The following is a 132,169-nucleotide window of genomic DNA, read 5'->3' on the forward strand; positions in this document are numbered from 1 at the left end:
CCGTCTTTTCTGAGAAGAGATTCACTTGCAAAAATATCCCCATGCAGATCAACTTTCTCTGTAGTTAGCAGGGTGTCACCATTTTATTCTATACTTCGACTATCAGGACTCGCTTCTCCTTCGTCCAGTGATGGAACTGGATTTAATTCCCATACTACTGACAGTGGCGGACATTCATTTAGGCTAGTTATGTCTTGTTGATTGGCTAGTGCACGCAAAGAGCGCGTTGTCGTGCTAAGACGGTCTCACAGGGAACTGATTGGTTGTGGCAGTCAAAATTTCCCCGCCTTTCTTTCTCTAAGATTTTAAGGTCCTTCGCTTCGCCGAGCTGACCACCCCTCGTTTGTCCATAGCTGCTCCAGGTCGGTGGAGTGTTAATTATTCTGTTCTTGGGTTGCGCGAGCAAACGTAGAGTCTTGTTTTGCTAGGTTTGATGAACATTCAGCAGAAGAAGCATAGTGCTGTTTATCTACGTGTTTTTGTGCAGTAAAAATCCGCCAAAGTCGATTTTTACATAAAAAATGCCACCAGAAAACAAAATTGCAGATAGGTCAGGTTTGATATAAATATTGGCTGCCAACGTTGAATTTTATAGAAATCATGGTCGCCGGTGCAGTTCGAGGAACCGATTATTGTTTTTACCGAAATATTAACGGATGTTAACAGTTAGGATAGTCAATTTTTCAAACAGTAAAAGTACAAATTAAACCATAATAGTAATTTAAGAAACCCAAATCTATCATGTTTCATTAGATTTTGTTTTTTGTCTATATATTATATTTTATTCTTTTTTCATTATTTCTATTTCAAACAATGATTATTCGTTGTCACTTCAATTGAAGTTGTAGTCTTACAATTTTTTTCATTGTTCCCAGTTTATTCAAACCAATCTTTATATATTTTTTATTTGTTCTCATCTCAATTTGAACCAACCTGTTCATTGTTTTATCAAGTTTATCTATTTTCATGCACATCATCATCCATTTTATATTTCCATCCATCATTTTGTAAATTTTTGGAGCTTCATTTCAGCCTAAGGTGAGTTGGGTCTGTGTTGATTTGTATAAATATGTAATGCGCCATTATTTGTGAGTATATCAAACACATTTACAATTATTTAACAAGGAAAACATTAATTAATGAAGACAATTGACTTTAAAAGTTGAGAGGGTACCCTATGTTCAGCGCTAGGCTGAACTTGTGCTTGTATCGTATGTTTCAAACTTTTAGTGTGTAAGGGTTTCTGATTTTCAAAGTGTGCATGATTGATTTTTGCTCAACAGTCAAATCCAACATCCATAAAAATACAAAAATTGACTAGTGTTCTACTATGGTATTGATTTTTTTGTCACAAATTTAGCAGACCTGGTTTAGCACTAGGCCAGACTTAACCTCATTTGTATCATTTACAAAAGGGCTGAGATTGTATACTCCAAAAGAAGAATAGAGAGTAGCTTACTTGTGCAACTTTGAGCAATTCAATTTTAACTTTTCTAAGGTCTTTGGTGATCAGTAATGGTTGATGTTGTCTTGGTAACATCAACAATTGAAAATCATTCATTTTAGAAAAAAAAAAGGATTATTGGTGAGTTTACTTGGCAAAAAGACTATTTTTAGTGAAATTTTTAAGCTTACTTGACAAGCTAAACATGACTAACATCCATGCTTACCTTGAGAAAGGAGTGTTGGGTCGAGTGGTTAAGTGTTGGTGAGCTTATTTATCATTCTATGTCCTAGTTCTATGGTTTGTTATGGGCCTTTAGTTATTGGGCATAAGTTTGTTTTATTTTGTTCTATCTAGGTGTCCCATCACTAATTAGGGGCATTGTAGTTTTATTCTGTAATATCTTAATATTAATACAAATATTAGTTTCTAGGGCCGGTTGAGATGAGATTGCCGCCCATTCACTGATCTCTCTCTTCTCTTCTCTCCTTCTCTCCTTCTCCTCCTCCTCTTCTTCTACTTCTGCACTTCAGCAAACAATCATCATCATCCATTTACTATCCTAATTATATGGGATTGGCTACATGAATCATGTTTTGCCAATTCATTTTATTTAAAACCATATCTACTGTTAAACTATTAGTACTTAAATCATTTCTTACTACTTCTACCCATGTCTTTTTTAGTCTACCTCTACCTCTTTTAGCTCCTTCCAATTAACAAATTACTTGTAACGGGAGTTGGTGGTGGTCTTCTATTCATGTAACTAAAACAGCTTAGCCTATTCTCTTTCGTTTACTTATTGGAGCTATTCCTAGGTTTCTATGGATGGCTTCATCATCCTATCCTATTTAACTTTTCCACTCATCTATCTTAGCATTATCATTTCTGCCAAACTCATTTTCTAAGCATATTTCTTGACCACCCAACACTTTGCTCTATACAAACATAGCTAGCCTTATAATTGTTTTATAGGATTTTCCTTTTAATTTAAGTGGTATTCTCCTATCAAAAGTTCAAAAGCACCCCTCCACTTTTTACAACCTACTCTAATTCTCTAGATGACATCCTCCTCAGTCTCTCCCTTGTTATAAATTATTGAACCAAGGTCGCATTGAGTTATCTCTTGGTTTCCAATTGTATGTGTATCCTAATTTACACACATATTATTACTAAATTTACATGTCATTTACTGTGTTTTCATTCTACTTACTTTAAAACCTCTTGTTTCTAGGGCATTTGTCCATAAATTTAATTTTGCATTTAATTCTTCATTAATTTCATCTCATCTATAATTAGTGCACATAGAAAAGGGCTAAGTATTGAAACTTGCTAAAACCATAAAATCTAAAGTTTTTCCCACTAATATTCTAACGTTTCCCTTAACACTCCCTAGTTTAATTATATTTCTAATAGAAACATTTCATGACTATTTGCACTCAAAACAAATAATTAGATAATTGACATCTAAACTCAAAATGCCTTAAATGACAGCCATGTATTTAAAACCTCTTTCCATAAATGACAACATATATACCGGAGATATTCTTTGAAACCGCCGTGAGATTGGTGTGAACGCGTTCTTTGACGAGCAAATCCAGATTCTCAGTAACAATGGTTAGATCTTAGATGGACTGTTCTTTAAACAACCATGGATCATGGATTGATTCTCTGTATGTACTCTGAAATGGGTTTGATTCTCTTGTCTAGTTTGATTAAACAACGAAACAAGAAGGCAACCAAACACTTTAATTTGGATGAATCATCAAAGAGCCGATTGATCTGTAAATCTCAACTCAAACTGTGACTCTGTAAGGCAGAGAGAGAGAGAGACCGAGAAGATACTCGCACCTTCGCCCCAGTGCTGGCGGCGGCCGCAGAGGAGTCTCCGAAAGAAGGATCTACGTGGCGGATTGGTATTGAAGCAGGTTGCGGCCGAGACCGAGTGAACGACTTCTAGACGCAATTGCCAATCGACGACACCAAATTAAGAAAATTCTGATCTGCTATTCTAGCGCATGCCGCGTAGAGCTGTCCGTCACAATCATCAACAAACAAATTATATAATAAAAAAGTAAAAAGTAAAAAACTACTCCACCTTCGGACCTGTCATTCTCTCAACAAATTTCTTCACCAAACGACGCAACACGTATTAGTAAATTTATTAAAAGCTGAAACAATTTTGAGATTTGCTCATTTGGATCCTTCCTCGAAAAAGCGAAGATAAAACTCCATAAATACTACTAGCATGAATCCCTCCTCAAAATCAATATCTCATTCCCTTTTCCCTCTCCACAACCTGAAGTTCTGAAGCGCCACCCGCCTCACCGTCCATCTTACCTCATCTGATTCTGATCTTTTTTTTATTCTCTCTTTTTTGTTAAAAAATCTGATCTTGGTGTGCATCTCTTCAAGCTTCAAACCGGTGGTATTTTTGTCTCAGTTGCTTTGGTTTAAACATGAGTCATCAGTATGATCAAAACAGAACTCCAGGTAAATTTGGTTGCTGCTGGATCCATTTTCTTTCTTAATTTCTTTCTCGTTTTAAGTTTTTGCAGTCTTCTTGGAATTTGAGAAGTAATTAATGATTTGGGTCCTGTAGAGGCGTATCCACCTCCTCAGAGCTACCCACCACCGGCCGAGGGATACCCTTATCAGGGTCCTTATGTTGTTCCACCGCCGGCTGGTTACCCCATGAAGGATGGCCATGGCTACCCCCAATCAGCTTCCCAGGTTGAAACCAAGGACAGGGGTGATGGATTCTGGAAGGGATGGTGAGTCTCTCTCTCTCTCTCTCTCTCTTTCTCTCTCTCTCTCATATGATGCTTAATTATTTCCATGTTTTTTTCCTCCATTGCAGTTGCGCTGCCTTGTGTTGCTGCTGTGTCTTGGATATGTGCTTCTGAGAAGTTTTGGTCTGATTAATTAGTTGTTTACATTGATCGTTTATGTATTCATTTCATTCTGCTGTATTTATTGTTATTTTGAGGGACGATGCCATTAACTGGTGTGATTGTTTTTAGTCATCCTTTGTATTATTGTCTAAGCTTTTATGATGAGGTTATTATTTTTTGGATAGAGTTTATAGAGATTGGCTTTGGCATTGACCAGTACTACTGAACTGATTATTGGTGTCTTAAATCAAGCTCCCCGGGCTCTTTCATTTTATTCCCAGGGGCAGGGCAATAGAAGGCAAAAGCAATAGGTCTGGTGGACCAGAAAGAACCGAACCGACCGGTCCAATTATTAGGATATGGGTTGGAATTGTATTCCCATTATAATTAGAGGGCAATCTTGTATATAAGACTAATCAAACGGTCTGACTGTTGGATTGACTCGGTGGTGTCATATAAATGCACAGAGAAAGGGTTTTAATGGGTCAAACTCAAAGCATTGGTCAAAGCCCTTCCACTATCATACCGTTCTACATCATAATTTATCTCCTATCTATTAATTTATTTTAAGAAAAAAGAATAATTTAATAAAATGAAATGAAGAAGAAACCGGGCAAGACCAACATTCGGGTTGGATTGGGGTTGAGGGTTCAATAACTTGACACCACTTGCATTTGGATTGGTTCTTGGTTTTTTTATTTATTAATAATGCTATTAATATTTGTTTTCAATCTAAATTCGATTCGAATGTAGTAATGTCAATACTTCATTGTAGAAACTCTGTGTGCTCTAATTTCACCTACACTAACGGGTCAGTTAAAAAGAAGGATTTAAATTACCCTTAGGCTGTGTTTGGTTGCAATTCGAATAAATTTGCACTGATGACAGTGCAAAGTTAAGACATGAAGCGAAGTAAAATCTGAATTTGCATTTTTTATATTTGCACTTTTATGCCTGCAATCAAACACTGCCTTACACAAACACATCTTTACTTTTACTTTACAACCGTTAAGAATCCGTAAAAGAAGGATTTAAATTACCCTTCTTGTTTAGCAGATGGATACAAACATATTTTAATGTTTAAGAAATTACTTTACAACCGTTACATTTTCAAAATGTAACATTTCTTCTCTGCCTAAATTTGCTGGGCGCTCTCTCACCCAATTCAAAGTGAAACGACCTTCAAATTATTTGTTGCTCCAGCCTGCATAATCAACCGCCCAACTGTAAAACTAACCTTATCAATGTCCATGTGAGAACTTATGGCAACACCAACACCAATTATGTGCCCAAATCCCATTAAAAATTAAAATTAGGGTGCGTTTGATTGCGGTGCAAATACAATTTTGTGCGCTGTAAATGATGTCTTGTCTGAATATAAAATGGAATTGGATTTTTATTTTTGTTTGGCATTTAAATACAAAATAGAACCGGATTTCGATTTTGTGTTCCTTTTGTTTGTCATTTAATGATACAGAGTATGATGCAGTTTTGTGAGCGTTTGGTTTATAACATGAAAATAATTGAAAGAATGACTGCAATGTCGAAAATATACAGTTCAAATTTTAGTTTTGGTTAGTGTGTCTTGGCTTTGTTCTGATTTAGACAAATGGGTTTATCGGAAAAATCCAGAAAGAGAGTTTTGGGTCTCAAACTGGTTAGCATTTGATTTTTATTGAGAAACAGAGTTCATAAGTAAATAGCACCCATCAAATTTGGTGATTTCAATATTAACACCCAAACCAATCGTTATGATTGGTGTTGACTGTTGAATGAAATTCTCATAAACCCATTCAGTCCTGCCATGCCAGTTGCAGTCACCGGATTTCATTCTCCTTTCTCTTGCCTTTAGAGCTCAATCGTTCATTTATTGGAGCTTTTAATATTTATGATCTTAATTTTTTCTAAAAAAAAGTTAGAGGAATCGATTATGAAATATCCCTTACCTTCCAGGAAATGAGAGGAAATTGATGCAGAAGCCATCGATGTCTTAGATCATTGATAGGATTTGTGGGTTCAGAGGTCATCGATGAAAAATAATTGAGATCAGACCAATGGAGTTCTTCGAGGTGGTCTTCAAAGTGTGTGAACAACATGCCTTATTTACATCGATAAGGAAGACTGTAAAAGTTTACTTCTATAAAATCAAAATAAACTTTTTTAGGCTTATATCGATGGAAATTCTGACATCAACAAATTTACATTGATTTTGACACCATATACAAACAGCAGAAAAACTGGATCACGAACCGACAGTTGCATCATAAACAAACACAGCCTAAATAACTTTGTTCACATCTTAGGGGATGATTTTGGGATATTCGTTTTCTTTAAACATGGTAATTTCTCCCCTTCTTTTCTCTTTATTGATAAATCAAAGGTATGATGATAAATTTTCTCCGATGCTGATGATGCTGATGATAGATCGTGGAATTCCAAGTTTGGTTCCATTACCGGTGGGTTGTGGATGAAAATTCAGGGAGGAAGTCCAGTTAAGGTCGTTTCAGTTGAATTGGGTGGGAAATCTCCTCTCATAATCTTTGATGATGGGGTGCTTCTGCTAGATTTTCTGGTTCTAGCAATCTCTCTCTTTGTTGGGATTTTTCTTGAGGTGGTGGCCATTGATAGGATGTTTGAGCTCAGAGGATGAGGAAGCCTCCCAACCGCCCTTATACACGTTCAGTCGCTTTCATTGCTAGTCATCACTGTTATTTTGTTTGTTATGTTCTCTTTCCGCATTTAAAATATTTTATTTTTATTATAAGTTAAAATTATATTACTTAAAATTCATCATGACTTTTTCGTATTCTTTTTAAAGCTATCAGGACTTTTTCAAAACCTCTAAATAGCCTCCTATTAGTGAGAATATTGCCCAAAACTCACTTTCTACTTATCATCAGTGATTACTAATAGAAGTTGCCACATAAGCATTTAACTATTTTATATAACTAAACTATTCCTGAATAGTCAGCAACCTTATTACATACTTTTATGACAAAATTATCCCTAACTTTCCCATATATATCATTATATATATATATATATATAATCAGGATTAATTGGGTTAAATTTAGGAGTAATCATGGGTTAAGCCTTGGTTGGGCTTTGCACCTATGGTAATTGCTATATGCATATAAAATACATGCGGGTTGGGCTTGGTCCAGACCATACTTGAAGTTTAGGTGCAGGCCCAACACTAAAATTTGTAAGCCTAGTGTGGGACCGGGCTCAGGTCAAGGGTAGTTTTATTATATGGAACATATTACTAGATACTCTATTCCAAATCACGGAATAAGTCATTAGTCATTAATAAGAAACACTCCAGTATCTATATATATATAGATAGATAGTTTAATCAGTCGAAGGTCGTTATTGGTATTGTATTGTATTAGTTTGAATAACAGAAATAAATATATTCTGTACTGTATCTGCGTCTCGTTTATCCCTACGAGTTACCAGTCAAACTAAAATAGAACGATCTTAGAAGGGAAGGGATATGATGAAATTTCTTGATTGGCTCTTCCCAGAGGAACGATCTATTTTATTTGACTGATAGAGCCTAGAAATTACTGACAAAACTTTTTAGAGGTTTTGAAAATTTGATGATGAGTTTAAGAGAAATGCAAAAAAATCATGATGAATTTTAGATATTATCCCGATGTTAAAAAAAATTATATAAAAGTGATATTAGATTTAATATATTTAAACCGTGACCCTATGAACAGGTTGAACGGTTCAACCGCATGGTTAATCAACGACGAATCACAAACATTGGCATAACCCACCCCTAACCCCATAGTATCGTGTCAATGAGGATTTACCGGTAATCACCTAATCTGATTATTTTATTTTCCAATATTCATATACAATTCGAAAATAAAAAGCATCATTTTTACCATCGGCCAGCTTTGATGACGATGTATAAGACCAATCATTTCTTTCATGCATTTTAAATAAGTGTAAATTGATTGGATTAGGTTTGGATAAAGCAAACCCAATTGGTCAAATTTTAAAATTAATGTTTACTAAATTTTATTCTTTGTCAATTCGTGAAGCAGGTAGGCGTATCTCTCTAACCCACTTTTTAAAATTACTACTAATCGTACTCAGTTGCATTGGAGTTGAGGGAGAATGGATTCAGTGCTCACATGGCAGTGTTGACACTATTTTCATAGCGTTTAACAGCCATGCATAGGGAATATTTTTGTATTTATATGTTTTTTATGGATTATAACCTCATTGTTATAAGGCTGTAAGTGTAAGGTACTGTGCAAATGGTGTGAGCCCAGTCTTCTCCGAACCAAATCCATTTCTAGTTGAAGAACATCTTCGTTAAGGGCTTCAACCTGACTTTGTCTAAGGGCTTGTTCGTTTCTTCTTAACTCTTATCTCTTAATAGGAATCTATTAACTTTAAGATAAAATCGTTGTTCCTTTCCTCTTATGTCTTATCTCTTATTTTTTAATGTTCAATCATACAATTTTTTTTTTCAATGATACCCCCAAAAGACACAAAAACTCTCATATATATATGGGGTCAAAATAGATATTTAATAATTTTCAGAATTCAAAATTCATAACAACATTCTCTGCATTTAGATTTCAAAGAAAAGAAAACTTCACCAATACCAATAGGGGTGGCAATTTTTCACCCAACCCACCCATTTACTTGGTGGGTTGGAAATGGGTTGATCTTGGGTTGTGGATAACCCATTGGGTTAACCACTACAAATAAAAGTATTAATTCCTTAACTTTTTTTTTATTTTCTTTATATGAATGAAATAATTTATAATTAATGCATTAATTTTTTTATTAATTATTGATTAAATTTAATTTTATCTCGAATCAACACACTTCACTATCCAAATCAACTTGACCCAAGTCCAAACCAGCTCAACTTGGTCTAAATATGAACAGACCCAATCACCTCGGTCTAGTTCGTTTGGGTCGTCCAGTCCAGTTCAGGCTGATCCGGGTCCGATGTGATGGGCCAACAGGTGCTTGTTATGCACAGTTTGGATCATTGGGAACGACCAGCATTCGCACAACCCGACCCGAATCCAGGCCGGGTCCGATTCACATATATTGACCCATTCTAGGTCAATTGGTTTGGGCCCAAACCCGTGCACAAACCTAATATGGGCTGATCCAAGTCAATCCACCATTAACTGAATCGGTCTAGTCTGGTCCGACTAGATTGATCCAGATCTAAACGGTTCAACCACCCTTGATGTGATTAGCTCAAAGACAATCCATAATTCAAGTTGGTCTGACCAGTTTGAACCTAAGTGGTTCGATCAAACCTGAAATAGAACAAATTCAAATGGCTTCGCCGCTTGTGTAAAAATAACATGCATGTAATGTGATTTGAACCTTCACCATTTGCGTAAATAACAACTACTATTACCACCAAACTATGACCAACTTATTTGTCAAGAAAGAGTTAGTTTGTTTTTTAAGTACATAAATATAAGATTAATGGGTTTAGGCGGGTTGGATTAGGTTAAAGCGGGTTTGGGTTGAACCAAACCCATTTAATTTTATATAATTGGGTCATTAATGGGTTGGGTTGAAGCTCAACCCAAACCCAGCCCAACCCAACCCACCCAATTGCCACTACTAAATACCAAAATACCTCTTAATGTAATTGTTGCACTTTCAAATGTCAGACTTCAAAACAAACGAACAGGCCTTAAGAATATACACTTGTAGGGATGGCAATTTCTACCCTACCCAATGGGTACCCACCCTTACTCTCCTCGATGGGGCCTTTTTTTTGCTTGAAGGACGAGTTTTGGGGTTCTACAACCCATATGGGCGTGGGTAGGGTATGGTATTAGGTTAAACCCGACATTCCCCGACCAACATATTGTTGGGAAAAAGATAAACTTTATATATTAGGTGTCAAATTTAATAATATTTTGAATTTTATGTAATGGACAATTAATAGTTTATGTGTTTTTTAAATGTCTTAATCAAATAATTGGAATTTTATTATTTATCTATGTTATTTTACTTATTTATTGCTTATATATGACAAGAAATAATAGGAAATTAGATGTGGATTCTAGACCCAACCCGCCCCTACCTTGGAATGCATGGAAGGCAGTCGGGGAGGGTTTGAATTCTCAAAACCTAGCCCACTATGGGCTTTGGGGTGGGGAGGTTTAGGGAGACAGGTAGAGTCTAGAATTTATAAAACCCTCCCTAAACCCGCCCTATTGCCATCCCTACGGACCTGAAATCTACTGATTAAAAGTTTAGCATAAATTTTAGGGTAATTACATATTTCCACCTTCTACTTTGTGAGTAATGGCATTTCACCTTCCAAACCTCTATTTTTTTTTTTTTTTGTAACAAACTCTAAATTAAGGGTGAACAACAAATGGGTATGTTTTTTCTGAAACGAAATGGAACCTTAAATCAACCCTACATAATATGTTATTAGGTATGGTTTGGTTCCAAATTCTTGGAATTGATCCCTACCCAAGCTAGTTCTAGACTTTCATCAAGGTCTAGGGGTTTATCCATCCCAAGTGGACCTAGAGAACCAGCCTTGGTTGGCATGGAGCTGAATTTGCTTTAAAATAAACCCAAAGTACTTTGGGGATGTGAAGATTTGAACCCAAACACTCATGGTTATGAAGGCTATGATCTCACTTGACTATCGAGTCACTTAAGTAATTTTATTAATATTTTTTATTTTAATATTTGAATGTGTATAATAAATAATGTAAAAGGTAAAATTTTATGAAATTTAAATTATAATAATAAGTTTTGAAATACATATACACACATACACACACTACTTTAAAAATCATGAATAGCCTCAAGAATATTTCTATAATTTTCTATGGACAACACTTACTCCTCTATGTTTACATTTATTGATAAAAAATGAGGGCAAATAGGGTAATCGGTTATTAATATTAAATGAATTGAAAAGAGGTAATTATAAGATATTCAATGCATTCAATTATCTCTCATTAAATCTAACATTTAAGGTGTTAACTTGCATTCACCTTTATTAAATCATATATTTAAGGCATCTTTGTTTCTTCTCATTATTAAATTCTAATTACTTTAAAAAGCACGAATAGCCTCAAGAATATCTTTGGAATTTATTGAAGACAAAATTTACCCCTCCATATTTAAATTTATTGATAAAAAATGAAGACAAATAGGGTAATCAGTTATTGATATTAAATGAGTTGAAAAGAGGTAATCATAAGATATTCAATGAATTCAATCCCCTTTCATTAAATGCAACATTTAAGGTATTAACTTGCATTCACCATCGTTGCATCATATATTTAAGGCATTTTTGTTTCTTCTCATCATTAAATTTTATTAATTAAATCCATATATAATAAATTAATAATTCCAATGACATAAAAACCTATACTTTTAAAATCTGTACTTGGAAAAATAGTGTTTTCATCTAGGTGGTGGTAAGAAATTAAACCATTTTGGGTCAAATGGGCAAATCCATGTTTTCATATTTAAATAATAAAATTCAAAAATAGATAAAATACAAAAAATATAGAAATTAAACAATTGGGACATTTTTAACATCGTATATTCGACATATTGAACTAAGAGCTATTTTTATTAATGATGGAATTGGAATGTAAAATTTTAAACTAATTGGTAATAAAATTATTTTCATATTCTCATTCATTAAGGTGGTGTTCGGTGATGTGGATTGGCCACGATATGTTCAATTTCAATCCACGCCACCCCTATGCCATGCGTTCGATTGGTTGCAGTGTGGATTGATCCACACTATCTCGTGGATTGGTCCACACCACAGTCCATTTTCTCATCCACGGGTTTATCTCGTGGAAGCATCTACACCACACCATTTTGCATATAGAATAACAATCTCATACTTCACATGGATGTTTAACCCTAGTATAAGACATCTTTTTCTTTTTACCGTTGCAACACTTTTTTGTGAGCTCGCCATTGTTATTCTTCTCTATGGGTGAGAAAAAAAATCGAAAAACCGAACCGACCGAAACTGAATTGGCTGGTATACATATATTTCTATATATTATATATATTTTTTATATATTATAAATTAATAATTATGCATTATATAAATATATATATATATATATATATAAATATGATATATTATTTATTAATTAAAATATAAAAAACAAAAAACTGACAAACCAAACCGACCAAACTGGTTAACCGGTTAACCGACTGGTTTCAGTTCGGTTTCGGTTACTGGTTTTCCAAAAATCAGTAGTATCGGTTCAGTCCAAGAAAAAGCCCCGCGATTTGGTTAGCCGAACCGTGAGCATTCTTCTCTACTCGTCATTGCTATTCTTCTTTATTTGAACTATGGTTGTAATCAGATCGGACTCAGATTGGGTGCAAAAAAACCCACATTCAATCCAATTATTCATAACCTACATCTGAATCCAATTGGCTTGGATTCGAATTCAAATCCTAACGGACTCGGATCGAATCCGGATTTAATTCGACTCTGCTATAAATTTTCTAAAATACCAAAAAAATAAAATTTATTTATTTTTCAACTTTTATATATAATAAATTAATATAAATATAGCACACTAAATTATTATAAATAAATTCATATATAATATAATATATACAATATATTTGTATAATTTTAAATACAAACTATATAAAATTTATATATTAAAATTAATAAATATTATAATAATTGGTTTCATATTTTAATCAGATCGAATGGGGTCAAATTCGAATCTAATCCAATTATTTAATCGGATGTAGATTGTAACATCCGAATCTAATCCAATTACATAAATACATCATTTGAGTTTGAGATAATCAGATCGGATGTTAGATCAGGCCTTGGATTTTCAGGTATTACTGACAAACCTAGTTTGAACTACTCGCGACTCCTCCTCCGACCATTGCTCATCGGATCGTCGGTGGTAACTAGTAAGTATTAATCCTTTGTTTATTCTCATGCTATATTCTCTATTTGAACCACTAGCCATTGCTACTCATGTTTATTAATTAATGTTAATATTATTTTATTAATTATTAAGTTTCAAATATTACTTTTATTAATATTAATTGTTATTTATATTATTAATTATTATTAAATATTATTAAAATTCTTGTTAATATTATCAATTATCATTAATATTACTACTCGTTTTTAATTAATATTAATATCATTATTTGTTTTTTAAATATTATTACTTATTACTAATATTATTTTTATTAACTATTAAAATCCTTAGCAATTTACTAATATTTTTCTATTGTGTATATTACAAAAAATAATATATTGTTTTTTAATGATTAAGATTATCTCAAATGTTGTAGTTGAGATGCATGAAATCAAATGCAATGTGCAGACTGAAATATGCCACACCTTGCAGAATGCTCATGGAAGTGTGGTGTGGATTAGTCCACACATTTTTGTCCATGGTGTAAAACAACTACCTTGTTGGAGTGTGGTTTGTTTTCATCCACACTACACCCGTGGTGTGGATGAAAACACATTACCCAATTTCTCATCTACGCTATAGAACACCCCCTAAATCTCATATCTATGATATGTTCTCTCATTAAATCCTATATTTAAGATATATTTTTCTCATCATTAAACTCTACTAATTAAATCCATAACATTAATTTTAATAGTATAAAAATAAATATTTTGACAAGTAATTTGAAAACAAAATCATTTTCATCCCAACCGGTGGTGGGTAAGCAATTCAACCATTTGGGGTCAAATGGGTTAATAAATAATGTTATAATTACGCAATAAAAAATAAAAAAAAAGTAAAATATATAATACAAAAAAATTAGGCATATCTCTAATATTGTATATTCGTTATACTAAACAAAAATAAGTATGAAATGTGAGAAGTATTTTCATTAATGATGAACACGGACTGCCAAATTTAAATCAACTTAGAAATGGAATGATGTCATAGTCAAATAATAGAATTTTTAAAAATAAAAAATTGGACACATATCTAATGTTATATATTTATAAAAAATAAAATATTGGGTATATCTCTATTATTATACATTCACTATATTAAACAAAAGTAAGTATTATTAGAGGTGTAAATCGGGCCGGACCGCCCGTGGTCCGGTACGACTCGGCCTAACACGAAGGTCCATGGGCTCTGTCAGGTCTGGCAAGATCGTGCCAGCCGTGTTAGGCCTAGGGTTTTAGGCCCATGGGTGCCAGCACGGAACAACCCATATATATATATTATATTATATATATATTTATATATTATATAAATTATAATTATATAATAATATATAGTATATAATATATTAATAAAATAAATAATTTTTTTGATTTTATTATACTAATTTATTTAATTATTGTATATATAAGCAATTTTATACATCAAAATTCATATAAAATTAAAATTTTAAGCTTTTTGTCAATTTTTTTAAATAAATATCTTTGGCCCAATGGACGACCCGACCTAGCCCAAGACTCGGCCCACGGGCCAACCCAGCCCATGACAAAACACGGGCCTAGGCCGTGGGCCAATCCTCCAAGTTATCCCTAGGGGGGTGGCACTGCCCGAGACAACCCGCGAGCCGGCACGGCACGACACGCACTTTGCATGGGCCGCAGGCCATTTTACACCTCTAAGTATTATACATAAAAAAAATAATTTTATCGATGATAGAAATGTAATACAAAATTTAATCTCAACCTACAAATAAAACTATTTTTCTTTTTGGGTGGTTGGATAGTGGTTTGGGTCAAATGGATTAATCGATGATATGATAGTTAAATAATAAATCTTTAAAAAATAAAAAAAGTACAAGTAATTAATAGAATATATAAAAAATTATATTTTAATTATGTCAAACAAAAATTAAGTGTGATAAGTAAAAAATATTTATATAATGTAGATGAAATATATAATTTAAAACTGATACTAAAGCAAAACTATTTTCTTATTTAGATGATGGGTTAATGATCCAACTTTTTAAAGAAACTCATGTTGTCATAATTGAATAACAAATATTGAAAAAGTATAAAATTTTGTTGAAAACATTTGGGAACATTCCTAATGTTATATATTCATAATAATAATAATAATTTTATTTAGCTAAAAGAGAAATCTAAGGTTTTGTACATTAGGAAGATGAGTTGGCATTTTATCAAAATATATGGAAGATTGAAAACTAAGTTTTGCTTTTTGAGCCAACCAATGAGCTAAAACATTAAAAGACCTCGGAATATAAACAAATCAACTGCATGTGCTGCACTTCCAATAAGCTTCTTGGTGGAATTTTAAGCTTCCACATCCACTTCAAACACTAACATTTGAGGGAAGATGCATGAGAACCTAAGGTGTTTTGGAGATTCAAATAAGCTTGTTTGGAGAAAAATTCTCCAAATTTGTTAAGAGTCTAGATCCGACAAACTAATGATTCCTGAGATAAGATAGGAGCCTGAATAATTTGATGAGCTAAGTGTGTGTAAAAGATATGAGTCTGAATAATCCTTGGATCCTAATGGTAGTTAGTAGTAAATAAATGAGAAATAGACCAAGAGAGAATCTCTAAGAGTGGGAAGAATAGAATAAGAATTGCTTGATGAATCCAAGGAATATGAACAATGTTTTCTTGATAGTCAGGGATAACCAAGACACACCTACCTCTTTATGGAAATCCCTAAGGATGGGAGAAAAAGATTTTCAGAAAGGAGAAGATTGAGTCTTGATACAGAAGGGGAAATATTCTTTAAAGTATAAGTATTTGGATCTCCAAAGCTTTTACTAATGTTTATCTTGTTCATTCAGAAACTACCAAGCCAATTTTTTAATAAAAGCTTTATTTATAGATTTAGTGACCTAGAATCCCATACCTCCACTAGATTTGGGTTGATAGAGCTGATCCCAGGAACACCAATTTTAATATGTTTGATATATTTTAAGTTAAAATTATATGTTTTTATAAATTATTAATTGATATTTGAAAATAGAAAACAATTGATATAATAATTCAAATATAATAGTTGCACATGTTTTATGCATTGGACTTTAATAAAAGTAAAATAATAATCATTTTGTGCATGTATTAATTTGTAAAAATCTATCTAATATGTGTCTTGAACCCTTGATTGATGCATTATCAATAAAATTGTATGATATCTATCCATCTTATTATATTAATTATAATATATTTCATCATATATACCATTAAAATATATATTTTCTATGTATTTATACATTATTTATAGCTATTTTGACCTTAAACTTATTGTTACTAATATACTTATGAAACTTGTTACAATTTGAATTTGGGGAATAGATAAAGAGGAGAGGGTAAACTGAGGTGAGCGAACAAACTAAACTGTTATCAAAGTCCTACGAGAAAGCAGAGAGTCTCGATGTGTGCCCTAAGTGTGAGCTCTCCGATACTTAAGTTTGTAGGTAGGTGATGAGTCACCAGATCTAGTAGAGGAGGCTGACTGGTAAGGAAAGCAAGAAAGAAAAAAGGCAAGAGAGGGTTGTATTGTACGCATACCTTTTCCAGGGGTGTCTTACCTATTTATAGAGGAGGTTTCATGCTCACTTGAAGTAGGAGACAACTTTCCGAACCGACCCAAGGAACCCATGCTTGACGTGGAAGGCTCTGGTTGGTGGTCAAAATTTGCCTCATCACTCCCCCCCCCCCTCCAAGGATAATGTGATGACTATCCAACTTGTTTGAAGGAACTAGCTACTTCTTCGAACTATAAGGTCAACTTTTACCTTGTGTTTGGTGGAGTTGGTACCAAGTTTTCTACCAATCTAGGTTGATTTCACCATTCATAGTGATGTGGTTAGTTGTTTGTGGACCTCATTGTAAAGGTCAACAATTTGTTAGTTGTTTGTGGACATCGTTGCAAAGGTCAACCATTTGTGGACCTCATCAAAGAGGTTAACCATTTGCTAGTTCACCATTTGGAAATCTTGTCATAGAGGCTGACTGTTTGTTGACTCATCAAAGAGGTTGGCCATTTGTTGGCCATCCATTTGTTGACCGATGTTGGTCGTTTGTGGACATCATCATAGAGGTCGCCCATTTGTTGGTTATCCATTTATGGACCTTGTCATAGAGGTCGGTTGTTTGTAGACCTAGTTGTAAAGGTCAGCTTTTTGTGGACCTTGTCATAAAGATCAACTGTTTGTTAGTTGGCCCCTTGTGGACCACATCATAGTGGTTAGTCAGCTATAAACCTTGTCATAGAGGTCAATTGTTTGTTACTTGGCCATTTGTGGACCCCATCATAGAAGTCGAGCATTTATGAACTTCATCGTAGAGATCGGTTGTTCGCTTATTGGTCATTTTGTCAAAGAGGTCAGCCGCTTATGGACCTCGTCATAGAGGTTGGTCATTTGTTGGCTAGCTATTTGTAGACCTCTTCATTGAAGTTAGACGTTTGTGGACTCATCATAGTGGTTGGTTGTTTGTGGGCCTCACCACATAGGTTGGCCTTAAGAGTATTAAGTCTAACAGTTCTTCCAGGGTTTTTTTCTTGTCTGAAGAAATTCATGAATTTCTTTCTTCCCACAAAGACCAACATACAACTGCCCTAATACTCCTCCACATAATCTTGCCTCACTTCTTAGGCCATCTGAAAAATGAAGGAGAGAACAAACTTTGGATACTCTCGAGAGGATTCCAAGAACACCCAAAGAATGAAAAAACCCACTCTTATATACAAGAGACCATAAGGTGGTAACCGGATTCTCCATCAGCTTTACAAAGAGAACATCTATTAGGAAGTAGCCAATAACTGAGTCTCTTTCTCTGAAGTAAGTCAATTGTGTTTAATCTTTCTAGGAAAATTTTCCGACAAAACATACCAACCTAAGGAGGAATAGGCTTGCTCCAAATTTCCTTGGTCAGAAAGGACAACCCAAGAGGAATAGAAAGCTGAGTTAAGGTTTCAAAAATCGAAGCACAAGAGAAAGTACCTAAGGTGGAAGGAGTCCAAATTCTAGTGTATTCCTTATTAGGGTCTAGAAAAACATTCTCAATGATGGCTAGCAAAGGTAGAATGTTGTCCAAGTCTGTATCTCTAATTGCCCTTCACAAGCCTAGGTTCCACCCAAAACCAAAAGTGGAGTCTGAAGGACCCAAGAAAGAAGAGACAGGCTCATTTTTCAAGTCTGATAAAGCGTACATGGAGGGAAACTGGTCCTTTAGAGGTGAAACCCCAACCCAACATTGTTCCCAGAATTTTATTTGGTTACCAGAGTTTAGACCATACCTGGTTGAAGGGGAAAAAACTGGAAGCAGTTGTGAATGAATTTCCAAGGAGAAGCAGCTATAGCCCTTAACACAATTCCAGGATCCCAACTATTGTCGTCCAACCCATGTATACTAGCCACAATCTTAGTCCACAATTTATCCTTTTCAATTGTAAACCACCATAACCATTTTTCCCAGCAAGGCCACATTTCTTTTTTTGACGTTTTCAATCCCAAGACCTCCTAGCTTTTTTACACCTAGTTACCACCTCCCAACTCACCCTATGATCTCTCTTCTCCTCTCTATGCTTCCACAGAAAATTCCTTATTAATTTTTCCAAGAAATTGGAGAACTTAGAAGGGATCTTAAACACTAATAGATAGTAGACAGGTAGGTTAACTAGGGTAGACCTAATCAAACTGACTCTCTCTCCTAAGGAAAGATAATTTTTCTTCTAGGACGCAAGCCTCTTCTCAAACCTCTCCACTACCGGATTCCAGAAGCTTACATTTTTTGGATTATCTCCTAAAGGGAGGCCCAAATATGTGCAGGGCCAATCCGAGATTGCACAACCTAACTCACCTGCATATTCCCTTAACTCTCTCTCCTCCACATTTACTCCCACCACACAACTCTTATCAAAGTTCACCTTGAGGTTACATATCTGCTCAAAGAGTTGTATTGCCAATTTTAAATTTTAGATCCAATTTATGTCCCCTCCTTCACAAAACAAAATTGTGTCATCTACAAACTGTAGATGTGTCAGAGGTACCTCCTCCCTTCCTACTCTCCACCCTTTTATCAGATTCCTTGAGTTTGCTCTATGGATCAATCTCCCAAGTATATGGGCGATCAGGGTGAATAGAAAGGGGGAGAGTGGGTTCCCTTGTCTTATACCTCTCAAAACAGAAAAGAAATCAACCACAGTTCCATTAACCAAGATGGAATAGGGACAAGTCTTGATACAACCCTATGTTCATTTACACCACCTATTTCCAAACCCAAAACTTCTTAACACCTCCAAAAAGAAAGACCAATCAACTATGTCGTAAGCCTTCTCCAAATCCAGTTTGCATACCACTCTCTTCTTCGACTTTCTAAGGCTCTCTGAACTCTCATTTGCAATGAGGATTTGATCAGTGATATGTCTTCCCTCCACAAAAGCTCATTGGTTGGGTACAATATAATAGTGGGGAGGACATTCTTTATCTTGAGAGACAATACTTTTGCAATTATTTCATATAAGCTATTCACCAGACAGATAGGTCTAAAATCCTTTGGTTGTGATGCCTATTTCTTCTTTGGGACCAAAGCAATGAAAGTTGAGTTCAAGCCTGGATTAATTATTCCCCTTCTGTGAAACCCTTCGAAAATTGACCTAAGATCCTTCTCCATGATATCCCAACAATCCTGATAGAATGCCATTGTGAAGCCATCTGGACTTGGAGCTTTTGTCCTATCCATTAAGAATACTGCTTCTTTTATCTCCTCCAAATCAAAACTCTTTTCTAACCACTCTCTTTTCTCTGCACTTAAAGTCGGCTATTCCAATCCCTCCAACCACACCCTCTCATTCAGAGGCCTTCTAAATATAGATTTGAAATGGTTTACTAAAGCCTCTACTATTTCTACCGGGTAGGACAAAACTGCTCTTTCAACTTCTAATTTAGATATGAAATTCTTTTTTCTCCTCCCATTTGCCACTGAATGGAAAACTTTGGTGTTTCTATCTCCCTCCTTTAGCCACTTACACTTGGATTTTTGCCTCCAACTAATTTCGTCCTTAACTAAGATATCCTCCATCTGCCTCCTCAGATCCCATCTCATCTTCCTGTCTTCCTCTCCAAAGTACGGGTGTTCACGGGTCGAGTTGGGTCGGTTTCATGGGATTTTCCCAACCGACCCAACCTAGTCGGGTTACCAGAGGTGGGAACCGAAACCGACCCACTAATAGGCCAAACCGACCTAGTCGGTTTGAGTCGGGTTGAGTCGGTTTGGGTCGGTTTCGGTTTTGCTCCTGTACAAAGCTGAATAAACTCTGAATTAGTTGAGGACTTGAGTTGAGGGGGGCGGACCAACCAAGTTAAGTTAGAGAATAAAAGATTTTAAGAGAAAACAAAAGTGGAATTAGAAGACTAGTAGGAAACTAGGAATTCTAATTGTAATTGCCTAATGGGCCTTCTAGTTCTAGTAGGAATTCTAATTGTAATTGCCTAATCTAGGTAAAAACTAAAAAAGGACACCTAATTAATTGAATTCTAATTGTAATTGCCTAATCTAGGTAAAAAAATAAAAAAGGACACCTGATTAATTGAATTCTAATTGTAATTGCCTAATCTAGGTAAAAAACTAAAAAAGAACACCTAATTAATTGAATTCTAATTGTAATTGCCTAATGGGCCTTCTATTTCTAGTAGAAGTCTAGAAGACTAGTAGGAATTAAGAAACTACTCAAATTAGGAAATAGGAATTACCAAACTAGTAGAAGAAAGACTAGTTCGGTTCGGGTCAGGTCGGTTTTGGTTTTCTTATGTGAAAACCGAAACCGACCCGAGATATCGGTTTTTGTATGTGCCCAACCCGAAACCGACCAGTACGAATGAAAACCCGGCCGACTCGGGTTGGGTCGATCCGGGTTGGTCGGTTTGGTCGGGTTGGGCATTCTTATTAACAGCCCTACTCCAAAGGATCTCCTCCTCTTCCTTCATATCAAATTCCTCAATCTGCTCCAGCAATACTTGTTTTCTCTCCTCTATTCTTCCAAACTCCAGCCTATTCAACTCCTTTATTTGTGATTTTAGGAATTGGAGTTTCTTGTAGAACCTCATTCCCTCCCATTTTACTACCAGATTAGATTGCTCCCACCACTCTTTGATTTTCTCAATAAAACCCGGATGAGTCAACCACATATTTTCAAACCTGAATGGGGTAGGTCCATCACCTCTCAATTCCTCCTTACTCATCACTATAGGCCAATGGTCCAAAGTAAGTCTTGGAAGTGCCCTAGATGTTAGATTACCCCAATGTTTGTTTTGAATGTGTTTTTATGCTTTCATAAAAGTGTTTTTGTAAAAGTACTTTCATAAAGTGCTTTCGTATAAAAGTGCTTTTGAAAGTACTTTTATAAAAGCGTTTTTGTGTAAAAGTACTTTTATAAAAATGCTTTCATGTAAAAGTACTTTTACAAAAGTGCTTTTGTGTAAAAATGATTTCGTAAAAGTATTTTTCAAAAAATTACTGTATAAAATTGCTTTTGTAAAAGTGCTTTTGTATAAAATTGCATGTAAAAATGAAAGTTAATAAAATCTATTTTATTTCATCTTTAATCTCAAAATGAAATGTGGCATAGTGGTTTGGAAGTGTATTAAGACATAGGCACACTAGGAGGCTTGAGTTTGAATCATTGCAACTTCTTTTTTTTTTTGAGATTTGACGAATATAAATAGAATTGACTTTGACCCAACTTGTCTTGACCTACGCGAGCCAACCCATCCTGACCCTAATGGGTACCCTCAATCCAACCCACCTTGACCCTTTTCCACTGACCCTAATGGGTTACTTGACCCATTTTGACCCACAAATAGATTGAGTGGGTATGGGTGGATTCCAAGGTGGGTGGGTTGGGTGGGTCAAATGGGTTAGGGTCAAGATTGCTAGCCCTATTCAAATCAATGGTTGGGGATCATTGCCCCTCCCCTCTACAAGTGCAAATATACCACTCAACAACTTAGCAGGTGGCAATTGGGTTGGTTTACACTATGGGGTATGACCTTATATGATAAGACCCCGATTATAATTGATAGGTCTAATTTGACAACAAAACCTGCTCATTTGTCAAATTGACATATTTAGACATGATAATATGATAGTATTACAAATATACTGTCAGAAAGACAGGTATTAAATTAGGGTTGTCTCTGTGATAATGTAGTCGGTTGAGGACTCTAATTGGTTCCAAACAACCAAGTTAGTCCTGACCCAATTAAAATCAGAGCACCATATCAAAATCCAGGACAGACCCAATTACAATGGGGACACAATGCAGAACCAAACCCCTATAACAGGAAACAGTTCGGTTTGGTTCTATCAGACCCACTAATCCCAGCATTGAGTCTTTGATGACAATCCTAGAACCAAGGGCAACGTTGGCACCTCCATCTAAATCAGTGCTGGTTTGAGAGGACTTTCAAGACATAGCTTTTGGCACTCCGAGCTGGGCCTCACATGGAAACTTCTAAAGCTGTATTTGGTGAAAATCCAAAAAGTCAATATGAGCATTCTGAACAACTGTGACGTGAAGCTAATTTATATGAGACGGTGGTGTTCAACCAAAGCAGTTCAATTGATGCAACTTGCCCCAAACGCAGAAGCCATCTCAAGGTGGGCCTCAATTAAAGGAGCAATAAACCTTGACGAGAAGAGCTTGAGGATTCAGACAAATCTTGGTATGGATAAAGGGTTTCTCTAAGCGTCAGTTCTGACCTTGACGTCCCCGTCCATTCTCATGGTCCATATTCCACCGGCGGAAATCTTTAATGGGCTTAGCATCCCAGAATGACCGGAATAGCTTTTGACTTTAGCCATAAGAGAGCTGCGTTGTCTTAGTTATCAGCCTATCACCAGCCTGCATCGCAGCTGACCGGCACTTTACCACCAACAATCCTTTTCACTACCAGAAACGAAGCAATCTAGAACAAATCAACAAATATAGGAGCTGTACCCAACTCTACCACAGGAAAGGATGAAACAGCTTCATTACCCCGAGACACTGACCAGTAAGTTTCATAAGGCATCCTGTCACCTAATCGTGTAAAGTGGAGACGGCTTGGTTTGTCATTCAAACAAAGGTAACCTGTTATAGAATGAAGAACATGAAAGATGAGAAGATGAGGAAGTAGGCAGGAGATGCAGAAGAGATTAGGGGGCGTCTTTTTTGACTGTAGGGAGGAGCAATATGGAACAAAAGAGGCAAGAACCATTCATCATGGACTAGAACTACTACTGAATTCTTTGACTACTATTAGGCTACTAATTGAAGAATGTAATTCTTCAGTAATGCTTGTTGGGGCTTGCCTAATGCAGGTATCATCTGCAAATTATATGTTGGGCAATGAGAGCCGATATGACTTTAAGAGCAAAGGAGGCAATTGATTTTTTATGAACATGCAAGTAGCTGAATCCTGATAAAGATAATGCCAACAAGATCATTGCAATTAAAATTCAATTTACAAATTCACGGAGAGATTTCAAGCACTGATCAAAATTTATTTTATAATGCAACGGTTCAAAGGATCTGAATGTTCACGGAATTAGTAAATATTAAATATTTTAAGAACTGACACTCAGCAATGAAGTGCTCAACTCAGGCACCCACATTAGTTGCATAATATAAGCAACATGAATAAATTGGTCATGCCTCACCTTCGAGAACAAAAGTATAGCTTTCAACCAGTAACTTGATATCAAGAATTCTAGTTCCATGCTTCAAAAAAAGGTAAAAATTGAAGGGCCAGATGCCAACCAGAGTTAAACTTCATCAGGATGGAATCCATTTGCTGCAGGGAATGACTTCTGCTACTTGCCTAAATTATAACAAGTATGCCTTAATGCACAATAACAAACTGAATTAAAATTAAAAATTGTAGAAGAGATCTTTTTTTTTTTTGCAAGAATCCGTAGAAACCTGAACGATTCAAAAGTAGCACTTAAGAGTCATAAAACAACTCACCAAAAGAAAATCAAGTGATATAGTCTATCACACAATATCACTATTATAAGGGAAATTCACCTGCTTGACCTCTGTGCCAACAATACCATTAATTAAGGTTTCAATGTAACTGCCATTACCAGAGCAATTTACTTCCGGTACAGTCCAGATTGGACCATTAAAGGACACCATTGAAACCAACCTCGTTTCTACATGCCAAATTGTTTATTTTATGAATCACTTGCCATGACATTGCTGGATGCAAAATCAAGCAACTAGACCTATCACTCCATTTGCAATGATCCAGAAAACACATCCATCAAACAATTAGAAACATCTGATGCTTTGATGCTTAAGGAATTCATCAACAGATAGGCCCACCAATACAGGTTAGTATCAATCGAAAAATGTTCTATTTTATTGGTTAATAGCCAAAGAATATCATTTCACCGGAATGATATGGATCTCCCCAAAATCCAAGACAACGCTGAGCTTCACCTTAGACAAAACAGAATGGACTTCCAAGAAACCAAATTATCCAGTACAACAAAACCAAGCAACTCAAAATTTGATGCTGATACAAACATCTGAGAGATCACGCAGGACACCAAAATTGCTACAAAAGCAAGCAGACCTCCTAGTCTACAGCTACGAAGCCAAGGAAGAAACTCTAGCATTGTTCACCCTAATCCACAAAATCCACAAATCCACAAACACCAGCCGCTCCATCACTAATCCACAAAATTACCATACTGGGTACCTTCTATTCCATAAATCAGATAAGCTACTGCTGGTTCAGAGAGAGGGCAAAGAAAAGCAAAATGCACCAATCAGAAACTAAGTAATTCTCAAACATTATAATGCAGAGGGACCATAACAGCAATATGCAGAGGAAAAGCGTGAAGAAGCAACACCTTAGTTAATACTTCAAGAAACCTCAGGAGCAATAGAACAGCAGTGAGTGCAATGGTTTGGAAACATGGTGCAGACTCTTAGCTCATCCTTTTGCACCAGAATTGAGTAAATTGATTGCTAATCAGAATCATCATAAACTTCTCCATCATCAGATATTTCATCAAATGACCTTATATCAAGCTGGTAACGAAGAATGCCCCCAATACCTCCAAACCCTCTGCAGAACTGGGACCCTTCTTGCGACTTGTTAGTGACAAATTCAAGAGTGCAGCCAAACCGCTTGTACTCATTAGCAAACCACTCAAGCAGTGGCATCTTCTCCTGAACCTCCAGTTCAGCACCAGTGGCTGAATCACGGAAGTTATTCTGATCGGCCTCTTGTTCCTTGTTCAGGTGCTTTATGACAACCTCACCTGTAGAGCTGTTTTTCAGCACAAACCGACTAATGTCCAGATTTTCCCACACTATAAGAGTCTCAACAGCACCCATTTCCAGGGTCTTCAGTGTGTCCTCCACACCAAAAACGTATTTGCCAGTATCCTGGCTTATCTCCTCAAAGTACTTCCCAATCAAGCGCTTCTCCTGTATAAATTTGACATTGGATAGAATCTCTAAGGAAAGTTCAACGGCCTGATTGAAACCATTCTCACCTCCATATGACACATCAACCACATTCAATATCTTGGCCTGGAGACGGGGATCAAACATATCTGACTGGCTCAGCTCTGTCTTGAGGCTGGCTGGTGGCTGGATTGATGAAGAATTGTGTGGCAAGCTCAGCTGTCTTTCTCACATAATTGTGTCGTTTCTCCATGCGAAGACGAGCAAACCGCAGAGCAGACTGCCCTCCTCTTCCATGTTTTTTTGGGAGATCGACAGTGAATTTGTGAAGCACCTCACGTGTGTTTCCACTTAATGTCCCAAAGAGGGTCCCATTCCCATCCATGACTATAAAGCCAAACTTATCATCAGATTCCAGTAGTTCATTTAAAGCTTCAGTGTGAAACTTGTTGTCACAGAGGTACAGTGATGCATTTATGGGCTTGAAAGGCTCAAAATCAATTGTAACTTTCTTTTCTTTTCCATCTTCAGTAACAATTGTTCCAGTGTACAGCACCAATCCATTTGGAGGAACCTTATTGTAAAGCTTCAGCCTCTGCTGGGCAGAGGTGATGGCACCCAATACTGATTGACGATTGACCCTACTTTTGATGTTTGAAGCAGTTCCGAATTCGTCACCTAACATCTTAGTAACCCGAGATATTTGATCACGAGGTGGCATGATGAGAGAGATCATGCTTGTTCCATTGCCTCTTGCAGATTCAAGTGCCTTGATCAATTTCTTGATCTTCCATATCTCAATATTCTTGTCGGTTTCATGACCATCAGCCATTCTAACTGATATGAGAAAAAGAACAAGAAACCTACCTGCAACACAACAATCAGTTCATGTGCACGGCACAAGGTACATTTGGATGGATGAACATTAAGTACAGAAAAACTGTGACTAAGCAAAGTTTACATTAAAAGACAAGGAAAACATTCTAAAACCATTGTCAGGTACATTATTATACTATAAAATTTTGTAACAGTAGAACTCTGGTTTCTAGGAAACCAAAAAAAAAAAAAAAAACAGAAAAGTCATGATTATACCATAAAATATGTGATGTATGTGATGCCCTCATCCTCATGGCCTACATATGTGCTGCCCTTGGTGTCTAAGATTAGCTGTTGCAGTTAAATAAACATAAATTTTCCTAACTCAAATATGAGCTCTTCAACAAGAATAAAGAGGTAAAAATTCAAGTATGAAATCTATTAGCATATAACAAATAGTACATTAGAATCTTAAAAGAGATGTCTTTTTTCTTTTAGCTTTAAAAAAGCTTTGAGAGAAAGATATCTTTGGATCTTCAAAAATAAAAGAAAGTTACTAAGAACCTTGTAGAGCAAGTAAGAAAATTCAACTGATGAAATTGGAATGTATATAATGTATCTTTGTGTGTCCACACATGTGGATAGTTTCCTCTTTTTTATCAATATATATGGAGTAAGCTCTTTTCCATCAAAATTTGTGAACCTTCCCCTGGGAGCGCATTCTAGAGCAAAGGAAATCTGGGATCTGGTTATTCATAGAACCAAATTCAATCTGGCTGGATGGGAGAAAGGTTATTTATCTAAGGGGAAGGATCACTCTAGTCAAAAGTGTCCTTTTAAACCTGCCTACTTATTTCATGTCTTTGTTTAGGGCTCCAAGTTCAGTGATAAACTAAGGAGAGACTTTCTCTAGGATGGGAAAGAAGATCATAAGAAGTTCCATTTTGTGGCTTGGTCAGAGATTTGTAAACCCAAACAGCTAAAGGGTTTAGGCATAAAGCCTTTTAAACAGGTTAATAGTGCTTTACTTGCTAAGTGGCTATGGAGGTTTGCTACAGAGGGTGATGTGCATTGGTAAATTGTAATTGAGAACAAATATGGAGAATCTAGATATGGATGGGAATCTGGTCCAGCTTCAGAGCCTTGTGGAAGGGCATCTTGCACAACAGGGACTTGTTCTTTAGTTTCATTTCTTTCAAGCCTGGCAGGCAAAAGACTTCTGTTCTGGAAAGACAGGTGGTGTGGTACCAATCCCCTTTGTATTAAGTTTCTTTCAATTTTTGCCCTGGCTCAAGATAAGGAGGCTTGTGTCCGTGATTGTTTTGAGACCAATCAGGTAGTGTAGATCCCGAGACTAAGAAGAGAGGTAAATGACTGGGACCTGGATTCCATGGCTATTTTATTGCAAACCTTGGAACAAGTCCAGCTTCAGCCTTCAGGAACAGAGAATTTGGTGGAATGAAGAAATATCTGGCCTCTTCACAGTAAGTTCGATGTTGAATATCTTGCTAGACTGAAATGGGGATTCCACCATTGGGCTTGGCTGTGGAAGATTAGAATTCCTTCAAAGGTCCAGTTCTTTATATGGGCTCCTATTAAGGGGAAAATACCTACTATTGATGTATTGAGGAAAAAAGGAATGATCCTTGTCAACCGCTGCTGTTTGTGTGGTGGGGAGGATGAAAAATCTACCCAGCATCTCCTCCTTTGCAGATACTCTTACAAGGTGTGGCCCCATGTTTTAAGACTGTTTGGCATGAGCTGGGTGTCCCCTCCAGACCTTGTCTCTCTATTGTCTTCTTGGCATGGGCAGGTGTTCTCAAAGAGGGTTAAGGTCCTGTTGAAAGTTTTTTGTTTTGATAATTTAAGGAATTTTCATTAATCCAGAAAATAAACTTTTTCAACCATCCCTTGAAGAGGAATGGGGTGCAAGCTCTCCTATAACAGTGATTATTGGTTCTCAAAAACAAAATATTACAGTGCTGCCTAATATAAAAGTTTCCAAGAAGTCCCTTGTTTGGCAAGAAAAGCAGCCATTGCATTTGCCGACCTACTCACCCATTGGGTTCTAATTGTCATGTGACTTGTTAACCATTTACCTTTTTTTAAGATACCCCTATAACTCAAAATGACAGAATCTAGGTCCAACAGCCAACCCACAACCACCTTTGAGTCTCCTTCAATTAGTAGATTCTCCACCCCAAGTTGGTTAGCAATCTGGATCTCTTATACCCTAGATAATAACTCAGTCCTTGTAGAATCACCTATTCCCACTGTGCCTGAGAAAGAGGATATGATGTTGCTTTCCTCATTTCTCATAACCCCTCCTATACCCAACAGTCCTAGATTGCCTTGAGGCCCTTGACTACTACCATCAAAGTTCAGTTTAGTAAACCCTTCTGGAGGTGGTGTCTAGAATACTGAAGTACTACTTTTCTTACAGGAAATATTAACTACTATTGACCAACTCCTCCAAATGTCATCAAAGGAAAAGGAATTAAAAGAATCTAGGGTTTTCAACCAATGAATAGCCCTTGTTAAGATACCCTCCTTCACCTCTAAAAGATTTCTCTCCTTTCCTTGGAAGATTTTGGCATTTCTTTCTTCCTAGATGGCCCACAATGCGTTGCTCTGAAACATCTCCACATGATTCTCCCTCTTCTTGTGGGCCAAACAAAGGTAAGATCCACTTACAACAAAACAAAACAAACATCCAATTCCATATAGTTGCAACAAAGAGCAAGAAACCACAGTTATAAAAAAAAGAGCAAGAAACCATTAAGTGCTAGCAGTCCTCACTTTGGTCTTTGCATAGGAAAACTAATTAAGGGATAAACATAAAAACAGCCTTTTTCTTTTGCAGTTTGTCCAAAGTATTAACCTTACCATAGTAAACTTCTTAGCAAAAAACAGCAATCTTGGGGGAATAGGCTTAGTCCAAACTTCTTTCATAGGGAAAGTCCAAGGAACAAAGTTCAAATAGAGGGATCTGAAAAAGGAGGCACAAGTAAAGGACCCTTTGGAACAAGGGCTCAAATCCTTCTATCAGTCTTTGAAGGATCCAAACAAATGTTATTGGGGGAAAATAAAGGTTTAGAAACACAAGCAAACTCATCACTCCTCAAGGCTCTACGAAAGCCAAAGTCCCAATTCAAAGACAAGGGAAAAATTGGAGAGGAGAGAAATTTAGAGACATCTTGGTTTTTATTAAGGGATACAGAATAAAGAGAAGGAAAGAGGTCTTTTAGAGGTAAACTGCCCACCCAAGTATCTTCCTAGAAAAGAACTGAGTTTCTAGAACAAGCATCATACCTTACAAATTGGAGAAATATGGGGAGGATGCTATGTATTGCCTTCCAAGGTGTTGTTAAGGTGTTGAAAGTTTCTCCCATGGTGGTTTGTTGGTGCATTTGAAAGGAGTGGAAAAGTTGCATATTTAAAGACAAGATTCTCCTTCAAAGAATGCATGTATGATTGTTGAAAGAATTGTGTTCAAATGGGTCTCCATTAGTTATCTTTTCAAGGGTTTTCACTTTAAACACTTTGTGGATCATTTTTTATTTACAGAATAAAAAGAAAAAACTTATTAAAATAAAAGGAGGAATCATTAAAATAAACACTTAGTGTATTCATAGGGCTTTCCTAGTAAGAACAAGTCCATACACAAGAGAACGACCAACAACACATTACCATAAGGTCTAAACTTTCTCAGGGTGGTGCAATACTAAGGGATAGATTCATTTCACTTGACAGGTTTTGGTGGAAGGCAAGAAATAGGGATTATACATACTTAATTACAAAATAAATAAGACACACTAATACAGGGCCTGAGATCGAAGAAGTACAAATACATCAATGATCAAACCAGTGAAGGTGTCGGTGAAGAGTGATTTGCCAATTGTAAATGGGTGTTTCAGAGAGGTAAACAAAGGACCATGACATTTTCAACATCTAGTGGGATTAAGCATAAGCTCTACCATCTAGAATGAATACCTAGTTTAGTTGGGTCCAAATGTCCGAAAATTCCATGGCAGATATGCTATCTAAGGGGTTAGAGAGATGCATTGTATTGCAGTGCATACCTTCTTGTGCTTCCTATTGTTTATAACTTCACATAGCATTTTTTTGCTGTCTCCTAGTATAAGAGGCTATGCTTTGTCTTGCATTGTCTTCCTGGTGGGCTTGATTTTGTAATTTTCTACTTCCATTGGATTAAAAAAGTTTCTTTTATCAATAAAAAGAAATGCAGAGAACATCATAATTTGGACCCATAAAACTATCCACCAGCCCCAACTACCATACCAAGACATCACGCCCAGGACAGAAGTTGTTTAAGGATAATCTTTCAGCTGATTTTTCTGTTTGCCCAGCTTACTGGAGTCCATGTAAGTCTCGCCAAATCCCTCCATTAACTCAATCCAAGAACATGCAGAAAAATACAAGTTCAGAATTTCCTAATCTCGAGAAACTAAGAATACCCTCAAACCCCCATGGTTGTATCCCAGGTTGGAATCCTTACATCCATGGACTATCTATTAATTCCATAAAAAAAAAATTGAGCAACACGTAAATTTCATCAGCAACCCAGGCAAGTGGGTTGTTGCTGCCTTTGCTTCTGATATTGGGTTCTTAACAGTTTCTTGGCCAGGGGCAACGGCACTACCTTTTTCAAGCCAGTGAGCTTCATAGCACTTATAAATGCATTAGGAAAAAAAAAAGACAGAAAGAAGCCCGTGTTAAATTTTCTCCATTAAACAGCCTACAGGCACATAAATACACCATTAAAAGATGTCAAAACCAGAAAATCCTTCAATCCGATCAACATATCTGAACGAGGGAGAGAAGATAAAAACCAGAGAGACAAAAATGGGACACAGAAGTACATCAACTGTTCTCCATTAAACAGCCTACAGACACATAAACACTCCATTAAAAGATGTCAAAACCAGAACATCCTTCAATCCGATCAACATATCTGAACGAGGGAGAGAAGATAAAAACCAGAGAGACAAAAATGGGACACAGAAGTACCTCAACTGTTCTCCATTAAACAGCCTACAGACACATAAACACACCATTAAAAGATGTCAAAACCAGAACATCCTTCAATCCGATCAACATATCTGAACGAGGGAGAGAAGATAAAAACCAGAGAGACAAAAATGGGACACAGAAGTACCTCAACTGTTCTGCAGCTGCTGCGCTTTTTCTCCTGGGCTTCCTCTACTCCTCCGTGTCCGAGCACAGCAAGCCAGTCAGCAACCCTAACTCCCAACCTCTTTTGTTTGTAAGGCGTCCATTGAGAGTCCAGATCTGCTCCTTACTCCAACCTCACAACACCTCCAAGCCTCACATCGGGATCATCTTCTGTACTTTGAATTGTTATTCGTAGGGAGATGTTCCCGATAGGATAGGGCTGTGAGGTCAGTTTTAGGAGCGTTGGGTTAGGAGCATACCTGAACTCCCCAGTTTCGTGGTGAAATGTGCGAATAAGTACTTGCTCCTCACAATTGACACATCACACTGACCGCAAAGCCCATGTTACTCCATGAATAACAACACAAAGTATTGCGATATTTCCGATGTGCGGCCGCGACGCATTGTGAGGTTGATGTAAGGAGCGCTACGAGAGCAGATCCGGACTCAAAATGTGCGGTGTCAAATGTTGAAGGGAGTTGGAATGGTAGGAGATCTAAACTATAATTTATATTAATTAAAGAGCATTCGAACTCACAAAACTGAGAAGAGTAAAGCAGAGGAGCGTAGAGCAAAAAGAGAGTGGAGTAGAGTGGATCAACTGGGCCACAACTATAGCTTACAAGTGCGTTAATAATTTTTTTCTGTCTCTGTTAGAAGGCCTAATTCGACTGTTTAAATCATGAAATGCATATAAATAGGGTTTAACTATGTTATATATATATACCTAGTGTTGATGCTCGGATTTGCCGAGGACAACAAAATAATTTCACGCCTGGGCTCGGATTTGCCGAGGCAGATCGTGCATCGAGTATTATAGAAGCCAAGGCTGGTAGCTGAAGTGCTATAAGATAGAATATGTCAGAGGCCCCAGGTGAGAACCCGTGGCGGAGACTCCGACAGTTAAGTTAGTACGAGGGTACGAAGAGGGGAATTTGGTACAACAAGGGCTCTAAGGAGTCTGCTTGTAGACATTGAGTTCCCAAGATGAATGCACTTAAGTTCCGTAGTAGGATCAAACTCAGGATCGGGATCCCTCACCTGGAGGGGGGTACCCCCTATTTATACTTGAAGCACCTAGAGGTTGGTGGAGATGAACGCCTAAGATGGGAGCCGTACGAGGGCGGTCAGCGGGCTTTGCAGGGACGCATGGGCGCTCCACGATTGGCTTCGTATGAGGGGAGTAGGGTAGCCCCTACTGTGGCGAGTCACGTCCCTGGATCTGGTGTTCGTAGGTTGGACCTCCCAGCTCAGAATGGGCTGGGCTGGGCTGGGCCACCCTACATCACTTGCCCCCCACTCCTGAGGCCTAGGTGAAGGATTTGGCTTCGGCTGATGGAAGTAGTAATGGTGAGCGCCAGTGGGTCCAGCAGCCGAGGTGTACCCTGCAATGGTGTTCTCTTTCGCGTCTTTGCCTAGTTCGTCTTCATAAGTTGGGCCGAAGCTACAAGTGATCTGCAACACTACTGTTTTGGATAGGTGATTGGGGGGCCATACTCAGCACGAGTCTAGGCGTCGGGAGAACACTCCGTGCGTGGAACAACTTTCCGGTCGAACCGGTGTGCACGTTCACCGGATCGGGTCACTCAAACCAATAGGTCGTGGTGGGCGGACGCACTAGTTCGCCCTGAGCATCGTTTCCCCTTCCGAGGATGAGTGTTCAGGGGTGCGACGTGGATGGGTTACAGGTGCGGAGGTGCTTCGTATCCATTAGATCTGAGATGATCCGGGTTGTCGCCAATGCGTCATTTCGCCTTCCGACGCTGAGCATTACACGGTGCACTACAATTGGGTCGTAGAGGCGGTGGCTTCTCAACCGTTGGATCTCGAGATATTTGGGCCATTCATTCTTCTTTAAATAAGGACCTTGACGGTAGTGTTATTGTCATTTGCCTCTAAGTGCCTTTGCTCTCGAGTGAACTCAGCTCCCAAATTCTCCAATCTTCGACACTTCGTTTTCACTTCTTCTTCCTCCACTTCCCTTTAGGTAATCTCGAATGATGCTTTTCTCATATTCTAAACCTAAGTGGTATGAACTTCTAAACGAGTCGGAGGGGAGCTCCATTTGAACCCCTTCTCCCCTTTCCCCTTTAAGCCCTTCTGTCTTTGTTCCTCTTCGGCAGGAGGTGGAGGTGCTTTGGGAGAGGGTAGCCTCCAAGGGCGCTGAAGGTAGCCACCAAGGCGATGACCCTCCCTATGAAAGCATCGCATCCGTGATGCCAAGGGAGGCCGAGGGGGAGGAGACCCCAAACCTCGTCCCTGGGGTGAGGGTTGAGAGTGCTGCCCAGGTAGCAACCAAGACTGGCCTCCCATGCCTAGAGTTCGAAAGTTTTCTAGACGGGGACTAGGTCAAGGCTCTAACGAGGCAGTACTTCATCCCCTCATCCTATGGTATGCGGGTGCCCGAGGTGGGTGACCGGCCGTGGACTCCCAAGGAGGGGGAGATATGCGTTTATCAACACTTCCTCCAATTCGATTTTCGGTTCCCCCTTCATTCGTTGATCTCTGAATTGCTGAGGGCGAATGGAATTACCCTTAGCCAGTTAGCGCCCAACGCTGTTAGGACCATTATGGCGATGCTGGTAGTTGCTCAGCTCGAGGGGGTGGAGCTGACACCGAAGCTCTTCCGAGCAATGTTCGTGCCAAGGAAGCACTCTTCCGAAGACAGCGTGTACTATTTCCAATCCCATAGGACCAAGATTGTAGATAACCCCTCTTATGTACATAACTAGAAGAGTAAATTTTTCTTTTTGTTCTGTCCCGAGGGTTGGTCCTTCAAGTTGGGGTGGGGAGAGGCTAGCCTGTCTGCAGAGAAGAGTGTCCCCCTGCTCACGAGTGAGGAGAGCGATGATCTCGTGCGGCTATTCATATTGGGGAGAGTCCAAGCCCAACTCTTGGTGGAGGAGGAGGTCCCACTAGTTTTTGCGGGGTTCAGTCCTGCCCCCCTTGCTAGGAGAGGCCATGTAGTCCCTTAACACGTTCCCTCGTCCTCGTCCTTGTGTTGTGTTACTAACGGTTTTGTTTTGCTTGTAGAGGTGCCAATGAACACTGGAAAACTTTGATGGATCATGCCTGCGCGATGCAAAAGGAGCGGGCGAAAGCGAGCGCGCAAACACCTCAGTAGCCCGCCGAGGACACGTCAGCGCCGAAGGAGAAGTCTCCTGCCCCTGCGAAGGGAATGCCCTCTCGCCTAGTCACCGCTGAGGGGACAGTTGTACAGGTCCCTGCCAAAGGGAGTACTTCAGTAGCTCCTACGAAGGGAGTAACTCCACAAGTCCCTACTAAGGGGAAGAGGCCCATTGATGAGGGCCAAACGAGGCGCGAGCAACATGTGCTATCGAAGCTGACCGATGGGTTGAGGAAGCCCGCCAAAGGGACCGAGGAGGGGCAAAAGAGACCGGCCGAGGAGGCTGTGAGGGATCAGCCGCCGCAGAAGGTGGCCCGCGCCGGGGGCTAAGCAGGGGATGCCCCGAGGGGGCCCCATAAGGAATGAATGGGGTCGTTTTCTGCCCCCACACCCTTGGAGGAGCTTGCTAAGCGATCTAGCCAAATTTTTCATCCCCAATGGGCAATTGTTGATGATCGGATTGGCCGAGGACAACAAAGTAATTTTGCCCTGGGCTCTGGAGGTGGGCCGATGGCTTTGAAGGTTCGGAGACGGTGTGCTGAGGCCGAGGTAGATCGTGCATCGAGTATTGTAGAAGCTGAAGGGTGGTAGCTGAAGTTCTACAAGACAGAGGATGTCAAAGGCCCCGGGTGAGAACCCGTGGCAGAGACTCCGACGGTCAAGTTAGTACAAGGGTACGAAGAGGGGAATCAGTTACAGACGAGGGCTTTGATGAGTCTGTTCGTAGACACTAAGTTCCGAAGATGAATGCACTTAAGTTCTGTAGTAGATCAGACTCAAGATCGGAATCTCTCACCTGGAGGGGGGGTACCCCCTACTTATACTTGAGGTGCCTGGAGGTTGGTAGAGACAAACACATGAGATGGGAGCCATACGAGGACGGTCAAGGGGCTTTGCAGGGACGTGTGGGCGCTCTGTGATTGGCTCCGTACGAAGGGAACAGAATAGCCCCTGCTGTGGCGAGTTGCATCCCTGGATCTAGCGTTCGTGGGTTGGGCCTCTCAGCCCAGAATGGGCTGGGCTGGGCAACCCTACATCAATATATATATATATATATATATATATATATATATATATATATATATATATATATATATATATTGATATATATTTGGTAGGAAATGAATTTTTTTTTTTTTGAACAAGAAAGTTAGTGGTTACAAATTTGGTATTTAAAATATATGATTCTCTTGAAATTTCAAGAAAGAAGAACCTTTTTTTTTCTTTTTTCTCGTTTTTTGCTTTTTATTTTTGGATTGCTTCAGTGCTCAACTTTTTGTTAAAATTATGCAATTTGAATTATGCTTTGTGAACTACCTGCCTAGGCTTTATGTTATATTAATTTTATGTAATTCCTTCAATGCTTCACATTTAATGCTTTTAAAATTTCAGGTTTTGGTAGTTGAATGTGATGGTTCTGTTATTAGAAGTTGCAAATGTGAAATTTTCTATTTTTCCCATTTTCCTTTATCTTTTTCTTTTGTTTTTAATTACTTATTAACTTAAAAAAGGAATCTATGTGCATGAGGCTTATGCCTCTTGCTTTCTGGTTCTGTGGTTGAAGCTTCGTGCCTTTGGATAGTAGAAAGACTTGCGTGGCACTTTCGCGTTAAATCCACCATATCATCTGGGCTCACCCAAAGTCAATCCAAAAGCTCCAAGAAATTAAGCTAAACGTTGGAAACAAAATTACGAGCAAACACATAGATATTCATTTTGGAGGTTCTGGTCATCTTTTGATCTTATGGAAGATGATCCATTTTCTTTGATGAACATTTCTTTTAACAGAAACATCCTTTTTTTTCATTATAAAGTATTGAAGTAGATACAAAAATTATGTTCATTATGGACATCAAGCAAAAGACAACAAGTCCATCCCAGAGTTCTATAAGCGTCATAGATTTACTAGCTTTCACTATGGCAATGATAACTTTTTCAACCCAAGAAAAAGAATGGGAGGAATTCTATGGAGGTGCACTAGGGCATCCACAGTTTGGCCCCTTTGAGAAGAAAGAAATAACAGACTTTCCAATGAGAAATAAAAAGAGATCCAAGAAAGAGGTCATTAAGAATGTCTGGAGTAGAGTGGTTAATTGGGTGAAGAATTTAGGGATATTTGAGCCATTCTCCAAGGATGATATTTTGGGAGTGACAATTTGTGGCAAGCTCTTCATGTTCCAGGTTAAAAACATTAAGGGACTGGAGGACACCAGATACAAACCTGATCAACCATAACTTTGATGGGTGCAATATTGGAAAACCAGGACCTTCAGTTGTTGGGGGAGTTAAAGATAATGTAGGTTCCTCCAGAGCACTCTACTCAGGCCCAACAAGGGCTAAAGATTTGCAAGAGACTAAACGACTCTAAAGGAACATGACAGCACAGATACACTTTAAGATAAGCTAAACAGATGGCTACAGAATTGGGAATGACATGGTCATGTAACTTATCAACCAAACAAGAGATGACATGGCAAACACATGAGTCCTTTTTCAGTACCATCTAATCTGCCATATTGATGGTTTTCATGCCATCAACACATCTTAGCTAGAGAACTTGGCATGGAAAACCCATGAGTAGGGGTTTCTCATTTGTGTGTGTGAGACTCTGTTTTCTTCACAGGGGTTGAGAATGTCAATGCTTTATATGAAAGCTGGCATATTTGTCATTGCTCTGACAGTATGACTGATGCTTACCCAGAATTATTTATCAAATGGACTGCGTGAATTGGCTGCCCCATCTTTCCATGTGGACAAAGAAAGATGCCAGCTAGCAGAGATCTGAAGCTTCTAGTTCTAGTAGAATTTTCTCCTCAATCATATTTATTTTGATATTTTAAGGATATTGTCTCAACCCATTGAATGAAAGAAGAACCTTAACAGTTATGAGTTAAGCCTGAAAACAAAGTGTCTCTCCTAGAAATCCAAATTATATTCTACTTCTTCAAAGTTCAAACGCATCAATCTCTGTCGTGGGATTTGTTTTCATTTTTATTTTATTTATCAGAATTAAATGCATAATTCATTTGCATGTTCAATTTCCTTGGGTTTTGTGTGTTATTTATCAGAATTAAATACATAAAAAAATGCTTTGGCATTTTTTGCACAAAGTGGCCACTCTCAAACTCTAATCCATGTTGTAAACCCAAGATTTTGCAATTAAACCAAGTGATGACCACAAGCAAATGCTACCCAATCCAATGCATCAGAAATTTAATTTTCAAATTACAAACTTTCCTCTGGGAAAATTACCCCCCTCTCCCCCAGTGGAATAACCTTCTGTTCACTCTGTGTTGCCAAAGCATCATCAAAAATATTTAGTGATGCTTTGAAGGTTACTCCTAATTCCCCTCTCAGTTTTTTTTTTTACCTTCCTTATATCATGTCTATGAATCCAAGAGCCTAAACTGTTCTGTATGTAGCTAGAGAGAAGGAACACTTTTCCTTTTCTCAGACAGTAGATCAGAATCATTACACTAAGGATAGCCAACAAATGTATATTCCGATGAACTTGGGTCCATATTTCTTAATATGTGAATTAAGTTAAAAAGCATTCATATTGTCTGGCCACTATTTGCTGAGAAATGCTAATAAACAACAAATTTATGCACTTCTTTGTTTTCCTCACCCTACAGACATGTCCAACTTTGTCTTGTAGTGTATCATGATTTTTCATGGACCCTATCATATTATCTGAGAGTTGGATAACCTCATTGTTTACCAGCATCGTTCTATTTTCTAATTGCTAATATGCTTTCTAGTTGTCAGTATGGATCTGGAAGCTGCCCAAAGGGCCCAGGAATCTGTTGACCTGGCTTTTCACATGTCAAATATTCTCGATACAGGGTTTGACCGTTACACCCTATCCATCCTCATAAACCTTTGTGACTTGGGTCTGAACCCTGAAGCTCTTGCCGCTGTTGTCAAGGATCTCCAGAGAGAACTCTCTTCTTCCTCCACAGGCCTGTGCTTTCCTCAACTGACCTTTTTAACTAATACTTTGGCTATATACCATCAAAATAGGAAATTGACTTCGTATTTCATTTTATTTTTGGTTTCTTTGTCCAATATCATGTAGAAGATGATGGCATTTGTTTTAGACTTTGATGTGCCACCTTGTGAACCACAGGCATAGTAGTAACTGCATTTGTAATCATACATTGGTTGTAGTGTACCCATCAAAGGGGTTATCCCTGCCATGGAGAATTGGAGATTTCATACAAGGATGAAGTATGCTTAATACAATCAAGTGATTGTTTTACTATCATGATCTTGATCAGCCAGTCTTGTCTAATTTGGGACCTCCAACTTTTATATCTTCCATTTACCATAAAAAACCTTGGGAGAATGACCGATAACCCCCGTCTCTAGAATTTGTAGGTTTAAACTACATTTAGGGTAGGTGCCAGGTCGGAATTGATGCCAATTCACAGGCGGGTCTAGGTGCATAGGATGTATTTTTTTGACATTTTGAATGTTTATAGCTGTTCAGTGGGAATCAAAAATCTGCACTGGGTCTATCCGTACTTCTCCAAAAAACCTTTTATATTTTCTTTTGACATATATTTGTTTTTCTCGAGACAGAAGAACTTTGATGCAGCTGATTATGAGGTTTATCTCAGCAGGCAGGTTAATTTTGGCATGGATATCTTAGGTGGAGCCTACCAGACATGGATTTTACCCTCTTCCAGGTGCATTTTGTGAAACCATTTCATTTGCTAGGTCATAACACTGTAGTTCCCCTGGTTTGTTTTGCACTTTACATATTTGTATTTGTACTCCTTCCAAACTGGGCCCTCATAGCTAACAGAATATTGCATCAATATTACAGTCACAGTTCAGGAAGTGAAAACTTTGCATGCATTTCACACTTTAGCCATAGTGGAGCACCTTGGTTCCAAAATTATAACACTTTACTGTAAGGCTATAAGAGAATATATAAAGAGGATGACGAGACAACCACCTTGTAAATTTGTAATAGTCGCTCAACACCAAAAAGAGATGGATCTTGTCTCTTGAAAATGAATTATAGAAGCAAGTCCTTAACATACATACACTGAGAAAATTCCGATTTTATAAGGCAATCTTGAAAAGATCCCTAGCAGTATCTTCACTAAGCCTCAATAAAATTTATTTTACATGCTCCCTTCTCCTGTGTATCCAAAGTCCAAACATCATACAGGGGTTGTATCGATACATATTGGTCCGTATCAGTCGATACGTATTGTGCTAATGGCTTCCCGATACACCTATCCCTTCCAGGGGTTGTATCAGGTCAGACACTGATTCAGGCCTTAAACCAACCCCACTGAACCAATTTCGAAAAAAATACAAGTGTGTCAATACTTTGAACCTTGGCTACAGCTACAGATCCTAATTACAGATGTGGTCTGGCCATTCAGCTTGAGAAACTAGAGGTTGCAAAGGCACTTGCCACCAAATTATAGAATGAAGCCAAATGAAAGCGGCAGTTATGTCCACTGGAAATGCATTCTAATTCCCTTGGGCGAATGTATCTTTTCTTTCCCATTTATTTTCTTAAAAATTTCAGTGAGCAGATTTTAAGCATTTCTTTCTCCTGCACATTTAAGCATCACATATGTGCATTTTCACACAAATGGATTTTTTTTTCTTCTATTTTTGCCTTTTTAAAAGTGATTAGTGGCCAAATAATTTGTACACAAAATCTGAGAATAGACAGAAATGCTGTTCTTGCTTCTACTCTACGGCCACAATGTATTCTTTTTTTTATCCAGAAAACGTTGGGCAAGAATCGTTTCTTTAACGATAGGTTGTTTTGAGGAGGTTAGCTTTAACATTAGAGGGTTAGGCATAGTAGTTGCTTTAACCAGATTTCCTTTAAAGGAGATTTGCTTTAACCAATCGATTGAGGAGATTTGCAATAACCGTTATTAACTCTTGCTTGAATCATGGTCCAGTCGGATCTTCTTTCTCGTTTTGAAGATTTGGCCAACTACTACTATCTTCAAAGTCCTCAAAACGTTGGACAATGACAGGAGAGATTTGCTTTAATCATCCCAACTTCGTTCAAGGACAATGAGGAGAGGAAGATTTACGCAATGTTTTGAAGATTTAGGGGCAAATTTGGTATTATAATTCTTTTGGGAATGTAATTTTAACAGTTTTTAACGGTGCAATAACAGAGGTCCTGTTTATGTTATGTGGGACCAGCCAATAGGGCATGTATATATATATATATATATATATATATGCTACAAAAGTTGGCCTTTAGATAATTAGATCTATTACTTTACTAACATAATTTTTAATTTTTACTTGACGCCTTTGATGGGCCATTGTTTGGTGCGATGAAGTCTGGACAGACAAGCATGGAAACATGGGTTCAAGTTTTAGAGGTGTCAATAATTGCTAGGATCTCTCACTCGTTAGAGTCATGGTTTTCAAAACTAGACTGGACCGGACAGTTGGACCAGAAAAATCGGGAATCGGTTCGATTTTCCATAAAAATTGTTGATTTTGGTTAGCAAAACCACCAACCCGAACGATTAACCGTTCGAACAATTTTGACCAGTTTTCATTTTTTTTTGTCAGAACGAGTCGATCGTTCGGTTTGAACAGTCGGACCGTTTGACCCGGTAACCAGACCCCTGATCGGTTCGATCTCCGGATCGGTTTTAGAAACCATGGTTAGAGTAGAGACTTGGGATCACAATATCACATTCTGGCATGGTTTTTAAAACCGAACCGGTCAGGGGTCCAATTACCGAGTCAAACGGTTGGCTCGTTCTGACAAAAAAATAAAAAAAATGAAAAAAATGAAAACCAATCAAAACCATTCGAACGATTAACCACCCAGGTCAGTAGTTTGATAACCAAAATCAACGGTTTTTATGGAAAATCCGGTTTTGAGGATTGAAAACCATGCATTCTAGTGCCACAATGTCACAAGTGACTCCTTCATTGCGCCATCGAGCACCTTCCACTCTGCCATTAGAGTGCCTACATCATGCCTTCATGGTGTCATCATGTGTGCCATGGGTGGACTATGTATGTATCTTTGTAAGGGGGGTCTGCCAATGGCATTATTGTAATTACTTAGTATGATTTTCCACTCTTTTGATGTTTCTTTTTGTCACTCCCCCAAAAGCTTAACGTACTCTTTGAGGGGAGATAGGTAGTCGAGTGAGTCAATAGCATGTAAAGGTTAAGCACAAGATCTCCTCGACACTAAACTATGTGCTTGTGCTTACCATCAATCAATGCAATACAAGTAGCCTTTTGACTAATTTGTGTGCCTTCTTGTTGCCTTTTGTGTTTGTTGCTTGCATTCGCAAGCTTTCTTGACCTCATCGAGCGTCGCACGGGACCTCGTTGACTAGCCTTGTGACAGTTGGTATCAGAACGAGCTAGCCAACAGCTACCGCAGTTGGTATTAGAGCAAATTCCTCTTCAACACACGTGACCCTTGCATAGCAACATTAGTAGTGGCGCAATGAAGCACAACAAGGAACTCACCGATGAGATTCAGCATGGCCTTGCCCATGCAAGGGAGACCGATGAGGCACTAAGTGATGAAGCTATCACAAAGAAGGCCCCAAAGGGCCGCACATCTAAAGCAAGCAAGCGCGACAAGTTGGTTGACAAGCTTACTGCCTTCAACATGTGCATTCTTCGTTGTGAAGTGACCGTTGGGGAGATGCGTGACCGAGTAGAAGAAATCCACCTAAACGTGGAAACCATTGAGAGATCCATGGTAGAGCTAGAAGCCCGTTTGAATGGCACCATGAATGAGGTCCAAGACATCCTGAATGGTACCCTCAAGGAAGTCATTGGCACAACATCTCGACAAGAAGGGAGCTCATCCCGATCCAACATCCAAGACCAGGTTGACAAGATGAGAGCTGAATGGTCGACATGGAAGAGAGCCATGCCCCCACCTACAGCCATTCAAGCACAATTGGAAGACATCAGAAGAGAGTGGATGGCCATGAAAGCAGCCATGGCCGCTCCTACTGACCTCTAGGCACAACTGGATGAACTAAGAGGAGACATGACACTCCTCAAGAGATTAGTGGCCAGCACTCCTAGCCCCTCCACAACACTGGCCCCTACTCGTGTAAAGATCCGGGAGCCCACACCTTATGCCAACTCCCGAGATGCTCGAGAACTAGACAACTTCTTATGGCAAATGAAACAATATTTCCTTGCCGCTGACATTGATGATGACCTAACTCAGGTTTGTATTGTGATAATGTATTTGACTGACATTGCTATGCTATGGTGGCGCAGGCGATGCCAAGACATTGAGCGGGGCACATGCACCATTAACACGTGGGTAGCTTTCAAGCGAGAACTAAGGAAGCAATTCTATCCAAAGAACGTGGAGTACCTGGCATGGAAAAAGTTGAAAACACTCAAGCATGCAGATTCACTCCACGACTATGTCAAAGAGTTTTCAGCCCTTACCCTGGAGATCACTGACATGTTCGACAAGGATCTACTGTTCAACTTCATGAACGGACTGAAACCATGGGCCGAATTAGAGCTCCAACGCCGCAACATATAGGACCTTGCCACCACAATGGTCATGACAGAACAACTAAATGAGACAAGCTTGTCAGTTGAAGAATCCCCAAAGCCAACCAGCCTACGTGCCTTAGATTTGAGTGGGGAAGCCAATCAATCATGCCCTCCTCACATCAGCTCAAACTTTAGCAAGCCAGCTACACAGGACTATGGGAAGAAGCCATAAGAAGATCAAGGTCACCAACATAGGTACAGGCCTAGAACCAATAGACCTCCACTCTCTTGCTTTATTTGTGGGGAGAAGTATTTGGCTCATGATTGCCCAACAAAGAAGAAGATCAATGCCCTTGTCACCAAACTCAATGATGATGAGCAAAATGACGAGGAAAAGTCAATGCAAGCACCAAGAGTGGGTGCATTTCAACTTTTCAATGCAATGGTGAAGAAAGAGACCACACCAAGACGACCTAACAAAGCCCATAAGGGGCTCCAATATGTAAACATCACCCTCGACGGGAAGCCGGCTCAGTCCCTAGTAGACACTGGGGCCATACACAACTTCATTTCCATTGCTGAGGCCAAGCGGCTAGCCCTTCCGATCACCAAGGAAATAGGCTGGCTCAAAGCTGTAAACTCTGGTGCCAAAGCGGTTGAAGGCCAGGCCCGTGGGGTAGACCTTCAAGTTGGACCTTGGAAGGGAAAAATTAATTTATCTGTGGTATCCTTGGATGACTTTCAAGTTGTCTTGGGGATGGATTTTCTAATGCAAGCGGAAGCAGCCCTTATGCCGCACATCAACTCATTATGCATCCTGGATGAGAGCTCCCCTTGCATGGTGCCAGTTACAACCTCCACCAAGGTCCAAAAGAGACAAGTGTCAACACTGCAACTCTTACACATTAAAGCAAAGCCCGGAGCCAGTATAAAGCATGCAGCAAAGAAGACCTCCAGTCACCTTGCCTCAGTCATGAAGCACCAATCAAGTGAAGACACCAACATGAAGCAGCAGCAACAACAACAGCCCTCCAAGTCATCCTCAGTGCCACTGCATCAGCAGAAGCCGCATACGCCCTTAACTGACAGGCCCAACAAGAAGACCCAAGGCCATGTCTGATTTCCCCCACACCTACTACCACAACCACCGGGAGAGCGAGTGCCACCCAAGCCATCTAGGGACCACTTTCGCACCATTCCTCAGACTAAATCACATAGTAGCCCTGTGAGAAGTCGCCCTTGGGGAAGCATTCATGGGAACCAATACCCCCACAATCCAAAACATCATTTTGACCCTAACCTGACCCAAACCTTCCCTATAGCCAAGCTGAACCAGCCACTATCATACCTTGAAGCCGCTAGGAAAGGACTTAGCCATAGGAAACCGCAACAAAATAAGCCAACCCAACCATGCTATCCAAATATACACCTCGGCCTTGGATGACAACCGATTCGTGGAACAGCAGAAGAACCCTCCTTCCACATCAACAACTCTAAGGGACCAATCAAAGCCGATCTCCAAGGACGTAGATCAAATTGAGTGGGGGAGACTATCACAAATGACTCCTTCATCGCACCATCAAGCACCTTCCATTGTGCCATTAGAGTGCCTACAGCATGCCTTCATAGTGTCATCATGTGTGTCATGGGTCGACTATGTATGTATTTTTGTAAGGGGGGGTCTACCAATGGCATTATTGTAATTACTTAGTATGATTTTCCACTCTTTTGGTGTTTCCTTTTATCACCCCCCCCCCCAAAAGCTTAATATACTCTTTGAGGGAATGTAGGTAGTCGAGTGAATCAATAGCATATAAAGGTTAAGCATGAGATCCCCTCGACATCGAATTATGTGATTGTGCTTACCATCAATCAATGCAATAGTAGCCTTTTGACTAATTTGTGTGCCTTCTTGTTGCATTTTGTATTTGTTGCTTGCATTCGTAAGCTTTCTCAACCCCATCGAGCACCGCACAGGGCCTCATTGACTAGCCACATGACAACAAGGTTCGGGGGTTAAGGGAAGACCCGGAAGGGGATGTGCTACCCCTGATTGTGTAATCCCATGAACAAAAAAAATGTTTTAAAGCTGTCGATACAAAAACAATTAATAATAATAAAAAAATAGGTGCCAGCAGTCCATACTAGCCTTCCTATACCGCACATAGCCAGAGCATCAGCTATTGGGTAATGGCCATTTTCAATGCAACGAGTGTACATTTTGCTACTTTAAAAAGAGTGGTAAAATGCCCACCAATTTATATCTATATTAAAAAGAGGAAAGAGGGGGAAATGGAGGATCCTCTTAAATCTCTTGTAGTTAATGTTTATAACATTTTCCCTCCCCATTAAATCTCTCTTGACCCTAAATATGCTTAATTAGTATACTCAGTCACCCTGAAAACTAATCGATCTCGATCAATATATACTAACCCTAGACATAGACCTTGGCTTAGACCCAAACCGATTTCAAAAACCCAAATTTACCAAACCAAACCTAACCAAATTTCTATTTAAACACTTCATTTCCAGTGTCCAAAATATTCATCATCCCTATGTACATATTATTATAAACTAATAATATAGTTATCAATATTTCCAGAGTATAATATTCAGCATCGCATTCTGAGTAGTATGTACTATGTAGTCCTTTCAAGATCATATTTACATTGAGAGTACTTTCAACTATACAATTTTAGATACATTGGTAGAAGCTGAGGCCTCACTTGCTAACCCTAAGTGATGCCATCTTAGCAGGCTGTTGACACACCAACTGCTCTGAACTCAAAATGTTGATTTCCCTCACTCTGGGGGTGAACAACAATGGCAGCACAAGCTCCAGCCTCTGAACATTGATCCTTTTCCACCTGAGAAACACATAATGAGCTCACAAGTTGCTTATTTTCATCTATATTTATACCTTGGTCGTCTTGGCCCTTGGAGATGATTTCCCATTCTTCTTTGAGTGACGTTGCATCCAAACCACCTTCTCGGTGCTTTTCCATATCGAAGGCGGTTGGTAGGATCACATAATCGTTCAGAGGATTGTAGAAAGGATCTGGCTCACCCACCTTGAGCCAGTGCTTGAGTATCCGAAATACATGCCGATCACAGAGTATGCCCCGGTGCTCACCAGGGACTCCAACCCTTGCCTCTGCATCAAGTCCATCTGCCTAAAGAATGAAAAGGAGATAATACTGTAAGACATGTTGCAAATATTTCAAATTGTTGCTACAACAATAGCATAATTCGGAGGACAAACAAAAGCTGATGGTGGAAAGGATTGTATATTGAGCAATAAGCTAAACATTAATTGATCAATAAGAGAATTATCGTACCCTTTTTCTATATCCACGTATAATCAACATGGTTTTAATCCAAGCAGCCTTAATATGTAAACAGGTCCATTTTCAGTAAACATTACCCATACTAAATTTTAGTATATTTAAATATGAAATAGGTAGAAAGGTAAAACATTAAAAGCAATATCCTATTTAAGTAAGGAATTCCTATTAAAAAGTTGGTTTTAACCAATGTTTAGAGAACCGGACCAGGCATAGAACCGGAGAAGGGAGAGGTTCACAGGTAAGAGGTTCAACCGGGGTCAAAACGGAGGTTGAGCTGTGATATATACTATGGGTCATATAAATACTATATAAAATATTTTATAACTTTTAATATACTTGAATATGGTGGATGCCTGGATGGATAGCAAATTTCTTAATTTTTAAAGCAAATGACCCATGTTCAAGTCTTTTAATTTACATTTTCTTTAAAATACATTATACAATAAAGAATCATTAAATAACACAAGAGGTGGATTATTGGTAATTAAGCAATATATGAAAATAGGAGGTCATGGGTTCAAGTCTTGTCAAACATATTTTAAATTTCAATTATTTAATGGCCTAGGCAGTTAAATGAAACTGGGCTGGTTCACCGGTTTTCTGGTTAAACCGGCCGGTCAGCCAATTTTCACCAGGTTTTTAACAAATACAGTTATTAGAGTATGATTGAAATGGCCAAGGCCCTAGGTCACGGTTCAGCCGGTCCAGTCCGGTTTTCTAAACATTGATTTTAACTTGTTGGTTGTGCAGCTACCAACTTGTCACGTTCTCAAAAAGCTGTTCCACCTTTGGAGCTTTAGAAGATAAAGACGGTGAAACTACTACATGCACAGAGAGACACAGACAGACTCTGACATGCACAATATGAATTTAAGAGAAATAAGAGTATCAGTGTTAGTAGCATAATGTGTCTTGGTGTAGACAGCTCATCAATTTGTCCATCTACTTGAGATTTAAAGAGGGAAGTTATCAGTTATTGTATTTCAGCTTCTTACTATAATAGAAGTGGTGCTAAGGTAGAAAACAGATTTCTCTCCTACACCAGTTTCTCTTTCTCCAGTTCACTTCTTTTCTCTCTTCTGCTGCTTTTCTATTGTCCAGGTTGCTGTTTCCTCTATTTAGTATAGATCAAAAACAGCACGCACAGTGACAGTGTACAAAATGAATTTAGAAAGATAAAAACTGAAAACCATGCACAGAAATACACACACACACAGAATATAATAATGTTTGAAATATTACATGGAGGGAAAAGAGGATATCAGCTGGATAACAAAAACAGGAAAATAATGCAACCACAAAGGTGCGATTGCAACAAGTGCATTGTATTTGTCACCCGAAATGACACTAAACTTTGAGGTGTAAAGAAAAACCTTTTGGAAATTAAGACCATTTACATCTAACTGGCATGGAACCAGTTATTAGCAGATGCCATAGCGAATCATAAATGGGATAATTTTTTTTCTTTTGTGGAAGGAAAATAACTAGTTTTTATGCTTCCAGAGAAATGTCTATAGAAAAGGAAAAGGACAAGTTCATGGACAGACCATACTCAGAGATACTTGATGAAGCAAGTACTATGGATTCTAGTATTCTATAGTAGGTTTTAGCAGGCATCAAAGCATTGATTAGTCAATGAATGGTCAACTGATTACTTAGTTAGGGATATACTAACTGCATTAGTAACTATTCAGTCAAGAACTATAATGCAGCTGCCCAGACGACTAAAAGCATCAACTAGGTTGACAAATGACTAGTTCACTTGGTTAAAGTCTATTTACTAGTGTTTACAACTAGCTTTTAGAATAGTAGTATAATGCCCCTGTATTTTTATGCATTCCAATCACTTTTAGTACCTCTCATAGTTCATGGTTGGTTTAAGGACATAAAAATAGAAGCAAAGTAAATAAAATAAAATAAAATAAAAGATAAATAATAGAGTAGTTCTTCAGGAATTCTTCCAATTGGTAGTCTGCTAGTATGGAGTTTCCATAAAGGATTGTATCAGATGGTTAAGATTGCACACACCCTTCTCTGATACCACTCCCTAACTCATCCAATCGTTTGTAAAACAGGGACTATGTTAAATATATCTTTTATTTCAAATCATCCTTCTGTGGTCAACAAGCCAGCACCTGAAATTGCATCTCTATTTGCTATATTGCCTACTGAGGCTGAAAATAGGGAGTAATTTTCATTTTCTCAAATATATTATTAAGACGAATGCCCTTCTATTTATCTAGAGCTTCCTAGGAGTAGGGATTTCATATCCCAGTCCACTTCCCAAAAATTGTTGGGTGAAAAGGGGAAAGAACAAGCAAACCGAAATATATCACTACCTCCTTCCTTTTGCCTCATGGGAAAATCAACCTTCTCTCAACCATTGTTTTAAAAGGCTTAAGCCATGTAGAGTGAGGTATATGCCCTGTGGTGAGGTGCACAGATTTTGCCTTAAGGCTTAAGCCTCACAAACTTTGATGTAGGCTTAAGCCTTTGTCAGAATGAGGCGTAAAGCTCAAGCCTCTATGCATGAGGCATAGCTTAAGGTGTAAGTAGGGATGATGCAAGTTGGCTGGGCTTGGATTTTCAGTCCTCAAGCTGGAATCAGGCCCAAGAATTCAGGCTTTTTTATTTTTTGGGCCGGGCCCAGGCCTACTCATTGGGTAGCCCAAACCCAACTCGAGCCCAACCCAACTATAGGCATTCATATATACAATGTATATATATATATATATATATATACATATGTGTATACATATTTTCATAGACGCATACATACATGTATAATTTTAGAGTGGGTTCATTGACCAACTCAAGCCCAGCCCAGGCCTAAGCCCAACCCAAGTGCATCAAATTACAATGCGGGCTGGGCTCAACCCAACTCGAACCCAACCCAACTATAGGCATTCATATATACAATGTATATATATATATATATATACATACATACATACATGTGTATACATATTTTCATAGACGCATACATACATGTATAATTTTAGAGTGGGTTCATTGACCAACTCAAGCCCAGCCCGGGCCTAAGCCCAACCCAAGTGCATCAAATTACAATGCGGGCTGGGCTCAGGTTGGGAGGATCAGACTTGACATCGGGCTTGAGACTTAAGCCCAAATTTCAGGGTTGGGCCTGGTTGACCATAAACCCGGCCCAACCTGCCTGACTTGCACCCCTAGGCATAAACCTCAATTATCAATGGTTTAATGCAAAAAAAATGTATATTTTATGCATTTTTATAGTTCAAAACATATGGAAGAAGCACTTCAATAATTATAGGCCAAATGAAAAGAGTAAAAATGAAAAACTAATAGGGCAAATCAAGTTCCATTGGTTTCTCTTAGTGTTTTAGGAGAGTTCAATGCAAAAAGGGCCAATTAAGTTATTAGTTTCTCTTGGATAACCAAAATTTTCTCGTTTCTTTTCTTAATGATTTTTTTTTTCTTTTTATTGATTTTTTTTTTTGCATAGATCAAACCAACTAAGTTATTTCCTTTCTTCTAAACCATTCGATGACCATAAATCTAATATCAATTATATGGATTATTCTTCATATGTTTTCTTTCTTCTAAATTGGCCATATAAATAATTTGAGAACTTTACATCTTGAAACATGAAAATATAAAATATTTATGACTATTAATTGATTAGTTATTATTTTACTTAATGCTTAAACACTGAAACTTATTGCTTATAAACTTCTAATTCATGGATATTTATACCTTTTTATCATTCTAATTTGGTATATTATATGTTATTTTAATCAATTTATAAACTTCAACTAATTTTTCCTTAGGCTTTGAAGCTTACACCTCGCCTTTTTGGGCCATTATGCCTCAACTACGCCTTTAGCCTTTTAAAGCCTTGCTCTCAACTCTCAAGTTTCTTTTTTTCAATAACAGATCAATTCCATCCATGGTACAATTCCACCCTATTTGCTCTTATTCCTGCATGTTCTCCCTACTCTGGAACAAGGGCAACATATAACTTAAAAAAATAGATTTGCATGAGAACAGAATAAATATTTTGATGTTCATTGGGTTTCTACTTTTCAATATCAATCAGGAAAATAATAATAAAACATGGGGTACAGGGATTATGTTGACTGGAGGATTGAACACGTTGCCAATCCAAAGCATTCCTCATCCAGTAAACTGCTAATTGGCCGATTAGCAAAGCTGATTCTTTATTTCAAAATTATTATTGTTTTCATTATTTTTGCCAGCTTGTTTTGTAAAATTTTGGGGGGTTTTAAACCCAGACCTTGGATCAAATCCTGCATTTAGCATTGTAACTACTGATTTACTAGCATTTTTTCTGTCTAAAAAAGAAGAAAAGAACACTGCTATTGATGAACTAAAATAGAAATATCATGGAGCTACATCAGTGATCCACAAATTGCACATGACTGATGAACTATGTACCATAATCTCGTGGATTCTGCTACTAGACAAAAATCCTGTGTGCAAAGCCTTATACGGATCACTGGTTGGGGTGCATTACTAATCCTTTTACAGTTTTACTATTAGTTTTTGTTGAGTGATCCCATAAAAAACCAAGAGCTTCTATCCACCTCTCCCACCATATTTGTACTAGTATGGTCTTGGTTCAGCTCTTATCTCCTCTCCAATGATTTTACTTTTAGTTTGCTCTCATAGTGTGGAGAAGTTCCTCACAATTTTTTCAGCATATTAAATATTTCATGATTTTTTTTGATCAATAACACTTTCATTAAATCATCAATAGAAGATTTACAAGAGGAAGACAAACACACTTTTCTTCCAAGAGCAACAAAGGACCTCAAGAAAAGGAAAAAACACTAAATGGTTTACAGATTTTATCATCAATTTAAATATCTCCATTTACTTATTAATGGTTTACAGATTAAGCTGAATCAACAGAAACAGAAAAACAATTTTGAAGGAATCCAGAGCAATAGAAAACTGTGAAAAATTAATGAAATGCAGTTCCTTTCCCCAAACATATACAAAATAGAGGAACAGACATTATAGGTGTTTTTTAGTGTTGGTTTATCAAATAGAATGAAGCCCATATACCATATGCTTATCAAAAATAAATAAATAAATAAGATTACATACCATAGCTGATTCTGTTGGAACTGTTCCATCACCATCAATGCATATGTATTTAGCCTGAAAATTTGCAAATAGACATCAAGATGTACAGTTGTTTATCAAAACGTGGAACCTACATAAAGTATTATCATTCTATCCCACTGAGATGCTTCGGTAAATCCCATGAACCCATTAGAAAAAATACAAGTCAGGATTACGAGGGGCCAGGTCACCCATACAAACACATAGAAATAGTTCTCAAGTTCAGCAAAGCAAAATACCCTAATGCAGTCCACTCCATGATATTCTATCTCTTACTAAACCATCAGCAATCACATTAGCCAATCCATGAAGACAATCTAATGAGAGGTTCGCTTTGAATAGAAATGTCCTAGGCCTCAAAATGCATTCTTTATCTTTCACTAACAATCCTATCACAATCTGTGAATCTCCCTCTATGGTGATCCAATGGTACTCATCAATACTCCCGTCTGTATCCTACAAAAAAGGAGTTTCTTCAATAAAGCTTGGTTTTGTTTTCTCTTTTTACTAGGTTTCTTTGTGTTTTACTGAGCAACTGAACTGGACTTTCAAAATCCTTGTTAGACCTAGAAATTAAGCAAAAATAAAGATGAAGTTTACATTTTCTTAACATGATGCAAGATGTTCATGAGATCAAGCTTCACACCTCAAATTTGACCATCAGAAAGGTACCAACAATACTCATGTTTCATAACTTGTAAGCATGCAGTGCCAAACTTTGTATTTGTGCCTCAGTGCACTTTCACTACAAATTTCCTCAAGTCTTACACATGAAAACACCCTTAGAACACTGCTGGGAGAAAATGTGTTGGGTCACTGCCCAACACAGAAACCACTTCGAGGGGGTTCACCTCCTACAAGAAGAAGAAATGAAGGAAGAAAGGAAAATAGGGTTCAAACTCACATAACCTTCCCTTCCCCACATTTTCTATATATGGCTTATTAAAATCATTACCCATTACCAATATTCTAACCGATTCTGACTTCCCACATGGAGATTCTAACTAATTGGCTGACATGTCCTGCCTTCTGGTGTAGACAAAGCAAACCAAGCATGCGATAGATGTTGTGCCTGTGGTCTGTGGGCTACTCACATGGGCCAAGGTCTGGGCCTGAGTACCTGTGAAAGAGAGCCCTGTGGTCTCATCAATCGCCCTCTCCTAAAAAACAACCTTGTCCACAAGGTTGAAACCAGGATATGACTGCTGAATTATGAATTTGATTCCCAAGTGGCATCCGCAAACAGAAGCCCAGTTCTGGCGATTAAGGCTTCTGACTTAATCTGCAAATTTTTTAGATGCTGTTCAAATCAAACTCTTTGCCCATACATCTTCTGACTTCTGGTAGAACTAAACACAGTTAGTTGCAGAATTTCTTCTTTTAGTTTTTTCCTCCTTCAATTCCTCCCTATAAAGCCAATCATCACTTATCTCTGAGCCACTGTGCAATCTTGGTACCTGTCTTTCTTCCACTTTCAACAGTGTCCCCTGTAATAAGTCTGCAAACAATCTCCACCCTATTCTTTGCCTCCTCTCCGGCACACACAACATCTGTTATTATCAACAAAAATTTTCATGATCACTACAAACCAACCTTTCACATTTCTCCTGATTTCAACCTCATACCTTTTTCCACTTACACCCACTGAACTCTTCCAACACTGTTTTATTGTCTCCTCTACTACAAAAATGGTGGCTCTTTTCTCTTCTCTGACTTTTAATGCCCGCCTTCCATTGTTCCTAGCTTCTTTAACACAGAATTTCTTGGCTTCTACTTCCACTTCTCTCCTCCATTTTGTTGCTGGTAAGAAACCTTCCTCCTCCATTACCCTAGTTTGAATTTTATATCCTTTGGATAGTCAAGTTAATGTCTGATGCCACTATCCCATCTTCATGGGGTGCTGCAGGTAATGGTTTTTGCTAATGCTTAGGTTGTATTTGGTATTAATTCTTCTTTTTTTTTTCACGTGGCAGGGTAGAAGGAAACTATAACAGGATTAAGCTCAGGTGGTCCTTACCGATACCAAACCTGACTTGTTCCCAAAGACATGAGCATCCCATCCAATATGCTGATACCCTAGTTACCTTGTGAAATATTTCACTATTCCAAATAAAGTAGTACTTATAAAGTTTCATGTGATGACATTTGTAAAAACACAACATGCAAATATTTTTTTTTTGATAAATGAGAGATTTTATTAGGGAAGAGGATAGAAACACAACATGAAACATAAAGTTTCATGTGATGCCACTTTCATTCCTCGTAACTCCTCCCATCCCAGAATAACCTGGATTGCCCTGAATGCTACCATCAAAATTTTTCATAAAACCTTCAGGTGGTTGTACCCAGCTCATCTGCGCCTTTATCTTTAACGAGGAACTACTTGCCACTGCTGCCCAATGCCTCCAGATCATTGAAAGAAAACTGCTGAAATAAATCCAAAGATTTTAGCCATGAGATAGCCCTATACAGCATATAGTCCTTCAATTCTTGTTGGCTTCTCTCCTTCTCTTGGAATATTCTAGCATTCCTTTCTTCCCACACTGTCCAAAGCAAGGCTGCTCTTCTAACCCTCCACATTATTCTTTCTCTTCATTGGCGCCAAGAAAAGATAGAAGGGTCAAAAAGCAAGCTTACTTCTACTGGTCTATTTCACCTGCATCCAAAGATCAGGAAGAGCCAATCCTACAAATCTGCTTAACCATACAGGAAATTAGTAAATGATAACAATCCTCACTATGGGATCTGCAAAGAGTGCACCAATCAGGTGAGATGCAAAGATAGGGCCTTCTCCTTTGTAGATTATCCGAGGTGTTTACTTTCCCATAAAACACTTCCCAACAGAATGCCAAAACATTAGGGGAACAGGCCTACACCAGACCTCTTTAAAGGGGAAAGACTGAGTAGACACGTGACGACAAAGGCCCTTAAAGAAAGAAGCGCAAGAAAACCTACCCAAGGGCACAAGAGTCAAAACCTTTTATCTGGCTCTGTGGGATCCAAATAAACTTTTTCAAGGGTACTCAACAAGCGGGTTAGACTCACAATTTCCTCATCCCTTACACCTCCCTGAAAACCGAAACCCCAAACTGGTGTCAGGGGAGATTCCAAGGGAGAACAGAATTTTGACACAAGCTCTCTCTTATATCAAGAGATAGTGAACAAAGACGAAAAGAGGTCCTTCAAAGGAGGAGCCTCTTCGACACAAATATCTTCCCAAAAAAGAACCGAATTACCAATACAAACATCATACCTGAGAATTTTGTAAAGTTGAGGGAGAACACTGTGAATTGCCTTCCAAGGTGTTGCCAAAGTTGCCCACCGAGAAACCCCAGCATCCTATCCATTCTCCAATTAACCATGAACATCTTATCACCTCATGCCACAGTCTAGCTCTCTCTATGGCCATCTCCATAACCATTTCCCAATAATTCCATATTCTGTATTCCCAAACCTCCCTCCTCTTTACTTCTGCACACCACTTCCCACTTCACCAGATGATCCTTTCTACCCTCTCTCAGTTCTCACAAGAAATCCCTCATCAACTTTTCTAGCTTCTTAGCTTCCTTAGAGGGGATCCTAAAGACAGACAAGAAGTAGGTTGGTAGGTTAGACAGGGTGGCTCTAATCAGGGTAATCCTACCCCTAAAAGAAATATAATTCATCTTCCACACAGCCAATTGCTTCTCTAACTTCCCTAATACTGGACACCAGAAACTATTCTCCCTATGGTTTGCCCCTAAAGGAAGTCCCAGGTAGGTCATAGGCCAAGTAACTACGGAGCACTCTAAACATCCTGCAATTGCCTCCACCACTCTATTATCCAAATTTATCCCTGCCACACTGCTCTTTTCCAGGTTAACTCTCAGATTGGACATTCTTTCGAACCTTTTCACCATAGTCTTTAGATTCCTTGCCTTCTCAAGGTCCCCTCTTTCACTGAAAACTAGAATATCATCTGCAAATTGAATATGGGTAACTGACACTACAAGTCTATCTACTTTCCAACCACTTATTAAATTTTCCCTATCAGCCTTTGAAATCATTCTACTTAACACATCAACTAACAAGGTGAAGAGGAAAGAAGAAAGTGGGTCCCCTTGCCTTAAACCCCTACAAGTTGGGAAAAAAGAAGTCCTTTACCACTTCATTTATCAAGATGGGGAAGTGACTGAAACTAACACAACCATGCCAATAATTTCTTATCGTAAAAATAAATAAATAAATTGTTAGGAGCTAAAAAATAATACATGCAACAATTGGAACAAAAAAAGTTTGTAGGCTCAAAGCTGCATATTACTTTGCTAATACAGGTATTGTAAAACATTTTTATAAGTAAAAACAAAATTTCATTAAAAGGAAAAAAGAGTGCAATCTAGGTAGCTGATAAGATAGCGCCCCACCTGAGACTAAGTAGAACTGGAGCAAAATTTAATTTTCCAGATTACAATTTTGAATTCTCACCCCCTCCCAGAATCAAACTCCTAAATCTTCTATCAATGCTGAGTAGCTCTGGAAAAATCATAAAACAATCTGCAATGGATTTGGCCGCAGCTGCCACCAACTTCTACCAGCTCCAGGACCCCTCACATTCCAGGATAGCCACATTGGTTCTGCCACCCCCCTCCCATACTCTACTAAATTAAACTTCCGAACATCCCCCCCCCCCCCCCTCACTCTTCCCTTCCCTCTCCTTCGTCCCATTTCTCTCCTCCCTCCCCAACTATTTTTTTTTTTTATTTCTTTATTCTCTTATATATATTTTTTTCAAACTGTTCTATTGCCTACCTGACCACACTCTCCCCTCCCAAAAAGAACAAACCGAGAGATTTTCCCACTTCCACCTGACTATTCACTAACTTCTCGATTTCCATCCTCCCCCCCCCCCCCTAATCTTCCTTCTTTTTGAACATTTCCCCCTTCCAGACCCATTACCACTTCATCCCTTTCCTTCAGTCCCACTCCCAAATCCTCTTGTTTTTCTGGATGAATCTCATTCCTGTCTCCAGTCTGCAGAGATCGCTTCTCCTCTTGGGGGTTCTCAACACAAGAAATTCTAGCTTTTGCTTCTCTTCTTTTGTATTTGTTGGTCAGTCCTGCACCTACCAGACCATCTTTCAGTCTCAAAAAAACCTTTGTAACAAGAACCATGTTAGACTTGCTTAAAGCTCTGGGTTTTTCGGAGTCTCCAAAATATCACCCTTAACAGCCCCTCATATATTTTCCTTCTACAACCCAAATCAATGCCTAATCTTCCAATGACCACTTCAAAAGTTGAAGAATCAAAGCTGTTCCCTTTTCCTTCCCTTATCTTGAACTTTCTAATCTCTGCCTCTTCCACCGCATTCTCCGCTCCCCCCCCTAGATCCATTCTCCTCCATTCCCAACTCGATAACCGCCGAACCTCCCCCATTCCCCCATGTTTAGTTATCTGGATGTCATAGAAAGGTATACATGTTTTATGAAGTTCAGCCAAATATATCTGATTGCATGAGTAATATTCAGTATATCAAGGAATGAGAAAATTTATTGGGATAAAGAGAGAGACAGAGAGAACCTTGAAGAATGGTAGCTCCTTAAAGTCCTTAACAGGTGTTTCCTCAGTCCCATAACTGCAGAGAAATAAAACAAGGTTTTAAGTCAAGGTACAAGGTGAACCACATGCAAGATGAATGAATATCAAATCTCTTAGTGCCATACACTTGAATCTACAAGTCTAGCTAAACAATTCTGACTCAACAAGCTAATGGAATCTTTGGCTCTTGCAAGTATGAACCACATGCAAGATGAATGTCACATATGCTAGTATGCTGATTTCATTTTGTTGGTTTCCAAACATCCCTTGGAAAAACAAACATGATACCATTTAAAAGAAATAGAGGCATAATTGTGCAAGACTGCAAAATATGTGGCAAGAAATACATGAGTTTGAAAGAAATATTACCAAACAGTATGAGGTGTGTCATTGTTAGTCCCATATATGTTGTAAAATTTAACTTGCGGGGGAACCTTAGCACATGATAAAACACTCTGAGTTTCACTAGCCCATTTCAAGATCTCTGTGTTGAATGGTAGAGGAATAACCACCCCATCATAATTGACCTGGAAACAAAATCATGTAGGTCATTAGCCTAAACAAACCACTATCCTTTTCCTTTTTTTCTGTTTATCTTTTCGTTTTGGACAAGTAAACCCATGCACCAAAGTCAAGCATTGGAAACAAAAATCCCTGTCCACCTATGTTTATCCATGTATGCATGTGCATCTTACAGTAATTAGAGAAAACATTTTTCCTAATTAACATACTTTAAGATACATAAATCTGTAATCAAAGATTAAAAGGGAACATGGCTCACCATGTTACTTGTCAGGGCTTCCTTAAATATAGATATGCTTTCTTCTGGCCCATATGACTCTAGCATAATAGTAGAGTTACCATCACTGTCCAGCTTATCTCTCCATATTTCTAGACGTGGAACTGCTTCCCAATCAAAATTAGGGCAAGCCATCAACTCATAAATTGATGGGCATTCGATCAACTGAAAGAGAAGAACTTGTTAATGATTAATTCATAAAAATGCTTAGTAAATAAACTGAAAATGGATGAACTAACAATTGAAAAGTCATAAGCTCAGAGAGTTTATTCTTAATATTTTTCCGGTAAATATGACTAGTATGACAATCATATAGTTGGGAATAGCAGGAACAAGATTTTTGTAGCCGACCCCATATAGTTGGGACAAGGCTTAGATGATGACGATGAACAATAAGCATCCAAGAATTCTAGTAGGATAAAGTTCTACAATAATAAATGTATTAATATATTTGAACATTAGAAAACAACTATACATGAATTTTGAAATTTGGCAAATACGTAAATTAGTAAAGTCAACAAGGACAGAGAAAGTGATGCAACAAGAAAATCTAACATTTGTGATAAAGCTAGATGCTTGTGTCGAATTACTTCGATTCTTGACATAGCCAAGGATTCTTAGATGGGAAGTCAAACAAAATCCTCCAAATAGGAACCCAACCAATCCCAAGAAGTATTTGTTTTAATGGTAAGGAGAATAGTTACTAAAAGAAAGAGAACATACAGCCTAAGGTGATAAGAAATCACTGAGCCTAAGAGAATATTGAATGAATTCTTAATATGAAGAACTTGAGGGCTGTTGAGAGCTATAATGGTTGTTTGAAGAATTAAAGAGAATATTGGGAGAATAAAGGGGAAGAAAATTCAGAATCACTCAACAGGCACCCAGAATTGCTGTAGGTTTTATTGAAATTACTCACCGTTCTTAGCATAGGTTATAAGGACTCATAAAACTTGCTTCATTCATTAATCAACATTATTAACTTATAACATATTTACACACCATAAGGGTGGTTAATCTTAGTAAAACTAAGAAAATTTCAGAATTGCAATTGCAACCATCATAAGAAAACTCAGTAATTAGAGTTGGCTCCAAATAGTTGGGATTAAGGCTCAGTTAAGTTGTGATAAGAAAACTTAGGACTCCAAGACTACTTAGCCAATTAATATGAAACTTTGAGCACAGTTAAACTATTACCAGACAAACCAAACTTTTTTCTGGACCACATTGACAACATGTAAAATGGTCAAAATACCCCCACCATCAAAAAATAGCAAGTACAGATAAAATTCAGAAAATTCCATATCTGACCTCTTGGCTCCTACGTCAAGTGATTGTGTAGAGTTCTATTTAAATCCCATATTTTCTCAAACATAATTAATTTCTGATTCCCTCTTCACTCACCTTATAGTCAATTGCAATGTCAACATATCTTCTTAACAATGTATTACTCATCCTGAACATGATTGTCAACTGTTGTCATGGGTGCTTGTTAGAGAACAAGTTCATTGAACTTGACCCATTAATAGAATAATTACATGGAATCTTTTGTCAATAACCGATTCTATCATCACAGTTATGTAGATGATCCTTAGACCTGAGGCATCATGGATGCCTTGTGCATGAGCCTCCATAGTTTGACAATGCAAATACTTATACCCTAATCAAGGGATGTAAGCATGCAAATGTTGGATATGGTGACTTGTACATGGAGGCATGTGAATGCACAAAAATGGAATATGTCACTCTTCATGAGGTGGGAGAATGTCCTATCACCTAAGCAACTGAGATTGATGTGACTCAGGAAGCCCTTGGCCAAGGCAACATGGTTTATGGAAAGAGTTCCAAGATGGGTCATCATCAATTCAGTAGGACATATGACTGCCAGTAGGGTTTGACATATTCATCATGACCCTTTGCTCTTTCAAGACATTATATGATAGAAGGATCCTACTACATGGTAACTAGAGATGAAAAGGTTCATTCCATGAAATTAAAACAATTAGGGTGGTCATGACATGCTGCTAGGTGTCACTCATGACTTGTGGAAGGAGTTTTAATTCAATTCAGATGGAAGGAGTTCCATTTGGAAATACTGAAGGAGTTTGGCATCATTTGTGGAGGGGCCTAATTGCAATTATCCAAAACTTATAAGATAAGCTTTCCTAAGTGCAATTAGAGCATAACTCGATATAAGGAATTCATGGGGTGGTGACCTTAGGGACTTAGGGTTTAAGAGAGCCTTTTATACTACAACTCTAAACCCTAAAAACACAAATAGATTGCTAGCACATTCTTGGAGCCCGCCCCCTCTTCCTCTTTCTTTCTTGGATCGAATGCTAAGAAGGATTTAGGATATTTGATCTGCTGCTGCTCTATGTGGACTATCTTGGAGGCCAAGCATTTGCAAGGCTGTAGAAAAGGAACAAAGGCAATATTTGAATAACTTTCTTGGAAATTGATCTACATAGAAATATGCAGATTAATTTATTTTAAATTTGGATTGTGTACACCACCATGTGCGTGATCTTGGGAATTTGGATTATCAAGATTCTTGAATTTTTAATTTCCATTGCAAAATAATTAAAGAAATTACTAGAATCTTTTATCACCATCATTCCAAATATATACACTTGAATTAGGCTATGACATGACCTGAAGAGCAAAAAAATACAACCTGTAATGTAAAATTTGATGGCTCTGTAGAATTACTTTGATCACCATTTTTTTTATAAGTGAAAGAAAATTTCATTAAAATAAAAGGAGTACAATCTGGATAGGTGATAAGGTAGCACCAAACAACCAAAAGATGAAAAACAAAAACATTACAATTTTAAATTTCCCCTTCATAATTCTGTAAATCCACCACCTCCACAATCTTTCTCCTAAATCTTCTCTCTTCGTCTGAGAGAACTTTGGCAATATCAACACCCAATCTGCAACTAATTTTCCCACAGATGCCACCAATCTATCCAGCTTCCACTCCTTGCCTTCAAAGACTCTTCTATTCCTTTCTTTCCAGATGTTCTAGCATATGGAAAGTGGAATACAGCTCCATATTATTTTAGCCTTTTTTTACTCCCCTGATTCTTGGCCAAGTAGAAAACATTTCAGCAGGTGACCTTGGCTGGAAATTCCTAACCCCAAAGAGTATCGTGAAGAGGTTCCACAAGAAACCATAAGTTTGCATTCAAAGAGGAGATGGCTGACTGATTCCTCTTCCTCCTTGCACATAAAACAAATGCTGGCCAAACTGAATCCTCTTGACTTCAAATGATCCACCGTCAACACGCTATCCATATCCACCAGCCAGGCAAAAGCTTCCACCCTAGGGGGTATTGGGTTACCCCAGACTCCTCCCAAAGAATCGAAAGTCCATTTGGTTCCTGCACAGGGATCAATAACAAGACTTGACTGTAAACTTTCCATTTTAGCATTCTTTCCACCCTATCTCATCCCTAGACTGGATTGAGATCTTCACCTTCTCCAACTTCTCCAGCAGACTTAAACACTCCTCAAACTCCCTATCAAGGAGTGGCCTTCTGAATCTCAGGCACCAAATTATCTTCTCCACAATTCTTACATAACAACTGAGAACAGACACTCCCAGTTCCAACAGCCTGAATAATCTTGGGCAAACCACACACAATCTTCCCACTCCACTCCATTCATCCTCCTAAAACCTTATTCTAGCTCCATCCCCAACTGCAAAGCTTGTTAAAGAAATAGAGATCTGAACTGATTAAAATCCATTATTCCTTTCCATACACTCACCCCATATGCTGAGCTAACTTCCCTTGATTCGCACCCAAATCTTGTAACCCCATATTTACTAATCGCCACCCTCCTCCATGAAGAGTTTTCCTCTTTACTCAACCTGAATCTCTATAACCATTTCCCAAGTAAGGCTTTGTTGAATAATCTCACCCTCCTAAACCCCAACCCCCTCCCTCCTTGGGTCTACTTTGATCACCATCTTAGCCTACATTTTGTCTAACAAACCAATGGAGAACCTATTAAAGAGTGCCAATCCATAGAACCACCTACTTCCCCCAACTACCACTCATAAAAGAAAGAGTCAAAATAACTCCATGTGTAGAAAGTAGGAGCAACAGCAGCTGACATAAAGAGCTGGAGTACAAGTGCTACCTCTTACAAATTCAAAGGGACTCTAGTTGTGGACTCATCCATGTCCATTGCTTATATGTGGTTTTAATGCATGTAGAATATTTAATGTGTTTATCTCAGTTTATACTATAGACATCATAAACTACATAAAAGGCACTTTTGGGATCCAACAAGGGACAAAGTTTCCAGGAAAGAAGGGTTGGGGTTGCAAACTGGACTTTGAAAAAGCTTATGATAATATGGATTGGTCATTCTTAGAGGATTTGCTTGAATTTTGTAGCTTTAGGTAGTAGATCGAGAATGTGGATGAAAGAGTGTCTGACTTCAGTACATTATTCAATTATGGTCAACGAAGTAGTCGAAGACTTCATTGAAGCCAAAAGAGGATTGAGGCAAGGGGATCCCCTTTCTCTCTTCCTTTTTACCCGAATAGAAGATTCTTTTAGTCAGCTAATAACTAGGGCCGATAACAAAGGTCTAATTAGAGGGTGCCAGGGTGGAGGGTTGGGAGGAATGAGGTTGTAGTTAGTTACTTGCAATTTTCTGATGACCTCGCTTTTTAGTGAAGATTTAGGGGGAGTTGGGGTGAGGAATATGAAGCTTTTAATATTCTTTGAGAAAACCTCCAATTTAAGAGTGAATTTCAACAAGAGGTGTGTGACAGGGGTTAATATGGGGAGGGAAGAACTAGAGAGGTGTGCTTCCTTACTTGGTTGCTGAAATGTTGATTGACCAATTAAGTACCTAGGCTTATATCTGGGGGCAAATCCTAAATCTAGAGCCTTCTAGAATCCTATTGTTGAAAAGTTGAGCAGAAAACTTGCTAGGTAGAAGACAAATTACATCTCATTGGGAGGGAGAATTACCTTGATTAGATTAATCCTAGCTAACTTTCAATCTATTTTCTATCAGTTTTCAAATTACCGGTGTCGGTGGAAAAGGTTTTAGAGAAGATCATGAGAGACCTTTTATGGGAGCTTGGGGATTCAAAGAAAGACCACTTAGTGAATTGGGCTTTGGTGAAGAAAAGTAAGGTAAAAGGGGCCTAGGCTGTGGAAATTTGATGGCAAAAAACAAAGCACTTTTAGGTAAAGGGCCTTGGCTGTTTCCTTCCAAGGGAAATCGCCATTAGAACTCCTCATTGGAGAGAAGCCATGGATGCCAAGATTAGGCTCTTCATGAGAATGACACTTGGGATTTTGTGCCTACTTCTTCAGATGCCTCCATCATTGGGAGCGGTTGGGTTTACACCGTCAAGCCAAAATTTGATGGATCCCTTGATCAATATAAGGCTCGATTAGTTACCCAGGGCTATAGTCAGGAGTACAACTTTAATTATGAAAAAACCTTTGCCCCAGTTGCTAAGATCACTATAGTGTGTGTTCTCCTAACATTGTTTGTTGTCTAATCTTGGTCCATGTAATAGCTAGATGTTAACAATAACTTCATGGTCAATTGAAGGAGACCATTTACATGAAACCTCCTCTTGGTTATTGTAGTGATCCTTCTCTTGTGTGTTGCATAAAGAAATCTCTATATGGCTTGAAACAAGCTCCCCAAGCTTAAGGCCATAAAGGGGCTTCTTCAGTTTATAGACTTTCCCTTGCATCCAAGGTTCAAAGTATCAACACGTATCAGCCCGTATCAGCCGATACATATCATTCCGGAACCCCTCCAATACACCCCTACAGTGGATGTATCAAGGGTCTAATAAGTTCAAAGGGTGGAGGAGTTCTAAACCGGCCCCCTGGACTGGTTTGAAAAAAAATAATAAAAGGAAAAAAAAAGCTATCAAAACACCCGATACGCCCCTACCGGTGTATCGGGCGTATCGATATTTTGAACTTTGCTTGCATCTCCTTCCCATACACCCCTAAAGGTAAAGACAAATAGACCTCTTCATGTAAGTCCCCATTCAAGAAAGCATTTTTAACATCGAACTGATGAAGTGGCCAATCAAAAGTAGCAGCTAAAGATAGCAAAACTCAAACTAAAGTCATTTTGGCCATTGGGGCAAAAGTCTCCAAGTAATCAATACCATACATCTGAATGTATCCTTTAGCAACCAAATGGACCTTAAATCTTTCAATAGTACCATATGAATGATACTTGATAGTGAACACCCACTTACAGCCAATCGGTTCCTTTCCCTTGGGCAAATCCACAATTTCCAAGGTACTGTTCTTATGCAAAGCATCTAATTCAATCACCATAGCATCCCTCCATTCTAGTTTGGATAAGGCTTCTAGGACAGATTTGGGAGTCACATGTGTGAAAACAGAGGCAATAAAGGAACAATAGGTAGGGGAAAGAAGGTTGTAGGGCAGGTGTTTGGAAATGCAATGAATCGTACATTTCCGTTTGCCTTTGTGAAGAGCAACAGGGAGATCAAGGTCAGGGAAGGTATCAGAAGTGATAGAAGGGGGCTGACCTGTTACCTCAGTAGTGATGGGAGGTGCAAGAGGCTCATTTGAAGGTGTGGAAATAACCTGCACATCCCTGAGTCTTTGTCTCTGGTACCACCTTTAGACAATAGGATGGGAAGTAACTTTGGGAGGATGAGCATGAGGAGGAGGGGGAGAATGAACATGAGAAGAAGACTCGATGAGAAACTCAATAGAAGACTTAATGGGGATCGAAGGAGGGGTAGAGAGTGACATCGCAAACAACTCCTCTAAATGCTCCCACTAAGGAGAAGCACAAAAGAAAGGAACATACTTAAAAAATGTGACATCTCTGGAAGCAAAGCGAGTGCCACAAATTGGATCAAAACAACAATACTCCTTTTGTGTAGAAGAATATCCCAAAAAGACACTTTTGTGCTTTAGGCTCAAACTTATGTCTCTGATGACTGTGAACATGAACATAATAGGTGCATCCAAGCACTCAAAGAGGAAGAGAGAAGAAATCCTCATTTGGAAATAGGAGGCTAAAGGGGGTTTACAGAACTCGAGAAGGCATCCGGTTTATCAAGTATGTAGTTGTAAAGACAACATACCCCCAAAACTTAACAAGAACATAATAAGCATAAAGGAGACTCCTCGCAACCTCAACTACATGTCCGTTCTTCCTTTCTACCACTCCATTTTGTTGTGGAGTGTAACAACAAGAACTTTGATGAATAACTCCAAAGGTATCAAAGTAGGAGGAAAGGCTCTTCTCAAAATATTCCTTTGCATTATCAAATCAGAATATTTTGATCCGAGTATTAAACTAGGTAAGAATAAGTTCATGAAATTTTTGTACAATATTTGGCACTTCATCCCGAGACCTCATAAGGTAAATCCAAGTGTAACGAGAGAAACCATCAATGAAAATGATGAAATACTTGTAACCCCCCATAAAAGATAAATGATGTGGCCCCCACACATCAGAGTGCACAATATGGAAAGGAGAAACTGATCTTTTATTACTCAATAAAAAAGATTGTCTACAATGTTTTGCAAGTTCACATGACTCACAATGAAGACTCGATACGGATATTCCCTTAAACATTTCTGGAAACAAACGACTTAAAGTTGAAAAAGGCAAATGGCCAAATCTCAAATGACATAACATGGCTCTATCAACTGACTTTAATGAGATAGACTCCAAAGCTACTCCACTAGGTGGTCCAGGAGTTCAATCAAAGATATCCAACAAATATATTCCATTCGCCTCATGGCCACTCCCAATCATCCTCTAAGTTTTCAGGTCCTAAAAAACACAATGAGTAGGAAAGAAGGTAACGATGCAATTCATTGATTTTTTTAAGCTACTACTAGATAAAAGGTTAGTGTTAAGTTTGGGAACATGAAGGACAGAGGACAAAACAAGGGAGTAAGAGGCTCTAACATTCCCTTTGCCAAAGATGGGAGCAAGAGAGCCATCGGCGAAGAAAATTTTCTCTTTACCAGAGTTGATATGAACAGAAAAGGTTAGATATGTTAGTCATATGGTTTGATAGACCAAAATATGTAACCCAAGGAATTCTACAATTACCTGAGGCTGTAGCATGATTTGCAGAAGCACGAATACCTGAATGGGCAAATGCGGATGAAGAGGTGTTGCCTGAGGAGGAAGTTACAACAATAGTCTCCAAGTGATTAATTAACCTCCCATATCTCTCAAATTTTGCCTTCACTGCTACCAGCTGCTCCATAGTAGATTTTTCTTCACTTTCTCTATTTCCACCTTCAGATGTTGTAACAATATTTGCATTCTTGGGCTTTCTAGATTGACCACCTTTCTTAAAGTTGTTTCGAAACCTATCTGGGAGAAGATCTGGATGTAACAACATTTGCCTTCACTACTACCAACTACTCCATAGCAGATTTTTCTTCACTTTCCCTATTTCCACCTTTAGATGTTGTAGCAACATTTGCATTCTTGGGCTTTCCATACTGACCACCTTTCTTAAAGTTGTTGTTCCAAAACCTATCTGAGAGAAGATCTGGATGAAGTTTCCAACAAGTATCCTTAATTTGTTTCGGTTTCTTTCAGTATTCACATATCACCTCTTTCTTCTCAATTGGCCCCTTTGGTTTTATTCCAGCATGTGCAAAATGTTTTGAAGGTGGTGGACCCTATAACTGTACCTGTCACCTGCTCTCTTCACTGCTCACCATAGATATGCCTGAGCAAGTGTTGCTTCATCCTTGGCCAGAATATTTTGTCTCGTAGTATCAAATTTAAGGTTAAGTCCTGTAAGAAACTCAAACACCCTATTTCTTTCCACAAATTTCCTAAATGTCTCTACATCCTTGGTACTCTCCCATACAACTGATTTCATAACATCAATCTCCTGCCATAGTAACTTCAACATCGAGTAGTAGACAACTACACTCTTCTCCCCCTGTTTCAGATTTTTCACATCATTCTTCAGTTTGTAGGCCCTTGCAACATTCAATTTCTGAGAATATGTTTCTATAACACTATCCCAAATCTCCTTGGCTGAAGTCATCCAAAGATAATGTTGACTTATGTGAGGCTGCATAGAATTTACCAACCATCCAATAATTGTGTAGTTATCATGCATCCATTTCTCATATGTAGGATCAATCTCTTGCGGTTTCTCCTTATTGCCCGTGAGAAACCCCAATTTACCTCTACTACAAACATGAATCTTTATAGATTGTGCCCAAGCTAAATAATTTGTTCCGCATCAAGTTTGATTATAGTTACTCTTATCAAAATGGAATCTACGGGACCAACCCCCGACACCGGGATTTGCTTCATCTCACTTCTAGATTGCTCCATTGATCAAACAAAAATAAAAAAAAAAGGTTTTCAAGCTTTATAGACCTAACTGAGGTCAGACCAACACTTAAAAAAACCCAAAGTTAGGGTTTCACTATACCTGGCCTCCAGGGAGAAAGAGAGAAGTAGTCACTCCAACCAGAGCTTCCCAAACCTCTTCCAACTAATACCACCCACTTTTGGAGATCAAAAGGAACCTTCCAAGCCTTGAGAGCCACACCCAAACAGTCTCTTTAACCTACTCTCTAGGGTTTTGGGCAAAAAAATCAGCAGCTCCACTTTCTTGGCAATCCACAGGTAGATTCTAACTCTCCAAACCCTCTACCAACTAGGCATACAAGTTCTTTGAATAATCAACAACTTATCTCTCCATACACTCTTCTAATCGAAAAGTGTATGGGAAAAGAAAAGAAAAAGAAAAGAGGAGGAAGACCTGCTCTGATACCAAGATGTGATTCAGACCAATAAAAAATAGTAAAAATATTTCAGATTATAGTAGAAGAGGAAGAGAAGAAGAAGACAGCAAGAAGAAGGAGGAATGGAGAAGGGAGAAAGGAGTTTGATAATCTCCTCTTTCTCCTCTCTAATATTTTATTAATCTTACTAAGATTACATAAATTACAAGCCTGCCCTTAAGTGGGCATCCACCTCATCAGCATACTTAGAAAACATAAAAAGAATTAAAGGCCCATTAAGAACAAATAACAAGAAAGAACTAATCAATAAGACAGTAATGGGATAGGGCCCATTCGGCCCAGTCTCTCTACAGGAATTACTACTCTCATCATAAAACAATTTTCTGAATAGTTAATAAAATAGTTTACTCACTTCACAAAACTTCATAATCTACAATCCACTACATATAGATACTAAAGTATAGTGTGCCCCCAAACAATATAGGAAATTATTCAACCAAACAAAGGGAAAAGAAAATGTAGTGTGTAGAAGAAATGTGCAGGATACTGATGAAACAGAAATTTACCAGTTGGTGCATGCTCCATTTTGATATGAAAAAATTTTGTTCCCACCCCTCCACAAATGACATTCCATTCAAGAAGGTAGATGTAATATATCCAGGTGCACCTGTTGGTATACAACCATATAAGAATGCTTCTCTCCCTCCCAAAAGAAAAAGGAAAAAAACAAGGGGCTTCTGTGAAACAGATATATAGGCAAGACAAATCGGAATTTCGGGATCTCAAAGACTAAAAGGGAAAACTTAACACCTCTAGAACCTGGTATTTATGCATCATATACTTGTAACTGCAAGACATAAGAGCCCATTTTCATTACTTACCCCGGAATGGTGCAGCAATTGCAATCCAATTCTTCACATATTTCTCAAAAACCTGCAGAAGAACAATAAAATAGAAATTAAAACTTCTTGGTAGAAAACAACAATTGGAGATATGACAATAAGATCAAGAAGGTTCCTAAGTTACAAACATATTCTATAGAAGGCAACAAGTATCACATGAAAGAAGGTTTTTTTTTCGAAGAGTTAATATAACCATACACAACCAGAAGTCATATCAAATGAAAGAAGTTGACATGAGAAATGAAGCTATTACATCACTGTGCAAGCACATGAAACATTTCACCAATAAGCCCCCCATAGAGTGACTTATGATGTTGATCTTTTTCCCTCCAGAAGCATTATAAACTGACTCTAGTTTGGCAGTGAACCGATCCATGGTTTCTTGAAATCTGAAAGAAACATAAAATGTTAAAGACTTCATCTCAGGGGAAATCATCAAATATATGGCAGGACGGAAAAAATGAAAAGAGAGAATCAACACCACTGCAATTTTTTATCAATAGCAATAACATGATCAAAGGATTTCATTTATAATATAATAAAAAACAAAAAAGAAGAAAACCTCATATCAGAAAAATAGCGAGGACACTATAAAGTCATATCAGTATAATGAAGTAAGAGAAATTGAGTGAGTTCATAGTCAAGTCCTTTATTAGAAAACTGTCTAACACTAGAAGCAGCAGCAGTACCCCATACAAAATTGTTTGGAACCCATGGATGAAGTCAGATTTTTTTTAGTTGACCAGTCAAAGATTGCTCTTGTGGTTGGTCAGCCAGAATTGTTTTTCAAGGGCTTCTCGGGTGCAAGCCATATATGCTTTCTATTACCAAATGCCATAAAGCCTCTTTTTCTCTTGGGAACCTCCAAACCCACCTACCCAACAATGCCAAATTCTTTTCCTAGATCCTACCTATTTTTAACCCACCCAACTCTTTTGATTGGCATGCCTCCTCCCATTTCAAAAGAAGACTACTTTTGTTCTCTCCTGGATCCCACAAGAAATCCCTAATGACTTTCCAATCCTCTTCTCCACACTCACTGGGATTTTAAAAACTGACAAAAAGTAGACTAGCAGATTAAAAATATAGATACAACAAGGAGATGTCGGCAAAAATATAGATACAACAAGGAGGGGGGGTCAGCAACACAAAATTGATCGTTAGATTAAAAATATAGATACAACGAGGAGATGTCGGCAAAAATATAGATACAACAAGGAGGGGGGGTCAGCAACACAAAATTGATTGTTAGATTAAAAATATAGATACAACAAGGAGATGTGGGCAAAAGACAAAAAGCCCAATCAGAAACTATTCACTATTTACATCAATGCCCAGAACATAGATTGTCTCTGAATTCCTTGCTTTGCTAGACCATCAGCCGAACTGTTTGCAGATCTCCTAATCCCCTTATTTGGATTATCATGTCTTTAGAAATCTGCTTGAAGTGCCTAAATTCATTCCTTAACTTCCATATGATGTCATCCCCCTTTTTAAGGCAGCCCACAACTACTTTTGAATCACTTTCAATAATCAGCTTATCAACCCCCATTTCTTTAGCTTTCTCTACTCTGTAGACTGCTGCCAATAATTCTGATCTCACCACATCTCCATTTTGTTTTTTTTTAAAGAATCAGAATAAAAATTTCATTAAAATAGAAAAGAGTCATACGACCCAGGGGGTGTTAAGATTACAAGACTAGAATTATTGGCAGTCTTGTAATCTTAACAAGCTGATTACATTACACTAGAAAAACCAGTGAAAACAGAACTGATCAAGATTACAAGACTGTAACTCGAACATTCCAAAAATTCTCCCCCATCTCTGTTCTGCTAGTTTGAATGAAGTTCAGATGCACCAGGACCCAATCTGACAGATTTACAATCAATGCTAAAAGACCTTCAATGTTCTTCTGTTTGTTCTCAAATAATCTTCTATTTCCCTCATTCCATAAGACCCAGCAGTCTGCAAGAGGGATACAGCTCCATACGATCTTTGCTTTCTTGCACCCCTTAAAACTTGGCCAGGAGGAAAATAACTCTTCCATAGACGAAGGCTGAAATAAGTCAATTCCAAATAAAAAGTAGAAGAAACTCCAAATGATATGAGCCATCTTGCATGTGTAGAACAGGTGGAAAGCTGTTTCCTCATCCAAACAGCAAAGATAAAATAAACTTGCCATGTAGAAACCTCTATTCTTCAGGTGGTCTGAAGTTAAAATACTGTCCAGCGACACTAACCAAGCGAAGGCCTCCACCCTAGGAGGGATAGGATTCCCCCACACTCCCTCCACCTGATCCACAGTCATCTGCTCCCTTATCAGAGCCAAGTAAAAGGATTTCACAGTGAAAATCCCATTTTTGCATTCTTTCCACCACAATCTGTCTCTAGCAGCAGTAGAAATATCAACCATGGTTTCAAATGTCGCCAAATGTCGCTTATGTCGCCCAACATATGTCGATGTCGAGGCTCACCGACATGAAAATGGATGGTAATATAAAAATTACATTATGCCGGTCGACATTTCCTATATTTTGGAAATATCGACCAAATCGGTCCAAATAACCAAAAAAATACACTTTTTCCTATTATGTCAACAAGATGTCGACTAATGTACATTAAAAATATAATATATTAGTATATTATATTAATATAATACAGTATATTAATAAAGATTATTCCATTGATAATTTCTATTTAATATTTCAAATAAAATATTTATAAAACAGAATTAACAAAATATAAAAACAAAAGAATAAATTAATTACTTTATAATATAAAACATAAAATATTTTTCAAGTAATAAAATATTAACTAGTTAGTATTTTTTTAAATATTTATTAAAATCAGAAAATGTTTATTAAATTTTATAATAAATCATATTCTACATTTAATACAAAAAATCAGAATAAATTTAATTTATTATAAATTTAGTATTAAAAATCATAATAAATTCATTAAGTTTTATAAGAAATCAGAATTTATCATAATCTTAATACTACAAAAAGGAGAATCAGTTTATTAAATTTATAATAAAACATAATGTATTATAACTTTAATATTTTAAAAAATCAGAATAAATGTATTTCTATTTACTAGTGCAAAATAATTATATTAGAATTTATAATAAATCAGAATTAAAAATAGGAAAAGAAAATATCAGATAACCTTGTAAAAACATCAAAATGCATAATAAATCAGTAAGTTGTCATTTACTAATTTGTTATTGATCTTAGTTTCTTAGCTTTATATAATGGTTGGGAATAAGATAATAGTCTAGAAATATGTATTAATGCTTCTTTTATCATTTTACAAAATATCTTTGCATATTTCCACAATGTCTCTAACATTTACAATATTTCCCCTCGACATTTCCGACATATGTCCTATATTTTGGTAAGCGACATTTCCATCGGCATCGACGTTTTAAACCTTGATATCAACCTATTGCAGCTTTTCTAACAGAAGTATACATTCCTCAACTTCCTAATCTCTCAACAGCCTTCTAAACTTTGGGCTCCACACCAATTGGTCTCCTCTCATCTCAAAGCATTGATCCACCCTCAACTGCTAATCAAAGAGTCTGTAAAGTCTTGGACAAACCTCCCTTAGCTTCCCAACCACATCTCCATATTGAATAGGCCCCGAGTACTGTAGAGATAATGGGCCGAATGGGCCTTAGTTTCTTTTTTTTTCTTTAAGTTATGCTTATGACTTGTGTTAGCAGGTAGTGAGCCTTAGTTATGGGCCTGTTTTATTGTTTTTTATTGCTGTCTTTAGTGGACGCCCTACTAAGGGCACCACACATAATTGTCCTTATTTTTTACAACAAAAGAATAAAAGAAATCATTGGGGGCTGAAGAGAGGGTTTTAGAACAACTCTCTCTTCTTCCTTTTCTTCAATCTTCTTCCTCCATCACTTCTCTCTCTTCAAAGTTCAATCTCCTTTTCTCCTATTTCTTTTCTTTTAATTTAAATTATTGCAGGTGTGATTTACAACTTGGTATTAAAGCAAGTTCTCACCTTCTTTTCTTTCTTCTCTCTTTGCCCATACACAGTGTGTATGGAGAATTGATTCGCTGATTAAGGAGCAGCTTATGTAGCCCAATTGGGAGGGATTTTTGGAGAGATTTTGTGAAGTTTTTAATCCCCAGTTGAATCCCAAGGCAGGTTCTTGGAGATTTTTCCCAAAAACCCTAGATAACTGGAGAAAACTAGTTACAAGTCCTAGAGACACACTGAATCTAGCGCTGGACATCAAAGGGTAGCCTTTTGATTTTCATTAAGGGTGATTTGAGTTGAACAAGGTTCTAGAACCACTGGTAGAAGCGGTTGAACCTTCTCCTCTTCTCCCCTTCAGGTGGGTCCTGTGAAACTCTAGATTTGGTTGTTTAAAGAGTAGTTTTTTGCTTAGGATAGCAATTCTAACTCAGTTGAGACTTATTTTGATCGCTGTTTCACTCAATGGAGCAAACTGGAGGAGAAACCAAATATCCCATAGATTCCAAGTTTGGACATGGGGGCTTAATGGAGAATCTTTTTGGGGCAGTGACCATTGTGAAGCTGGATGGGACCAATTATTTAGCCTGGTCTCAGTCTATTAAGATACATGTGTGTAGTAGAGGGAAATGGGTTATATCACCAGAAGCAAGAAGAAACCAAGGGAGGCTAACCCTACCTATGATTGGTTAGTGAATTCTATGCAGCCACATATTAGCCAGCACTACTTGCGGATGGAAACTACAGAAGAGGTGTGGGATAATGTCATAGAGATTTTTTCCCAAAAGTTGAATGTTGTTCGGGCTTACAAATTAAAGAATGATGTGAATAATCTAAGAGAAGGGGAGAAGCCCTTAGCTGTTTACTTTATGCTAAAATCTCTTTGGCAAGAGATTGATTTGATGGAGATTATGCTTTGGAGGTGTATAAAGGATGCTGAAACACATAGGAAGTTGGTGGAAAGAAATCGGGTTTTTGAGTTCCTTAACAAACTCAACCCGGAGTATGATATTGTGAGACAAAATGTTTTGGCGAAGGATGATGTGACTTTATCTCAAGATTATGCTATGGTGAGTAGTGAGGAGAGCAAGAGACAAATTCAGTCTGTAGAGCCACAGATGGATCACTATGCTAATGCCAGGATGAAACCGAAGGTCAACACTAGGATGAAAGATGTTTGTGAATACTATAAGAAGCCTAAACATACTAAAGACACTTGTTGGAAGTTGCATCCAAAGCTTATACCGGCCAATCTCAAAAATGCAAACAATGGAAAAATGAATGAAAATATTAAAGGTGGAAATACAAATGTAGCCACCTCATCACATAGTGAACAGGGGGCATAGTGCTGAGAAGTCAGTGGGAGAGCAACTAGCAGCCACCAGGGCTGAGTATGAGAAGTATGGCCAAATAATTAGTCACCTGGAGCTACTACTACATCACCTACTTCATCAGAGACAGTTCCCTCTTCATCCGCATATGCCCATTCAGGTATTTGTGCTACTGCGAATCATGCTTCTATCTCAGGTAATCGTAGGATCCCTTAGATAATTGATTTTGGTGCCTCTGACCACATGACTAGTGTGTCCCTTTATTTTCTACTTACCAGCTTTTATCTAGCCGAGATAAGATCACCCTTGTTGATGGCTCTCTTGCTCCTATCTCTAGCAAGGGAAACATCAGAGCTTTAGACACCCTCACCTTATCCTTAGTTCTTCATGTTCCTAAATTAAACACTAATTTGCTTTCAATTAGTAATTTGACAAAATCTTTGAATTGCAGTATGACAATTTTCCCTTCTTACTATGTTTTTTAGGACATGGACTCTCAGAAGGTGATTGGGAATGGCCATGAGGTGAATGGGATATACCTACTGGGCATGCCTAGAAGTCAAGTATCACCTCTGATAGCAGCTTTTGGTTCAAATGTGTCAAAGTCAATCAGCCGTATTATGTAAAGTCATTATCATTTGGGTCATATTTATTTTTCTTTGTTGAATCTGTTGTTTCCAGTTTTATTTAAAGAAACTAAGTTGTCAAGTCTACATTGTGACCCATGCGAGTTTTCAAAGTCAAGATTAAGAGTTGCAATGATCTCTTCCTCTGAAAGCTTCTCAAACACGACACTATCTATGCTGGACTGGCCATCAGAATCTTCTTCCAGGTCACAGTCTACCCAGCCCTCATCGGTACCCTCCTTCTCCTCGTTGCAATCTCTAGTGTACCTGGGATTTGGCCGGTCCTGTGATGACCATCCCTCCTAGGTATATCAGAATCTTGGTGAGAAACTCACTGTAAGGAACTTATGTTCTGCTCTATCCGCTTGGTAGACCCTTGAGCACCCCCAAAAGCCTTCTTCAAAGAAGAAGATAGACGATTTCTAGCGTCTATAGTCCCCAATAACTTCCCCTGATGCATGTGCTCACTTAAACAGTCATTGGGTTTCAACCCTGTGTTTGAACCGGTCGGTCCTCCTACTGGTTCAGATAGACCGGTCTGCACCAACCCTTTGTCTAGTCCACCCCCCTTCTTAACCACGTCAGCAAATGAAGCCTGGGCCCCTAAAATTCCACTTGATTTAAAAAATTTAAATTTTTTTCTTTTAATAGCTTGCGTGTCTTTTGGATTTCTCCCACTGACTTTCCAGCTTCCCCTTATGCCCAGCACTGATCTTCGATCTTTCTCTCCACCACCTGTGTGCCCCATGTAGTCCAGCCCTCCACGTCAGCATCGTCTCCTACCTTGGCTCTTCGTCCCCAGAGCTCCACCTCTACCTCTGAGACCAGCCAAACTCTAAACCAAGCTCTATCAGCAAGAACCTCAATTGTTCTTGGGAGCGATTCTGGTTTCACCCCAACAATCCTAACCTCCGCAGCAAAGTCTTGCAACTGGAATTCCTCCATTGCCCCACCCAACAGCTTCACTATATTTCCCAGATTTGATTCATTCAAGAGATGAAAGGGAAGTCCTACCAGTTTTAGCAGGAAGCTACCACAAGTATGTTCCATCTCATTACACAACGGCTTCCAATTCTGGACTTGGACCATACCTTCTTCACATTCAAATGTTGTAAAGCCCTGTTTACCTCGTTATCAATTCTTAACACCGCCTTCCTGCCTGAGAATGGTTTCAGAGCAACCTCAGTTTCCAGATTCAAGTTATGCACCACTGATTTTAGTACCTTCCTCCAATCCTGTACATCCTTGTTAACTGTTATCACCATTCTCCTCTCCCAATCGCCTTGCTCACCCTCAAACCACAATTTCATTCCTCTATTAGAGATCAGTATTGTGTCTCCACAGCTAAAGGAGCTCTGATTTAATGGCTGGCTCGAACATTTAAGAGGGCTATCTTTGGTACTTTGTTCTTGCTCCTGCTCCAAGTGTCTGTCAACAGAGATAAGAAACTGCTGCAACTCATCTGCAAAAACCATCCAACCTTGTGTCTGCTTCCCTTCCGGTAAACAGACCATTTGTTATGGTAATGAACCAGCCTTTCCCGTTGCGCCTCAGCTCCACTTCGTACTTCTTCTTTTCCAGCTCTAATACATTTTTCCAACCTACTGTCCTAAACAATTGTAGTACACCATCGATAAAGCCCTTCAACCATAACACTGCTTCCTCAAACAAAAGTATCATCGCCTTCCTGTCTTCCCTAACTTTTAGCAGATTCTTACCTCTGGCCCTTCCACTCTCGATTAAAATTTTCTTCGCTTCAATGTTCAGTTCAGACTTCCACCTATTCACCGCCTGAAAATCTTCATCGCCTTGCCTCTCCATCACCTTTAACTTCTTCTTGAGGATCATCTATTAGTTCAGAGCAACTTTAGACAAGCCATGAACAAGCTACATCTGAAATTAGGCAATTCAGACTAGCTAAAACAACGTGAACACCAACCAGAGGCAACTAAGCTGTAAATAGTTCATAGTACACAGCTAATTTTGTTATTTTGTAGTTCAGACCATGATCCTCCCACCCCTGATTCTCCTTTCCAGCAAGGATACAAATAATCTGCCTTTTTCCCAATCCAAACAGTTCAATCAGTTGGATGAACTCTACCTTGTCATTTTTCTTCTTCTCCACTATGATTTTTTTCTTTGGCATACAAAGTTCCCCTTTCCAACCTGTCTCTGTAATGACAAATAATATGCCATCAAAGAATCCTTTGAACCAGCTTGAATCCTCCCTACTTAAGATCACCGCAAATTGTTTGTCCTCTTCGATTTTTACCGCCAACCCTCCACCTAGTTCTTCCAACAGAAATTTCTTCTTCTCTACACCTAGGAATTTCTTCCACCTAGTCGTCAGAACAAACTTCTCCTCCATGTTCTTTCCCGCATTCAACTAGGGGCTTCCACAAGGCTAATCTCTTGACAAACTTTTCAATGATGCCCTCCCAAAAAGACGCATCTCTAGGATTACCCCCCCAACAGAAGCCCTGGGTATTTAACTAGCCAATCTCGAATTTCACAACCGAAGATGGCCACAGACCACCCTCTCCAACCTAATATCCATCAACCTGCATTTCCCTAAATCAATTTTCAACCCTGTTTCCCTCTCAACTATCTCTAGAATCTGCCTCAAAGCCTTCACATCTTGAATTTCCCTAAATTCCCCCAAGATCAAGGTATCATCTACAAACTGTAAGTGGGACACCACTTGGATTTCTCCCCCACTCTAAAACCTTGAAAGATATTTCTCTCACCATCCTTCTTCAAAAGTTTACTAAATATCAGCCACTAAAGTGAATATCATAGGTGACAATGGGTCCCCCTTCCAAGTGCCCCTTGTTGCCTCAAAGAAATCTCTTGGGAAGCCATTAATGAGGTTTGAGAAATGGGTAGTCTTCAAGCACCCCATAATCCATTTATCCATCTTTGACCAAAACCCATTTTCCCCAAGACCCACTGGAGAAAACCCCAATCAACATGAACATAAGCGTTTTCCAATCCAATTGAAAAACAAATCCTTTCCTTCCTGACTTTCTAATATTTTCCATTGCCTCATCATAAATCAAGGTTTAGTCCAAAGTATGCTGATCCTTTACAAATGCCCCTTGTTCTTTTGATACCACCAAATGAAGCACTTAAATCTGGTAGATGGCACTTTGGCCACAATCGTGTACAAACTTGTAGTTAGACTAATGGGTCTAAACTCATTTGTAAAGGTAGCCCCAACACATTTCAGAATTAAAGAGGCAAAAGTTACATTCATCCCTTTTCCCACCTTCCCCTTCTATAAAACTCTTCAAAAGCTGGTTTTAGATCCTCTTGAATTATTTGCCAACATTCATGGAAGAAGACCATAGTGAATAAGTGAAATCATCTTGTCCGGGTTTTAAGCTATAATGTTATGGAGCACACTGTACAAATACCATGCAATATCCAGTGTCATTTTATCATTAATTAACTAAATTAGAAACCTTTCCTTTACTAGAGTAAGATTCCTAAACCTAAACCCTAATCTCAAACACCCCTTCATTTAAAAAACCACTTTCCTTTGAATTGTAATTAGTTTTTCCTCACTTTTTGCACCAATCTGCCTATATTTAGCCAAATTTCCCCATTGGCCTAATATTAATAATTGATAGCTTCTCTATTTTTTTTTTGGTAAATTGATAAGTTCTCTAATAACATACAATAAAATAAGCACAAATGCATGGAAAATAAAGTCCTTTTAACTAGTCAATGCTAAATTTGCATCCTTGGAAAAACCGTTCTGTCCAAGACCAAAATTATCGTAAATTATCATCATCTGTGAAAAAAAAAACTTTAAATACTTTCTTAAGTACAATTCATACAGATTATCTGTCAAAGATCATTTTGCCTTCATTTTCTCATATAAGTACAAAATGTTTTTTTAATGTATAGAATTGTGTTCAACTTATACAGCAGAATAAAGTCTTTCTAACTGACCATTATAGTAAATTATCAAGTTGCATTTAGAGAGTTGCATACCTATTACTTTGGCGGAAATCATAACCAAATCCAAATAATGTTTTTCCCTCTTGAAAACCCCACTTTATCATTTCCACTATCATGTCATGGAAATAATAAACACATTCACGTCCAATAATCTGCAAAACATAAATTAGTTCAAAATTCGTAACATAATATAAAATATTTAACCATTTCACTTTTACTGATTGTTGGAAGGATTGGAAGTTGGTAGCAAGTTGTTCCTCCTACAAGGGAAGGGAAGTGACTAGCTGGGTCCCCCCTCCTCTTGGCTCTTGGAAGCTGAATTTTGATGGGAGTAGCCAGGGTAACCTGGGTCCTCTGGGATGGGAGGTATACTGAGGAATGAGGCTGGAGAGGTTGTCTTAATCTACTCTGGCCCTTTAGGAGTTGGGAACTCTATCTGGGCAGAACTGTTAGCTGCAATACAAGGAATACTTCTTGCAAAAGAAGTGGGCATGGAGCAGCTTCTGATTGAAGGAGACTCTAAGACAGTGGTGGACTGGTTAAATAATCCGGAGGATGTCACTTGAGGCTACAAAAATGAGTTAAAGAAATTCAAATGGCTGACAAGAAATATGTCTATAACAGTAAATGGGTAGGGAGATCAGCTAATGCTTTTGCTGATGTCTTGGCAAAACAAGGGATAAATAGGGAAACATTGTTCTGGGCACAATTGTAACTATTGTTTTAATTGCAACACTCATGTTTTCTCTGTGTAGTTTGTGTATTTGCTGTTTGGAGAGGCTGCTCCTTGTGCCTCTAAGGGGATTTTCTTGTATCTATTCATTATTTTAATGGAATTGATGTTATTTATCAAAAAAAAAAACATAATATAAAATATTAAATCAATGTTGGCAGAATCTTAAAACACAGTTTCAGTAGGTTTTAGTTAAAAGAAGGATATTTAAAAGAGGAAAGTCATGTAAAACTCCTAACTTCTCAAGAACTTAATATTTAAAATCCTTCATTCCATTCTACTTTGGCACCCAAATTTCATAAAACCACTTTCTTTGTGCATGTATAGATAAGGGGTGGGGTTTATAATTTATCCATTTTTGACATGTTTGGGACAAGCTAAAGCTTTTCAAGAGAGGAGTAAGTGCAGTGCGTAGAGCTGCCAATAAGCTATCTGATTAACTTGCAAGAGAAGGTAATTGCAATCTCAAGCTTGCACAGGAGGCCCAGGCAGAGGGATGCATTTGTAAGGACTTTCTTGTTTGACACCTGTATTCTCTGATGCGATTATGATTATGAATTTCCAGCTATTGTTTGCTCACTTATTAGATTGTTCACCATTTTGAACCTAGATTACTTCTCTTATGAACTCCATCAAGCTCAACTCCAATGTATGTTTTCTGACTAAGCTTATACCCTCTGTGAATTTGAGCTGCTTTTATGGTTGGCAATAGGAAAATTTACTAACTTGTGTAAAAATGATATATACTATAGAATGTGCAAAGCACCCATATTGGAAATTTAGGCTAGCAACTGCTAATTAAACCCTTTTACAAACATTTTACATAGCAAATTTGAGATACTTTTTTAAATAGTAATGGTGAAACAACCCCATTGCAAGGTGTTCTGACTTCTGAGTGATGATATCTTATTCTTCTTACAAGGTCCCAGACTTCCCCATTCTAACAGTTACAGGAGATTACCAGATAGGCTGTGGAAGGAGACTTGAATTTGGGGATTAGGTGGCTTCTAAGCAAGTTTGGAGAGTCATGAAGATTGATGCATTTTATTAGGGATATCCGCTTGTCTGCTAGTTTTTATATCTCCCCTTTAAAGCCAAGGTCAACCAAATCTACATCTGACAACCTCATACAGACGGGGTGCATTGGAACCCTTTGCATTACAACTTGTAAAACCAGGTTAGCTCTTTTTTCAAGGCTTTACGAAACATCGGTTATTGAGCCTATGGTTTCATTTGCACTATAGATGCCTATGATTTTAATCAAGTTGCATTATTTCTTGATCCCTTATTTTTTTAATAAACTTGTTATTCATCATCAAATAACAAGTTTCTTTCTTGATTTTAATCAAGAAAGAAAGAAAGAAATGATAGATTGGCCAACATGAGAATGCAGGTTCGAGTCTGAAAGTGGCCACTTTGTGCAAAAAATGTCAAAGGTTTACCCCCTTCCAAGACCCCAGATAGCTGGGACTAACATTGGTTGGTAATGAGCTTGGTTATAACAAGCTAAAAACTTATTAGTTGTGATCTGAAAAGTCTTTGACTTAAGCTAGTCTACAAAATGTAGCCTCTATTCCTTAAAAATCAACAAAACTCATGTTCTCACAAATAAAACCAATGACAAAAAACAGAATTAGAAGAATTCACATTGGCACCCCTCGGAGCACATCCCACAACACATCCAAATCGTGCATTGGGAACACCTCCCCATGACAAGTATGGGAGATGTTCCCAATGCACACTGAAATGTGCTTGTGGAGTAAGTGTGGGGCATGCTCTGTTGGGAACCACTCCAAACTCGAATTAGAATCAATTCCTACTTATCAAGTATAAGTGTTTGAGTGTTTTTACATAATAGTACCATGTCAGGGTCCAAGACGTCAATTGCATACAACCCGTATCTGTCTTCAGGCACAACAATTCTTGTTTTTGAATCCAAAGAAACTGTTTCCCCTGTTCCATGGAATTAATAAACATTTAGAGCATCTTGGAGTTGAAAATAATAATGAACCGCTCATCTCTTATCTAAAATAAATTGCCAATGGAAAAGAACTATTAAGAGAAATACCATGATTAGAAAACTATATTTACATATTAATTCAATAGTCAACAATTAAAGCATGCATACACGGTACCCATAAAGAAGGAACCATTCAATTCAACAAAGCAATAGAGTGAGTATGAAAGCATTACAGCAACAGTAAATTCCTTTCAAGGATATCATGTACATACTGAGCTTATACATAATGCATCATGAGCTAAAAGGTGCTCTATTTAGACTATGTTTGGATTCGATTAGAAGCAGAATGCAATCCCCCTCCCTCCCCTAATTCAGCTGAATCAAGATAACTACCCTCCCTACCCCAACCCCAGACAAGGATGGAAATCAAGCTGCCCAATCAGCACGTTTCTTGATTATGCTCTCTTTTCAGACCCATACTACAAAATCCAGAAACTTGTGGAATTGTAGGGCAAAATCCTCCCCCGATCTTGTTTTCACTGCCACCCAAACTTTCCCTTCTATCTTTAAATTGTAAGGCAAGCCATGGGTGCATGAGCTGAACTTAATTCCCGATGATAGCATTAACCAAAGGAAGCAACCTGTCTCTACCGAAGAATATAGAAACAGGACTATTGGATCAATCCCCTTGACTTAATTAGCTGAGATATCGCATAATCTGCAGTTGTAACTAAAACTCACTAAGGATTTTATTTCCGCACTTCAACTGAGAAATTACGCCTTCTATTTGCAATTTTGCCTTCCTTAAATGAAGCATTTCAAACTCAATAATTCAGAAAGTCTTTTCCCTAATAAACCGTACCAGTAGAAGGATCAAAACGGGACCATAGCTTCGTCCTGAATGTGTAATCAGCAGCAAGAAGCCGAACCCAGACTCGCTCCGTTTTACCATTATCGTCTTCAGCATTCAGGATTGAACCAGCAATTCCAGGAACCAACAGGACCGGGTCAAGATCAGGGTTAACATAAGGCTGAGGCGGTGGCTTCTTAAGGATCCGCAAGAGCAACTCCACTGACTGAAGAAGATCATCCATTGCAACTGCCATCTCCAATTGAAACCCTATAACCCCCAAGATTTCTCAGAATTTTCAAACAAGACAACGAAATTCAGTAAAATCCGAGAATAAAAGTTTGAAATCTTCAAGGTGTTTAGAAATTCTGAGCTACAATAGAATTCAAATTCGTAAGAAGGAAGAGAGAAATGGAGGAATATTTCAGGGTTTCAGAGCGGAGGTTGCCGTCGGCGACTCAAGGTGGTTGAGTGAGTCGTAAAGCAAAAGAAACAGCAAGGCTTCCTCAGTCGACAACGTTGTCCGAGAAGAAAGAACACTAAAAACAACAAATTATATGTATCCAAATAGACCATCTATAACCGTCCGATTGGAACGAACCAAACCAATTATCCCAATCGACGGTTTCCAGAGTCGATATTACCTATATAACAGACAATCGGAACTCGTAAAAGATGAGTCAACAAAGTAACTGGAGGCTAAGAAGTGAAACACGTGGAAACATCGGCAGATCTACGATACCTAATTAAATCTCATCCGTTAATTGGAGAGACATGTTGACGAGCTATCAAAAAACGTTGGGCTCCGTACGCATCAGATCATGTACGTATAACCTTGATTCGTTCATAATCGAATTTGAATCGAATCTTATCCGTACTATTCCTTTTTATTCAATACGATTAATAAATTAATCCAAATTCTTAAAATTTTGGATGATGATGATGATGAGAACATCTAATTCTTATAATATTTTTTATATTTTTAATTGTATAAAAGTAATTTTTATTTATCATATTTATTTTGTTATTAGAAATGTACCTGATATTGTATATCACGATGATCATGACTTTCATTTTATCAAAAAGAAGAAACAAAGAAAGTGATGTGTCATCATCGTCAATCATCATTCCAGACTTATCCCAACTTCATGATATTTTAGATCTTTAAGAACATGTTTTCACCTAGAAATTTTGGATGATGATGAGAATAATAATGTCTAATTTTTATAATATTTTTATATTTTTAATTGTATAAAAGTAATTTTTATTTATCATATTTATTTTGTTATTAGAAATGTACCTGATATTGTATATCATGATGATCATGACTTTCATTTTATAAAAAAGAAGAAACAAAGAAAGTGATGTGTCATCATCGTCAATCATCATTCCAGACTTATCCCAACTTCATGATATTTTAGATCTTTAAGAACATGTTTTCACCTAGAAATTTTGGATGATGATGAGAATAATAATGTCTAATTTTTATAATATTTTTATATTTTTAATTGTATAAAAGTAATTTTTATTTATCATCATCGTCAATCATCATTCCAGACTTATCCCAACTTTATAATATTTTAGATCTTTAAGAACATGTTTTCACATGATGATGAGAATAATACTGTCTAATTTTTATAATATTTTTATATTTTTAATTGTATAAAAGTAATTTTATTTATCATATTCATTTTGTTTAATGTAATAAACTAGCGGAGGGGCCTAGCTTCACAGAGGCTGGAATGAAATCGTTGATCTATTGACTCGGTTTTTATTCAAAAATTGTTGAATCGGTCAATGACCTATTGATCTAAGTAGTCAAACCATTGACCCGTTGACTTGTTCAATGGCTTTTGGTGCTGTTTTTTATTTTTTTAATCGGCCATTCTGGCCAGATTCCGTTTTATCCTAATCTTGGTTCGTAGCCAAAAATCGTTGAATCGGTCAATGACCCATTGACCTGAGCGGTTGAACCGTTGACCTGTTCAATAGTTTTTTGTTGTTTTTTTATTTTTTTTAATTTTTATTATGAGAACGGGCCATCCGTTCAAAGTGAACAGTCGAACCGTTGACCCAAAAACCAGTGGCCGGAACGGTTCCGTTTTCAGGTTGGATAAGTCACACGCTCCAATGACATAACACGTATGGTAATGCATAATGGACTTCACACACATAATATTTTGCATGTAATTTTTGTTGTCAGAATGGGTCATCCGTTTTTTTTTATTTTTTTAATTGGAAAATGTACAGGCAAACTAGTTCCGTTTTACCCCAATCCTGGTCCCTAGCCAGGAACCATTGAATCGGTCAACGACCCATTGAATGGTCGAATTGTCAACCCATTGACCTATTCAATGATTTTTGGCTATTTTCTAATTTTTTAATTTTTGTTGTCAAAATGGGTCGTCTGTTCGAACCGGACGGTAGAATCGTCAACCCGAAAACCGGTGGCCAGAATGATTCCATTTTTGGGTCGTATGAGTCACACGCTCGAATGGCATAACATGTATGATATTGCTCAATGGACCTCACACACTCAATTTTTTGTCTATAATCTTTGTTGTCAAAATGGACTGTCCATTCGAACCGGACAATCGAACCACTAACCTAAAAACCAATGGCCAAAATGGTTCCGTAAATTTTTGCTTATAATCTTTTGCTGTCAGAACAAGTTGTATAAACAGCCGAACCATCGATCCAAAAACCGATGGCCATAACAGTTCCGTTTTCGGGTTGTATGAGTCATACGCTCAAATGACATAACACATATGTTACTACTTAATGGACTTCACAAACTCAATTTTTTGCCTATAATTTTTGTTGTCATAACGGACTGACCGTTCGAACTGGACGGTCGAACCGTCAACCCAAAAACCGGTGGCCATAATGGTTCCGTAATTTTTTACTTGTAATTTTTGTTGTCAGAACGGGCCATCCGTTCGAACGGAACGATCGAACCGTCGGTTGTCAGAAAAGTTATTAACAACATTTATCAATAATATTAAGTAATTATATTATTTAATTAAATAATCATTAATGATAGTTTTAATAATATTATTTAGTTATTTCTAATATAATAGTAATTATTAAATTTATGAATAGGATTTATTAACAATATTCATTAAATTAATAATTACCAAAATTAAATTAAATTAACAGTATTTATTAGTCATAGTCAATAATTATAATATTTTATTAAATAATCAATAACAATACTTTTAAACATTTTTAATTATTTTGAATATAACAATAATTACTATATTTATTAACAGTATTTATAATTTTTATTTAAAGTAAGATTTAAGTAAATATCTATTTATTAATAATATTTATAATAACAGTAATTATTAATTATAATCACTAATTATATATTTATTAAATTACTGTAATAATCAATAATTATTATTACAGTAATTAATTACTGTAATTAGTAATTAAAGTAAATTTTAAGTAAATATCTATTTATTAACAATATTTATAATAACAACAATTATTAATTGTAATCACTAATTATATATTTATTAAATTATTGTAATATTCAGTAATTATTACAGTAATAATTATATTATTATAGTAATTATATTATATTATTACAATAATTAATTAGTAATTATTGTTATAATTAATAATTAATTACTAGAAATGGGTCCGTGTTATTACACTATTAATTATTGTAGTTAATTAATAAATAATATTATTAGTTATTATTTATGGTTATTAATTAATAATTAATTACTAGAAATGGGTGCTCGCATGTGGGATCTACTCGCACGAGTAGATTCCATTTCCTGAGTGCAGAGAGCACCCATATCCTTTTATATATATATATATATATATAAGACGTATAGAATATTAGAGATGTACTTAAATGCTTTTTATAAAACTTATAATATTTTATTATTTAATTATGACACCATAGGTTGACCAATTTGACCCAGGAGGTTTAATTGCTTATTCACCACATGGTCAAAAAACAATCTCAAAAAACTTTACATTATTAAAAGTATTGGATAATTATCTTATAAATAAATTTATTGGTGAGAGAAATGCCTTAATATAAGATTTAATGAGAGAAAATTAGTGTTAATAGCTCAAATATAAGAGTTTGTAAGAGGGTATTGAATGAGATGAACATTAATAGTTCAAATTACATTTTATGATGCTATAATTAGAGAGAAGGACTAAATTTAAAAATAAGGGTATTTTAGTTAAAAAAAGTCCATAAGTTTATATATAGTATGCATGTGTGTGTCATTACCAAAAAAAATTATATATGTATATGTATTCAATTTTTTTACAATTTTTTATATTTCTATATCATCACCATCACCATCATCATCATCAATGCCTTATCCTAACTATATAAGGTTGACTACATAAATTAGTGCTTAAATCATTTTTAGTACTTCTATCCCAACCTTTTCTAGCTCCTTCAATGTAATGAATATATAATATTGTAGATGTGGCCATACATATTTATATATCATATAAAAATAATTATTATTTATCACACTTACTTTTGTTTAATATGATGAATATACGATGTGCTCAAATGTTTCCTATAAAATTTGTGTATTTTTTCATTTTTGTGTTTTAGTATTTTTATTTTTTATTATTTAATTATGACATCAAAGGTTAACACATTTGACCCAAAAATTGAATTGTTGACTCGCCACCAAATAGGAAAACAATTTCATGTTTTAGTTGATTTTAAATTTTGTATTTCATTCCATTTTCAATAAAAACCAATGTTTTCGAATCATTGTTGACCCGGATGGTTGGACCATTCAGACTAGAAACTGGTCACTCCAGGTTTACCTCGAACTGTCTTTTTGTGAAAAAACATTGAAAAAGTCAAAAAACCGCCCACCCATTCGACCCAAGCAATGGTTAGCGGTACAATATTTTGTAAATTTTGTTTTTTTATTTTTATTTTAAAATAAAACAAAAAATAAAATGACAAATATATCCTAAATTCCTAACTTCTATTCCTAACCTTCGAAAGTATCCTCTTAGGGTTTTGTTTTGCCAAACCCAAAAGCCCCTTCAGACGTTCACTAAAGACGACTGTGGCAATACACTGGTGCCACCTTTCCCAGAATCCGAGCAAGCACCTGCCGGCGACCAAAGTTGCAGAGGCAGTCAACGACCAAAGCTTTGACTTTCGAGTCTTTCTCAACCGCATCTTGAAAGGAATGGCTCCAGTGACTATCTTCGTTGTGGCGACCATTGTGGACTCCAACCTCCGACGACTATCTTCACTGTGACTACTGGCAACCACTGTGATTTTTTAGGTAACTAAGTGAGTCGGCAACCACTGTGATTTTTTAGGTAACTAAGTGAGTCGGCAACCACTGTGATTTTTTAGGTAACTAAGTGAGTCGGCAACCACTGTGATTTTTTAGGTAACTAAGTGAGTCGGCAACCACTGTGATTTTTCAAGGAACTGAACCACCATTATTCAATTTAGATTTCAATTCTAACCTCTCATTTAGCCATTTGAATGATTTTTAATTAACTCTTTTTTTTTTTTTTGCAATACTATGATTTTTCAAGGAACCAAACCACCATTTGCGCAAATAACCACTCCATTAGAGTCGAGAACCATTGCAAAATCTGAGGTTGAGGCATCCCCTATTTTTCAATTTTGATTTAAAGCTTAAACTGGTATATTTCTTTCTAATTTGAAGCTTAAAGCATTAAAATTTGGATTTTATATAATGCATCTTGCATTGTTGGTATGTCTAATCAGTTAATCTTGTATTTCTAGCTCTTTAGCTAGTTTTCTAAAATTTGAATGCTTAAGAAGACAAAGTACTTTAGCCTGATTTCATTTGATTTGTTTGATAGTATATATTTAAATTTATGAGTTTATTTTTTGGTTGTTTAGCTGAATTATGTAATCATATATTTCAATTTAATTGGTTGTTTAATTTTTGGTTGATGGGTGTTTGTGATTCTTTTGTTGAATAGAGATGGAAACAAGTACAAATAATGATCAATATGATCCATTACCAACAATAGAGTCTACTTCCTCAAATGTTAGGGCCAAAACTGATCCTACATGGGAACATGTCACCCTTAAAGTAGATCCTATTAGTGGAGCAAAGTCAATGACATGCATGTATTGTCAGTAAACTTTTAAAGGGGGAGGCATTAATAAGGTGAAACAACATTTTGCACAAAGAAAAGGAGAAATTGTTGTTTGTTGGAAAATACCATATGATGTTAAGTTTAAAATGGAGCAGTTGTTAACTGGAATTATTGAAAAGAAAGAAGCTTTTAGCCTTGAATTTGGATTGGGTGGTACTGAAACAAGTGATGATGTTGATGTTAGGGATGTGCATCAATCTGATACAGATGGAGAAAACTTAAGGAGTAGTCAAGGGAAAAAGTCAAATAAACCCTTAGGAAAGGTGAAATCACTTGTAGAGCTAATAATTAATCATTTTGCTCCACAAATTAATCTAGGTGCACAACCATCCTTAAAGAGTACATTAGCATCTAAGGCAACAATTAAACTTGTAAATCGTGTTGTTATGAGATGGATCTGCGATGCTTGCATTCCTTTGAAAGCCATTAAATCAAAATATTTTCAACCCATGTTGAGTGCAATTGCTAGTGTTGGTCCAGCTATACAATGCCTTCATATTATAGTTGCAAGACTAATTTGCTAAGAGATTTGGTCAACGAAGTTCAATTGTCTACTAATAAACTTTGTAAGGAGTGGAGATTATTTAGTTGTACCATAGTGGCCGATGGATGGACAGATACATGTAATCAAACTTTGATAAACTTTTTGGCATATTGTCCTGGAGGAATTATACTTATTAAGTTTGTGGATGCCTTTAACATTGTTAAGAGTATAGATAACTTGTTTCGCTTGTTCAAGTAAGTTTTAGATTGGGTTAAGGTTGAAAATGTTGTTCAAATTGTCATAGACAATGTAATAAATTATGTAGCTATAGGAAGATTATTAGAGGGAGAATATCTATGGATTTTTTTTATCACCTTGTGCAACACATTGCTTGAACTTGATGTTGAAGGAAATTGTAGAAATTGATTATATTGAAGATGTGATTCAATGTGCTTCTAAAATAACAAAGTTTCTATACAATCATACTTTTGTATTATCAAAGCTAAGGAAAAGAATTGGTTGGATAGAGACAGTGTGCCTTGGAGCCACCCACTTTGCAACTAGTTTTATTGCATTAGATAGTATTTTAAAGCACATGCATGATTTGTAATATTTGGTGACTGATAGAAATTTCAATGAATCTAGATATACAAGAGATGCGAAGGGGAAAGAAGTGATAAAGATTGTATTGGATCATGTTTTTTGAAAAGTATGCAAAATAATCGTGGGTTTCACATCACCACTTATCAGTGCATTAAGAATTGTTGATTCAAACAGGAGGTCTACAATGAGTTATATGTACCATATCATGTTGAAGGCAAATGAAGCAATTAAAAAACAATTCCATAATAGGATATCTGAATATGGCCCAATTTTGTAGATTGTTGAAAAAAGATGGAATAGACAAATGGGTCAAAAGCTTCATCCTGTAGGTTATTATCTCAATCCAGCCTTTCAATATGATATAAATTCAAAAGTCAAAACCCTAACCGTTATATCAACTATTCTTGATATCATTGAGAGACCCATAGATAGAAATGAAAATGTGTAAATATAGGTCAACAAATAGCTCTCTCTTTTTGAATCTTGTCTTAGTGATTTTGGGAGGGACATGACTTTAAGCGTGGTTAAGAGAATGGTTCCAAGTAATAGTTGTTTTCTTTCTTATGACATATTTGTTATTTCATTAATTTTTATTATATAATCTCTTATTTCATTTTATTTATTTGGTTCTATCATCTATGTAATTTCTATGAGGTTTGGTTGTGGTACCCCAGTTGTTGCAAGAGTTGTATGGATTCTTAGCTAGACTTATAGTTCATTTGGTTGTGAACGTAATTGGAGTGTTTTTGAATGCATTCACGCAAAGAAAATGAATAGGTTGGAGCATCAAAGGTTCAATGATCTTGTATATGTTCACTATAACTTGCGTTTGATGGATGGGTATGCATTTTATGTTTCATAATGCATATTATTTATTATTTATTTGTGCCTAATATATTTATAATTTATTGTGTCACTCCATTTTACTTTGTCATTTGTGTTTGACCCAATTGAAAATGATCATATTGATATTCTAGAAGATTGGGTGGTAGATGAGGACAAGAACCCTCCATTACTTGACAATACTGAAAATGATGATATGCTTTGTGGTGATGGTACAACAAATCCAATATTGGAACCTCAAGCAAACAAGCGATTTAGTGATGAAGGTAACTTGGTTAATATTATCTCATATTCTTTGTTTCATATTTTAGTCTTGAATGTTGAGCTTTATTATTAATGTGTGTAGGATTCTAATTTTGTCTATTTATTTTTTAGATGACTATAATTTTTTCAATGAGATGTTGGGGGAAAATCCAGGACATGATCATCTAGATGCAAATGAAGATGAAACATTACCCGAAAATGAAGGTGAAACACAACCTAGAGATGATGATGATGATATACCACTTGGTTTTAATTGGCTACGTCGATGAAGAGTTTATGGATTTGAAATTTGGACTTGTTAGTTATGTTTTAATTCAATTACTAGTCTTTGACATTTCTTAGATTTTAATTTGTGAACCTTATGTTTTATATTTATTATTTAGTTGCAACTCATGAGTTATAGATACTTGGACAAGTTATTTAATTTCATGTTATTGCATCTTGTTTTATGGTAGTTTAATTTGACACTCTTGCACTCTTATACTTTTATGATAGTTTAGCAAAGAATTTAAGCATGAATTCAAGAACTCAAAAACTCAAGAACTCAACCATGGAAAATTGTTGTCCTATGGTGAGTGTCTTTTCATATCAAAATTGTATTAGATTTAGATTTCAGAATACTATTTTGTCTTATTTTCATATTGTGTATTTATGAACCTCATGCAAAGAATAAGAGGGCAGATTCATAAGGCACTTATTTGAATTTCAAGTCATCAAATGAAGGTAAACATTACACAATGCTTCTTTTGAAATAATCCAACTTTTGAAAAGAATGGAATATCATTCTTTTTTTCTTCATCCCTTTTACATTATGATTGACTCATGATTAGCCTCTAATATTTATTTAAGTAGTAAACCCTAGTTGGAAAAGCTGAGTTAGAGTTGAAGGGATGAGAGATCCATCCTATGGACGCTCAAAGATTACGGAATAAGGGGCGAATTTCAAAAAAATTTTCTCTCCCTTCAACTGGGAATCGTATTCCCTATTTAGAAAATCATATTTTCAAGGATCAATCTTGAACCATAAACTAAACCAGATCTGAACCAAAAAAAAATGGGAGAGGAATATACCTGATACAGAGATGTAATATCTCCCAATGGAGGTGTTCACGCCCAAGGAAGAATCCAAAGACTGCTCCCACTGAAGATGGCGCAGTGCAGGGTGGAGCAGAATCAGCAACGTTCTTCCAAAAGAACTTGACCCTTCTTAAGGATCAACTGGACGACTTGAGTACAGCTCCAACCAATCTTTTCCCTAAAAGATTGAAATCAAGATCCAATCTTGATTGCTCCCAAGAACTGGAGATCGAACTGAAGGAATGGCAAAAGCAGGAAGGTGGCGGCAGGAGAGAATTCGCAGTATGCAGGAAATCTCTCAATCTCTCTTTCTTCAAAGAGAAGAATGCTATGGATGTTGTTGTGTAGTAGGCTGCCGCCCCCTTCCCCTTTTATAATCTCAAAAGGGATCAGCTCCTAATCAGATTAGGAGCTGCTAATCCAAATCATATTTGGGTTAGAAGTCCCTTAGTGATAAGGGATAACCCTTATCTTATCTGCAGATAAGATCAGCTGTCTCCTAATCTAATTAGGAGGTTTCCAGATCTAAATCCCATTTAGATCTTGGACTCTCTGAGTGGATAGGGTCTAAGCCCAATCCTTTCAGCTAACCCTCTTTAGAATTCGCCCCATTTAAATGACTAATCAAATCAGCCCAGTTCGAAATGGGCTTAAGGCCCATTTAAGGTTATGTACTCAAAAGGCTTCCAAATTGCTGCCCAGTTGGGCTTCCTTGTATGGCGTGGGACCCAAGCTTTGATCTACACATCAGCCACATGGGTTCGGCCCAGCCTTTGTTACAAGGCCTGGCCGAATACACTGTTAATGATAGTGCACCCCCTGAAACCCATCAAATGGGCTCTATGGGCCCAACACTTACACTAAGTGGTCCCTGGGCCAAGCAACCTTGTAACACCCAGGGACTGTGGGCAGATGCAAGATTAGCCCATCAGGTATTATCCTCAATGGTCTTACACTTAACCTCTCAGCCCATAATGATTATACACTGCCCGACAAGAGAGGACCTCTCCCTCGGCTGCAAGGAACAGTGTTGCACTTTCCACTTATATGGATCCCGGGAATTAAAACATTTTGCAAACATTTTAGAAACCATAATATATATATTTTTATATCTTATATAAAATATATTTTGCAAAACAAATCTCAAAGGTTGAAATCGGCTGCCGGCAGTCTTGGTTTCCATCAGTGAGAGTGCATCCCCGATCATTACCTTTGTCCGACAAAGGGGCTGATCCTGTCACTATGATCACCCACTCAGATGAATTCTCGGACTGTCCCAACATACCCAGGTTTTAACCCCCGCTAAGGATCTCACTGATTGGTACATCAAAGACAGCCCAATCCGACACCTAGTGTAGTATCATAATCGAGTCTAGGGGTCGGGTGTAACTTTCCAGTTTTGCCCATCAATCTCCAAGGTCCAGGGCAATACTGGAAATCTGGTCCAGTTCAAATATTCAATTAATCCTACACTGTATGGGCCTAGGGTCTCACCCTGGCAGCTGAGACAGGCCACCCCAACCGACTTGGTGGCACCACAGTGTCAGCCTTGTTAGGATAGGTCTCCCCAGACCGACCCACTGGCTGTGAACATTCTAAACTAACACGAGTCTCATTAAGTGTCCAGTTTAAGGGTATTACACAGAAACATACCAAGGGAACATGAATCAAATATGTATCTTTATTCATTTACAATAAACTCATAAAGTACATCATTCTGATTGAAGCTAAAGGCATACAAAACTGTCTAACAAGAGTGCACATGGAGACTTTGGTGGAAGCTTAAACTTTATAGATGCTGAGTTAAAGTGCATAGAAGAAGAAGAAGAAGAAATGATACATGAAAATATATAGATGCTGATACTGCTTGCCCATCATTGGTTCCGGTACAAGCTTAAACTTATACTTCAAACTAAACCTATATTACGCATATTTTCAAGACAAAATTAATTTGAGGATTGAAGTTAGTTAAGAAAAGAGATTTTTATAAGTTAAAGGTGTTAGAAGAGCTAGGGGTAGATAAAAAAAGACTTGGGTGGAAGTAACAATAAATGATTTAAGTGTTTATGTGGTGTTGGAATTTCTGGGTTTGACCTATTCCTTAGTGATGTGATCATTGTTGTTTCTTGTTGGGGAATTTTATGCATTCAGCAGTTATGTGGGGTTGGGGGGTGGGCTGCTGGTTCTCTTGTTTTTGAGTTGGTGCCTTCTTGCTCCCATGCACTTTCATTTTATCTTTCATATATGTCTATATAATCATAAACCAATACAGTATATTATTGGCAAAAAAATGTTCCAACAGTTATGAATTTCTATAACTTGTTGGATTCTTTAACCTTGAGATACACAAGTCTGTGTTTTTGTGGAAATCCACATACTGATATAGTAATTCCCAAAAGAATTTATTTTTTTTGTCTTTTAAGCAAGGGTTCTATGGTTCATTTGAGGATAAAGTTTGTGAAGTTTGGTAAATACCTTCTAGTAATGGTTTCTTTATGAACCATCAGATAGCTTGCCCCATAATTTTCTGATTTTTCTGGTTTTAAAATTAGAATGATGATATACCAACAGAAATGTCCCTGTTCTGATTGGCAAAAGAAGAGCCCTTCTCTTTCAATTTCCTATTAGGGGGAATATGAAAAGTCTAATGAAAGGTCCATTAGACTTTCAATTTCTATGAAAAGTCCATTAGTTGGCTAAGTAGTCATCTGACTAAATTCCCCTAATTTGTCTTCTTTTGAAGGTCTGTACAAATTGGGCATCCTAAAAACACAAACTTGTAAACGTAAAACTTGATTTAGATTGCATTTGGTAGATCAATTGGCATGAAGAGATGCTTCAGGGTCTATTCCGTTGGGTTGTTATGAACTCCCTATTTGTATAAAGCCAAAATAGAGGTTGTTATGAACTTCTGACAAATACACTCACATCTTAACACATGCCATGGGAACATTTGGGTGAACATATATCTAAATTCCTAGTTGCAAAGTAGACATCATGATATTCTAAAAGAGAGTTTGTTGATTTGATATTCTTTGCTGAAAATACAGGTATTTGGCACCTAAATATGCATCAAGTGGCAAGCTAACTGAGAAATCTGATGTTTTCTCATTTGGTGTTATGCTATTAGAACTGATCACTGGACGACGCCCTGTGGATACCACCAATTCATACACGGGTGATAGGTTAGTAGATTGGGTTTATAGCAATTTTCCATTATTGAAATAATTCTCTGCTTTCTTCTTTGCCTTAGATTTGCATAGCCTAAAATTTCAGAAGGGAAAGAAATCAAACTCTCCTACAGATCAATGGGTGCGGCATCATCAACAGACAAAATCAGTATCCTTTTGATCTCAACTTTGTTTACAAACAACACTAGTCTAGTTTCTTCCATGCATTAATATCTTTTGTTGATGGGTAAACATGCAAGACCCATTTTTACACATGTACAATCGGGTGGCAACTACGGAGAGTTGGTGGATCCTTGCCTTGAAAACAACTATGACCCTAGTTCCTTTATTTTATTTATTTTTCTGGCTAGTTGTGTATTTTTTCCTTTCATTTTAGGATTGAAGTGGTTCAAACTTGTTAATTAGAGATAATAGTGAAGCCACATGTAGCATGAGGAGGAGGAAGTAAAAAGCCACATGGATTTGTAATTTTTTGTATTTTTTGGAATTTTTTTCTATATATATATATTTTTGGATATTTGCTATATTTTTTGGATTTTTTTCTGTATTTTATTATTTTTATATTTAGATATTTTTATTTTTTTCATATGTTGTTCTTTTTCCTGTATTTTCTATGTATTTTATTTAATTTTTTATGGTATTATTTATTATATATAAATATTTTTTATTTTTAAATTTATTTATGACATCACAGGTCAAACTGTTTGACCTAAACGGTTGACCTAGAACGGTTCCATTTCCAAGTTAGTTTTTAAAACCTTGATAAAAACAGTTCTTATTTGTCACACTTATTTTTTCTTTTTTATGATTAATATAAAATATCATAAATATATCCAATTTTCTGGCATATTTTATTTTTATTTTATTTTTTTTTAAACTATGACAGCATAGCCTATTTAGTCCATATGGTTGAATTTCTTACTTACCACCTAGACGAAAGAATGGTTTTGTTTTTCGATAATTGTTAAAAGATGTAGGTTTATATTGTTAAAAGAATTACATATAGATATAATTATATTAATAAGAGGGAACTAAATGAGGTGAAAAGTAATGGATGAAATTACATTTTTCAACCCCCACAATTAGAGAATAATTAAATTCAAAACTAGATGTGTTTTATTCAAAAGAAAGTGTCCACATCCTCATTCACACTTTCAGCCCATGATTGGGAACACTTAGGGTTGGACTACAAAGCCTAGAATAAGTTTTTATTATGAAAATAAGCTAAAATTTGGTGGCCTTTCTAAGGTTGCATTTGGCATTCCTTATTTTAAGGACTTATCTCCTTTTTGCTGTTAAAATGCCCCTATGAACACTGAATTTTTAACTTCAAAAAGGAGTTAAGTCCTTAAAATAAGGAATGTCAAATGCAGCCTAAGTGTTCATTCAACAAGTACTTATTTCTTTTTCTTTGTGGGATAAGATTGTCCCTAATGTCTTGTTCATTTTATAAGGACTGCCCCCATCTTCAAAAGAAGATCACTATTCACTTCATTCTCCTTTAGTAAACACCCGAACTAGCATTGACAATCAAGCACCCTTCCATAGAATTATCACTACTACCCTCTCTCTCTCTCTTCCCCCTCCTATTCCTTCCTCCACTGCCATAACTGAGTCTTTCTCGAACAACCACTGCCTCTCTCTCCTTTTATTTATTTTTTTCTTTCTTTTACTTCTCCCTCCTCTCTTTGTTATTCATTTCCTCCTTTCTTTCTTCCACTCTTTCTCTCTTTCCCTCCTCTCTTCCTTACACTGTTATTACAGTGAACATGGAAACAAGTTTAATTATAGGATAAGTATTTATTTATTTTTTTCATTTGTCTGTGATTATCCAACATATGGCTATGTTAAGTTAAGGTTATAATTGCCATTTTGCAAATATAACTACTTATGGGATAAGTGACTCACTAAACACTGCAACACAAAGAAGTGCTTAAAATAAGTATAAGTGGTTTGAGAAAAGACCTCCCAAACACTAATAAGTATTTATTCAAAAAAGTACTTACAAATAAGTACTTGTTTTCCAAATCAAATATTTGTTAAATATACCCTTAATAGTCGTGGTATAAATTAAATAATTTTTAATACTTTAACACACATTTTTGTGGTATAGCCAATTCTTTTTAACCCTTTCAACTATCTTATGCTCAAAGGTCCTTTATGCAACTGACCATTTATCATTCAATCTGTATCCCAACTATATGAGGTTGGCTACAGAATCTTATTTCAGCATCATTCCATTATTTTAAAGCCATATCCATTATTATCAAAGTATAAGTGGTTAAATCATTTCTAGCTACTTTGGCTCATGTTCATTATATCCAATTCTTTTTAACCCCTTCAACATGCAAGAGATAACTTCTTATAGTTGAGATAGAACATTTATAATAGAAAGTGATAAAAGGAAGAAGAAGAAGAAGAAGAAGGAGAGAGAGAGAGAAGAATAGAGAAGAGGAAATGTTCAAAGAGGGAAATTTGGAGTAAAACAAAAAAATTCGGGAACATCACCTCGCTTTCATTAGAATTTATATTGGAGTATATAAATTACATTCAGCCCATTAATAACAAAAGACATATAAAAAGGATAAAAATGGCCCTCAAACAACCAAATTACTCACACAATACTCCCTCTTCAAGCTAAGCATGGATATTATGCATACCAAGCTTAACCAGTTTTTTTCAGCTTGGATTTGGATAAACCCTTAGCCAAAAGATCTGCAAATTGATTACATGACTTTATAAAAAAGTAAAGATATTTCCCCACTAATCACTCTTTCACACAACTCTTTTTGTGATAATTAGGTTATCATCAACATTGCAAATAGTCCAATTTGCAACCTCTATATGCTTTTTGTAGTCGTGCTAAACTAGATTATTTGCAATGTTGATGGTAGCCTAATTGCCACAAAATAGTTTCATCTGATGGTCAAAGACAATTCCGATTTCTATTAAAAGTGGTTTCAGCCAAAGTAACTTAAAACCTCATGTTCCAGCACCCTATATTCAGCTTTAACACTCGATCTTGCCAAAATAGATTTTTTTTTTTTTACTTCTCCAGTAGACAATATTTTTTCCAACAAATGTACAATGTGGATCCTCTATTATCAAAAAATCTAGACCAATTAGCATTAATGTATGCATTTATCTTGAGGTGTCCATGATGAGTATATAATATTCCCTTACCATGAGTGCCCTTTAAGTAACATAGGATTATCTTAACCAAGGATAAAAATATTGATACGATACACCCAATACATTTGAATACACCAATAATATATATGTTTTAAATGTTTAAAAGCCCCAACCCTCTTCCCCAACCCCTTGCTAGCTTAGTATAGAATTCCGGACCCCTTTCGCTATTCTCTACAGTATGTGGGCTTTCCTTGGGAGAACGACAAGGACGAGGTCACTATTTTCGAGGAGGTTTTGAAGGTTGACCTCTGATTTCCGCTTCATCCCTTCATTCCTGAGGTCCTAAACTTTTACGACATCACCCTTAGCCAATTACACCCAAACGCCGTCTATACCTTGGTCAGTACGATTTCTCTTTTTCACCAGCTCGACCTCTCTGGATATCAAAACTTTCACCGCCCTTTGTCAAATCAAGCAAAACCGTGCATAGCATGGGCAAATTTTGATATTACATGTCCTACCGACTTGGGTACAAGCTTCTTCACAGGTTCCCATCTAAGGTCTCGGCTTAGAAGAGCAAATACTTCTTTGTCACCCTAGGTACAGGGTGGCCTTTCCCGACACACTGGAGGAAAGGAATCAAGGACGTCGGGGAAAAGCTAAGTGAGTGCATGGAGAGCAGGATGTGGAACCTAGTGGAACCCAATTTGCAGTTGGATGACTTCTTAACTGAAGAAAAACTAATTCAGGCCAGGCCGAGTGCCCCAGGTAGGTCGTTGTCTTGGGCTAGGGTGTTCATTTTTTTATTTCTTTGTTTCATACTAATTTGACTAACTTTCAGCTTCCTTCTGCAGACGACATGTCGGGCCTCTCGACTTTGGGACTTCTTACTAATATGAAGAAGAATAAGAAGAGGAAGACGTCCCATAGAGATACACCCCAGGCACCGGTTGCTGATCCCATTGCCCCTACCACAACCGAAGAGATCCCAATCATTAACCTAGTTGAGGATAAAAAGATGGGAGATCCATCATATGGATGCCCGAACCATGTAGAGTGGCTTGGCAAAATTTCAAAAATTTTCTTTCTCCCATCTGGGAATCTTATTCCCTAATTTAGAAAAATTGCATTTTTCAAAGTTTGTTTTGAAACAAACCGGACTAGATCTAAAACCAAAAGAAGGAGAGGGATATAACTAATATGGAATAATAGTAACTCCCAATATAGGTGTTCATTCCCAAAGAGATCACCAAAACCCACCTCTACTGAAGATGGCACAACTTATGTTGAGGCACGATCAACAAAGAAGTTGTTCAGCAAGAATTATGCAAGGGGTTGTGAGTACGACTTTAGATTGTTTCTTCTAGCAAGAAACAATTTCAAGAATTATTATTGGTCAGATCCAAGAGTGGAGATCGAACTGGGTAGGGGTGGCAAGAGCAGAGGGAGAAAACTGCAGAAGAAGACTTCACCTAGTGAGGAATTCGCCCCCTTATTTATAACCTTCTTTGGATCAGTTTCCTAATTCAATTAGGAAGGAGTTTCTTGATCCAAATCTGATATTTGGATCTGGACTCTTAAGTAGATAAGACTTATCTTATCCTACTACTGATCCTAATCAGATTATAAACCAAATTCGCCCCATTTAATTAAAACACTTAAGCCCAGTTCAAAATGGAATTTAGGCCCATTAAGTCATATAGTTCACTTTCCCTTTTAAATGCTTGTTAGTTTGGCTCTCTTTGTATGGCATGGCACCCTAGAATTGATCTCCACAAAAGCCATATGGCTTCGGCCCAGCCTCTATTACAAGGCCTAGCTGAATTCACTACTGAAGACAATGAACCCCTAAGCCCATCGGTATGGGCTCTTAGCAGACCCAACATTTACACTAAATGGTCCTTGGGTCCAACCACCTTATGAAGGCCTAAGGACTATAGACTTATGTGAGATTAGCTCATCAGGTATTACCCTAAATGGTCTTAAATTTAACCTCTCAGCCCATATTGATCAAACACTACTCGACAAGAGAGGACCTCTCCCTCGGCTGCAAGATACAGCGTTGCAAACATTTTGTGAAACCATAATATATATGTATATCCGTATATAAATATATTTTTTAAAAACAAATTTCAACAAGTTTGAAATCAACTGTCTGCAGTTTAGGTTTCTATCAGAGGGAGTGCATTCCCTAATCATTCACTTTGTCTGACAAAGGGTTGATTCTGTCACTATGATCACCCACTCAGTTGAATTCACAGACTGCCCCGACATACCTAGGTTTTGACTCCCTCTAAGGATCTCATTGATTGGCATATCAAAGACAACCCAATCCAACACCTAGTGTAGTACCATAATCGAGTCTAGGGGTTAGGTGTAACTTTCCAATTTTGCCCATCTATCTCCAAGGTCCAGAGCATAACTGGAAAATGGTTCGATTCAGAGTTTCAATCAAACCCGTACTACATGTGCTTCAGGTCTTACCCTGGCAGCTGAGACAAGCCACTCCAACCTTCTTGGCAGCACATTAGTGTCAGCCTTGGCAGGATAAACCTCCCCAGGTCTATCCAACGGTTATGAAGATTATAAACTAGCACGAGTCTCATTAGTGTCCAGTTTAAGGGTATTACACAGAAACACACCATAATAACATGAATCAATTATGTACTTTATTTATTTACAATAAATATCAATAAGTACATCAATCTGATTGGAGCTAAGGGCATAACTATCTAACAGAGGAAGATCAGGAGAAGAAGCAGCCACACCAGCCCGAGATGGCCTAGAGGTTCACCCTTAATGTCCCAGGGATAGCACCGTAGAGAGAGTACCCAAGGAGAGACAAACCATCATGGATGTCCGGACTTCCCTCTACAAGATCTGGGAGGCTATCTTTCTGGAGGAGGTCTCCATCTTGACTAAGATTCATTCTGTCGAGCTGGGCGCCAAAATAATGTGCTGCACCATGGTTGTAAGTCATTGAACCCACTATTGTGTTGTTACCAAGGTGATTTCTTGTACTTAACAAATTTCTCTTCCTTCATAGATAAACTCTGTGGCGCACTCCTTCGTAAGCAATCTTAACGGCATTTGGCAAGGGCAGTTGAGGCCGAGGAAGCGGCAAAAGAACACAAGTCCCGAGTGGAGCGAGCTTTCAACCTCATTGACAAGTTAAAGAATGAGCTAGCATCTAAGAGGGAGCACATTGGGGAGTTAGAGCTTGATAATACCAGGCTCGAGAAGGATCTTCGCGATAAGGAAGCTCACTTTGCTGAATGCGAGGCTTTAGTTATCGATGCGATTGAGAGGACCAAGGCTCATGCTATCAAGGAGTTTAAAGCTTCACCGGGCATTCTTTAGGAAAGTCAGGACTTCGCCACGATGGTCTTTTGTCAAGGCTTCAAGCTCTACTGGATGCTAGTGAGGTCAGTGTACTTCGAGCTCGACTTCACGCCCATCAGCTCCTTGGCTTGTACCAAGGAGACGTCCAACCGGGTTGATGAGGAGCCAGACTCCGAGGAGGAGTAGGAGGAGGAGGAGGACTCGATTGATGAGGGTGTAGGCGAGAAAACTGATGTGGATGACACCGACGAGGATACCGTGGAAGAATATAGCATCAAGGAGGATGTTACCACTACTACTGGAGACGGGGACAAGAAGCCCCAAGACACCTAAAACCTTTGCTTCTTTTATTGGACCCCCACTTTACATATGTAATACACTAAGCCTCCGTGTTCGGTTTGAGTGACTTTTGTTTCCCCTTTTTTTGACAATACTGATATACTTTTTTTTGAACTTCAATGAAATAGATTTTTCGCAAACCTCGCATCCATCTCTTCTTTTTGTACTTTGCTAAAACCTGAAATCTCAAAAAATAAACTAAGCCCAAGGTCAAGGTGCCTAGCTCCAAAGTGACTAGACGTAGTAGGGGATAAACCCGAAGTGTCTGTTTGCCGAGGCAACTAGGCATAGTATGGGATATAATCCGACCTGCCTATGTGCCAACTAGGCATGAATATAGTTAATCCGCACTACCTATATGCCGAAGCGACTAGGCTTTATTGTACTGTCGAGGTCATTACCAGGTCAGCATAGGGGGCCTTTAGGCTTAGAGTGACTTGGCATTCCCTTTGGTATATAATTTAGCTAACGTGCTTTTAGGGCGGTTTGACCAGGTCACTGAAACGGGTGGTCTCCCATACTTAGTAAAACTTTGATCATCTAGTTGAGGTCGCAGACGCTTGACTCCCAATCTTATAGGTAGTACTTTCTTAGGTTGTCAACGTTCTATCCGTGGGGTACTTGCCTCCCTCCCAATGTCTTGAGCTCGTACGTCCCTCCACCGATCACCCATTGTACTATGTAGGGACCTTCCTAGTTCGAACTTAACTTACCTACACCTAGCTCTGGTACCATAACATTCTGAAGTACAAGGTCACCAACTTGGAAGTGGCATCTCTTGACTCAGGCATTATACTCTATAGGGACCTTCCCAGTTTAGACCCAGCTAAACAATACCAGGATCTGGTACCATAACCTTCCAAAGTACAAGGTTGCTAACTCGGAAGTGGCGTTTCTTGACTCGGGCATTGTAGTACTAAGATACTCGTTGCTGGTAAGCTACAGTCTGGATATAGGCCTGGTCATGCACTTCTTCCACCAGGTCGAGGTTGGTCCGTAGCTCGTCGTCATTGGCCTCCTTGTCGTACACCTGTTACCACAAGGTCGGTACTTTGATTTTGGCAGGGATGACAACCTCCATGCCATACGTTAAGTTAAATGGGGTCTCTCTGGTCACTGTATTGATCATAATCCGATAGGCCCAAAGGACACTAGGCAACTTGTCTACCCACAAACCCTTAGCTTGGGAAAGCCGAGCTTTGAGTCCATAGAGGATTGCACTATTCGTCACCTCGGCCTGTCTATTCGCCTATGGATGTGCTACCAAAGTAAAATTTTGTTGGATCCCCATCTCGGCACACCAGTTTTGGAACTTTTTGTCTTTGAACTACTTCCCATTTTCGGATATCAACACCTTCAGGTGTCCGAATTTGCACACTATGTTCTTCAAAAAGAAATTTTGCACGTCACCCACTTAGTAAAGTAATCAACCGCCACGACCAAGAACCTTCTCTGGCTGGTTGTCGGGGGAAAGGTCCAAGGATGTTTATCCCCCATTAGGCGAAAGGCCACGGGCTAGTCAAGTACTTGAAGTCGGCGGTAGGATGGGGAAGTATGTTAGAGTGCCTCTGCAATTGTCACATTTCTGGATGAGCTAAAGTGCATCCGCTTTTATCATAGCCCAATAACAGCCTTACCTTAACACCTTTTCGATGAGCGCCCTACCCCCCAGATGTCCTCCACAGAGACCTTCATGGATCTCATGTATCACCTAGCTCGCCTCTGATGGTCGTAAACAATGCAAGTAGGGGAGTGTGAAGGATCTCCTGTACAGTTGCTCACCGATAAGGACATAGCGAGTTGACTGACGCTCTACCCTCTGAGCTGTAGTGCGATCTGCTGGTTGGGTCCTGTGGAGTAGATAATCGACGAATGGATCCATACAGCTCAGTTCCGCTATCAACACAGGAGAGACCACTTCTCTCTCAATGCTAAGTCCTGGCAGGTCTTAAACATAGACTGTCCTCCTTGTGACATCGATTGCACTGGCCGACTTTGAAAGTGTATCGGCCTCTGCATTTTTTATACTTGGTATTTGCTAAATAAACCAGGAGTGGAAGTTGACTAGGAGCTCTCTTACCTTGGCCATATAGGCTTTCATGGCGAGCTCCCAGGCCTCGTACTGCCCATTCACCTGATTTACAACCAGTTGGGAATCGCTGCACACCATGACGTACTTTGCGCCAACCTCCTTAGCCAAAGTCAACCCGGTTATCAATGCCTCATACTTTGTCTCATTGTTCGTTGCCTTGAAAACAAACTGGAGAACGTACTCCAGCTTCACCTCGCTAGGCCCGTAAAGTATCAACCTAGCTCTACTTCTTCGTTGGTTAGACAAGCCATCGGCATGGAGGATTCAGGGTTCCTCGTCCCGGGCCCAGACCTCCTTGACCAGGATGGGCGTTGCGTTGGTTGATGCCTCCGATGTGCTAGCAGGCTCAGTCACCACAGGGGCCAGCATGCTAAACATGCACTCGGCGACAAAGTCCACCAAGACCTATGCTTTAATTACGGGTGCAGCTCGAACCGGATGTCGTATTCGCTCATCTTGATTGCCCACTTTGTCAACCATCCTGAGACCTTGGGCTTTTGAAGAACGTGCCTCAGAGATTGATCAGTTAGGACTATGATGGCATGGACTTAGAAGTAGGGACGTAGCTTCAGAGCTGCCAGAACTAAGGCGAATACCAGCTTCTCAATGTCGGGGTACCTAGTTTCAATTGCATGCAATACCTTACTTATGTAGAAGATGAGTCATTGGACCCAATCTACTTATCTAATTAAGACCAAGCTCACTACATCGTCACTCGCAGAGAGGTAGAGTTTCAACTTGTCTCCTTGTTCTGGTTGGGTCAACATTGGGGGTGAACTTAGGTACCTTTCAAGCTCATCGAACGTGAGCCGACACTCCTCAGTTCACTTGAAGTCATTGTTCTTTTTAATTGCTTTAAAGAAAGGGTAAACACCGCCCAACCGACTTAGACATAAACCGGTTCAGGCGGCAATTTGGCCAACTAATTTTTTAACATCTTTTATTGACCTAGGTGGTCACATGTCTAAGATGACCTGGATTTTATTTGGGTTGGATTCAATGCCACGCCGGTGCACTATGTACCTGAGAAATTTACCTGACATGACCCCGAAGACACAATTATTCGGGTTTAGCTTTATGTTAAATTTTCTTAGGATTTTAAAAACAAGATTCAAATCATCCGCAAGAGACTGGGGCGAGGTTCCCGATCTCCTCATCTACTATCCTCCACCTCTCTGGGGCGAGGTTCCTTTTCCTTTGCCTGACTGGCCTGACTAAAGGGTCCACATTAAGCTTCTGAGTTATCATAGTTGGGTTTATGCCATGCATTTCTATAGCCGACCTTGCAAAGACATCTAAACTATTAAGTAAAAAACTTACCAATTGCGACCAAAGTGTTTCTTTTAGGTGATCTCCGATCTGGAAAGTCTTCGCGGGCTTGGTATTAGAGATTGAGACCAGGACAATATCCTTCATAGGTTGAGCTCGCTCATCTGTGTGCTCAGGGGGCAACTCCAGCTTGATATCATCTCCCAGCTTCCCTTTACCCTTTTGTTCCCCGACGTAGCACTTCCATGATTCCAACTGGTCGCCCCGTACAACCCCTACTCCATACCTCTTCGGAAACTTCATTGAGAGGTGGTATGTCGACACCACCATGCAAAGTGCCGTGCCAGCCCGGCACGACCCACTTTACACCTCTATCTCGACAATATTTTCTCCAACAAATATACAATGTGGATCCTTTATTATCAATAAATCTAGCCCAATCAGCGTTAATGTAAGCCTTTATCTTGAGGTGACCATTACAAGTATATAATATTCCCTTACCAATGAGTGCCCTTCAAGTAACATAGGATTATCTTAACCAATGATAAAAATATCGATACAATACACCCAATACATTTGAATACACCAACAATATATATTTTTTAAATGTTTAAAAGCCCTGACCCTCTCTCCTAACCACCCGATCATTATAAAATAAAAAAGAAAAAGGAAAAAAAATAAAAAAATGAGTATATATTACATCGATACACACCAATACCCATGTTAGGTATCAAGTGTATCAATATTTTAATCCTTACTCTCAACTATTGTAAGATGGGGTTAATGCATGTACTGGCTAACGACACTTACATCATAGGATATGTTACGAGGACTCAAACAAAGAAAGAGTAACTTTCCAACTGGACGTTAGTATATACCCTTGTCTAGTAAGATATCACCATCAATCCCATAGATTTTGTGGTTTGGATCTGTAGTAGCATCTATAAGCTCAGCACCAAGTTTACCTTTTTCCATTAGTAGATCTGAAGCATATTCCTTTGAGATATAAAGATACCTCTTTTTGGTCTTACAATGTCAATTCCAAGGAAATACGTAAGTCCTCCAAGTCCTTAAATTCAAGGGACGAAAAAAATACTTTAGTTATTGTTTTTTAGATTTGTCATCACTAGTGATAACGATATCATCCACGTATACACAATCATGACAATCACCAAATCCCCATTTTCCTTGATGAAAAGAGAATAATCAACATGGGATTGAGAGTATCTAATTCTCAGAAAAGCACTTCTAAATCTATTAGACCACGCTTGGGGAGATTATTTTATATCAAAGGTTCTTGGAGTTTACAAACACTGCTTTCACTTCCAGGGATAATAACTCCAAGAGGGAGGTCCATATAACCTTCCTCTTTTAAATCATCAATTATAAAAGCATTCTTAACATTTATATGATATAGTGACCGAGAGAAGTGAGCAATAACAGATATCAAAACCTAGATAGTGTTCATCTTGGCAACTAGTATCCATTAGATACTAGTCGAGTTTTATATATCTCAATAGAGACATCAACATTAAATTTTATTGTGTATACCTACTTACACCCAATTGTCTCCTTTCATTGAGGAAGCTCAACTAACCACCAGGTTTGATTCTTTTCCATAGCCTCTTTCCAATGTGATTGGGCTACAACCTTTGAAATATTATTGGGAATGAAAATAAAAGACAAGGTCACAAGAAAAGTATGGTATGAAGGAGATAAGGACTTCTAAAAACATAGTTAAAAATAGGATAAGGGGTGATAGTAGAGTACAAAATGCACTTCCTTTTTTCCTTTCATAAGGCAATAAAGTCAAGATCACTAGGTTCACCACCTTCGACATGGGTATCAAGATCACAATAGGATTAGGAGTAGAATCATCAACAATAACAAGGTCATAAGTAGGAACAATAGGAGGAGGAAGTTTACTTGAATCCACTAGAGCAAATTAAATGGATGGTTAGCATCTAGGTCCACCTTCAAATGTTTGTTTCTAATATATGTGTGCTTGAAAGATGGTTGTGACTTATGCCCACAAGGTGTAAGAAAAGAGCTTGGCTTTTCAGGAGGGACAAAGGTAAAAACAAATGGAACTAGAACCAAGATAAGAAGAGATGAGGAAGGTCTTTGTCTCTCTTCACTATTCCTCCCCTTTAAAGATAGACCTTAAGAGGAAAAATAGTTGCGACTAAAAAAAAGATGACATCTTTGGATAGAAAATGCTTCCTAGAAGAAGGATCATGCATTTGCAACCCTCTCGAGTACAAGAATGCCCAAACAAAACACATTTATTGGCTTTTGATTCAAACTTGACACAAGGACATAAATGATGAACAAAATAGAAACACCCAAAGAACCTCAATGGAAGACTAAAGATAGGTGAATCACCATACAACAACTAATGTGGGGATCTTGATTGAAGAACTCTAGATGGAAGCTTGTTGATCAAATACATAACAACTTGTATTTCATATCCCTAAAAAACGAGTGGGAGCATGCATTTTAAACAATAGACCATGAGCAATCTTAATCACATGTTTGTTTTTCCTCTCTAACCTACCCCCCCCCCCCATCATTTTGTTGATGGGTGTGAATATGATGAATACTTCCCATCTTTTCTGTAGGAAGGGTTAGAAATCAGGTTTGATATGGCTGAATCATGTTGGTGGCTAGCCGAATTTACAAGGATTTCCTAACCCAACCTAGGAACCGTTTCCTGATGATTTTGAAATATGAAATTTCAGCATTGATCTTACATGAAACTGGATCAAATTTGAAATCCAAATTAAAACTGATCATGCCTGATACGAAGACAACAAAATGTAGCTCCTAGAGTAGTAGTTCACACACAATATTAGTTCCAAAATCGACCTCCAACTGAAGATGGCGTAGTGTATATGTGAAGCTGATCTAGTAACACCGTTTTAGCAAAATCCGGTCTCCAACTTGCTTGGATCAAAGAGGCTATGTGAACTTGATGTACCTTAATGTTTTTCTTGCAAAAACATAGCGGATTGATAGAAATCAACTCTTTTGAAAGGTAGATCAAATTAGGGTTTGTAGGAGACAAGGGAGAAGAGAAGAGAGTAAGAGAGTGGAGAGAATTAGTTGAATTGGACTCTCCCCTCTTTCTCTTTTATATAGAGTACTCTCCTAATCTATTAGGAGTTAATCCAAATAAAATTTGGATTTTGAGTTTATCTTTAATTGATAACCATTATCTTCTTAAGAGAATAAGTGTTCCATACCCAGATCCATGCCCATTTTTAACCCAAGTCACATCACAACTTAAGTTGCCATGTGATCACTTAACTAATCATATAAGACTCATTTTCTCTAATGGTTCACGTCCCATGGTGTTGCATGGCCACTTTGGGCCTGAATATTGTATGGCGTGGGACCTACAAGTCCATAAGGGTTCAACCCCACCTCTGGTAAAGGTTAGGCCAAATTCAGTACTTAGGGAAAGTGAACCCCTAACCCAACCAGCTTGGGCTCAGTTTGGGCCCAACATTTACACATAAAATATCATCAGATTTAACCACCCTATGAAGACCCAAGGATAATGGACTTATGTAAGATAAAGCCTATCAGGTAATCAGCCGTATAATGGTCTTTTACACCTAAAATATTGGTCCATAATCATCAGAACACTACCCATAGTGAAGAACCTCTTTCCTAACAGCAAAATAAAGTGTCACACTCTCTTTTCGGATGGATCCCAAGATTAAAACATTTTTCATTGGTTCGGGTTCATTATTTCTTCTAAACACCCACTGGCTATGCTTGGGGTCTAACCCTAGTAGTTAAGACAAATTGTTCCACCAGTTCGGTAGTACACCAGTGCTAGCCTTGTTAGGATAAACTCCCCAAATCTATTTAACGACTAAGAACATTCTAAACCAACATGAGTTTCATAAGTGTCTAGTTTAAGGTGTAATTCACAAAAAGCATATTGATAAGAACATGAAACAATGATGTACTTTATTCATTAACTGATAGTGATTTATGCACATTTGGAACCAAGGGAATACACCGTCTAACATTTTCAAGGAACTAAATGAGACATTTCTCAAATTATTCTTTAGCATTGTTTGATCTAAAGATTTGTATTTACCTTTTAAATTGAGTTTCTAGCATGTTGCAAAAGTTTTTGATAACTTGAGACACTTCATCTCTACTCTTGAGAAGATACAACCAAGTAAACCTAAAAAAATCATCAATAAATAATATAAAATATCCGTATCCCCCACATACTTATAAGAGAATATGGGCCCCATACATTAGTATGACATTGACTATAAAAGACTTGGAAATAACTGTTTCAAATGACAATGCCACAAAAAAAAATTGACTTTTAGACTCGTTTTTAGCTCTTGGAAAACACAACGGTAAGAGAAAAAAGTTATACAACAATTCATAGGCTTTGTAAGAGAGCTAATAGATAATAGTTTTGTATGAAGTAAAGAAACATGAAGAAAAGAACTAAGCGAGAGGTCATCTCTTAGCTAACATCTCCCACACTTGAGATAGGAGTATGAGACCTATCTGCTAAAGTAATTTTCTCCCTTCTAGAGGACAAAGGATATAAACATACCTGTCATATGGTTACGTGCACTCAAATTAGTAAGCCAAGAAGTGGGTGTAGTAGCAATGGCATCATAGACAAAGGAAGAATTACCTAACTTGGAAAAAGCTATGGAAGGACCAACAAGATCAAATGTACTAGTTTGTTTTTACTTTCCAACCTGATAGAAGTCGATTAAGTTTGTATATTTCAGTCTTGACAAAAATTAATCATTCCCCATGGATAGGACCCACATGTTTGGTTGTAGTTGAACCAGTGTTTTCAACCCACCGTTGAGCTAGTCAGTTGAACCATTCGAATTGTCATCCGGTCAAGATTCCAATTCTAGTTCTATAAAAACTCATCATTCAATCAAAAACCATTGACTTGGTTAAAAACCATCTGACCCACGTGGTTTAACTGTTGGCCCGGTCACTAGGTAGCAGGTTGCACACTCAATGAGTGCCAATTAGTGCATTGTCTAATGCTAATAGTCTCCTACTTAACCAAATAATTTGATTTACCAAGAACAACCAAACAATCATTTATTAAAGTTTATATTGAAGATTTTCAAATTCAACGGTTAAAAGTTAAACCTGGCCACTTTGATAATAATTGACATCTCTCTTAACTATAAGTTTTAACACCTAAGCATCTCTGATTATAGCTAACAACTATACTTTTAACTTATAATTAACTTGACGGATAAACCTACTTTTATTTATTCGTTTGACACATTTGAACATCATAATACCATAATTTTGACAAAAAGGATTTTTTTCTTGGTGAAATATAAATGCATAAGTAGAAGATTGGATGTCATTTTTGTAATATGCCAATTGTTGTAACCCGGACATGTAGTGTAGACCCAGACCCTATATAATTTAGTTCTATTCAGGTTTGTTGGGGTCTATATAATACATTGATATCCCTATAAAGAACAATTGGTTGTGGACCAGGCCCCACCAATGCCCCAATACATGTCAATTACCCATTTTATGAACATGGATTCCTCTAACTTTAGATTTAGAGCTTGTTCACAACCATTGAATTTCACTATCTCATAAAAAACCTGGAATGATACACCTCTGATTATGCTAGTGTTGGAACCAATGTTGTTTCTTTAAAAAATGGTGTTGCATTAGTGCCATGTCTAAAATTCATTTTTTAGACAACGCCTGATGTTGATTATGTATTTTTCTAAAAAAATGTTTTCGTAGACCATGCATTAGAAGTTGGGAAACGTGTGGTTTGAGAAAACGTTCCTTTTAGGCCCCGTTCACTTTTCAATAAGTTACTAACTTGGATAAATGCACTTATCTGGCCGGGTAATGCATTTACCCATGTTCTTTTATTTTCTATGACCATTTTATCCATAAAAATATATTATTAAAAAGAGCATTTTTGTCCCATCAAAGTGTTGGTAATTTTCCCCCATGTTAGAAAGTCATTTACCCACCTGGCAGATGGGCATCACTTACCACGTAGGAAAATAATTTTTTCCTGATCCCCACACAAATCTGAAAAAAAAAGGGTTTCTTGATCAATGGAATTGTGTCCCATTGACCAACTTCCCCCCCTCTCGAAATCCAAAAAACGAATGCCCCCTTTAATGCTTTGTTGTTTTTTACTATTGCTAACAATAATATGCTAACATGACATTGAAAAACACCTATTTCACAGCAACAACAATGATACTAAATTGAAAAAACAAAAACTTCGACATGCCAATGCAACACCTTTTTCTTAAAAAATGCCTCTCGGGAAATATCATTGGTTCCAAACATTGCCTATGTTTTTTTAGAAAATGCCTAAAAACGAGTTCTTATGAAGATGCATGTTGGTTTGGCATGTAAAGCTCTTTGGCCTTATTATTTTTATTATTTTTTTTTGGTGGGGGGGGGGGTGGGAATTTCCCCCAAGTTCTTTTATAAATACTAGACCTTCCATATATTTTCCCTCCACAAAAACCTCGTTCCATGTTTCATATATTTGTGCAAATACACCCTTCTTCTGTTAAATGTCTTCACATAAAAAGGTGATGTAATGCATTGAATTCTTTAAAATCCCATTTTTAGCCCATCATACACTTTATTGGGTAGCATGGATGCCATTCTTAGGAAACTCAAAGAGAGAACAAACAACGGTATAGTCATAATTTCAACATGTTCATCGCAAAATATTTAATAGAATACATGCAATCACATATGCATTTGAAATGTGAAGGGTATTTTTAGGCTACATTCGTTTTCGGTGTAAATGTTTATCGATGTAAAAGTACATCGATCGAGTTCAATATAATTTATATAATATAAAATATTTAAATATTATATATAATATTTAAATTATGTAAATGATTTATATATTTATATATTATATATAAATAAAATATTCATATATATATATATTTATTAATTACTTTACTTAAAATAATTAATCAATCAAATTGAATTCCGATGTCGAATTTTCTAATCGGATTCAAATTTGGATATTGACTTATTTGATTCGAATTGGATCAACACACAACACACCTAGTATCCCTATATTTCGTTAGGCCCCGTTCACTTTTCAGTTACTTACCTGGGTAAGTGTATTAAAAGGGGCATTTTTGTCCCATCCAAGTATTGGCAACTTTCCCCCAGGTGGAAAAGTCATTTACCCACTTGAGAGATGGGTATCACTTACCTAGGAAAGTGATACTCAGGAAAATAAATTTTCCTTTGTCCCACATAAATATGAAAAAAGAACATGGGTTTACAATCCCATTCGCCAACTTTCCCCTTATCAAAATCTCAAACACCCCCTTAAGGTACGCCTCTGTGAAATAAAAAGAGAGATTGGAGAAACTATTTGACATACCTAAAATGTCTGAGATAATAGGTTGAGTTACCCAAGAACAGGCTTGAGAATTTCCTCATAGATCATGGACAACATTAATATTTCAGAGATCACAAAGACCCTCAACCCATGGAGCTCCAGCGAGTGCAATAAGGCAATTATTGCCTTATTGCCTCCATAGCTTTGACCTCACAGAAAATAGACGGTGAAACTCTTATCTTGATGAAAGATTTATCCTTTTCTACCACCACCCACACAACAACACTATGGTCATTCTCTACTGAGGCATCTGTATAAATAACAACATCAACCTTAGAGGGATCACTCAAAAACAGAGCACTATCTAGTGGCCATTGATCCAACTCTAATGACCCAAAAAAGTTCCGACAAGTTATCCACTCATGAACAAAATGACTGGCCACGACCACTACCTCAAACGACAAGTTAGCCATTCATTACTATCTCACGGATCCAATTAGCCATTGTCATAGCCGCAATTTGGCTAGGTCTACATCCAAGCATTGATCCAAACCAAACAGCTCACTAAAAGGCCACAAATAGAAAATTACTAAGTAATGATCTGAGTGAGGTAATACCACTACTAAGATATGAACTTGATCAGTCTTGACTCTTGAGAATAAACAAAGATAATCCATTTTAAAGCCCATAAAGCCCAATGTGAGTAGAAAGTTGGAGAGCTTGTGAAACCAAGCACGTGGGGCGGCCTGTCTAAGGCCATAAAGCGACTTATGTAAATGACACACATGATCAGGGAACTGAGGATCCACAAACCCAAGAGGTTGTGTCATAAAAACTTCATGTAAATCTCCATGTAAAAAAGTGTTGAACACAACCAACTGATGGATTGACCACTAACTAGAGACTATGATTTAGAGAATGAGACATATCATAGTTGGTTTGATGACTAAGCTAAACATCTCTTGAAAATCAATGCCAGCCCACTAATGAAAACCATGAGCAACAAGACAGGCTTTATACCTATCTATAGAACCATCACCTTATTCTTAACATTATAAATCCACTTACAACCTATAACATTGTGAATGGGGTGACAAGGTATAAGTTCCTAGGTGCCATTTTTCTAAAGTGCTAGAAATTCATCATACATGGCTTGATGTAACTGGGGACATTTGGATGCTTGAGAAAAGGAAGTAGGTTCAAGAGGTTCTGATGTGGAGGAGGAAGGGAAAGGATGTTTAGTAGATAGGCACAACTTAGGTTTAAAAGTAATGCCATCGAGTTCAAGTTCGAGTTTGATTCAAATTCTTTCCTGATTCAAGCTCGATTCAACTAAATATTTGGTGAGCTCGAGTTTGGCTTGAAAGTTCACAAATAAATAAATATTGTATATTCTTATATTATATATAGAATATAAGAATATATTTTCAAATATATATTATAAAATATATTTTTACGTTCTATAATATATGTATGTATGTATATGTTAATCGAGCCAAACTCTCGATCCGAACATTTTATTAATCAAACTTGAGTTCAAATAACTAGCTGAGTTTTCCTTGAGATTTGAACTTGATTCAAATTCGATTAGAATTGAATTTGAGCTCGAACTATTCAATTAGAGTTCGATTTGATTGCAACCCTACTGGACGGGGGAGGTGGTAAATTGGATTGGCAATAGAAGAAGCTTGAGAGTCACTCAATGAAGTGGGTCCTATTAATAGGGACTAAGAGTGAATGGGCTTAGTTGAAGTGGGTTCGTAAGACAATGGAGTGGTGTTCACTGAAGATGGAACCTAGATGGTGGTGTAAGTAGTATCGGTGGGTTGCATAGCAGATGTCAAGTGATCAGGAATTCAGGATCATGAAAAGAAGGACGTCCTTCATCAAATAATACATGTCTGGCCACATATGTTTGTCCTGAACACAAATCATGATAGATAGAGACCTTCTAGTTTGATGCATAACCAATGAAAACACAACAAGTGGATCAGATTTCCATCTTGTGCCAGTTATAAGGCCTAATCCAAGGATAACGTGCACAACCAAAAGGTGTGTACAAAAGTGTAATCTGGAGTCTGATTAAAGAGTTTCTAATATGCTGAGACATTATCAAGAGTGGGTGTCGGCAATTGATTAAGGCTATGTTTGATTTAAAGGAAAAAGTAGAGAAAGGAAGGGAAAGGTAGGGACACTTTTACAAACTTTGTATGGATTTTTCTGCCTTTCCTTTCCTTTTCCTACTTTTTCCTTCAAACCAAACACAGCCTAAGTAAGTAAACCACAGTCTTGAATGCATGAGCCAAAACCTGATAAGGAGCTTGAGCCCCGACTAAGAGAGTTAACCCCACCACCACCACATGTCTGTGATGCAATTGAACGACTCCATTTTTGTTTATGGCGTAAGAATTAGAGAGTTTGAAATTCTCCTTCCCAGAAAATTTGAAGAGATTTAATATTGCAACCAAAATAAGTCTCAACCACCTTTTTGAACTCCAAGAATATATGGGAAACATCAGATTTGAAGCAAAGTGTAAATAATCCACATATTGTTCCTAAAATCATCAAGAAAGAGTTTATAATATCTGAAGTCATTAATAGATAATGTGGGTGCTAGCTAGATCCCAAACAACAACTTAAGAGGACCAATACTTTATAGGTGACTAAGAATTCAAGGTTAATCTATGCATCTTGCCACGTGTGCATGCATCACAAACTCTAGCAATCGACTTAGTAGTAGTAATAGTAAGGCTATGGTGTGAAACAACTTGCTCTACTAGTCTCATGGAAGGATGACCAAGTTTATTATGCCAATCAATCAATGATGTTTGTTCAGCAACATAAGCACGACTAGAAGAGTCTTTATTGTGGGTGACATTGTTGACTGTAAGCTTGTAAAGTCCATAGTTACTCAAGCGTTGAAGGAGAGGTACTACTAACTTCTGGTCTTTAATAAGAAAGAAATCACCATAGACATCATTAATGTCTTTAGTTAGTTGATGCATTGATAATAAGTTTTTCTTAATCTTCGGAACATGTAGAATGCCATTCATGTTGAATGCAAATTTAATGGAGTGAAATTTAGATGAGCCAACATGGAGTATGGGCAAAACTTGATCATTGGAAATAATAATCTGATCAGGACCTGAATATTTTGAGTGCATGGAGAGATTAGGTGTCTGTTTGGAATCGATGCCATTGCTCCAAAAAACAGTCACACATCAGCGCCAAGTAAAAAAAAACGGTGCTCTAGGAAATGCCTGTTTGTTTGGAACCGTCTTTTTCATAAAAATGGTGCTCCAAGCCATACCTTGAAAATCGGGAAGGCATGGCCTGGAGCAATACCGAATTTGACATTTCCTGGAGCTGCAGCTCGTTGCTGTCAACTGGGATGTGAGGTGGCAGTGACATGGCACTGGATAATGGGTACCAATGCTGAAAACATTTCCTGGAGCATTGGTACCAAACAGAAAACATTGTTGTTTCTTTAGGAAACGTCCTACCTAGAAGCAACATTTCCAAACAAAAAAAAACACCATTTTTTCATAAAATAGTACTTCCAATCCACACATCAGCAGTGCAGCATCATGCCAAACATATACTAGATTGAGGGCAAAGTTAACACATAGTGTGGCTGGAAGAAAGAATGTGTCTGATGTGAACCACCATGTTATTCAGAATGAGTAGAGGGCTTCCCATTCCAGGTCCTTTGTTTCTGAGTTGTTGTTGAGAAGTTTGATTCTTCTTGTAATTATAGGGACCCTTGTTTTGGTAATAATTTTGGAAATTACCTTTGGTAGTTGATCCTTGACTATGGCCCTTTGATGTTGTATTTGTTGTCATAATTTGCAAATTTGAAGTGGGTAAAGAAGAGTAGAGAGATGGATCTCCTAGCTGAGTACATTGAGACGGTATGAATTGTATGTATTCAGTGACGGTATGAATTCCATTATAAATGGTGCTAAGTTGATATTTCAACTATTGCATTCTAGTTCTTGAATTTGAACAAAAAATTTCTTTTTCCAAATTGACCAAGCTCCAAAGGATGTGGTTGTAGAAAAAATTTGTTGGAAATAGGCTTAACATTCACCTCTGAGCATTTTAAAACTAAAGAGAAATTCAAATAGATGCATTTGACTACTCAAGGCTTGAAAAAAGCTCTTATTCATCCATGGCCAGTCTCATACACTCTCCATTCGACTCCAGGCTTCCAAAGATGGGATAAAAGCAACTAAGAGGATGCCTTGCCGAGTGGTAACTGTTGATTCTCAAAATGGGTTGAGGACAACTCTATAGCTTTGCTTCCCGGACGAGCTGACAGATGGAAGAGTCCGTTGTGGCCGAGGTCGGCTGAGACCGAGGAGGGCCGAGGTCGGCTGAGACCGAGGAGGGCCGAGGTCGAGGACCAGTGGAATCTGAAGAGTGTCGAGGCCGAGGACCTGTAGGGTCTGAGGGGTGTCGAGGCCAAGGGCCAGTGGAATCCGAGGAGTGTCGAGGCCGAAGACCAGTGGGGTCTGAGGGGTGCCGAGGCCGAGGACTAGTGGAATCCGAGGAGTGCCGAGGCCGAGAACCTGCAAAGAAGGGGACGTCAGAGGCCTTGGGCGCTAGCCCGAGGTAGGGACTCCGACGGTCAAGTTAGCGAGGGCGTAGTAAAAAGGGCAGACGAGGCCTGAGCTGAGTAGCTCAAACGAGGTCGCCTAGGAGCTAAAGAGCTTGGAGTAGTGGGTTTCCAACCCAGGTTTTAGATGATTACCTTGAGGGGAATAGCTCCTATTTATACTTGAGGCCGCCATTAGAGGTCGCCATGTGTGGCCGTGCCATTGGTCCCGTGCCGCGCACCACGCTCAACCACGTGTTGGCGTGCTGTTGGCCTGCCTAAAGCGCCTACATCATTTGCCCCCCACTCTCGAGGCTGCAATGGAGGTCATGGCTGATGACCTCGGTTTTGGCTGAAGAGAGTGTGTCATCCTTGCTAGGAGGCGCCGAGTGGTCTTTTATGGCAAGGGCCTCAGCTACGGTCGAGCCGGTGAGAGTGTTCCTTTGGCGTGGAGGTGTTGAGGCCGAGGACCTGTAGGGCCTGAGGGCTATGGAGGCCAAGGATCTGTGAGGCCTGAGGGCTGTTGAGGCCGAGGACCTGTAGAGCCTGGGAACCAATGGAGCCTGAGGGCTGTTAAGGCCAAGGACATGTGAAGCCTGAGGGCTGTTGAGGTCGAGGACTTGTAAATCCTAAGGGTTGTTGAGGCCGAGGACCTGTATTTGGCACGGGTATGAGGTGCACGTGCTCCCCAGTCGTGCTCCGGATTAACTGATGATTCTGTGCGCGGGAAGGTGTCCGTCGAGAGGTGGGCAAAGGTGTGACCATTGAGGTATGACCACCAAGGTGTGACCATCGAGGTGTGACAGTCGAGGCGTGACTGTCGGGGTGTGACCACCGAGGTGTGGCAGCCGAGGTGTGACTGTCGAGGTGTGGCAGCCGAGGTGTGACTGTTGAGGTGTGGCAGCCGAGGGGTCGACCAAGGTGTGACCGCCGGGGTGTGACCACCGAGGTGTGGGAGCCTAGGGGCCGACCGAGGTGTGACCGTCAAGGTGTGGCAGCCGAGGGGTTGGCTGAGGCTGCCGGTGTCGTTTGGTGTTTCTAGCCATTTTGTTGGAAGCTTAGCTACGGATTGGGGGAAGTCTTAGCATTCGTTCCCACAGATGGCACCAATTATTGATGCTCAGAATGGGCTGAGGACAACTCTATAGCTTTGCTTCCTGGGTGAGCTGGCAGATAGAAGAGCTCGTTGTGGCCGAGGTCGGATGAGATCGAGGTTGAGGACCAGTGGAATCCAAGGAGTGCCGAGGCCAAGGACTTGCGAAGAAGGGAACATCAGAGGCCCCGGGCGCTAGCCCGAGGTAGGAACTTCGACGGTCAAGTTAGTGAGGGTGTAGTAAAGAGGGCGGACGAGGCTTGAGCTGAGTAGCTCAAACGAGGTTACCCAGGAGCTAGAGAGCTTGGAGTAGTGGTTTCCAGCCCAAGTTTCAGATGATTACCTTGAGGGGGCAGCTCCTATTTATACTTGAGACCGCCATCAGAGATTGCCACGTGTGGCCGTGCTATTGGTCCCGTGCTACGCCCCGCACTCAGCCATGTGTCGATGTGTTGCTGGCCCACCTAAAGCGCCTACATCAATAAGAATCTCTATTTATAGGCATTCAAAAGTCCTCCCATCAAGGACTTTGAAGTCTCTGAACACATTACGTTCTGCTTCGGTTCTTAATTAATTAATAGGAGTCTATTGATTTGCTACAACGTGGTCTTCAATGTGATCACTCCAACAATCTGCCACTTGGTGTATTGTTTGTTGTTTATTTATTTAAGATTGGAATTTTCTAAAGAATCGAGGCAAGGATGTTAACTACCTTGGTTTTGATGATTTCAACAAATACTTGAGCATGAAGAGAACTTTGTCAATTTAATGCAAGCAAAACCCATTTTCATGTCAAAGTACTTACATAATCACCACCCCCAAGTTACAAAGTTACCAAACTAGGCATAATAGAATGAGCTCACAACCCCAATAATGGTCAACAAACCATAATGGTACATGTCATCTATATATTAGGATGACAAAGGACAGCTGGTAGTGATCGGTTACCTGAATCAAATGTGCACATAATAACAAATATCTGAAATACAATGAAATTAATTACAAATTGACAAAACAAGCTCCCACTAATTAAATAATTGGAAGTCCTTTAGTCATTAGATCTGCTAATTTTCTTTTTGAGGCAACATAAGATATAGTTATTGACCCTTTATGCACCTTTTCACAAACAAAATGATATTGGACACTAATATGTTTAGATCTTGAGTGATGTTGTGCATCATTTGAAAGTGCAATTGCAGCGGAATTATCACAATAAAGTTGTAAGGGTCTAGATACAGAGTCAACGACGAACAATCCTCTCAAAAAGTTTCTCAACCATATGGCATGCCTTGTAGCCTCACAACTAGAGATGTATTCTTCCTCCATGGTAGATAGAACCACACATGTCTACTTTTGGCTCCTCCAACCATCATAAAACATACCTATATGTAGATTTTCTAGAATGATCGACTAATGGAAAAATCACAAAGCATCTAATACTAATTTGAGCCCAAATGCTTTGGCTTTTTGTCCTCAAATTGATCTTAAATGTAGCCAAGAACAAATGAATAGTAAATCATTATATTGCACATCCTTAGTTTCTATATAAGTAGAGAACAAAATATGATTGATGGTAATAATGTCTATGAATGATCAGTCTAAAAGTAAAATTAATGATATTTAGCCTTATAATAAATTTTCATGAAACTAAATTAAAAGAAAAAACCCTTAATCATCAAATATAATATAAAAGGATTTATTTTCATTATCAATAAAAAGTGCAAAAACACAACTTAATTTGGAATAAATGGTCAAAAATAAAATAAATGGGTGTTAATTTACTAAATATCCCTTGAACCGGTCAAGAACCGGTCTAAAACATATCGAACTGGTCCCAAAAAAATTTCTGGTGAGTTTTGGACCGATTTGGTTTGAACAGACCAGATTAAACCGGTCCAAATGGATTGGTTTGGACGGAAATTATTCGATGCATGTACCGTGCCCGACATGGTACCGTGGCCGCAACGGCCGACTGTATACGGCATGGATTTGTCGAAAACGGGTTGCAAGTGACTCGAATAACTCGTCTTCTTCGTCTGACTTCCCCAATCGGATTTTGCGCAACCCAAACTAAAAACCGACTTTAGACTGTCCTTTTTTTTGGTCACTTCTGGCAAAGAGTCAGCCTCAAATATATCAGAGATGGACGACGATCAATTGGGGATCAATTCCCGGCATACATTTCACTGGAATCTGGCCAAATCATCAAAAAATGCAATCTGCGTTTTTAAGCCTTTCAACCGAGCTCTAGAACCAGTTTGTAGAAAAAATTTGTTGGAAATTGACTTAACTTTCATCTCTAAGCATTTTAAAACTAAATAGAAATTCAAATAGACACATACCTTCCATTTTGACTACTCAAGGCTTGAAAAAACTCTTACTCAGTTGTGGCCGGTCTCAGATACCCTCCGCTCGACTCTAAGCTTCCAAAGATGGGATAGAAGCGACTAAGAAGACGCCTTGCCGAGTGGTAACCGTCTCCATTTATAGGCATTCTTGAGGCATTCAAAAATTCCTCCCATCAAGGACTTTGAAGTCTCTCAACACGTTGCATTCGGCTTCGGTTCTTAATTAATTAATAGGAGTCTACATGGTCTTCAACGTGACCACTCCAACAGTGGTCACAATAATCCAATTGTGGATTATTAAGTCTTCTTGATGTCATAACTGGTATTCTTTGTTATTGTCCACTGAAATAGCAGAACAATCTTACTTCAATGATTCTTCAGGTGCCTTATGAGACCCATCAATAAAGCCCATCACATTGTAGGCACGAAAGACTGGTAGGAATTGAGCCCTCCAAAACAAATAATTGGTGATGGGTTTTGAGAAATGTTAATAGTATTAGTCATGGACGGAGTGAGTACCTTGCTCTGGTACAAACTTATTAGATCTGAGAATTTTGGAGAGTTTGAAACTTCTTCATTGATGTACAATCGTTCTGAATAGAAATAAGTTGGCATTCAAGCTTAAATCATTTTCATTCAAGCCCAAAATTCATTGCATTCAAACCAACTGAAATCTCTGTCATTCAAGCCTCAAATCTCCAATGTTGAAGACTGTAAAAGCAGTAATGTTATTCAAGCTTGTGGTTGATTTGGTTATCATTGTCTTTGTTTGATCTGGTGATGATTAGGTCTTCATCAATTCTAGTGTTCAAATCTATTTGATGTTCATATTTGTACCAGATCCGACATTTCAAACACCATCAAATCTAATATATCAAACTTAAGATTTGAAGACTCAAGGTCTAGAATATATCGGATATGATGATACATGCCTATAGCTTTTCATTTTATTCGTATTAAGACAAGGTGCTTCTGGAGCAACTCACCCCAATTTTACCACAATGTGTTTGTGAAAATTCCTAAGGCAATTGAGAATTTGAGATTCCTATTGGTTAGTGTAAAAGATTATCCACATAACTGCGTGAATCTCAATTTCTTGCTTGACGAGTAAGCTGCATTCCTGGCTATTCTTCTTTTTCTTTCATTTTCCATTCCAATATCAAACTTCCAGCATAATTTTTATTTAATTTATTATTTTATATATAATTCTCTACCTTTTTATGTTTTTTTAGTAAATTTTTGTTATTTATCTTTATTTTTGTGTTTTTATATTTGTAATGCTTTTTTTTGTAGTTTTTCTATAATTTATGTTACTTTTTTTTTTATTTTCTGTATTTTCTATTATTTCAGTAATCTTTCTATAATTTCTATTATTTTATTCATTTTTATATTTTTATGTCATTTTTGTTATATTTTCCTATAATTTCTATTATTTTTCTTTGCATTTATGTATTTTCTATAATTTCTACATTTTTTGTTTTAATGACTTAAAAATTAATCGATTGGATGGGTTAGGTTGGGTCAAGGCAGATTTGGGTTCAAGCCAACACATTTATTTTTCTCTAATGGGTTGTTAATGGGTCAATGATCAGTTGAAGCTCAACCCAATCCCAATCCACCCAAACCCGCCAATTGCCACCCTTATGGACTTCACAATAGGGCCAGTTTTGAGTTGGCATACTTTATAACGAGAAAGGAACATTATGCTCAGTTTGGAAGGAATATAAATATAAATAGATACAAAATAATACAAAATATAAGGTTTTGCACTTTACATATTTGTATTTGTACTCCTTTGAAACGGAGCCTTAGGTGATATAAAAGGTATATTGAAGAGAACCCATGAAGTGGGATCTAGAAATGAATATCCTTCATGCTTAAGATAAATGAACATTGGTATAGAAAGAATTAGCTACAACCTTAGCACCATCCATTTTTGCTCTATCTAAAAGATTAATAATTGATGAGAGATGATCTCCCCCTCCAATTACATCCTGACACATGGCGTCGTGAACACTTTATGTCACCTCATCACCACACGTGGCAAGACCACGCTTAGATAGCAGTTCAAATCTTTATCAACAGCTTGACCTGTGGACCGAGTAGCATTTGACCTTCAACCTAAAACGGATACGGGAATTTACTCCCAACCTGGTCACCCAAGATATCTGACCCGGGCTACCACCAACCTGAGAGACGTCTCCGACCTCAGTGCACCTTTGACCTGTAGGGTAAGCTCCCCCTTATCTCTATCAGCACGAAAGGGTGGACATGCTGCCATCAACTGCCCATAGACCTGTTCATGGGCCAGGTAGCCCGATGGCCCGGCTCGCACCCCCGTCGGGCTTGGTCATGTAATTAGGCCCGTGGGCCTGACCTCGGGCGTAACACAGTAAGCCCGACTGTGTTACGGGCGGGGCTTGGGATTTGTCAAAAAAGCCCAGCCCGAGCCCGGCCCGACTCAGCATTATATATTTTATAAAATACATAATATGTATTTTATATGCTATATAAAATATATAAATAATATAATATTTATTGAAATATGTATTTATAATTTAATATATACATATTTTTATTTTTTTCATTATAATTTCTCTCTCTCTCTCTCTCTCTCTCTATTCAGCAACTTCAACAGTAGTAACAACATGGGCTAAATTTCGGGCTCGGGCCCAGGCCCGTGCTTTGGACTTTTTATGAGGGTCGAGCTCGGGCCCAAGTTGTAGGCTCGGTGTTTGGGCCAGACTCGGGCTTGGACCTTAGAAAAATCTGTTAATACAGAGTGAAAGCCCAGCCCATGAACAAGTCTAATTGCCCAGACATGCCATTGTCTAAAGGTACTACTACTCTTTGATTCCTGCTCTTGGTTCCTTTTTCACCTCAAACAACTCGATTTCTACTAACTTTAACTGTCAGAGTCCATATCCCGGGACATTCACTTGGGCCCTCTAACATATTGTGTTTGTAGATCTCGCTACCAAAGTCCACACCCGAGTTTGAGGTCGTTATTGCCAGTAGGAATCACGACTTTTGATCTTCATCAATAATATATTTTCGTTAACTGAGAGAAAGGAACTAACTGGTATGGACTACCTCCATTCCCAAAAATAACTAAGATCTTTGAGATCTTTAATACTGAATGCTTTCGGCATGGAGGCAAATAAAAGAGTGGATGAACAACCACAATCAGGCACTTAGTTCTTCCAGGAAATAAAGAAATCACTTAGTTCCTAAAATCAGGCCCGAGGAGATTATTTGAAGCCATAAAGTGATTTTTTCAATAAACAACCATAAGGTATTGTACCATAAGGTGTTGTAAAATATTAGAGAGTCTTTTCTCTATAAACATGTAGTCGTTTTAGTAATGACACTTTATAGTTGATGCATACAAGGGTAGGCGTTTTAGCTCTACCTCTGATTAAGGAGTTGTAAAATATTAGAGAGAAGGTAGAAAAATTGCCTTACCATTGAGAACCAAGTTACTATCTAAATAGAGAGAGGTAAGAGAGATAAAGTTCAACTCTTGTAAAACTCTATCTAAGGGTCCGTTTGGTTCGTAGTTGGAATCGGAATCGGAGTGGTCAATTCCCATAGTCTGTTTGGTTCAGACGGGAATGGGAATGGAAATTAAAATCAGTAGAAATGGGATTTCATTCCTAAAGAAAGGGCAGGGGATAACCATTTCCTCAAATGGGGAAATGCCATTCCAGCAAAAATGGGAATGGGATTCCAATTCCACCCAACCAAACAGTTAAAATTGGAATAACCCATTCCAGTTCTGATTCCAGACCCCTAATCCACCAACTCAAACTCCATCTCAATCTTATCAATACAGCTCAACTCCATCTCAACCACTTTATCTTAATCCCTTATGTGTCCCCTCAAACACATGGGTGTAAGAGATTTTCATCTAAATCTCCATGCCTATAATGACACGGCAAATTGGTAGTCTTCTACTTCTTCAAAAGAGAGAACCTCTAGTGGAACTGATCTTGAACCATTATAGGCTAACTGAGAATAAGCCACTATGAACCAATAAGAGACCTCATCGGTCGACCACAATGTCCCTACGGGCTTGCTTTTAGAGCTGATCCAAGAATAGGCCTCAACAAACCAACCAAAAAAATGGGCAAACAAAGACCAATGGAAGTCCTTAATATGTTATTCACAACCAAAAAAATGGGCAAACAAAGACCAAAGGTAAGAGAAAGCCTCTATGGGATTTTACTATATATGAAATTGAACCATTATAGACTAACTGAAATGGACCACTATGGGTAAAGGTGTAAAGTGAGTCCTATTGGGCCAACACGGCACGGCCCGCAGATCGTCACGGGCCATGCTGCCCTCCCTGTTGAAAATTTTGGGGGTCGGCCCAACACGGCCCACGCCCAGGCCCGTACGGGCCTGTGCCATGCCGCGGGCTTGGGCCGCACTGTGGTCTTGGGCCGTGCTGGGTTGGGCCGTAGGGCGGCCCTTGGGCCTGGGCTGAACTGGGCTAGACTGATTTTTTGACTTTTTTTTTATTTCTTTTCTAAGTAAAAGTGTAAAACTAAAATATTTAACTTTCTTTTGAGCTTTGGCCTTTGGGAACTATTTGAAAAATTAAGAAATGAGAAATGAAAAATCTAACACATAAATGAAAAAAAATGCTTAACCAAATAAGAATCAAGAATGGTGGAATAACAAATTGGAAGAAAAATAGGAATTTTATTTCATTTAAATTTGAATGATACAAATCACAAAGTATACAATGGTTGGATACTTCATATTTGGATGAATAAAATCTGAAAATGGAATAAATTAATAAAATATAAAAAATACAATATAGTTACAAATTGAAAATATCCGGTGTATGTAGTAGTACCATGCCCTCCTTTGTCTTGTAACCTATTTTCTATATGACTGCATCTAGCCAATCCTTAAAGCAAATGCACATTTCTATACTTTCATCGTTCATGCAACTTCTCCTGTCGTCCAACACCTTGGTACAGTGGTATCTGCACTAAAACAAAATTCCGATAGAACTGTAGACACCTGAGGGGTTAGTAGATCACGTGTCATGGTGGAGAGAACTGAATAATTTTTTGAATGTTCACTCCACTAGGTTAAAATATCAAAATAATTTGTTTCCTCACCTAAACTAGAAAAAATTGCTTGTAAATATATTAAATTCAGTAAATGAACTTGTTGTAGAAGTAGCAAATTTTTGCCTTCTACTTATTAAATAAAAAAAGTTTTTCTCTTCTACTTATTAAATAAAAAAAGTTTTTCTCTTCTACTTATTAAATAAAAAAAGTTGTTCTCTTCTACTTATTAAATAAAAAAAGTTTTATCTTCTACTTATTAAATAAAATTTGCTTGTAGAAGTAGAAGATCTGAAGATGCTAGATGTTGTACAAGTTGTAGGATTATTTCCTACTACTTCAGATAATCAGATTCATATAAACTGTACATTTCAAATAATAAATTATTAATTTATTTCTTTTTATTTCCAATTTCAATATTCATATTTTCACAATATGTTTCAAGTAAAATATCAAAACCATCTTTCCTAATCCTAGGATCTAATATTGTAGCTAAGCAATAAAGGGGAGAAATGTTCTCCCAATATTTTTAAAATTTATTTTCCATTATTTCAACAGTTCATTTAAATTGTAGGTTATTTCTTTTTCCTTGTTATGTGTGAGAAAATGTCTGTTCAAATGGCCAGTACCACCCTTGCTACAATAGGTAAAGTCTTTTCTATATTTTTGGCAAACTTCTCTTTTCCCGTTCCCCTCAACATCCTCTATTTTAAATATTTTTCAAACCGGGCTACTAAACTTGGGGAATTGGTTTTGGGAAGATCATACCATTTTTTTTAAATTCTAAAAAAATAAGATTAATTTAATTGGACTTACCCAAATTGCCGTTTTAGAATCCCGACTTGATTTCAACGGTTAAAGCCCTTCAATGTCCAAGCCTCCCAAATTGCTAACTTGAGATACTTGAGCTGGTTGAGCAAGGCAACAAGCTTTCTTCTTGTTGAAACTTCAATAAAGTTGAGACTTGAGAATTGGAGAATCAGCCACTCAGCCAATCAGAGTTCACTCAGATTACAGAGAATGTATGAAAGAGAGGGAAGAGATTAAGAGAATTGTTGATGTTGAATTGGTGATGAGAAGAATGGTGGAGGATAGGGCTATTTATAGGAATTGAAAATAATTCAATTGCCCAAAATACCCTAAAAACTAATTGTTTTTAGTTGTTGGGAGGGGTATTTTGTCTTTTGGTCATTGTAAAGTTATTTATAACTTAAACCAAAAAGCCCCCTAAACTAGTTGTTATATAGCTATTAGGGGCATTTGTGTCATTTTCTCTCCATAAGCAAAATACATAAATACCCCCCTATATAGTTGTTGGGGGGTATTTATGTAAAAAAACCCCAAAAAGCTGAAACTAGCCGTTGGGGGGAGGGGGCAATTGGACCGGACGGCTAGTTTTTGGATGGGTCGAGTGTTGCCCCCTACGGGGACCCTGTAGGTCGTGTCGTGCCGGCCCGTGACGAGTCGTGCTACGGGCTGGGCCATACCGGCACGTGAGCCATGGGTGACATGGCACGCACAGTGTCATGGGCAGCATGGCACGTATGTCCATGCCATATCGGTCCATGGACTACGAACCCCCGACCCAACATGGCACAGACCATTGTGTTGGACCTGACATAGCTCGTGGGCTGCCGTGCCATACCGAATCACGGACGGTATGACCCGATTTACACCTACTAGCAAAAAGAAACTTCGGGTCAACCAAAACACCTCTATGAGTTGCTTCATGAATTGATGTAGAAAATGGGCCATAATGGGACAAATCGAAAAATGGGCTAACAAGGGCCATCAAAGACAAGAACTAGTCAACAAAATGCCTTCATGCGCAAGGCCACAATGAGTTTAAAGATAAAATTACCACAATGTTTTTTTTTTACTTGAGATGGCCTAGGCCTTCGAGGTCGAAAAGCATGCATTAATAAGCACCAATATGCCTCAAATTAGTTGATAAGAGAAATATAATGGTAATGGGCTTCAATGGGCCAAATAGGAAACAAGAGGTTTATGGAGTCAAAATGGTTTGAACCGTTCATGCAGAATAAACGGCCAAACTGGTTGATTCAAGATTGAAAGTGATTCACCATCTTCAACATCAAATAGTTGTCTTGTCAAAACAGACTAGATATCAACGCTCTTGGCAACAATAACACGTTAATTCGAGTAGGCTATGGAAGACATGGTTTTAAAAAACGATCCGGAAATAGAATCGTTCTCGTCACCGGTTTTTGGGTTGATGGTCCAATTGTCTGATTCGAATAGACGGTTTGTTCTAACAAAAAATTTAAAAAAATAATTAAAATAAAAAAACTGTCAAAAATCGTTGAATGGTTTATGGTTTGACCGTCTGGATCAATAAATTGTTGACTTTTTCAATGATTTTTAGTCAAAGATCAGGTTTGAGATAAAACTGAATCAGTTGTCTAAACAATTCCCAAACCAAACGGTCCAATCATCCGGATCAACAGCAGTTCGAAAACCATGATGAAAGATGAATTGCAGGAGAGAAGTGTTTGAGAAGGAATAGAGCCGATGGTGCATTTGGTCGGATGCAATTCTAATAATCATCTAGAATGAATTTGGATGGGCTTCCCACAAAGTGTGCCCCACAGGCACCGCACATGTACACGTGCATTGGGAATATCCTTCGTACTTGTCATAAGGAGATGTTCCCAATGCATGTGAGGCACACTCAATGTTGAGTCAAAGCACCAAGATCCAACGTCTCTCCTACATTCAAATATTTATTTTTTATATAAATTATAGGACCCCTTGTAATATGGGGCCAGTGACAGCTTACACTTCCCCTGAACTTTCATTTACAACAAAAACCACTTGAACCCACTTGAACTTTTACTTTGTGACAAATATCCCCATCATTAATGCTCCATCAGCACACTTTGGAAAGGATTCTCATTCAATTGTTTAAAGTTTTTTAAATTTCCAAGCTACCATTACTCCAGTGTTTTCCATGGTTTTCAAAAACGAATTGGAAATAGAACCGGTCAGGGGATTGGTTTTTGGTTAAGCAGTTCAATCATCTAGGTTGAACAGTTTGACCTGTGACGTCATAAATAAATTAAAAATAAAAATTATATTTATAAATGAAAAATAGCATAAAATTAAATAAAAAACAGAAAAATTCAGAAAATAAAACTATCTAAATAAAAAATAATACAGCACAAAACACATAGAAAATATAAAAATAAAATACAGAAAAAAAACACAAAAAATATAAAAATACAAAAAAGGAAAAATAAAACAATCTAAATACAAAAATAAAAAAGTACATAACAAATAGAAAATACAAAAAAAAATACAGAAAATACAGAAAAAATACAGAAAAATAGAAAAATAAAACAGAACATATAAAGATTTCAAGAAGAAAACCCTCAAAAAATTCAAGTCAGAATACAAAAATACAAAGCTCTATATTTGGATTCAAGAATCAAGAATCAAGAACCATACGAGATCCTATTATTAGTTGGAATCTAATATGCATTGTGTTACTTAGAAATCAAAAGAAAAATCAAAGGAACTTCCCAACGTATCACATTTTGAGCCTGTTGTAAAAATCAAACAGCACCTAACAGGTGAACTCTTAGAATCATCAATCACTCGGATTTTTAGTTCAGTCCAACCTCTAAGCAATAGGACTGTTCAAAAGTTTAAATAACCAGAAGTTTGATGTCATTTCGTAGTTTATTATCCTATTTAACTGAAAGCAAAACTTCCTTATGGTAAACTAATTAGAAGAAAGAAAACGTTTGTAAATAGACCCGTTTTATGATCTACCTTCAGGGTTCAAGAGAAGCAAGCAAGTTAAGATCCAAAGAAAGGCCAGTTCTGCATGTTTTATTCTTCAACTATCAAGAGTAGTCGGCATTGGAAGAGTAATGGTCGTGTGACAGTGGGTTCGCCGTCGGTGGGCTCGAGCTTGGTCGCAGGTAAGTTGCCGCTACAAGTGCTGCTCCAACTTGCAGAATCGCCAATGGTGATGTTACTGCCACTACAAACTTCCCACCCGGTGCTGCAAATTCGCCGGACAGCCAGTGCAAATTCGCCACCCACAACTCCTATTGTTGGAGCTTGGGAGTGCTGCAAAATATGCTAGCCGCCGTTGCAAACTCATTGTCGTCGGTCGCCGTCGGACGCCGGAGGTGTTGGCCGCTGTAGGTGGTCGGTTGGGTGTGAGGGTTGAGAGGAGGGAAGGGTTAGAACGAAAATGGGGTTGTAACCCTAAAGGGCCTAAACATCCGATTTTGGGTTATTGAAGTCATTTTATTTTTTGTTTTTTATTTAAAATAGTGAAAATAAAAAAGAATAACCTGCGAACCGTTGTCCAAGTCAAACAGTTTAGCGGTCTGATCGTGCTGGGTCAGCGGTTTTCTGACTTTTTCAACTTTTTTTAGGAATTTCCGGTTTCTAATATAATCGGACCCAAGGGGTTAACTGGTTGCCGGTTTTTCCGGTCCAACCGTCTGGTCGGTCCAGTTTTGAAAACCATGGTGTTTTCCAAGCGCAAGGCAAGGTGCATGCCTTTTTGAAGCAAGCCACACAATTTCTTTTTTTGAAAAGTGAAAAAAATTGAAAAATATAATTGAAAAAATATACTTAAGCTTCAAAATAAATTAAATGATTAACAAAGTGCCTATCAAATAACAAAAATGTGAAAGAAGACAATTTTCTACCAAAAAATAGAGACAAACAAATTTCTTTCAAAAAAAATAAAAACAATTTAATTTCTTGCAAAAAGAAGAGTCATAAATAGTTTTTTACCAAAAAAAGTCACAGACAATTTTCTACAAAGAAAAAGAGTAATATACCATGAGACAAAGTATAAACTTGAAGCTATTAAAATCTAAGGTATCAACCATTATTGAAGACTCAATCACCATCTTCATCTTCATTGTCATCTTAACTTGTAGCCATCAAAATCCTCTTCCATTTCTTCTTTGACATCAACTTCTTCCCCTTCTTCGTCTTTCGATTGAAGTTGTTTTGGTCTTTTGTCATTAACTATTGTTATTCTTGTGAAGTTGAAACTCTAGATATTGTTTACCTTATTGGCTCTTCAACTCCAAAAGCATGAGCAACATCTCCCAATTTTATTGTATAATCATCAAACATCAAACCATTTTCTGTACCATCCACATCCCGTCCTATCTCCCTCATTAACCATTCATTACTTTGAACTTAACAAATATCAAGTCATTTAATCGCTTCTAATCTAACCGAAAAATGCCTTATGCATTCTTGTACTTGGATAATTCATCAATTATTACACTTCTCTTGTTCTTATCCTTTTCAACCATCTCAATTACTTTAAAAAAGGCAATCATAACCTCATTCAATTAACTCTTGATCATCATAATAAAATTGTGGGTTAAAAAAGTAATTTGTTGCATGCAATGGTTTAGTGGAGTTGGCATTCCCACCTCTTGTCAATAATTTCAAAAATGTCTTATATTTTTCTTTCCTTCCACCAAATGCTTTGTCAATGGCTTCATAACTATAACCCAATGAAGGCTTCTTTTCACAATCCACCAATGACCTTGCACTTTAAGTGTAAATATGGCATTATTCCAAAATGTGGGCATCATGACCATCTCCCCTACTCTTTTCCCTTTTGCTTCTTTTATCCATTTGCTATCATTCCATTCTTTTGACTTAAACAATCTCTAAAATTCTTATTTTCTTTGTATGTACTCTGTAATGTAAAAAAGGTAGTAGTTAAATAGGTTTTTTCTGGCCTAATCAATTTTTTTTTTGATTTGTAAACTTCCTCATTATGTTTAACAAACCTGGATGGTTATAAATGTCTATCTCCCTTCTGCTCTCTTTTCAAATTCACAATTTCTTCTGCACTTTGAGTAGAAAAGAATTTATCCAATAACCCCTTTTTTTCCTTTTTATGGGGGGTTATTTAGAATTTCTTCTTAAACTTGAAGTAAAATTTACATTTCCACCAACACTAAAAATGTAATTACCAAGCACATCCATCTTGTCCCCCATGAGTCTCATGTTCATCTTCAATTATGTTTCAAAGTCATTGAAGTATGGAATTTTGCCCTCTTAACCTCCAGCCATGTCGTTGATTTTTTTATCTACATGTACGCTAGTATCTCTTCTTTCACCTTTTTTAAGCATTTAGTACAAACTTTTTCATTTCCCCTTCCACCAATTAAATGCTATTTTGCTCTGAAGATCCCTCCATTTGTCACTTTGCCACAAGATTTACAAATAACCGAATTTGTGTTATTTGGGTCTTGTAAATAACAATATTTCTATTCCGGGTCTTTCCTGTTGTTTTCTTGAGTATTGTCTAACTTTTCTCCCATCTCTTTACTCTACTTAAACTAAATTAGTTATCAATCTAAAATTCTAAATTAAAAAAAAAATAAAAATATGCAATTGGTATTGGTTACAACTTGCAAATTGCAGCTATTAATAATCAAATTTAAATAGGC

The 132,169-nt window shown here is 37.8% G+C and overlaps 3 protein-coding genes and 2 pseudogenes across 4 annotated transcripts; 3 read left to right on the forward strand and 2 right to left on the reverse strand.

Moving 5' to 3' along the window:
- The first annotated feature begins 3,659 nt into the window (after window positions 1-3,659).
- LOC104610978 (protein CYSTEINE-RICH TRANSMEMBRANE MODULE 9-like) lies at window positions 3,660-4,533 on the forward strand. Its single transcript, XM_010277856.3, has 3 exons — window positions 3,660-3,937; window positions 4,047-4,218; window positions 4,305-4,533. Exons 1-3 carry the CDS (start codon window positions 3,904-3,906, stop codon window positions 4,348-4,350), a joined length of 252 nt encoding a protein of 83 aa, XP_010276158.1. The 5' UTR covers window positions 3,660-3,903; the 3' UTR covers window positions 4,351-4,533.
- A 20,074-nt stretch (window positions 4,534-24,607) lies between these two features.
- LOC104610979 (eukaryotic peptide chain release factor subunit 1-3-like) lies at window positions 24,608-31,751 on the reverse strand (annotated as a pseudogene). Its single transcript, XR_016078719.1, has 3 exons — window positions 31,610-31,751; window positions 31,358-31,485; window positions 24,608-26,629 (listed from the first exon to the last, which is right to left on the reverse strand). The product of XR_016078719.1 is annotated as a eukaryotic peptide chain release factor subunit 1-3-like (transcript).
- Window positions 31,752-38,670: 6,919 nt separating this feature from the next.
- Window positions 38,671-39,141, forward strand: LOC104611015 (mitotic-spindle organizing protein 1B pseudogene; annotated as a pseudogene).
- Window positions 39,142-42,933: 3,792 nt separating this feature from the next.
- Window positions 42,934-43,449, forward strand: LOC148790501 (uncharacterized). Its single transcript, XM_088892322.1, has one exon. It carries the CDS (start codon window positions 42,934-42,936, stop codon window positions 43,447-43,449), a length of 516 nt encoding a protein of 171 aa, XP_088748448.1.
- A 2,479-nt stretch (window positions 43,450-45,928) lies between these two features.
- LOC104610980 (alpha/beta-Hydrolases superfamily protein) lies at window positions 45,929-82,957 on the reverse strand. Its single transcript, XM_010277858.3, has 11 exons — window positions 82,417-82,957; window positions 81,456-81,547; window positions 78,895-79,013; window positions 69,192-69,327; window positions 68,918-68,969; window positions 68,603-68,703; window positions 58,237-58,419; window positions 57,825-57,982; window positions 57,438-57,492; window positions 51,863-51,916; window positions 45,929-46,576 (listed from the first exon to the last, which is right to left on the reverse strand). Exons 1-11 carry the CDS (start codon window positions 82,658-82,660, stop codon window positions 46,154-46,156), a joined length of 1,617 nt encoding a protein of 538 aa, XP_010276160.1. The 5' UTR covers window positions 82,661-82,957; the 3' UTR covers window positions 45,929-46,153.
- Window positions 82,958-132,169: the final 49,212 nt, after the last annotated feature.

Source organism: Nelumbo nucifera, chromosome 7, assembly GCF_055504915.1.
Source record: "Nelumbo nucifera cultivar China Antique chromosome 7, China Antique-T2T, whole genome shotgun sequence".
Classification (NCBI taxonomy): Eukaryota; Viridiplantae; Streptophyta; class Magnoliopsida; order Proteales; family Nelumbonaceae; genus Nelumbo; species Nelumbo nucifera.

Coding starts and splice junctions, on each gene's coding strand:
- LOC104610978 (XM_010277856.3), top strand. CDS start 3,904: ATGAGTCATCAGTATGATCAAAACAGAACTCCAG. Junction 3,938..4,046: donor TGATCAAAACAGAACTCCAG/GTAAATTTGGTT, acceptor TGGGTCCTGTAG/AGGCGTATCCACCTCCTCAG. Junction 4,219..4,304: donor GATGGATTCTGGAAGGGATG/GTGAGTCTCTCT, acceptor CCTCCATTGCAG/TTGCGCTGCCTTGTGTTGCT.
- LOC104610980 (XM_010277858.3), bottom strand. CDS start 82,660: ATGGCAGTTGCAATGGATGATCTTCTTCAGTCAGTGGAGTTGCTCTTG. Junction 81,548..82,416: donor CCGTTTTGATCCTTCTACTG/GTACGGTTTATT, acceptor TCCATGGAACAG/GGGAAACAGTTTCTTTGGAT. Junction 79,014..81,455: donor ACGTCTTGGACCCTGACATG/GTACTATTATGT, acceptor TATGTTTTGCAG/ATTATTGGACGTGAATGTGT.
- LOC148790501 (XM_088892322.1), top strand. CDS start 42,934: ATGACACTCCTCAAGAGATTAGTGGCCAGCACTCCTAGCCCCTCCACA.